General features: G+C 44.5%; 5 protein-coding genes, 1 non-coding gene and 1 pseudogene across 15 annotated transcripts in view; 3 read left to right on the plus strand and 4 right to left on the minus strand.

Moving 5' to 3' along the window:
* Positions 1-23,336: 23,336 nt before the first annotated feature.
* Positions 23,337-30,476, minus strand: LOC134148349 (guanylyl cyclase-activating protein 1-like). The gene is made up of 4 exons (XM_062590363.1): positions 30,279-30,476; positions 27,365-27,514; positions 24,632-24,722; positions 23,337-23,464 (listed from the first exon to the last, which is right to left on the minus strand). The coding sequence occupies exons 1-4, from the start codon at positions 30,474-30,476 to the stop codon at positions 23,337-23,339; spliced, it is 567 nt and encodes a 188-aa protein (XP_062446347.1).
* Positions 30,041-30,111, minus strand: TRNAS-GCU (transfer RNA serine (anticodon GCU)). Its single transcript has one exon. It is a non-coding gene; the product is annotated as a tRNA-Ser (tRNA).
* Positions 30,477-36,292: 5,816 nt separating the features above from the next.
* Positions 36,293-86,856, plus strand: GOLGB1 (golgin B1). 5 transcript variants are annotated; one of them, XM_062579091.1, is made up of 24 exons: positions 36,298-36,355; positions 37,162-37,268; positions 41,744-41,840; positions 42,470-42,622; positions 43,389-43,541; positions 47,849-48,007; positions 48,486-48,605; positions 49,045-49,158; positions 53,571-53,982; positions 54,866-54,957; positions 55,285-55,381; positions 60,394-60,467; positions 62,921-63,011; positions 64,180-64,244; positions 65,041-70,070; positions 71,996-73,946; positions 75,201-75,379; positions 76,630-76,795; positions 77,515-77,646; positions 81,095-81,253; positions 81,415-81,512; positions 82,151-82,285; positions 83,753-83,858; positions 85,110-86,856. In XM_062579091.1, the coding sequence occupies exons 3-24, from the start codon at positions 41,751-41,753 to the stop codon at positions 85,242-85,244; spliced, it is 9,711 nt and encodes a 3,236-aa protein (XP_062435075.1). In that variant the 5' UTR covers positions 36,298-36,355; positions 37,162-37,268; positions 41,744-41,750; the 3' UTR covers positions 85,245-86,856. The 5 variants fall into 5 exon arrangements, with proteins under 5 accessions (XP_062435082.1, XP_062435075.1, XP_062435097.1 ...); XM_062579113.1 differs by having other exon boundaries at positions 47,855-48,007; XM_062579098.1 differs by lacking the exon at positions 37,162-37,268 and having other exon boundaries at positions 36,293-36,355.
* Positions 86,857-92,257: 5,401 nt separating this feature from the next.
* LOC134148424 (hematopoietic lineage cell-specific protein-like) lies at positions 92,258-113,331 on the plus strand. 2 transcript variants are annotated; one of them, XM_062590490.1, is made up of 15 exons: positions 92,258-92,377; positions 94,592-94,675; positions 96,733-96,806; positions 97,893-98,022; positions 101,399-101,509; positions 102,236-102,290; positions 104,253-104,363; positions 104,899-105,009; positions 105,732-105,787; positions 108,841-108,910; positions 109,159-109,295; positions 109,941-110,051; positions 110,807-111,116; positions 111,905-111,976; positions 112,412-113,331. In XM_062590490.1, the coding sequence occupies exons 2-15, from the start codon at positions 94,592-94,594 to the stop codon at positions 112,546-112,548; spliced, it is 1,569 nt and encodes a 522-aa protein (XP_062446474.1). In that variant the 5' UTR covers positions 92,258-92,377; the 3' UTR covers positions 112,549-113,331. The 2 variants fall into 2 exon arrangements, with proteins under 2 accessions (XP_062446474.1, XP_062446570.1); XM_062590586.1 differs by lacking the exon at positions 109,941-110,051.
* Positions 113,332-114,824: 1,493 nt separating this feature from the next.
* Positions 114,825-115,777, minus strand: LOC134142081 (olfactory receptor 5AP2-like; annotated as a pseudogene).
* A 21,839-nt stretch (positions 115,778-137,616) lies between these two features.
* Positions 137,617-141,040, minus strand: NME6 (NME/NM23 nucleoside diphosphate kinase 6). 3 transcript variants are annotated; one of them, XM_062590710.1, is made up of 5 exons: positions 140,937-141,040; positions 140,723-140,825; positions 140,421-140,460; positions 139,777-139,937; positions 137,617-139,508 (listed from the first exon to the last, which is right to left on the minus strand). In XM_062590710.1, exons 1-5 carry the CDS (start codon positions 141,024-141,026, stop codon positions 139,342-139,344), a joined length of 561 nt encoding a protein of 186 aa, XP_062446694.1. In that variant the 5' UTR covers positions 141,027-141,040; the 3' UTR covers positions 137,617-139,341. The 3 variants fall into 3 exon arrangements, with proteins under 3 accessions (XP_062446694.1, XP_062446785.1, XP_062446878.1); XM_062590801.1 differs by lacking the exon at positions 140,421-140,460; XM_062590894.1 differs by lacking the exon at positions 140,421-140,460 and having other exon boundaries at positions 140,682-140,825; positions 140,937-141,027.
* A 75-nt stretch (positions 141,041-141,115) lies between these two features.
* The window catches only part of RABL2B (RAB, member of RAS oncogene family like 2B), a 10,220-nt gene continuing 9,656 nt past the window's right edge, over positions 141,116-141,679 (plus strand). For 2 of the 3 annotated variants that reach the window (XM_062579146.1, XM_062579155.1), the window contains exons 1-3: positions 141,116-141,282; positions 141,363-141,392; positions 141,627-141,679. The exon at positions 141,627-141,679 is cut by the window's right edge and continues 27 nt beyond it. In XM_062579146.1, coding sequence (XP_062435130.1) covers positions 141,170-141,282; positions 141,363-141,392; positions 141,627-141,679 — 196 coding nt within the window. In that variant the 5' untranslated portion in view covers positions 141,116-141,169. The remainder of the gene's footprint in view (positions 141,283-141,362; positions 141,393-141,626) is intronic. The other variant, XM_062579163.1, reaches the window with a different exon arrangement.

Consider the following 141,679-nt stretch of genomic DNA (forward strand, 5'->3'; position numbering starts at 1 on the left):
TCCTGCTTGTGAAACACAATACAGTAATACTGATTACTGGAGGTAAGCCTGGAATAAGAGTGAAAGAAAACAATATGTTGAAGACAAATATGAAGTTACAAGCCATCTGGAATTCCGACACACTTCTAGATTTAAAGTTGTATCTATTTAAAGGTGTACCTTCTGGAATTCTGTACCATTTATTTTCCCAGAAGCCTAATACAAGGATGAAATGCTTCTCAGAGAAACTGCTCTGGCCTATAAATTACTGGTTTCAACCACTGTACAGTTAAAGCACTAGCATTCCTGCCAAGAAATGATGTCAAAGCAGAATGATGAAGTAGGTCATTAATTCTGAAAATGAACATAAAGGAGCCTGCTCTGCAGTCAGGAGTTCAAATACAGCATTCTCATTCTCACTGATAACCTGTTGTAGAGATTGGCAGCTGTACACGGTGGCCACTACACTACACAAAGGAATCAGATACTGGGCAAACGCCTCGTTCTGAATGTGAAACTATAGATTTGAAAGCACAGATTTAAACAAATGCCTGTGACATACCAGAGGTCTAGCGTATTTACATTTACTGTATATCAGTTCTCCTATATCCGTTCTCCTATGTGGAATGTGAATAGGTGGTTCTATCCTCTTTATCTGTTAGCTGATAGATTCCCTATGAGAAAGCAAAGAAAGGAAGAAATTCAAAAGGAAATTAAACAGATTAGAGGTAGCCTCAAAAGGTTTGACTGATCTCCCCCCCACCCAGCCAAACCACTTTGGAAGTGCACATCTCAAAATACATATAGTTCTGTGATCACTGCATTCTTGAGAGCCGAAAAGATACTTTGAAAAAAAAAATCCTTAAAGCTTTCAACAACAGCATTTTATGATGGCTTATTTGGACCTTATTTCTATCCCCTGGACTCTGAGGGCAAAGCTGCATTTAGTAAGTTACTGAAATTACACATTTACTGCTCATGATAAATGTGCTAAGAGTCCGGAGGAATACTGTTATCCACCATGACGTGCTTCCTGGCAGAGAGAGCTCTGTGATAGACGGAACCAAGAAGAGCAATTAATAACACCTTTTGTTCACACTCACAAAAACCCCGTTTTAGAAACAGCAGGACCTGGAGACTTTGTATGGCAGATTATGGAGAAAATACAAAATAAAAACCCACCCATAAAAGAAAGGTTCAGGCTTTTGTAAAAGATGAATGTAGTTGTAAGTCATCTCAGATGAAACGGTTTAATCAATCACAGTTAAAGCTTGGGAAGAGTCCTCCAAAAATATAACCACCTAGTGGTTGAAGAGATGGGTATTGGAGAATAGCAGAGATGGGTATTGGAGAACACGTAATACATTTAATAGACAAAGCTTAACCAGCATGTTGAATGTTTCCAAAAGCTAACACTACAGTGCATGAATTTTACTCATACAGCATTTCTTTTAAAAGTAAGAAAGAAACAGAGGATAAAAGTTTATACCTACACATAGCAATTCTTATTTAAATTATTAAATCTGTCAAGTTCTTTTAAAGAATGGATGGAATCGATCAATAATGCACACAGATGGAGGACTGCCAAATTACTGATTAAAAATAAGTTGAAAAAAATAAAAAAGAAAAGGAAAATTTCTACCAATTGGACCCTTAAATTCAACAAAATAGGAGGCAACCTTCTAGCAGGAATCACAAAGTTGCTATTAATACCAATTGTTTTTTATTTTTGCCTCCCAGGAGCAGCACAGAAATAATCCATTCCAATGCTATGGATATTGTTAACTGTATTCTGCTTTGGCTTGCTTTTGTTGGGTTTTGTTCTATTTTATTATCATACATGCATACATGAAAAGGGAAAGATACAATACTTTCTCTTAAGATTAATTTCCCTAGCTGAAGTTGAAGAGAAGTGCAAAATGTAAACAAACTGAGAGCAGAAGCAAGAAATGAATCCAGTTTCAAGTTTCCCTTGCGAATAACAGACACTCCACTTCTCTCCCTAAGGATAGATGTCCCTTCTTCTATTGCCTACTGTGATCAGCAGATCACCAACATACAAAGCATGCTGTGCTTGCAAAGCGTGGAATGGAGAATAATGTACACACATTCAGAGATGGAACTTGTAGCACACAGATTTTTGAGAGAGATGAGAAGCCCAGGTGAATCTGCTATATCTAGAAAAGCTTCCCGCAGCACACTGTACTTAAATGCAGCTTTACAACACTGGGACTTGGAAGACTGCACTTGCACACAGCCTTGCTCTGTGACAGATGGTTTTATTTACACACAACTATAAATTACAAACATCAGAAGGCAGGTTCCTTGATTACAGGCACTGCAAAACATTACCACGTCTGGTATGTAGTCATGCATGGAGTCGATGACAAAGGGATTTTTGTGACTGATGAGATGACCTGAATTATAAAAATGTGCGAGTACAGCCTTTCTGTCTTCGAAAACAGCATTAGATATCTATCACTACAAAGAAGTTGTCTGATCTGAGAACCATCTTTTAAAGTATGGAAAAGTCGTAGGTAGTATCTTGGCAAAAAAGAACACACTTTGAATTTGAAAGCCCCGTTTTACAAAAAGGAACTTGATGTTCTGCATACCCAGTCAGAAGAACTCAGGTGCATATTGGCACATGTAAAAAAAAATTAATGATTTTTAATGGAACCAACTGATTCTCAGTCCTACAACACTGAAGTTGATACCAATTACCATGCTACCAGTACTGTAGATTATAGTTTTACTGTGTACTATGGTGCTGTTGCTCATATATAGGTAACCCCATTTCCCTGCTGGAGCAACATTACTTTGTAGCTGGCTCCTGAAACAAATAATAACTTGTGAAAGTAAAAATCAGGGTAAAACGGTTGCATACTTAAGACATGAGTTGTGAAGGACCTTTACTCTCCAAGTAAAAACAATCCTAGAACCCCCTGACATGAAAAAAGGAAGCTCTGGAAGGATTATGGCCCAACATTAATAATACTAGAAAGAGAAATTGTTTGGAGGGACCAGAACAGCAAAGAGAAAGGAATTCCAAGGAAAGAAATGAGCCAAAAGCTATGTAAGCAATCGTGCTTGCTCAGATAAATTCAAAGTATTATTTGTCAGGAACTGATGACAGGGAGGGGGTGGTGGTGTTGATAACAGAGTCTAGCCCCTCAAGAAGCACTAAATCAACAAAATGGGTTGAACTGTAGATGTAGGGAAGTCACCAGTTTGCATAAAGGCAAATCTAACAGAAAACTGGGCTCGATGCCAGTGCTGCGATCATGGCTCAAGCTGCACGGTACGGCAGCCCTGTCTGCGCACAGGCGGACAAGATGCAGACTGCACTGACGAATAGGACAGACAACAGCAGCTCCAGACTGCCCTACCATGAGCACCTGTCCTAACACCCAAGAACTCGGAGCTTCTGCTGCTCTCTGCCTCCAGGACACCTTCCCCAGAAGCCTCTTCACTGTCTACTACATTCCCCACTGCATCTCTGGTCCAGTCGTGCCCCCTCTCTGCACATCCACAGCCCTGTGCCTCCATAGACAGAGTCACTGCAGAGGCCTCTCATGACCCAAACTAGGCAGATCAATGGGACCCTCTGGGTACTGCTGATCCTCTTTGCTGAGTGCCAGCTGCCTCTTGGCACCTGCCAGACCAGACAAAACACAAAGGAATGACAGACCTTCAGCTGCATACAGGAATAGGGAGCAGAACAGAAGAAAAGAGGCACAGACAGCTTGGCAGATGGATGCAGAAGGAAAGAGAAGGATAGAAATCTGGCACCAGGGTCAGGGCACCGGACAAAGGAATAGAAAGAGAGGGATAGAGGGCCAGACAGATGGATGGAGGGCAGCACAGAGAACCAGGGAGCAGAAGAGAGCAAGAAAGGGATATAGAGATGGAAAGAAGAATAAAAGCAAAGGAGCGAAGGGGAGGCAGATAGCAACAGGGAACAAAAGAGAAGCAGGGAGAACTGGACAGAGGAATGGGGGCTGGTCAGAGTGATGGGTAGAGAATGAAAGGATGAAGACCTGGCCAGAAAGGTGGAGAGTGAAAAAGAGCGAGGGGAAGTCAGACAGAGAAAAGAGCTAGAAAAGGAAAAAGAGGGACAGGAAGGCAAACAGATGGATAGGGAGCTGAACAGAGGGACAGAAATAGAAAGAGAAGGCTAGACAGGTGGACAGATAACTGGAAAGGCAGAGAGAGGTACAGACGAGCAATTAAGGGATGGGGAGCTAGAGAGAGGGACAGCGGGCAGGTAGTGGGATAGGGAGAGGAAGAGGATGATGAAGAGTTGGATAGAATCATAGAATCATAGAATCAGTAAGGTTGGAAGGGACCTCTGCAGATCATCTAGTCCAACCTCCCTGCTCAGCAGGGTCTCTTAGAGCATGGTAGACAGGGTTGCATCCAGCTGGGCCTTGAATATCTCCAGAGAAGGACACTCCACAACCTCTCTGGGCAACCTGTTCCAGTGCTCCGTCACTCTCACAGGGAAGAAATTCACCCTCACGGTCAAGCGGAACTTCCTGTGCTTCAATTTCTGCCCATTGCCTCTTGTCCTTTCATGTGGGGCAACTGATAAGAGTTTTGTTTGGATAGAGTGATAGGGAGCCAATTAGAGGGATTTAGATATTGACAGAAGGATGGAAAGATTACAAGAGGGATAAGGAGCCAGGCAGAACAATGAGTAGCTAAATAAAGGTATGGGGCTCCCAACAGAGCCATGGGAAAAGAAAGAGAAGGACAGAGAGCTCAACAGAAGGACCGGGAGTGGAACCAGACAGCCTGGGACAGCCCTCGCCATGCTCCAACCCCACTCACCTGCTGAGCACGCACCACTCTTTCTGCACACTGCTGTGCTCAAGGTCTGCTTGTGGGCCTGCCTGCCTGTTTCCCTACAGCTCCAAGGTCTCTGTGTTTACAAAGGCGAGGAAGCATGCACAGGTCCAGACTGGAGAGGAACCTTGTGTTCAGTCACAGTATTTTACTATTCCTTGTGCATTAGCCTCTTTCAGATGCTTAATCCCAAATTCTCTCAGCCCTTAACAACTTCAGTACCCATGGCATCTAGTCTTTCCATACTCTCAAATCTTCCTTACTCTTTTCTATCTTGTTTGACCCCCCCCCCCGACCCCTTCTGTACTTAAATGCTTCCTTAAAACAGTATCAACACAATCAACAAAATGGGCTTGGCTTGCCTTGTGCTGGGAATTTTAGAGCAGGAGATTTTACAACCACTTCTTTCAGTTTAGTGAAAGCAGTGTCATGTTCCTTTTTTCCAGCTCCATTCCTGACTCATTTCCAGTAATTTCCACCATACTCTGCTGATACCACCAAAAATTAAATCCTACTGAAACTGATCTAAGTTTGAGCTGATGAGAAGGAGCCTTAACTCCGTAAGGCTTCAATGAGACAAGGGTGGGGACCTAATAAGCATCCTGTGTCCCAGAGGCAGTGGCAGCACTGTGGCACAGCAGCACTTAGGGGTGTTGGAGGTGCCTGGACCCAACACCCCAGGTGGGAGTGGGGTGGCCAGGTAAGCAGGCCGTGGGGCCAGTGGGGCTGACCGCTGCCTGCAGTCAGCAGGGAAGGTCCCCAGCCGGGACTTGACTGGTCCTCACAGTTTTATGTCAAGAGTGTTTGCAGTCACTTTTGCATGGTTTGGGAAAAAAGTGTCATGTCCCTTGTTCCGGTTCTGCTCCTGACTCTTCTCCAGTAACTCACTGCAATGAGTGTGCTGATATCAGAAAAATTATGGATACGCTGCTGTAAGAATTGCAACCCTCTTACTCAGGACTGATGGAAAGGATTCTATTTCACACAAAGCTTTAAAACTTTAACCTTTCTCCTGTTAGCTTGCTGTTTCCCCAATGACAGTGCTTATATAGCGATCCTGGGATTGTGCTAATTGTGCATTGTACACAAACTGACCTTAAATCCTGTCCTGTCCAATCATCTTTAAGGCTCAGCTGTTGTACTCATTCTCGTACCTTTTCTTCTGTAGCTCTGCCCACCACAGCATTGTCCATGTAAGGTAACACCTTTTCTATTATTCTCTGCAGGCAACTGTTCTAACGCTTCTCTGAAAATGACCATGTGCTATTGCAGATGCACTGTGCAACTCCTAGCAGACCTGAGGAAAGGTATATTGTTTGTCTCTATATGTGAAAGAATCTGTAAAGTGATTTTTCTTTAGTAAGGGGAATGGCAAAGAAACAGCTAGTTTTGTAACTGACAGCCACTTGTTATGAGCTTGTCACTTATCAACACCTAAGTAACAGGTACATTGCCGCAGCCCATTCTTGGCAAGCACGGGAAGGAACACACACATCAATGTGATGCAAGTTCAATCCAACTTTATTCCTTTGCCTACCTAATTTATATATCTTTTCTAACAAGCTCATGTATCAACGCGTCTCGCAAAGCATTTCTATTGGTTGTCTAATATTGTCCAAGCGCATCTACTCAGTTTCTAATTGGCTGTTGTGTTGACTCCCCTTCTGGGTGCACATTCTGAGAGTGATTACAGGCATCTGCTTATCTGCTGCATATCCTGTCAGTGATTTACGGGCATCTGCTTATCTGCTGGGTTGACTCCTTTTCTGGATGCATATCCTGTCAGTGAATACAGGGCCTGCTTATCTTTTCTTCTTTAGCCTTTTGTCTTCAAAAGAATTCCTTCTTTGAGCAGCTTGTTGCTTACTTCAGCTCTTTATAATCCTGCAAGATAGCCAAGGCCCCGACAGTACATAAGAACTATCCTTCCTGGGACACCACAAAAAAATTCTGCTTGAGCCAGCCTGCCTCCCCACAACTCCAGGACATCTACATCTACATGAGTGAGGGCATACACACAAGCCTGCTTTGGAGAGGTACCTCAGTCCTAAACACAAGATTAAAAAAATGACACAGAAAGTCAAACAGGCATTCCAGACAGACCCTACCCTGTGCACTCATGCTGCAGACCCTGAAACTCCCAACCCTTTTTTCCCCACACCCATGCCTTGAGGTGGGCAGGGGTAATCCAGGCACTTGCAGCCACTCCAGGGACACCCTCACCTCTCTGGTACCGCTGAGTCCTCAGTGCAAGGTGGTCCAGTCCCTTACCTGCTATCGGCGATGAATGTTTCAGCCTATCAGGTGATATGCATAGCAAGGCAAAGCCTCAGGAACAGTTAGAGACGGACTCTCTAACTGGGATTCTTTTGCTCTTTCTCCACTCTCAAGGGAAGTTCAGTAGCTAGTCCACCTCTTCCTGCCTTGGCATGTCTAGAACACTGGGTTACTGATTGCTGTGGGTGGTGGGTTTTTCTGTTTGTTTTTTAACAAAGTAAAGGAAAAGGTGAGATCATTCCTGGGAAGAACACATGTATATGAACATAAGCGCCATATGAGGGACGTCATATGCAATGGCAACACACTCTTTGTTTTATACTCAGTTATGACAGTAAGGTATTAAGTTAAATGAATACTAGTTTCAAACTTTCAAAGTAACGAACTTACAGAAACAACACAAGAACATGTCAACTGTCATGAGGATTTCCCCAGAGTTAGCCCAGAAATATTACAAATCATAGTAGGGTATTTGCTTCCCATCCAAAGGGTTGCAGCTACATAAAGAGACAATGAGTTTGTCTTTAATCGCTGTTTTATTCACCAATGTGAAAGGAGGAAGTGGGAGTGGGGGGGGGCACAAAAAGCCAAAAGAAGGCATCTGGGAGACACAAAAACCCACACAAAGGAGGGGTAGGGAACACACCAAGCCAGAAAAAAAAGTATCTCAGGCAAAAAAGCCAGAAGCACTTAAGTGCCACAAAAAGCTTTACTGAGAGAGGTTGGGGATGCAAAAAGCCTAAAAAAATGGACATAGGGTACATAAGAACCTTAACAGAGTGAACTGGTGGCACAAAATTGCAAAAGGAGAGATCTAGGGTTAGCAATAAAAAGAAAAAGGAAGGGATTTGTTGGGCATGGGCAGGGAGAAGCAGCAATTCTGGAATCTGCAGGGACAACATAGTGAAAAGAAGGACCTCGAGGCAAAAAGAAAAAACCCTCAACAGAGGGATCTACAAGTCACAAAAAGCCAAATGGAGGCATCCACAAAGCACAAATACCTGAAAGGAGGGATTGAGGGAGAATGAAATGCCGGAAGATGGGCTCTGAGGTGCACAAAATCCAAAGACGGGTACCTCGCTCAGCACTCACCATGGCAATACTGTGGCCTCTCCATGTGTTGAAGACAGGCCATGCTAGGATTCATGGTGTCTTGCCATGCCACCCAGGACACCTTTGCCCATGGCTGGCTCCTTTCCCTTCTGTCCACACCAACCTTGCTCTGCTTTGGGATGAGTGTATCCATACTACGTGATACTTGATGGGAATGGTCCGTGTTGTAACTTTTGTATCTGTACTACCTGATATTTGGTGAGAATAGTCTAGTGTTGTAATTTTTTAGTGCCTAGAACAATACTGCTGTGTTAAGCGGGATACAAATAAGTAACTAACAAGGTCTTGGAAATCTGTAAGAAAGAATAGTGGTTGGTCACATATAGATTCTGTGGCTTCCAGCCACAGACTCACCATGAGAAGCAGTCAACATGAAGGTCGTAAGATGAAGAGTAGTGAAATAGCGGCCCCTGAAATAAGTCTGCACGCGTGTGCAGTATCATAGCCCGGTTATGCAGCCGGGGTGGAGTTGGGCTAGACTCCCTGCACTTCCTGGCCCCATGTGCCGGGACTCCCGCCTACCGCAAGTAATCATAAATGCCGGAGTTTTCCAAAGGAGGGAGAGGCTGCTACACAACAGAGGACCACGTTGCCTCCTTGGCGACGCCCGAAAAGATTTTGCCTGCCGACTCTCTCTCTCACCATGCAGATGATCAGGACAAGCATTGAGGTGGTCCTTCTCGAGATTACCATCGAGTCGGTCTGTTTGTAAGTATCTACTAATAAACTGCTTGCTACTGATGAGTGTTTGTGTGTGTGTGTGTGTGTGTGTGTGTTTGTGTGAGAGTTTGTGCTGGCTTGCCAAATCAGATTTTTGGTCCCCGGGAATCTACCTAGAACAATGAGAAAGAACAAAATAAGTACCAAAACACTGCAAACTGGGTAAACTTGGGAGTGTAAAAAATATTCCATCACTGCCCAATTATACTCACCAGGGTGTCAAGTGAACAGCTCTGAGGGCCTCACACATACTGATCCGACTCAAGTCGCTTCACTTATATTTCTTTATTAATCACGATCTACTGCTGCAGCAGGGTGCTCCCTAATTAAGGGAGGACCCTGCTGCCAAGTCACATAGGATTCTTAAATCAAGATAATGTTACATAATATTTCACCAGTCAGTCACAAGAGTATGTAATATTCTTATCAACTTCCTTACTTTAGCTGCTCTACACTATTTCTTTATTTTAAAATGTTCTATCTTCCAAGGATGTAACATCTTTATCTTCTTAAGAAATATGTGTTGCAGGACACGAGTCTGCCAAGGACATGAATTTTGTTCTACTAACTCATCACAAAGTTTTAACCCTAGACATTCCATTGTTCATAACATGGAGGTAAAGTGGAGGGGAGAAGAACATGGAGTACTCTAAGAACCCACCAAGACTGTGTAAATATTGCTAATAATATTAAAATTTGTATTCCCTTTTTCCTTCCCAGGTATTTCTTGTGAGCATATTATAGATGAGTTTTAAAAGTAGAAAATTCCATAAAATTTGCAGTCCCTAAGCAAGCAATGACCTGATTCATTTAGGACTTTCTACTTCTTACCTTTGTGTTTGTTACACAAAGTAAATAGTCAAAAGAGAGCTCCTTGATGGTCTGCGCAGGTTTTAAGATTAAGCACCAAGGGATGTTTCCACAGAGTATGTATACCGCACTAAAGAATGAAAACATCAACACTCTGATCATCTTTTGAGGTACTGTATCAACAAGCTAACAAGGATTGTCCAGTTTCTAAAGTATCTAGACTTTTTAAGCAATAATCATAGCTTAAAGGCTGTTACTGTCAAAAAAACTAGTGGCTTGATTATTACAGGTCTTGCTACTGAAAGCACACAACCTTTTAAAAAGGGCAAATACTGTCTGTTAAGTTTCCAGTGAATCCTCAGAATTGTCATTACTTTTGAGTGGTAGTCACTTTCTTCCAACCAAGCTGCAAGAGGTTTAAAAAGACCAAACACTTTGCTTCCAGGTCAGAACTTTCTGCTTCCTGGGGCCTAAAGGGACACTGGTGTTCGGTACAACTTGTACTAAACCCTACAGTGGATGGCAGGAGATCTGACCACTGGATCTCCTTCATTGCAGTTTTTTCCTGACGTACCATGGTCTACTCAATAAGCCAAGTAGAACAATTAATATTTTAATCTGCTCTAAATGCTTTTCTAGGAGAGGATAACATCAAAATGAGATATTATAGCATTTAGTTCACTACATTCACTACACATGCTACTCTGGTGCCATGCGCTTATTTTTAAACATCATTAACACACACTTTTCACAATAATATTCAAGAAAGGAATATGCACTTGATCTCAAGTATGACTTTTCCTAAAAAGCTATGACAATGGTGCTAGGTACTAAACCTAGACAAGCCACTACTCACTCAAAAATATCTCCCTTGTACAAGAGATTCTAGGCAGAAACTGCCAAGAATTTTTATTTTAAAACAAGAACAAAAAAAGTCACAACTCTGATAGTTTAAATAACACAATTTGTATATATCCTAGCTTCTGTCAAGAGCTGTAACTTCCCCATATTTCTCATTTCCAAGAAAACCCTTGCCATGACATTTGTTTCACCTTTAGACAGCGTAAGTGTGACAAAGCGGACTTCTTCCACTTGTTATACAATCTGACGCCAAAGTTTTGGCTAGGAGTGGTGACAACACACACCAAAAAGAATAAAATGCATTACAAATAACAGGAATATCTTACTTGTCTACCTAGAAGTAGAGAAGTAATTGCAATGCCTAAAACTAAACATGTTGACCAAAGAGAATAGGTTACTACAACAATAATGAAAAGGATGTAAGAAGCTGTAGTATAAATCTGAGATTGCAAATCTTCTGTTGCCTTTAATCTTCTGGTGGTAGAGCATAACAGTAACAAGCAGCTTCATCAATCACACTTAAAGATTTTTTTTTTTTACCCGAAAATGTAATAATCTAATAGCCTCTGAAAGGTCTTTTCACTCTGTGTCATAGAGTAATCCTCCTAAGGGTGACAACAACTCAAAGAGAAGCTTCTAAACCTAATGATTGTTGCTTGCAGTAGTGTTCTTTTCATGTGCCTAACTGTAGGAGGAGTTTCTAACTGTGGAGGACACTCCTAACTATGTGAACGCCTAACTACAGATGGAATCTTACTATGGGAAAAGGATGCTTCCCTTTACCCTGTGACAGCTAGAGTCATCACGACACCAGCACCTCCTGCTGCTGCCCTTGATGTGGCAGGTGTCTGAGTAGCTGACAGCCTACTCCCTCTGCTTTTTCCTTCAGCAGTAGAAGAAGAAGAAGCAGAAGAAAAACCCTGATCCCACCTGTCACTGTATTTCTGCCCTACTCCTAGAACACAGCTCTGCAAAAAACTTTCATAGCTCACAGTGCAACTGACCTTGGCAATCTGACTTGGTATGATGTGCCTGTACCACATCAAAAACAGGCATTAGGTCAGAGCAGGGGGCTGAACGTTGGGTGGCACAGAGGAAAGTTACAAATCCTAAAGAAGTGTTCACAGCCTACTGTTTAGGATTCAACGCCTACAGTTTATTATTTAATAATTCAGACCTTTCCTTCTATCAGAAAGCTTTAAACCCTGAATCTTAAATGATAAACTGAAAATCTTGGAATCCAAATGCTTGTTGGGGCTTTAAAGTTTACAGATGAGTTTGGATTTTAAATCCTGTATCCTGATCAGTAAATGAGTAAACTGTAAGCCCTAACTGATAAACACTGAACACCACAAAATAATGAGGTAAATCATAACCCCAAGTAAGAAACCTTCAACAATAAAGTCTAACCAATAAACTGTAAATGAAAAACTCTGAACCCTGATTTAAGCAAGAAATACAAAAGGACATATGAGTAGGAAAACTTAAAAAGAAGTCAGGGAATTTTTGTCCATAGCTTAAAATGTCCCCCTCATTTGGAAAGGCAGCAGAACAGGAAGACATGTATCAGAAAAACATTTCAGTTGCTCTATACAGGCTTGATTTAGCCACCATGTAAATGTGACTGTATGCAAGAATCACTCCACAAGACTGCACTCGGCTGCACTTCCACTGAATCTACCTGAGACACTCCATGCACTAATTCATCTGCATTACAGATGATTACTATTTTTGGTCCTCTCAGCTCCACAGGCAAACATACACAGTGATGCCAGTAACTGCCTAGAGGACAACCATCTTCTACCTCACAGCCCCACTCATGTACAGTGCAGCACCAGGACTTAACTGTCCATTCTGCAAGTCAGAACTTGTCATCCATGGCCAGCTGCTGATCTCCACAGAGCTCCCGGCTGTACAGTGCTCCTTCAACTACCAGACTATGCTTCAGCACCAGTGAAGAGGACGGAACAGTTACTGAGAGGCCAGGCAACTGCACAGTCCTCCCAAAAGTATTCCTTAGTCCAAGGCCTGTAATTGCACCCACAGTTGTGACTGGCCCTCTACTCTCTCTGGCTCCATTTCATCACAAGGATGTCATAGCAGCTCTCAGACGGTTAGGCTTACTCAGGCAGCTGGCTACCTCCAGCCTTCGATAAATGGTGCTTCTCGGGGGAACTGCAGCACGGACAGACATGGCCATGTTGGAAGTGGCTTACTTGGCACCAAAATGCACACACCAACACAAAAAGGTGGGACAAGCAGTCTTGTCTCACCTACTCTTCCTCTCGCAGGAGAAGGAAAGCTAACACCATTCAGACTCCTAAGTGATGCTCCACCACTGTGCCCTGGAGCACTGCCCATTTAGTGTGTTGTCACCAGAAACACCACTCTCATCCACCTGGCAGAGACATACAGACATACAGCCCTGTGCCACCTTTCCAGCCTTTTGCCTCTCACACCCCACCCGTTCTCCTCTCAGCACAGCCCTAGCCCTTCTCCCACAGAGAAAACAGCCACAAAACACCCATGGCCCTCAAGAGTTTTCAGTCACCTCCAGACCGCTCAGAAAGCAGTGTCCAGCAAAGACAAGATAAAAACTAAGGCCTTTAAAACCTCCAAACAGTAGAGTGGCTGAGCTAATGGGAAACTGACTCTGTCCTGAACAATGACAGAAGCAGGGTTCTGCTTTACTTGCTTAAGACTGTCTGACAGACAGCACAAGTGGCCCAAGTTAAACAGACCCTCATGGAAAACCCTGTGACATGACTGCCCTCCAGAAAACAGTTGAGAGCGGACTTCTGCTACACAGGAGAAAGAGGAATAGAGTGAGGCTGATGCAGGAAAGACATCAGTTTATACAGTCAGATCAGACACCAAATTGTGCTCAATGCCAGTGTCACAGTCTTGACTCAAGTTGCACCGTACAGCAGCCTGGTCTGTGCTCAGGTGGACAACACACAGTAATGGATGTGCTGACATGGACAACCAACAGCAGCAGCTGCAGACTGGCTTACTTCAAGCACCTGTCCTAACATCCAAGTACTCTGCTGATCTCTGTCTCCATGACACCTTCCCCGGGAACCTCTTCACTGTCAGCCACATCCCCAATAGTGTCTTTGGCCCATTAGTGCTCCCTCTCTGCACATCCACAGCCCCGTGCCTCGCATGCAGAATTACAGCAGAGGTGTCTGACATGACCTAAACCAGGCAGATCAAAGGGACCCTACAGGAACTGTTGCATCTCTGCTGAGTGCCAACCACCTCTTGGCACTCGCAAAACCAGACAAAACACAAGGAATGACAGACCTTCAGCTGCACGGAGGGACAAGGAACCAAAGGGAGGCATGAGAAGAGGAATATAGAACTTGACAGACAGACAGAGAAAGAAAGAGAAGGCTGGACACAGCAGGAGAGGAAAAGAGGGATGCAAAAGTAGACAGAATAACAAGAGGAAAAGAGGGAGACAGATCTTCACAGGGGAACAGGGAGCTAGAAGGATGGGGAGACCGATAGAGGGATGGAAAGGAAAAAGACAGAAGTAGAGAGAGGGATGGGAAGACAAACAGACGGACAGGGAAAGGGACAGAGTGATAGGGAATGAAAGACAAGGATGGAAAATGGGACAGAGGGACAGGGAGCAGAAGACAGGGATGGGGAGGTGGACAGAGGTATGGAAAGCAAAAGAGAGGGAGGTAGAGGCAAAGTGATGGGCAACAGAAGGGAGGGATAGAAAAAGAAATAAAAGACTGGAGATGTGGTAGAGAGATAAAAAGAGAGAGGTATGGAGAGGCAGCAGAGGAATGGTGAAAGAAACAGAGGGACAGCAGACTGGATTGTGCGACAGGGAGAGACAGGAGGATGGAGAGCTGGATACAGTGATGGGAAGCCCATCAGAGGAACGGAGAGCAGAAGATGTGAAAAGAAGGCTTGGGAAGAAGATAGAAGGAAGTACAGATGGACAGAGAGGTGGAAAAAAGTGAAAGATGTACAGGGGCCAGACAGAGCGATGGGGAGAGAAAGAGAAGGATGAAAAGCTGGACAGAGGACCAGGGAGTGAGAGAGGAGATGGGAAGCAGAACAGAAGGCTGCAGACCCAGACAGAGAGATGGGAAGCTGGACAGAGGAAGGAAAGAGGAGAAACATGGCAGGCCAGACAGATGGGCAGATGGCTAGACAGGGGGAAAGGAAATGGGAGAGAGTAACTGAGGGACGGAGAGCTGGGCAGCTTGTTCACTTGACTATCATTAAGATAATAACTTGGTGTCTTGTAGCTCTTAAAATATAATGCTTCATAGATGCATGTACTTGTGTGTGTGTAAGTTTACCCATATAGTGTACTTTTTGTTACATATACAGACCTTGCTTTATATGTTGGTGATTGATGATCCTGGTCACTATTAATAATGATCCTTCCTCACCAGGAAGAACAGGGCTTCACTTGTTTACAGGTAGAGACTGCTACCAGTTTGATCCATTTGATTAAGTCAGCTTTACATTTTTATGGTCTCTCCAACTTTAACCATGGCAATTAATCTAAAAAGTAAGCATTATATCTTTCTCTTTTCACACATGCACATATGAAATAATAAAAAACAACCAAAGCCAGATACAGTAAACAATATCCACAGGGTAAGAATGAGTTACTTGGTGTTCAGTGATGCCCCAGGAGACAGAAATAACAAACAATCATTACCAAGTTATTTTAGGCCAGAACACCTCCTTCTGCAATACTATTTCATCCAGTTTATCAGGCATTAATCACAAAAACCTACTGACAGCATTTGCTATCATTGGTTCTATCTCTGTAACAAACATAAACTTTGTGTGTTATTTTTAATGAGATACTGTTAGTTAAATTTATGCAACTACTTTTTCTCTTCAACATGTTCTCTTGCTTTTTTCTTTTCCTTATGCATCACTTGCCATGATACATTACTGGGTAAACTTTTTTGAAACATTATATACAGCAGTTAAGTTTTGGTTCTTAGACAGATGCAGCATCACCTCATGCTTACCTACTCCATCTTCCACGAAACATTATTTTTATTCCTGTTCAGTGTTATTGCACTGTTCAGTATTTTATCTCAAACCCTTGTGTGCACATTTAACCAACAATTCTCTCAACCTTTAACTATATGGAAGAGTGAGAGCACTTAATCTGCTTTCCTCTGTTTCAATTCTATTATCTTTTCAATACCTTTCCTAGGTTCCTTCTACACTTGGACACCTGCTTTAAAGATGATGACTGAAATGAATGACTGGATCACTAGGTCTAGCTCTTCAAGTTGTTCTCCTTTGGAGGATTACCCTGCAAAAAAAATCAAAAAGACTGATAAGGCCATGAGAGCATTGCATTTTCAGACCACTTCTCCAAGGCTTTCAGTGTGATCAATGGAACCATTTCTCTTCACACTACTCAACATCACATTCAACTACTACTTAAGTCTGAACTATTTCTTCTATAGATTGTTTTTATTGTTTCGTTATTTTTGTTTTTTAACTTTAGATATGTTGTATAACCACTGTGCCATGCTGCTAGTTCCTTCTGCTTTTATAATAGTTTTGACAATTAAAGGTAGTAATTAAAAAGACCCATTGTGGCTGGAATAACACTTTCCTCTTTCCCGAGTGACTTGCCTGAAACTTATGCTGTTTCCTGAAGCATGGCTGGGGCTTCTCATAGCTCATCAGTGTTCTCATTAGCCTTTCCTGACCCCCCCCCCCCTTTTAAGGCTAGTCTTTACCTTCAAATTGTTTCTTAATATTCTCTGTAAGCTTTGAGCACAGTGTTACTATCCCAGACTGGCCACATTTAAGAGAATTGTCTTCTACATACAGATGGCTTTGAAAGATGGCTCAGAAGAAAAGGAAAAGAAATACAGTTGTCATCAATGCAACAATCCACACATTCTTCACCAAAAGATATAGTAAATTCTCTTTTCTCTAAAAGAGGGCTGAGTCAAGGTAGAGACACAGATCAAAACGCATATTCATCAGAATACCTTTTTATAAATTCAGCTGCTGTCATAAATAAAATCAAGCTGCTATTAACAATTGCAGATGGCTGCTCACACACCACTTCAGGTGAGAGGACCAGATTTGGGGACTGTGGCACAGGGTTTAGGTGTGTTTCATGTCTGTGGGGTTGCTACAGTCTTATTTCAGGTGGCAAGGAGGATCCCAGTGTGGTTTGAGCCTGGCAGGAACCTCACAGACATCCAGAGGTGATGCTGTTGGAGCCAAGATTGTTGTGGGGCCACTCAGCTAGGCCTCCATGTTTTCTCTAATTGATTCTAATGACATCTACACTAGTATATTCAAGGGCTATCTTGCTGCTATTGGGGCAAGATTTTAGGGTGGTACTGTGTTGGGGCATGACTTGGAAGTGATACTGGGGTTGTATGAGGCTTTGGGACAGGGTTTGTGGGAGGTTCTTTGGTCATAGACAATGTAAAGACAGAGTTTGGAGACATTCTGGGGTCTGTTGGGTCAGGATTTAAGGGTCACTATGGGCTTTGGAGCAAGATTTGTGGATCTTTAGGGAGCTTTTCGGGAGCATTCAACAGGACTCTTAAGCAGGGGAGGAGGATTGTGTGGTGGAAGAAGGGGTTGAAGGTAAGGGTCTGGAGGTGGGTCCCATCCTAAAGAACTGTTGCATGTGCCTAGGTGCTACACGTAGCTGTCAGCATAACAGAAGAAACCATGACTGACCACAGAGGAGGAGCCAGAGAAGGTTTTGGGAGACCCCAGACAAGTCTGGCATCAGGCCATTGCACCAGAGCTGGAGACATTCAGATTCTGGTGTAGTGCATGGGTGCCTGGGGAGAAGTTGAGGCAATGTGGGACCCAGCACCATGTAAGGGACTGGGGAACTCCATGGCTTTGTAGCAACTGAACAGGGTGAGCAGGACTTGGGGAGACTTAGTTAGTCAAACAGTTGTTGCTCTTGTTGGGTGGCCCCCACAGTCAGTGCCTGGGGGCAAAGGTGGCCTCAGAAGGCTCGAGGGATGCCTTTTTTTCCTGTAATTATCTTGTTTCATCAGTTACAATTCTCAAGTAATTAACCTGACAGCACACTAATTGTGCCTTACTCAATATAGTCTTAAATCCGTATGGTTTATGGGTTTTAAACCTTCCAGCAGTGCCATGCATGTGCCCCAGCTGTCCTCTTGGGGATGGCATGCCAAAACTCTGCTTCAGGGCCTGTCTGCCCCCCTGCAGCTCCAGAGTGTCCGCATCTGCAGAAACGAGCTCAAGTAACGGCCCACCCTTAGGAGGAACCTGGGATCTAAAGGAGAGATGAAGTAACGGGGAAAGTCAAACACATGCTCCCAACAGCCATGAGACATCCCACTCCTTTCTCTGCTCCTCCATGTCCAGGCAGCGGTGACAACCTGAAGAGACACGCTCATCTCATCGCTAATCCCCAGCCCTTAGCCCTTAGCGTCAGGCAGCCCTGACCTTCAGGGGCCATCGTCAAAGAGACAGACTCGCCTCCTCCTCCCTGCCACGCTGCTCCGATCACGGCGCATGCGCCAACCGTGAATGGCGCGGGAGACGCGGGAAGGAAAGGCGGGGTGGGCGGTGCGGCAACGGCGCCCCCGCGTGCTCATAGGGAAGCACCGCCCCGGCCGCGCTCCACCGCCCCCCCTCCCCTCCCCGCCGGCGAGCGCAGCTCTGGGATTGCAGTTCCGGCGATACTGAGGAGAGGAAACGGTGGAAAGCAGGCTGGGCTGAGAGGAAGCTGCAGCGAGCACGCTTTGCTGACTGGTGCAGTGGGATGTGCCTTTCCTCAGGTCCTGGAGCGTTGGTCCAACTAGGACAAAATGGGAGAGAGAGGGCCCTGCAGGGCTGTGCCAAACAGCTGGGCACTCACTAGGATCGATTTGAGCTCATGGTAAGTAGGAACTCCCACGAGCGCTTTGTTTCCTGTCTGCTTCAGCCCTGACAGGGGTCTCAGCATTATGGGGCTGCACTTCTGCCTGTGCTGCTGCCCAGCCATGATTCAGGCATCAGCACAACAGTGAGAGGGTGAACAGCCATTGGGGTTACCTGTGACTTTTCTGTCTTCTCTTGTTTCCACAGGAAGAAAATAGTTTTAAGTTTGGCTCCCTGGTGGGACTGCAGGGCTCTCTGGACTGCAACTCGCTGGTCACATCCTGCCAGTGAGCAGGAGCCTGCCTCAGCCACCTTCTTTGAATGTAAGATGAGGAGAGCAGGCACTTCCCAACATTGTTCAGCCTGATACTCCCTCCCTTCCCTGCCCAGCGACACCAGGACATGCAGGCCCTGGGCTCCATCCCCAGAAGAGAAAGGGCTAGATAACAGGGTAGCCTGGTCTCTTACACAAGTCTTTTAAATCTCCTTTCTCTTCCCTGTCTCAAGGGAACTCTATGAGAAGGTTATTGAGTCGCACCTCTTTGGGGGCATTTCCTGCTATGGTGAGGAGTCAGGCCTGTTCACTGATGCCTTTGGGGGCAAGACACTTTAACAAATATCAGGGATTGTCCCCTCCAAGTCTCCAGGAGAGACAGAGGAAGATCAGACAACCAGGTGAGACAAGATCCCTGATATTTTGGCAGCTGCATTCCCCTTAGTTTCCTGTCTAGCCAGGCAACTCCCCAGGTATCTTCTCCCAGCCTGTCCTTGATAATGGAGGAAGTCTCCTGCAAAGGACAAGAGAGGAGATTGATTCAGTGCTCAAGGAGTTAGGCAGAAGGATTCTGAACTGCAGATCTAGATCTTGATTTGAAGAATTTTTAAAGCCCATTTCCAGAGAATGTACATTGGCTTGGGCTGGGACTGGGGAATAAGGGTCAGCATCACCCTGCCCTGTGACTAGATGTGAGGCAGAATTTTTTCATGATCCTTCAGGATGGGACACATCTTCCATGCTGGGTTCTTCCATCATTGCCCACATGGTGACCAGATGAAGGGGGTGACACAGGCAAAAGAACTCAAATGCTCATCGGACTCTCCCTCGCTCCACCAATCATAGAATCATAGAATCATGGTCAACTTGTCATCCACCAGCCCTCGCAGGTCCTTCTCTGCAGAGCTGCTCTCCAGCAGGTCAGCCCCCAGCTTGTCCTGATGCCTAGTGTTATTTTTCCCTGGGATCCTTGACTATAAGCCAGCAATGTGCCCTTGTGGCCAAGAAGGCCAATGGTGTCCTGGGGTGCCTTAGGAAGAGTGTTGCTGGCAGGTCAGGGGAGGTGATCCTCCCTCTCTAGTCAGCCCTGGTGAGGCCTCATCTCGAGTACTGTGTCCAGTTCTGGGCTCCCCAGGGCAAGAGAGACATGGAGCTACTGGAGAGAGTCCAGTGTAGGGCTACAAAGATGATAAAGAGGACTGAAGCATCTGCCCTGTGAGGAACGGTTGCAAGAGCTGGGCCTGTTTAGCCTGGAGGAGAGAAGCCTGAGAGGGGATCTTATCAATGTGTACAAGTACCTGAAGGGAGGGTGTCAAGGGGACACAGATAAACTCTTTTCAGTTGCCCCATGTGACAGGACAAGAGGCAATGGGCAGAAATTGAAGCACAGGAAGTTCTGCCTGAAGGTGAGAGGGAATTTCTTCCCTGTGAGAGTGACGGAGCACTGGACCAGGTTGCCCAGAGAGGTCGTGGAGTGTCCTTCTCTGGAGATATTTAAAACCCGCCTGGACGCAATCCTGTCTAACATGCTCTAGGTGACTCTACTTGAGCAGGGAGGTTGGACTAGATGATCTCCAGAGGTCCCTTCCAACCTCAACCATTCTGTAATTCTGTGAACCCACAATCACAGGGCATGTCCCCAGTCCCTTACACGAGCAGGAGGACTCATCTCCCATGTTTGATGCACAAATCCTTGCCCACCTGCAGCTCCTGTGTGCCTTGGCACAGTTTCCAGGGCTGCATTTCCTCACTCACTGCTGCACCTTCTGAGGCAGGATGCTTAGGAATTGCTCCAGCACAATCATCTCTTGGATGTCACTCTCAGGCTCCAACCAGTACTGGCACAGCTCCTACAGACAGCTGTCACTTCCTAAGCCCCCTCTGCCTCCTGGTATCTGAACCCCTAACCTAACCCCTAGCCCTTAACCCCAAATTCAAATCCTAATTCTAACTCTATAAATCCTAATCCTAACTCTAATCCCTATCCCTCAAACCAAATTCCTAATCCCTAGTCTGAACTCTCATTCCTAACCCCTAATACCAGCTCTATCCCAAATCCGAACATGATCCCAAACCCAAGCTCCTAAACCTAACCCCAACCTGAAGCCTAACTGTTGACTCAATTCCAAATGCTGACTTCAACCCCCACCATCCTAGCCCTGTTCCCTAATTTTAAGCCCCTAACTCTAAACCTTCCCTAACCCTAATCTTAATCCAAGCCTTAGCCCTAGGCTATATTCTCCTCCTTGTAATTCTCCTAATAAAGGGAACAGTCCCAAGGGAGGTTTATTTAACATATTTTATTCTTAACTGTACAAAGAAAGCCAAATGGTTCAGAAAAAAAATAGCTTCCCCCTTTTTTCCAGAGATTTCCTACGCACCCACTCCCCATAGTCTCTCTTCCCATAGCTTGTGATAAAGGCACATACACTATCATTGGCTTCATCTCTTTCTCTGGATGTAGAGCCTGAAAGCAGTGAAATCGTCCAATAGTAGAAGAATAGAAACATTAGGAACAAAACAGCAGCTCACTGTAGTGACAGCGTAAAGTAATTTTTGCCCATTACAAATGTCGTGACTGCATTTTATCTGGAACATGTTCCTGTATCATCAGCAATGATGGCTAAGGAAGTAGCATTTTGCAATAGCATGTGTTAGAAAAACCCTCAAACCTTACTTACATATACTTGGGATTAATCTTGAGAATGTAGTGTATACATGCCTTTCTGCTTTGATTTACATGAAGAAGATTCAATATAGCATGTATGGCAGCTTGTCACAACACTGCAGGCAGCTGTAATTACTTGGTGACTTCCTTAGTACATCACCTGCACTTAGGAAAATTCTTCACTTTCCTAAAAGCTAAAATTAGATTTTTCTCTGTATGTTGGATGATACCAGAAGTGCTGTTTTACATATAGCTGATCACCAAAGCTGCAAGAGTCAAGACTTGTTACAGGCACAGGAAAGGTTCAGCAGAGTCTAAAAGAGAAACGTTCTGCCTTCCCCAGTCCCAAGGGACCATAGAATCTGTCAGCATACACTAGCAGTAATCCTCTGGAGCACTGAGCATCATTTGCCAATACCCAGGTTGTGACACCTTTCAGCAGCTTTAAGATTGCGGGTGTGTACTTGGTATCTAGGCTCCCATTACAGTCCATGGAGATCTAGCCAGCGCAGTCAGTGGGATCTAGAGTGTGAATCCTCGTGCAGAATGTTGGCATCTACTCTAAATAAGATAAACTACTCTCTCAAGTGCCAGTGACAATGCTGACTACATCTCCCTTGACTTTAATGAAAGCCTAGACACTTTGCTCAAAATACATGCTTCCATCACTGAAACCTAAATTTAAACAAGATTAATGCCACTCCTCATGTCTAAAGCCATCTTTTTTAGGTCCTCAAGTTCTTCCTTCTACACAGGAAAAATAGGCCCAACTATGATATAAGTACTCTGCTGAGATTTTCCTGCATTCTTTTTATTCTCTGGCTCTCTCTTTCCAGATTCACAGGAGCCTCTGATTCTTGGGATCTTAGCTACAGTTAGTGAACAAGACACAGTTTTCTTAGTTTCTATCCATGCTATGTCACTCTTCCCATCAAATACAAAGACACAAAGCCATTTGTGGCAGGACCAATATAGAGTACCAGCTTCACTTTAGAAATCATATGATTAGCAGAATTCACAAATTACCTTGCCGAGTTGTTTCTTTTGCTTCTTAGCTTTTCTTCTGAAGATTAAAAAGAGAGACCAATGGAGAATGTGTGAAACAGTAATATTTAAGGTCATCTCCACATGTCGTTTATTCAGTTGTATGAGAGCAGAGCAGTAGGACAAGGAGCATTAAAAGGACTTGACGTTTCAGATAGGAAGCAGTAGCGTATTTTCTGTAGCTACTGAAGCTGCTCCTAAACTGTTTGCTCATTTGGTAAAAGGTTACTTGATCACAGAAAGCTGAAACAGGAGCATTAGTGACCAGTGTAGCAGGGAACAGAATAGTCACTGACAGCCTTATGAATTGATGTTTCTTTCAGCTCTTTGAGATCTTCTCAATAAAACTGCCAAATCTGAGCACATCAGGTACAAACAAACCCATTGGTGTTTATGATCTAATACTATGACAAAAACAGTGGAAGTTATATTCTGTTGGCAGCTCTCTACATTGATAACAATTTGAAACTCTTCTCCACATCAGAGATTTTTCACACTCCATCATCCAATTCTCCTAGCACTCTTCATAAAGTTACCTTTAGTTCATTGCAAACTGATTATCTGGGGCACAGAATAAGCAAGGAGTTTGTACTTTGAAACTTGACCTTCGTATTTTAGGAAGTTAAATCAAATAGTACCACATAGATCCATTTTTTCTGAACCAATTCTGTATACATATGTCCAAGCATCAGCTTTTGTACAGGAACACACATTCAGATACACACATGCAGTAATATCTTCCTGTTCCTACTTTCATATAGAGGTTTTTGGAAAATTGGTATGCTTTTTAGAATGCTGTCATTTCCTTTTTTTGTGTGTGCACATTCTTCTGTCTATTGACACACCATTTTCTCCTGGCTTGATTTACACACTGTGCCGGCGGTTGTTGATCATGGCCACAATGTGGGACAGGTCCAAACTTTTCATCATAACTTCCATGAACTCCTCATCTTTCCTGGCTCCTTCCACAAATTCATCCAGAGAAAGTTCACCTGTGTCAGACACAGACAGAAGATATCAGAACAGGAAAAGAACTATCGTAATTCAATTTTGGAGACAGTTCACTAAAGATGCACTGCTCTGAATTACCAAAAGGCCTCACATAGGTTTTTGTTTGTTTGTTTGTTTGTTTGGCATTATCTGAAACTTCCTTGATATCTCCACAACTCTGGCTTCCATATTTTTTCCAGGCAAGGGTTAAATCATAGGAGTCTAGTTATGCTGAAGACGGGGGTTTCTCACAACTTCATTGCAAAGGATATGGTACAAAGAATAGAGGAAATATGTGGCTAAGGAGCGAGATCATAGCTTCTTATATAATAAGGCTGGATTAACCTGCTTCTTTTTGGCTTAGCCTGTCCTACTGGTAGGCCTTCTCCATAACTGCTGGCTTTCCTGTTAAAAGAAGTAACAGATGGAAACTGTGCCAGGCAGAATAAGGTTTTCTGTCCTAGGCCAAAAAGGCTTCATGAGAACGAAAAGCAGAAAGCATAGGCATGGAGTGCAGAAAAATATGATTGTGATTAGCCCTTGTGCAGGGACACAGCTCAGCAAAATGTTGCTGGGATAACAAAAGAGCACAACAGAGGGTAATGAGAGCATGAAGTAATCAGGAAAGAAATATCTCTCAGGGATATACAGTAACTACAGTGGCATCCAGCACCTTTCGGCTGGCTGATCCACAGCACCCATTGGGGCTGCCATACACCCTGTAGCAGACTCAGTGGAGTAACTCAGAATTTCAACATGACTTGTGAATTCCTCCTTTCCTGGTTGCTGAAGGATTTAGGAGCAGCTGAGGCCACCAGAGAAACTGTTTGTCATTCCCAGTTCTAAACCTGACGTGAGCTACCTAGAAACATCCAAAAACGATAAAAAAACACAAACAAACAAACAAAAAAAAACCTACAAAACCTGTATGGACAAAACATAGCAGAGAGTTTGTGCCAGGGAACAAATCCTATCAGATTGGTTATGTACTATGCAAGGAGAAAAGTGTCTAAGCAAAATTAATGAAGAATGAATTAGTGAGAGGGACTTCATGACACCAGCAAATAAAAAATGAAGCGGCATAAAGTTCAAGCAAGGAAGGAAAATGTGAGTATCTTCTGTAACACTGAGTGATCAACTGAGTTGGATGATGTAGATACGAATCTTACCATCTCCATTCACATCAATTTTATTAAAGACTCGATTGGTGAACTCTTCTGCACTAGTTTCATGGTCACCACCATTGATAGCTCGAATAGCCTTAAAAAAAAAAAAAGAACAAGAATGGGAAGTTGCCCTGGAACAACAGACTGATTCCACTGCAGCTTGTCAGAGTAGATTCAGAACATAAGTCATGCCTGGCACTGTCCTCATGCAGAAGCACACTAGTACCATGGGAAAACAGAGCAGGAATTCTGGGGTCTTTCAGTTAGCACTGAAGGGTACAAAGGGAGCATGGTTCTGAAGCAAGGAATGAACAATAAAGTCTAGGGGACTGCCCTAAATCTGCTCAGGTAGTGCTTATGCACTGTAGAAATAGCAGAATCCAGGTCACTTTCTCAGATCAATGCATCTAACTTTAGCCATCCAGAAGTTAGATCTACAGGTCTAAGCTGACCCTCTGTGTTTCTGAGTAGACACATTTCCAGAGAGCAATTTGCTCCATCCTGAGAACTGCCAGACAGGTGTCATGAACATCTCTCTTCAGGTGCCTGTTTTTATCCATGTACTACAGTGGAACCTAGCCAAATCTAAAACTAGACTATCATCTTTCAGGTGTGAAGTGGAGATGGAATAAATTACACCTTCAGAAAGCAATAGGTTAAAGGTAAAACCTTCAACTGTACCTATGAAGCACTGGATAAAAAAGACAAAGTGCTATGAGATTTCATGCTCCACACAGAAAATCTTTCTGACTAACAATTCATGTTACTTAGTGTAATTGCAAATGCTAATCCATTTTTACAGTGCTCTACACATGAACTGATTAACAAAGTAAAATGGAAAACTAGGCCTTCTGTGTGTATCTTCCCAGATTCCTCTGGAGATAAACATGATACAAAGACATGATTTAACTTCCTTAACTTCCTTGTCTTGTTCTTTTGACGGCTTCTTCTAGTATTCTATGGTCCACCAAGCCCCATAATCCCATCAAACACTCTCTCAGTTTGACGTCCTAATAATTCCTTCATTGTATGCTATAGTCATTTATTTCTCATATCTCTGCTTGCTTTCCCTGTTTTCAATTTATATGCTGCTTCCTATGTGTCCTGCTTCTCCCTAAAGCTCATTGGAGATTCATTTTCAACTTAAGAACATTTAAGTGTTATTTACTACTGTTCATCACAGAATCACAGAATCACAGAATGGTTAGGTTAGAATGGATCTCTGGAGATCATCTAGTGCAACCTCCCTGCTCAAGCAGGGTCACCTAGAGCATGTAAGACAGGGTCGTGTCCAGGAGGGGTTTGAATATCTCCAGAGAAGGACACTCCACAGCCTCTCTGGACAACCTGGTCCAGTGCTCTGTCCCTCTCACAGTAAAGAATTTCCTCATTATGTTCAGGCGGAACTTCCTGCGTTTCAGTTTGTGCCCCTTGCCTCTTGTCCTGTCTCATGGCACTACTGAAAAGAGTTCAGCCCAATGCCATTGACACTCCCCCCCCTTAAGGTATTTGTATACATTGTCCTATTCATTGGTACGCAGACAGGGTTTTCTTTTCTTTTCCATGTCTAATTCTTTCTTTGTTTAAGGATGTCCATGAAATACTTGATTCCAGAGCCATCACATTTATTCTAAGACTATTAATTTTTTAGCTTTTATTTTCAGATATTTAATAAGTTCGTTCATTCTTTCTCAAATGCCCTTCTACTAAAACTCTGTATTGGCTCAGTACCTTCCTAAGGCCCCCCAAAAAGAGACTGAACTGTGTCTACAGAATTTGAAGGACAGTAAATTGATCAACAGCAATTATCACCCACAGGACTAGTTTCTCAAGAGCTCTGTATGTTAACAATTGCTTTGTGTTGCTGCACTGTGATGTTTGACTATTTCTTTCAAAAATCATTTGTCAGAGGCTATTATTACATATGCATATTATTACAGTTACTATTGACTTTTTTGTCTCTGGTCTCCTTTGATGTCCAGCACTAAAACTCATATCCACTTGAGGAATCCATTACAACAGTCTTATCAGTGGTTTATTTACGGATAACTTCAAATCTTTATCAAATCCATTTTTCTGACCTTCCTTATTCAGAAATGCAAATTATTTAGGGTTGTTGAATCTTTCCTGCATTCTTGTTGTTTCCCAGTCTCTGTGGAATAATCTGACCTTCCAGAATAAGTCATTCTGAGATATTCATACAGTCCTATTTATGTCTGTAATTCCAGCGTCTCCCGTAACAGCTATTTGAACTCAGTCTTTTCTACTGACAGTCATACTTCTGCAACCTATTTAGCAGAGTCAGAAAAGTATTACTACAGGAATAGATTCTAAGAAGCAAAATTGGAGCTAAATATCCAATTACCATTTACATAGGAGAAAGGAAAGTTCTGGAGCATATGGCAGGACCTACAAAGGACACATTGCAGAGACAGCAACTGATAGTCGTGGAGTCTGCAGTCTTGGAAAGTTCAGGACTTAGTTAGGTCCTGGACAAGTAAAACAATCTTATGGAAATATCTATGCTGCAGCATGTGCTATGGTGATGTTACAGAAAAGTCTGTCAAGCCTGCTGACTGAACCATGCGACTGTGGGGAAATCTGCTAAAATAAAAAAATGCTGTGGTGGCAGGTATCATCCATGATCATCCATGCAGGAAATAGTGAAAGTCTCACCCATGAGGTGGGATTTGTCTTTAAGGCAAAAGGAAGGAATATAGACCCCTAGAGACTCACCTTAATGATGTTGAGTAATTCATGTCGATCAATGCAGCCGTTGCCATCCACATCATAGAGCTTGAAATACCACCGCAATTTCTGTTCCATCTTCCCACGGAGAACGAGGCTGAGGGCAGCCACATATTCCATGAAGTCAATATATCCATCCTTTGGGAAAATGAAAACCAAAGTGAGGGAGTTATGACTCTAGTGCTTTACCTTAATTGTTCATTAGATTCATAGTTGGAAGAGATACAACCAGTGCTCCTTCAAAGTACATGGCACAGAGGCTTGGCTTTAGGGAAAAGAATGAAAATGTCAGGTTCAGCTGTTTAGCATGCACACACTATATTTTGGCTACCTTTAAGATCTCCAAAATACCTGGATTTCTGTAGTTTGATCTACTGTGTGTCTAGAACACTCTGTGCTCACCCCTTGCAGGAATGAAACCTGTCAGTCCTCATGACCAGTGTGAATGAACCCCTCCTTCTCTGCCTACCAGAGCTAACTGACTAGGGCTTGTTAGGGAAGAAAATTGATCCAGACTTGAACTGATTGAGAATTGATCCTGGCTGCAAGGAAAGTGGAAGATAACTCTACTTTAGGTTTTCTGTGCGGGCCTGTTTGTCTTTGGGGGAAAGTACTGCTCTTTCAATAAGCCATAGATCTGTTCTCCATTCTCTAAAAAAAGAGTAACTGAAAATATTTTTTAAAGGCATGGAATACGATTTGACAGCTGGAGAAAGTGTTCTGTATTTGTTTTTTAAACCTTTAATTTATTGAATATATGAGGAAACTCAAGAAGCTCGTTTGCTTTCAAAAAAAGAAAAAAAGCTAGGTACTAAAGACTCATAATCTAGGGAAAAAGACTTAGTATTGACTAAAATCTAAAGCAGATAAATAGAAACGAAAAATGAAGTACGTATGTCCACTGAGGATTCTCAATAGCTACTTCGACAAATCACAGAGGAAGACAATTAAACTTTCATTTATTGAGGAATTCAAACTAGATCAGATGCCTTTCTGAAACATATGTAAAAGGCAATGGTAGGTGGACTAGCAGACAACTACTACTGGACAGCAAGGATCATAGTATGTTAAAATATCTTTTTCAGGATCATGGCAATATTGCCACTATGTAAGATTTTTCATAATTAGGGTAAACAAAGTACCAGAATATACAGACAAACAGCTTTAAACATGGCAAGCAGAGGCATGATGGCAATTTATAAAATAACTGCTGAAAAATTATCCACTTTGCCCTTAGCAGAGTTCTCAGAATCTGAAGGTCCAGAGGACAGACTATCCCATCCATCTTAGACACCTATATTACTGCAGGGTGACTCTTCCTCTGGATGCTCTTGTTCCTTGCCATTGATTATAAAAGGAGCTGAGATTAAGTGACTAACTACTAACAGGCTAAAATTAACTGATGTAGGTCCACCTCCTCTGGCTGCCATACTCTTACTTCATTCCTCTTGAGATTATTCCTGCTTTATTTGATAGATCTGCTTTTTGTCTTAGTGTGGACAGATCTGAATTTGATAGATCAGCTTTTTATGTTAGTGTGGACAAATCTGAATTTGAGAGTTGTCTTAAAGCATTGTTTACTGCATAAGCTGAAGCTCACACAAGCACTTTGAAATGCATAACAGCCTTGAAAAAATTTTAAAGTCTGTAAATATCTCAAACGTGACAGAGAGAAAGGAAAATCTTCTCCAAGCAATGTAAACATTTTGCTTTAAATTGTAAAACTTTACTTCTTATCACTATCATCATCCTGGGCAAAGTTGTGGACTAGGAACTTTAGGGAGAGGAAGAAAGTTCTTTGAGATTTGCATTCATTACATCTATCACAAGACCCCAGCTGCCCTAATGGAAGGGTAGCCCTCTCTCACCTTTAAATATTCTGTAATATTCCTTAGCATTCCTTAACTCTTTATACCTTCTCATGTGTTGTGCAAATGACTTTGTGATTTCCTACCCATATCAGACTTGCAGATATCTGCTCCTTGTGCTTTCAGTATCTTGGTCAGAGACCAAAGCTGATTTTTTTCTAGTGTGCTATAACACCAAATTTATCTGCCATTCACATTACAGAACTGCAAGCATAGGCTTACATATATATGGATGAAAACAGGAAGAAGTGAGAGGCATATCCTCCTCAAAGGTGCTAAGGGGGATATTGTTGCTTACATTAGAGACAGCAAGAGGTTGCCTGTCAGAGTGAATGATACTAGCTGCTTCCTAACTGCTGCTATATGCGGTATCTCCTGCTTCTGAGGAGAGCGTATAAAGTGTTTGCCCAAGAGAGATTAATTTCAGCTGCCAAGTACCTGGAAATCACTTCTTATGCAAATGTTATAAATATTTGTATTTAATTTGGTTTCTGTATTCTCTAATACCTAACACAGATAAATTTTGAAGAATAATAAAAGACTTAAAAAAGCTCTAGATTCCAACCTCATCTTTCACTAGCATTTTGCTAGCCAAGCAAGGCCAAGTCAATTAATACATAATAAACAATTCACAAAATTCAATGATGAACTTGCAGAAAGCATTTAGATGATGAAGTGTTATTGCCTATGGTTATGTTATCTATGTTATTATCTCTGCACATTCATAGAAATAGAAATAATCATAGAATGGTAAGGTTGAAGGGGCCTTAGGAGATCATCTAGTCCAATCCCAGCATAGTCCATATGGGGATTGAACCCACAACCTTGGCATTAGCAGCACCACGCTCTAACCAACTGAGCTAAACCTGCCCCCCATTTAATTTGTCCCTACATTTATCTACTTTATGTTGGTGTCCCTCAACAGCTGTCCACATCAGGGTTTGCAAGAGAAAAACCAAGGACTCCAAAAGTTGCAAGAGCTGGTTTCCTCTTAAGTTATATAAGGCAATTAATTTCCTTGCTGGAGAACTTACCTTATTCATATCAAATGTGCGGAACATCTGCTCAATGTACTCATTGGCCTCTGGATCCAGCCCTCGAAGCCCAAAGAACTGTTTAAATTCATGCTCAGTCAGCTGTCCAGAAGGACATTCTGTCATGAACTTCTTGTACCAGTGGTGGATTTCAACAGTCTGCAGATCATCCACTGTGGAGCTGCTATTGTTCCCCATGTGTACGGGTGGTTGAAAGAAGAACACTTCAGGACTGATCCTCTTCCTCCTGCTGCTCTTGCAGCACTGCCCATCTGTTCCTCTCCACATTCAACATTAGTCTCAGTTGAGTGAGGGATGTAACTTTCCAGAAGCCAATTATAAATTTTAATCTGCTTAGAGGCTGATTTACAAACCTGAAAGTTTCAATGATATAATCAGCTTCCTTAAAATGGAAAGAAAGTACAAGATAATCTACGAAATCACTGCTATTTCAGGATCCAAATCAGAAAGGTGAGAAGGTTAACCAGATGCTGGCATCAAGAACTATACTAGTTTTATACACTGTTCTGTTTTTAACTTTGATATAATTATGCATGAAGATGAGGGGAAAAGCCTACAAGTTGGGGGATTTAAGGTAGGGTGAAATTATAATCTATTCCACTGATTGTATTTGACCATCTGTCTTCTCAGGTAGAGATCATTTTGCGTCTAGGACCAGACCATATCACGGAAATTACACACGATAGATATTAGGTTATGCAATAAAAAGCTTGTCTCTACTCACACAAAGGAGCACAGAGGAACAACGGCAGATTGGGAAACTGAATAACACCCTGCCCTGGCTACTCCTAGGCCCATCACAGAAGAGCAGGCAGCCTACAAGGAGCACAGAGACACATGGGCTGGCAGAAGAGCCCCAGTAACCCAGTAAGAGAAAGGGGGCCCGTACTCTGGCCCCTCAGGAGACCATCAGTCCCACAGGTCCCAGGTGACACCCATTACAATGAGTCAAGGAGAAAGGATCTCCAAGGGAAAGGGAGAGATCACAATGGTTTTGGTAGTAATAAACATGGGAAAATAGAGGGATAAGAGGATAAGAGAGGCTTGTTGTATATAAGAAGGCTGCTTGTCAGTATACATGTCTGGCCATGGCCTGCACCTGATCAGCACAGACCGTCTTTTCTTCTCATTAAACTCATTTGCTAATTATTTTCCGGGGTGAGGAGCTTTCTATTCTGTGTGCATATGTATGGAGGTCTAAGTGCCAGCAGCTGCAGTGGCACTGTGGGTGACATGAGTCTACGTGTCCAGGGTGCCAGTAGTCAGAGCGAGTGAGCGTAAACATGTCAGTGTATGATCACTGGCAAATATCAAGCCAACAAGCAGGTTAAGTGACTGGGAGTCAAGTGTGTTTGTGTGTCTTGGACTGAGACAACTGGAAAAGTTGGCTACTGGAAGGATCAGAGGGTCCCAGCCAGCTGCTGCAGAGACTGTAAGGTCTGTGGATCAACTGACAGACCCACTTGTATGCCTGTGTCTCTGCAGGAAGCAACTGGGGAGAGCAAGGATTCAGGGAAAGCTAATGGATGGACCAATACTCTAATTCCAGTTACTGAAGGAATCCACAGTGTGTGTATTGGTATGTGCAAGGGGATCTGTACTGGCAAATGGGGAGGGGCTGCTGGCTTAGGGGCTCACAGGCATTGGTGCCAGCAGCTGGGGAGGCTGAGGACTCAGGGGCAGGCACTGTACGGGCTGAGTGTCCAAGCCTAGCCACATTTTATGTGTGTATATATTTCCTACTGACAGGCCAGACAGAGAGGGAACAAAGATGAGGTTGTCAATGCTGCTTGGGCTGAGTGAGTGCTGGGTGTTTCTGTATCTGTTGAACTGTGTGACTGGCCATGTGTATATCACAGAATCACACAGAAGGGTTGAAGTTGGCAGGGACCTCTGGAGTACGTCTAGTCCAACATCCACTGCTCAAGCAGGGACACCTGGAGCAGGAGGCCCAGGACTGTGTCCAGTCATGTTTCGAATATATCCAACGATGGCGACTCCACAGTCTCCCTGGGCAACCTGTTCTAGTGTTCTGTCATCCTCACAAAGAACAAAAAATGTTTTCTTATGTTCAGATGGAATTGCTGGTGTTTCAGTGTGGGCCCTTTGCCTTTCATCCTATCACTGGGCACCACTGAAAAGACTCCAGTTCTCTCTTCTTTACACCCTCCCTTCAGATACTTACATACATGGATACAATCCCCTCCCAAGCCTTCTCTTCCCTGGGCTACACAATCCCAGCTCTCTGAGCTTTTCCTCATATAACAGATGCTCCAGTCCCTTCATCATCTTTTTGGCCCTTTGCTGGACTCACTCTAACAGCTCCATATTGCTCTCGCACTGCAGAGCCCAGCACTAGGCACAGTACGCCTGATGTGGCCTCATCAGGGCTGAATAGAGAGGAAGGATCACTTCCATCAACATACTGGCAATGCTCTGCCTGATGCAGCCCAGGAGACCGTTGGCCACCTTTGCCATGAGGGCACATTGCTGGCTCGCAGTCAACTTGGTGTCCACCAGGACTCCTGAGTCCTTCTCAGTAGAGCTGCTCTCCAGCTGGTCAGCCTCCAGCCTGTACTGCTGCATGGCGTTATTCCTCCCTAGCTGCAAGACTTGGAAGACTAAGGGGGGATCTTGTCAATGTCTATAAGTACCTGAAGGGAGGGTGTCAAGGGAATGAGGCTAAACTCTTTTTAGTTGTCTCATGTAATAGGACAAGAGGAAATGGGCAAAAACTGAACCACAGGAAGTTCCGCCTGAACGTGAGAGGGAATTTCTTCCCTGTGAGAGTGACGGAGCACTGGAACAGGTTGCCCAGAGAGGTTGTGGAGTGTCCTTCTCTGGAGATCTTCAAGGCCTGCCTGGATGCAACCCTGTCTACCATGCTCTAAGTGACCCTGCTTCAGCAGGGCGGTCGGACTAGATGATCTCCGGAGGTCCCTTCCAACCTTACCAATTCTATGATTCTGTGATTCTGTACTGAACTGCATGAGGTTCATCTCTGCCCAACTCTCCAGCCTGTCCAGGTTTCTCTGAATGGCAGCACAGCCCTCAGGTGTGTCAGCCACTCCTCCCAGTTTCACCTCATCACCAGACTTGCTGAGGGCTTACTCTGTCCCTTCGTCCAGGTCATTGATGAAGAAGTTGAACAGGATGGGACCCAGTAATGAGCCCTGGGGGACACTGCTAGCTACAGGCCTCTGACTAAACTCTGCGTTGCTGATTACAACCCTCTGGGCTCTGCCATTCAACCAGTTCTTAGTTCACCTTACTTTCCACTCATCTAACTCACGCTTCCTGAGCTTGTCTAGGAGGATGTTAAGGGAGACAGTGCCAAAAGCCTTGCTGAAGTCAAGGTACACAACGTCCACTGCTCTCCCCTCATCTACCCAGCCAATCATTCCATCATAGAAGACTGTCAGGTTGTTAAGCATGATTTCCCCTTGGTGAATCCCTGACTTCTCCTGATCACCTTCTTTCCTTCCACATGCTTAGCGATGACATGTGGGATAAGCTGTTCCATCACCTTTCCAGGGATGGAGTTGAGGCTGACTGGCCTGTAGTTCCCTGGGTTCTCCTTCTTACCCCTTTCAAAGATTGCAGTGACATTTGCTTTCTTCCATCCTCAGGCAGCTCTTCTGATCACCATGACCTTTCAAAGATGATGAAGAGTGTCCTTGCAGTGATGTTGTCCAGCTCCCTCAGTACCTGTGTGTGCACACCATCAGGGTCCATGGTCTTGTTTATATATATATGTATATATGTGCTGTAAGTTTGTGTTTATGTGTGTGCCCTTTGGGAATGCATGATCAACTTTGTTGGATCAACTGGTTGGACCTGAGGCATGGAGTTGCGGCAGCCTCACCTCTATTGGGCTAGCAAATTCAACAGCCCCTAACAATAAAACAGAAGAAGCAGAGGCAATCACCTTCTTTACTTAAGAATGGCTCCCATACCAACTTTCTTCTCATAAGCTTGTTTTACTAAAACACAATAATAGGTTTTTAGTGTAATTTACTAGAAAACATACACATCCTAGAGCAAAACAAATGAGAAGTGCTTTTAGACCCTGTAACAACAACCATTAGTTACTGAACTGGGGTACTAATCAGTCCACATCATCCTCTTTTATGGCTCACATCATATAATAATGTAAGTAGTACAAACTCAAATTAATTTTCTCAGGAGTATATTAAGAGTGGAATGGAACTATGTAACAATGAAAAAATGTTTCAGCTGCTTTCATGGGAGTTGTAGATACTTAGAAAACACTACTGAGACCATTCAAAGTAATTAAAAATCATCACTCATAATTCATTTAAGGACAACACAGAACAAGAGTACATAAAGGAGGTGGAGAACTTGTCTGTTTGTTAAATATCATTACTAAGTATACTTAAACTGAGAACTCAGAAACAGGAATATGAGTGCATCCGAATGCACATACAAACAGAAGATAAAGAGAGCTGGGAGGTGGTTTGTGCTGCTCACACTTTGCATAAAACCAGAGACTAGCTAGCTTATCTGTGTACTTAAACACACCCAAAAGGAAGCTATATTACAGGACACACCCTCCAAACTTCATGAAACCTGCAGAATGTCATCTTTACAATTTTTAAAAGATATATAAACTATATATGTATATATAAACCATATATATAAACTATATATATACACAAATTATATTTATACATAAACTCTCTGCACGCGCACACATACACACAAACACACACTTACTACATACATATATAGAAAGATTGCTCAGAGATTTTATGGTGTCTCCAGCCTTGGAGATATTCAAGATGTTTGGACGGGGTCCTGGGAAGCCTGCTGTAAGGAACTCTACTTGAGCATGGAGCTTGGACTAGATGATCTCCAGATGCCCTTTCCAACCTCAACCATTCTTTGATTCTGTGATAGATAATCTCATTTGGAAGAAAAAGATTTTTCATCATACCTACATAAGCTGTGCTGTGCCTGGAGCATCAGCCAGAAAATGGGACCCAGCCTGTTTGATTTACTAACAGAGACATAGCCTGAGAATCCCACTATGGTTTAGTTAGGAGATATCTGGCCCAAATGTAACCATTTGTAGTAAATCTTGAGATATGAGATACATTTCAGAAGACTGGAAGACTGGTAATATTTTGTGCTGATATTCAGAATGAGCAAACAAGATTACTTAAAATCTCAGAACATTATTCCAATCTGGCTCTTCAAAAAGTTATCTGAGAGGCGATAAATAAAACCACAAGGGTGTGCGGGGTGGGGGGGGGGGGGGGGGAGAGGAGATCCAGACTACTCTAAACTAGTGTCTAATCTCAAAAGCAGACTAGCCTCCTTAAACAACTTCAAAAAAACAGTGGGGAATAACATATGAAAGCTAAAGCCAGAGACATTTTCATTAGGAATTGGGAAGAAGTATCTTCTAGGTCAGTACTTAGAACATGCTATACAACACAGTGAGTTCTTGGTCTTTTCGTATCAGGACTGGCTGTCTTGCTGTAAAATACATTTTATTCAGATTCTATACTGGATGCTACATGAAAACAGTTGCATGAAACGTTTGGTCCCCAATTTACTCATTTTCTTCCGAAATGAAAAAACACTTTTCGTGCGCCCGGGGGCGGGACGGTCTGGACCGGGGGCGGGGCGATCCTGCCCGGGGGCGGGGAGGCCACGCCCCCGGCCGCCAGTCGAACGCACAGTCCCACCCACCTTCTCTTCACCCGCCCTAAATGTGGCTTGGGTGGCCTTTGCTGATTGGCTGCTCCCATGTTATTGGGCGTGTACCAAAGCCGTACTCGAGATTGGAGATTTCGTGCCATGTGTTAGCGTAACCGTGGTGCCGAGACCGCTGCCGCGCCGCGATTAGCCAATTGCCGCGTCTATCCCCTTCGCTCTGCAGCTGATTGACCATCCCCCACAAGGAAGCGGGAGCCCCGCGGAAGGCGGAAGCCGCGGCGGCGTGTTCCGGTGTTGAGGTGGCTGGGGGCGGGGTTGACTCTGCTGTGCGAGGCCCTCGGTGCGGCTTGGCTGGCGCGGGGTGTCGGCAGGTTAGTGCCTCATTTCCTTCCCCCTTCCCCCTTCCTTTCTGCCCTTCGCCCCAGTCCCATTCCTCGGCTGTGCGGCTCGTGGGGTTGACTCTGCCGCCCGACTGTCGGTGGCGCCTTCTTAATCTGCTCCGCAGCGCCAGGCCATCGTCGCCAGCCTCGATGGAAGCGGACCGGGGCAGGCGAGGGTGGCCCTACCGGCCGGCAGGACGCTAGAAGCCGGGGTGGGCTCGCAGTGCGTTGTGAGTCAGGGCGGCAGGGAGCCGGCAGAGTGTTTCCCCTCCACACACATCCCCACTGGCCTCCGCGGTGCGGCCTGGCCCCGCTGCTGCCTGCGCTGCGCCGGGGCCGCTGCGCCCCTTGTGCCGGCAGTCTGAGCCCGGTCCCGGGGTGTGACCGGCAGTGGAGCCCATTCTAGCGAGGGTGGCACTGCCGAGAGGAGCTCTGCCCCATGAGGTTCGCTGGCGGCGTATGGGGGTGCACTGACTTTCCCCTTCGTCTGGCGGGAGGTTGTCCCTACCTCTTTGAGTCTGGCATTGTGAGGGGGACAGCATGGGTAAAGGTCTGTCGGTCTCCTGCAATGTCTATACCTTTCAAAGCCCTTTTGCTTATTGTGAGAGGTTTGGCCCTGGGTTTGTCTGCAGCAGCAAAGCCTTCAGCACCTATTTGCCTCTAAAAGAAAGAAAACAGAATTAAACACTGAGATGGTGGGAAAGAAATGCTATGATAGAGCTGATAGTTGAGAGGTAGAGCTGCTATCTAGGGACAAAAACACATCAATTTATGCTCCACTTGTTTGTTGTGTGCAGACTGTCTAAACTCCTTTATGCCGTTTGGATCTGTAAAGGAAAACATATTTTCGTGTAAAAGAGACTCTGCTAGAAACACTACTCGGACTACAGTCTGAGTACTCAAGGTAAGGTCTCATGAGTAAAAGCCCATTAGTTGTGGGAATGTCTAGCAAAACTTTATTTTTGAGTACAGTTAGAATACAAACTCTACTGACTTAAAACATGGACAGAACACTGTTCTTTGAGTGTTCTGCTATTAATTACAAAAATGGAAATCCATGCCAAAGTCACGCTGATTTGGATATAATCCTGGAAGAGCAATATGCTTGTCTCTGCCAGCTGTACTGTGTATTTATTTGGGTGTGGCAGTAGAGTGCAGAATAACTTCTGTCCTTTTGTGTTTGTCTACTTCTGTGTATAAGGAAATTGGCTAGCATTGTAGAATGCTTTCCTGATCTAAGCTCAGAAGTCAATACAAAGTGCAGGCTTCTGGGTAGTCCTATCAGGAGTCCCTGAGGCTAATGGAGAAGACAGCTACCACCTTGTGTGCTGACTGTTAGCTGTGAAACAGTATTTAAAGCTATGTTATGTTTGTTCGTAAGACTCAATATAACAGTCATAAACGTGCAGTGAAATTTGTAAATGGAATCTTTATATTGGAAAAGGTAACTTCTCTGGTTATATTGCTAATGGAGCAGAAAATGAAGGAATTAAAAATATGCTGTGTCCCTAAATAACCAGCAAAAATGACTTGCTCCCTTTTTATGGAGAAAGGCACCTCCAAACTATTTCGGTGCTTCTGCCAAACAAATTGCTTCTTTCATCTGAATTCAGTCTTAGATGAGTGACCTTGCTGCAGGTCAAGCTGCATTTGGCTTGGAGGGAGTTTCAGTAGGTCTTGATCTGATAAGAGGCCTAAAGTGGTGTGTCATATATGCATTTTTGGCACAAGTTTCCAATCAATTTTTTGAGATCTTTTTTTTTCCTGCTATCTCCTGTCAACTGAAATAACTTTTTGTTGACTGATAAGTAAACATCTGCAGTCCCAAATGAGAATATCATCTATATGAAATAACAACTTGGTATGTTCTCTGTGCAACACTGGACAACTCGCTGTATTTTTTCTCTTTCAATTCTTCTTGGAAAATTGAATTTCAGAGTAATGTTTTCTCCTTCATTTGTCTGTCATCTCTTTCAGACTGTGAGGTCTTGCTGTGATGTGTCCCTTCTTATAAGGTTGTACTGTGCTACAAGGCCTTGATCTTAATTGAGATCTCTAAGCTTATTCTCTTATCCTTTTATGTGGTATTTAAGGAGATCAAAGTTATTGTGAGAATTAGACTCACAAAAGAACACGATTTTTTGACTCAGTTTAGCAGACTATAGAAGACTTGAGTTCAGGTTATTGAAGTCCATGTCTGTAGGTGCTGGTAGGCCAAAGCTCCTCTAAGCCCAGCAATGCATATTAGAGTTTAGTATTTGGTTAATGAAGCCAGCTTGGACAAAGGCCAGAGAATCTTAGGTTTCTCCACATAGTTCGTGTATATCTACTTGAAATTGCAGTGCCCTTTAGATGTGCAGATATGTGCTGAGCCCCATGATATTTTTTGCTTACACTGGATATCTGCAGGTGACTAGATTCTGCTTTTTCCCATATTGCTAATGTGTTACCTTGTTATGTCATGTTATCATGTTGTCTCATGCCACCTCTCAGCCATGTATTGTGTTTGTACCTTTGAGAAGCTATGGGTAATGCATAGTAAGATCAGATACATCTTGTTTAAATATTGGTGACAAGTAGGAAGAGGCATTTTTGCTTTTTGACTGGTTAGTTTTTAAAATGTGCTTTTACTGCTGCCAAGGCAGCAGGGCCTGGTCCTCCCTAGAGCAATGTGGGAGGATGGTTTACGAAACTACTGGCACTTCATTACTCTTCTAATGAAACAATGATTCCAGGTCTTGAAATCAGTCTGTCAGTATTACCAATTCTGTGAATAGTTAATGATGGAAAAAGAAATATGTCTAGTAATTGTAAAGCCTGTATTACTCTAGAGTTCTGTGCCTCAGGCTGACACAGGGCCAGCCATTATATGAATATAGAACATGTACAATCCCGGCTTTGTGACAATGCGCTTCTCTAGCGCTTCATCCTCTAAAGAACTTTGTAAGAGAGACTGACTGAGGCTGGGTTTCTTGCCTTGTGTTTCCTCACTTTACCTAAAAGTTTCTCAAGCATTTTATTCTGTAAGCTGCAGAGACCAAGAGTTCCTGCATATATCATGAGAAATCAGGGCATATACCTGCAAGAACAGGAGAAATCGAGCTTCCGGAACAGGAAAGACTTCACTTTTTGTAACAGTCCCAGAGAGTGCTGTGTAGAAGGGAGAATGGTTTTATTCCTTTCCTGTTTGATAAATTCTGCCTCGGAAACCTCTTTACTGCTGAGTAAGCAGACCTGTGAGCCACTCAGTGCATAGAAGAGGTTGGTATTCATATGAATGAATGACCTTTTTTCCTATTGATATTATGATGTGCATTGTGACATTTTCTACTTCTGTAAAATCAGGTGGTGGAAAGGTGCGGCTATTACATAATTAAAAATAATGCACTACTGTTCTCTCCATTGCTAATATTTATACTCTTGAACTGGAGATGTCAGAAGGAAGATTTGGTTACTAAGATAAAGGAGGTCAGGAATGAGCTGATTGTTTTAGCCAGCTTTAGAAGCCTACTTACAGCTAAACAGAGGCATCTTGTCTGAATGGAAAGATTTCATTTAGAGGTATTCCTAGATAATTTAGGCCATTAGTTAATTATGCTAACTTAAACTAGAGCTTGTGTCTAGTATGGGCTTGTCTGGTTTCAGTTTGTACCATTAGAGCTACTTTTATGTTTGTACTAATTATTATGCCCTTTACAGACATGAACTTGCAGGTGGGGCAAACAGATGTATAGCTGTTCTTTTAAGAGAGAGTTCAAGCGTCTCTCTTCACCTGATTTTCCTACCATGTTAGAACAATTTGGGTCACATAAGGGACCTGGTGAGTTTTTGATCCAACTCTCTGCTCATAGCAAGGCTAAGTACAAAATTTGGTTGGGTTACTATGGACTTCATGCACTTCAGTTCTGAATATCTCTGAGGATGAAGAATACCGTAACTGCTCTGGGCAATCTGTTCCAGTATTTTTATCACCTTCCTTTTGCATAATCTTTTTATCTGATTGAAATTTCTTATGCTGCAACTTGTATCAACTGCTTTTTATCCTTCTGCTGTACACCTCCAAGAAGAATCTGGCTCTGTTTTTAACTGCCTAAAAACTGGTTATAGTGAAGACACCACCTATATCCTCTTCCTTGTCTTTCAGTTCTCAAGACTGAACAAACGTGGGATTCTCAGCCTCTCCATATATCCAGACATGTATTGAACGTATCTCTGTATATGCAGCCTCTATTTATGTTGAGGGCTTTCTGTTGGATTTGCTCTAATTTGTCTCTGTCTTTCTTGTACAGCAGGGAGCCTGAAAGTGGACACTGTACTTCAAGTGTGGCTTACAAGTGCTAAATGGAAGGGAATAATCAATTCCTTTGACCTGACAGCTATGGTCTTACTAATGCAACACAGTATGTAGTTGCCTGTCTCTGCTGTGAGAGCATACTGCTGACTTGTATTCGACTTGCTCATGAGAATCCTTAGGTGTTCTGCAAAGCTATTTCCCAACCAGTTGATCCTGCACGTGTTTATTTCATTGCAAATGCAGGACTCTGCACTCACAAGCTTTCTGTCAGTCCATTTCTCTAGCCTGTTGAGATCCCCCTGACAGCTCTATCCTCTGGCAAATCATCAGCTTCTCATAATTTGGTGAACTTACTGAGGGTGCATTGCATCCCATTGTCCAGATGACCATTGAAGAATTTAGTCTGCTGCTATTCCCAAAATGGGAAGTGCTGATGGCCAGTACTGTGGCTTTTTTCTTGTTCTTCAGCTCTGGATGCTGGATCAGTTTGGCTTCTGAGTTTCAAGAAAAAGAAAAGAAAGTCTACTAAGGAACATAATGTCTGCCAAGCAGCCAGGGAATGTTTGCCATCTCCAGGCTGCACCCCCATGTTGAGGTCCTGTCTTGTCACAAATGTAGCATGTCTCCTAATATCATATACTATACTTTTACTTAGTGCTTAGCAGTCCACCACCTCTGCTGCTTATCAGCAGAAAGCTTCTTTTGTGGGTATTTACAGGCCATGTTTGAGTGTATATTCTTTTGACTGAACTGAAGAGATTGCAGTTCTGCAGTCTTGTTTTTAAGGAGATTGCAAACGAACTGAGAGTGACTTGAAATCTAGTATAAAGATCTGTTTTGCAATCATATGTATATAGCAGTGGTAAAGGTACCTTGTTTCTTGCAAACACATGCTCTGCTTATGTAGTCAAAGAGTATTTCTGTTTTAAGATGATCATTTATTTATTCATGGGATTTTTCTTTGTCAGAAGAGGAAACATGTTTCTTCTAAACTTGGTCTCCTCCATGACATTAGAGGTCAGCATGAAGGGTAAGTTATTTTTCTTAGCAGTTTTGACTTATTGTGATTCTTTGTTTTGTTTCAGGCTCAAGATGCTGAGCCGTTTGTCAGGTTTAGCAAATACTGTTTTACAAGAGCTCTCAGGTGATGGTACAGATGCAGTTATTGAATCCTCTACCACAGTAAGTACATTGCAGAAAGACTTTCAGATCTTACTGAGAGCTAGTTTGAGATGTCTGATTGACTGCAATGAGAACTGTTTTCTGATTCTTCATGGCTGAGTGCGAGACTGAACTATCATTCCGCTTGCTTTTCCTTTATTTCTGACCTCCTAAGTCAGCGCTTCTGCAGGACAGACCATAATCTACTTAATTTCCACATCTCAAGGTGATCCAAGAAAGGAAATTAGAGATATAGTGAGGAAAGAACTATTGATTCCATTTATTAGAAAGCAAAGCTCTGAGTGATTAGGGAACATAAGAAAGCTTGATATGCATGTCACCCTTTGATGTTTAGGGCAGTGGATAGCCTAGTACAATTTCCTTTATACCATTCATTTTAGATTTGCTGATGCTGTGTTACAGCAAAGGTACTTTTTTTTTTTTTTTTTTTTTGCTGTATTTTTTTTCACAAGGGTATCCTGAACTTTCCTTCTGATTTCACCTAAATGGGAATAGTTCTATAGGCTACATGAAAAGCTTGCAAGGAAGAAGAGCACAGCACTGAAGAGTAAAGCTGAAGATACTGTTTGAATGCTATGCCACAGTCTGTTTAGACTTTTTCCTCCAGAGCACTCATTTCACTATTTCAGGTACAAGCTTTAGAACCTGGAACAGAAAGCATGGAGGAGACACCTGAGGATGTGCTAGAGCGTCTAGCTCAAACAGAAAAACTAGTTGTACAGCTGAAGGATTTGGTACGAGAAAAGGATTCCCTGCTCCAGCAAAAAGAAACTGTACTCAAGGTATCATTTTTTTGCTCCTGCATCCCTGGTGAAAGAGTAAAATGATTTTGCAAATTTCTGTGCGATCCAGTCTCTGGTTTATTTTGAGCCTTACAAAAAGCTACACCAGGATTGCTTCTGTTCGCTCTGCTTATGGGTAGTTCCTTCTAGATTACTCTAGTGCATCTAGTACTACTCTACTGTTACGTCCATGCTATGTAGCAGTTTTGTCTTGGAGCTTCTCTAGGCCCATGCAGAGTCCAGTGGCTCTAAGACATATTAGCATCTTCTGTGGGCTCTTTTTTCCCCTGGTTCAGAGTGTCTGAGATAAGTTGGGCTGTGCTGCAGCCACCCAGCAGTCCAGTGGTTTTATGGCATGTAATCAAAGATAGGTATTACATACCCTGAGGCATGGCATGAAAGAGTGTGCAATTAATTGAGGATGCAATGCCTTCTGAGATAGTGTTGGGGGTCTGCATATAGTAGAGGAAGTCGAGCGTAGTTTGTACTAACCACCAGCAAAGATCTCTTGTGTGAGCCTGAAATACACTCAATTTCCTCTTTAGAAGAGAAACAGCTGGAGCAGAAGAAGCTAACTATTTTGCTGTGTATGATGATTGAGAGCAAGTTTATTTTCTGGATATTTTTTACTAGCACTCTTAGTGGGGGGACAGGCTCTGACCAAAAAAAAAAAAAAATCCATAAAGTTTTAAATTTTCCTAATGGTGTTTTCAAGGAGATAAATAGCACTGGAATCTTAAGTACATCTGTTTGTCTCCTTTTGCAGGAAGAACGGGAGGCTGCAGATGCTAAACTGATAAAGCTGAAACTTCAGGCCAAAGCCAAACTGGCATCTCTGAACAAACGCATTGAAGAGTTGACAGAGAAAGGATCGCCATTGTTTGCACAGACCTTGTCAGAAGAGCAGATATGTCCCAAGGTTGGGAGAACAGTGCTATAATAAAGATGTTAGCCTGTATGAGTCAGGTACCACCCTACATTTTAGGTCCCAGGGAGCTAGTAGGGCCTACCTGTCTTGTTAGAAGGACATTCATTCATAGTTTCAGCAAGGATGTCTATGCTCAAGCTAGTCTGTCTGGCTTCTTTGTGCTGCAGAGGCCCTTGGAGCACACAGCTTAGTCTCGTTGAGGGTATGGGCCAGTTTCACTTTGTGTATCTTCCGTTATTTGTAGTGAGGTTCTTTCTTGCAGAATTCACATGTCTGCCTGAGCTTTGTTTAAGTATGTAGTCTGTGATGTGAGTACTGCAGAGGAAAGGGATGGTTGATTGGAATACAAGAACAAGGATATAAGGAGTTCATTAAAACTGAAAGGCAGTAAATTACTAAACATTTTCAAGTGTTTATTTTCTAGACATGTAGCTTCCTGTGCCACCACATGTGATTAAGATCAAAGTTTTATTGTCAACAAGCTATATTTCTGTAAAATCAGGTAAAAATAAGGGAAAATATCCTATGTTGGATCATTAAGAAACTGGAAGCTACTAGATAGACTCTTCTGTATTTTTTGAAATTGTTCTCAGTTATTTTTCTGCTGGCGATAAACTCTGATGTTGTCCCCACAGTGGTGGTGGTGTTTTTTTTTTTTCCAAGTTAGATTAGGCAAGGTAAATATAATGAAGGCCAAAGAGAGCCAAGTGATCAAACTCTTTCTTTTTTTAAAAAAAATATCTGATCTCAGGACTGCAGATGATGTTCATTGAACCAAAAAAGATGAGGTATGCTGGAAGCATTAAAGAAAAGATTAAAAGATCGTGGGAAGCATTAAAAGAGTGAATGTGAATGGTGTTTAAAGGTGAAATGTCAGATGAGAAGTACTACTAAAGAAATAAAGATTCGTCTTATAACTCTTAATGTTTTGATTGGCATCACAAAATCATGGAACCTTGCTACTGCAATTCACTTTACAATACAGTCTTGGGAATAGTTTTCAATGAAAAGGAGAACTTGATTTTCTTACAAGAACTGCATGATCTTGAGGACTGGCAATATAAAAATGACACAAAACTTACTAAAAGCAAGGTTGAGCACTTGTAGGATGCTGCTATTATGTTAGGCAAGGCCAGGAAAAAAAACCAAAGTGGTTTGTCTGCAGAAGACAGTGAAGGCCCTGAAAGCTGTGTAGCTGTGTCACACATCATTGCTCTTCTGCTGCTGAGGCCTTGCATAGCTTACTCAGATGTAGCATGTCTAGATCTGTTGCATTACTTTGTGTAGGCTTACTTTTATGGACCAACGAGCATTCGTGCTACAAAATTCAAATTCATCAGTTGAAGCAGGGGGGAACCCAAGAGCTTGTTATACTAGATAGCTGGATCAGTGCAATGTAGATTAAAGAAGGCCTACTTTTCTACTTTTTTTCTGTATAAGGTAAACAATTCTCCTTCCAGCTATTGTACCAAGAGTGGAAAGGCCTTATGTTGATGGTTGGTGTGTTTTGTTTGCTTGGAGTCAGGAAGGATAGATTCTGAGCAGCAAAATACCTTCCAGTCTCATTGGTAACTGCTTCAGCAAGGCTTTTGACACCGTCTCCCATAACATCCTCCTAGGTAAGCTCAGGAAGTGTGGTTTAGATGAGTGGACAGTGAGGTGGATTGAGAACTGGCTGAAAGGCAGAGCTCAGAGGGTTGTCATGAGTAGCACAGAGTCTAGTTGGAGGCCTGTGGCTAGTGGTGTCCCCCAGGGCTCAGTACTGGGTCCCATCCTGTTCAACTTCTTCAACAATGACCTGGATGAGGGAACAGAGTGCCTCCTCAGCAAGTTTGCTGATGATCCCAAGCTGGGAGGAGGGGCTAATACGCCTGAGGGCTGTGCTGCCATACAGAGAGACCTGGACAGGCTGGAGAGCTGGGCAGAGAGGAACCTCATGAGGTTCAACAAGCGCAAGTGTGGAGTCCTGCACCTAGGGAAGAATAACCCTAGGCACCAGTACAAGCTGGGGGCTGACCCTCTGGAGAGCGGCTCTGCAAAGAAAGACCTGGCAGTGCTGGTGGATGACAGGTTGACCATGAGCCAGCAATGTGCCCTTGTGGCCAGGAAGGCCAATGGTCTCCTGGGGTGCATTAGGAAGAGTGTTGCCAGCAGGTGGAGGGAGGTGATCCTTCCTCTCTACTCAGCCCTGGGGAGGCCTCATCTTGAGTACTGTGTCCAGTTCTGGTCTCCCCAGTACAAGAGAGACATGGAGCTACTGCAGAGAGTCCAGCGTAGGGCTACGAAGATAATCAGAGGGCTGGAGCACCTGCCCTATGAGGAACGGCTGTGAGAGCTGGGCCTCTTCAGCCTGGGGAAGAGAAGCCTGAGAGGGGATCTTATCAATGTGTACAAGTACCTGAAGGGAAGGAGTCAAGGGGACGGGGACAAACTCTTTTCAGTTGTCCCGTGTGACAGGATGAGAGGCAATGGGCAGAAATTGAAGCACAGGAAGTTCCACCTGAAGGTGAGAGGGAATCTCTTCTCTGTGAGAGTGACGGAGCACTGGCACAGGTTGCCCAGAGAGGTTGTGGAGTCTCCTTCTCTGGAGATCTTCAAGGCCCGCCTGGATGCAACCCTGTCTACCATGCTCTAGGTGACCCTGCTGAGCAGGGAGGTTGGACTAGATGATCTCCAGAGGTCCCTTCCAAACTTACTGATTCTATGATTTTACTTGTCACTCAAAATAGCTTGGCTGTTCAGTCAACAAATGCTGCGAAGAAATATTAATTTTCTTCTATAACTATATGAGGAAGGTAAACATCAAGAAAGTGGAAAAACTGTTGAAGTAAAAGGGCAATATGACAGATGGATGAATGAGTGTAAATTATCCATTAAGGAAAATGGTTTAGAAGTAGTTTCTAATTGGAGGGCTTGGCTCTTGGTACAGCCTCCAGTGGAAGTGGTTAGGACCAGGACCTTACTAGTTTTAGGGCAGAAGAACAGTTCAGAGAAATGATTTTAGGATGGTTACCCACAATATTACGCAATTGTATTTGACCTGGAAAGTACTTAGATATATTCTTGTAAGGTTGGACCTCCTGAGGAGCTATGGATTGTTTGTTTGTTTGTTTGTTATTTATTTCCCCAAGTAGATGCTGCCTTGAGTAATGTGATATTTCCTAGACAGATACCCTACCATTTGAAGAAGAAGGAAAAAAAAAAAAAAGTTTTGGATTAGGGTTAGATATTTTGCTGAGGTATTGGCTATTACTGGTTCTTTTTGGTAATCATGAGGAATTAATACAGCAAAGGGATTTTTCTTCTGAGGATGGCAGGGTCCCATGGGAAGGCTGTATTTCAAATATCTCATTATCACTATTACTTTTTGGACCTAAGAGATGCCTCATTTTCAAGAGAATCCATATATTGGCCTCTTGTAATCAGCCAATAAGTATTTGTATGCAGAACAATTAAGGTTCCTCTTAAGTGGGTAAATGCAAATTACGTTTAAGATATAATAGTTTATACCTCATGGGAAAATGTGACAGTTGAAAGCTTGAGCTTTGGGAATCCTGGGCTGTGCTCCTATCCTTAATTGTGGTATTTCATGTAGTGGCTAGAGTGGAAGGACTTGATCTTGATCATAAACTTTTTGAAATCCTACTGTAAATATAAATCCTGAAAACTAATCACATGTAAACACGCTAATCTACCCTTCTTTCCCACCCAGCACCTGCTTTGCCTCAGCCTTAGAAATGATTTATACGCCTAGCTTCTGAAAAGCTTCCTGGACTACTTTTGCTTGTTTAATGTCTATTTCTTCCTACCGTCTGTCCCTTGGTGGATATTTTTCTGTTACTAATTAACAAACATTTTTTTTTCTGGTATTAGAGAAATCAGTGAAATTCAAGAGCCTCACAAATCAAGGTAGTCCTTTCTAAGATTATGTTACTGTATTTGCTTTAGTAATATGATTTAGCTTAGGTTATGTGATAAAAGGAACAATCATGGATAATAAGCTATTGAAAAGCGGTTTGATGAATACTGGCAAATTACTTCCATGTTAGTGAGGTCATCTTGAACATATCTAAACAGTAATAGGGAAATTAAGCAGTTAAGATAGGCTAACATCATTTTTAAGAAACAAAAATGGAGTTACATTAGGTAGTCTAGAAATAAACATATGATGAGGAGTTAAGAGCATGGTAGGATTCTATGGTGTCATTTTCCTCCTTACCCCTCTGCTGCCCCAACGGCAGGTAATACTGATCAGTTTATTTTCTTCTGTTACTTTCTGCCCTCCTTTCCTTTTGTAGTGTCAGAACAACCAAAATACAGATGAAGGACTTAAAAAGGAAGCTGAAACACTGAAACAACGAATCAGGGAGCAAGACGAGACTGTTAAGGATCTGAAGGAACAGCTGGCTCTAGCCAAAGTGAATCTGAAAGATGTTGAAATCAAGTATACGACAGAGGTATGGAAGATGATTTCTAGTCATCCATCTGTATATGTGTCTGTATTTCCCACTACATACTTCTACTGACACAATTTGAGAGAGACAGTCATTCTGCAGGACATACTGCTGTGTTATATTACATTGGATTTATTATTGGAATGATTTCTGTTAATATTGTAGAAGTAATTTTTAAATGTTGATCTTCGGTTGGGGCTATATGCTATATGACCATAGAACCAGAAGTTTGTGAATTTGTGATTATGTGGTAATCATGTCTTTTATCATTGTGCATATTTATAAATGAAATCTTGACACCAGAAAGCGGAAGGTGTAAATGTGTAGGTATTAGTAGAACAGAGATATCATTTTGACTTAGGTGGATTAGTGGATTTCCATGCTGAAGATGGTCTGGTGTGCTGTTGCATACTGAAAGCAGGTCTACATGTAGGCCAAACTCATAACCTCAGTTCTTCTATTTTCTGGCTTATGTTTTCAGCTGAGCTCCCTGCAGATGATTATTCAGGAGAAAGAAACTCTCCTAGAGGAGCAGGCTTACCACCAAGCTGAATTGTTCAAGAAAGTGGCCCAGTCAGATCTGGAAGTGGAAATGCATCAGGTAGGTTTGGGATATAATCTTACGGAGTGTGTGGAAGGAGAAAGGCAAGTTTAACTTTCTGAAGACACCGTGAGAGAGCAGTTCTCAGAAAGGTATCTCAAAAAAGGTGCGAAGAGAGATGATTTGATATCTTTGGTGTTTGTTTTTTTGTTTCAGGATGCTAATTTAGATTTTCAGAATCCTAACTTCGATCTGCTGACCTGCTATAAACTTTATATCTGACAGTTAAAACAGTGTTAATTTAGTGTGCCCTTGCTTCCTATTTGTGAGACCGTGGTAAGTTTTTCCTAGTGCACAGAGGCTCCAGAATAAATATCAACAAAAATGAAGTTATTTAGGCTGTTAAAGAAAATGCATTATGAAAAGTAGATGCATGGGTGAAAATAGGAAAACAAGACACTTTATGTTAACCTCCTGGATAACACTGTTTGTCTCACAGAATCTGTGTACGCTTCAGAGGAAGCTAGAGGAACAGGAAGCAACGTTGCTACAAAGGACTCAGGTGGTAGAGTTGCTGCAACAGGAATTACATAATGCTGAACAACAAAAGCAGGTATCTTTTCTTGCTTTGCTTGTTGCCTTACTGTTGTGTATCTTTACTGGTAGAGGTGACCTTGTCAGTAGCTCAGAAGCACAGCTGCTAATTTCTAGAACCAAGTTTCCAGCATCAAATCAGCTAGGGACTCCCTAGGCTCGGATACGAAAACTGTTAATCCTTTAAAAGAGGATAATTTTGCCTGAATGGAGAATCTGATGACTCATGGCATTTTGCCTCAAATGTAAAGTAATTCTCCCTTTCAAAGAAGAGAAGTAAATTAAAAAATAAAAAAACCCTAAAATATTAAACTTGACTGTCTTTTGACTACTTCATATATGGCCATCCTGAGTCCTACTTTCTCCAACCACTGACATGTCTCCCCATAGCTATTAAACTCAAAATCTTGTTATGGACCAAGATAAAGCCAAGAACTCATTAGTATAATTGAAGTGTTAATAGTTTAATCAAAGAATTGTTATTAGACCAGATGTAGAAAACGGAGAAAGGCGGGAATGGGGGGATGGGGAGACTACTACTATATTGAAAAGATTTTGGTAACAAGAATATAGTTGAAGTTAGGTCTATGCTTTCTGGTATCTGCTTCTTTTTTGGTATGGCCTTGCTTCAGGCAAGGTGGGGAAATGAGTACAGTGAATTGTCAGCATCGCAAGTCTGTAGATAAGGTGTTTGATGTTCACATTGATAGCTTCTTCTTCACCCCAGGATGTGCTTGAAGTCATTTTTATGCTTTTTTGGCTTGCGTTTTCTTCATTGATCTGCAAGTTCACATTACTTCTGATTTCACTGTATATGGGGTGTTGTATGTCTGTCAGATGCTATTTCTTTGCTCACTTTGTTAGCCTTACCTGTTTTCCTCCAGCTTCAGGACTGTATTTTTTTCAACTAACCTTCGGTGAATTGTTTATAACCTTTGGGTCTCTAGTGCCAGTGAGTACCCTCTCTCTTTTCCTCTGCCTCTATATATTCCCTCGCACCACATCCTGGGTCCCCACTTCAAGGCCTCTGCTATGATACCAGACCTGTATTTCTCTATGATACATCATTATAATAGTCATAAAAGTTTAAGGTTGTGATCAGTGGCACAAAGTTCAGTTGGAGGCCAGTAACTAGTGATGTACCCCAGAGGTCAATACTAGGTCCAATCCCGTTCGACTTCTTCATCAATGACCTGGATGATGGGACAGAGTATGCCCTCAGCAAGTCTGCTGATGAAACAAAACTCGAAGGAGTGACTGGTATGCCAGAGGGTTGTGCTGTCGTTCAGAGGGACCTGGACAGGCTGGAGATACGGGCAGAGAGGAACCTCATGAAGTTCAGTACAGGGAAGTACCAAGTCTTGCAGCTGGGGAGGAATAACGCCATGCAGCAGTACAGGCTGGAGGCTGACCAGCTGGAGAGCAGCTCTACTGAGAAGGACTCAGGAGTCCTGGTGGACACCAAGTTGACTGCAAGCCAGCAATGCACCCTCATGGCAAAGGTGGCCAACGGTCTCCTGGGCTGCATCAGGCAGAGTGTTGCAAGTATGTTGATGGAAGTGATCCTTCCTCTATTCAGCCCTGATGAGGCCACATCAGGCGTACTGTGCCTAGTGCTGGGCTCTGCAGTGCAAGAGTGATGTGGAGCTGTTAGAGTGAGTCCAGCAAAGGGCCAAAAAGATGATGAAGGGATGGGAGCATCTGTTATATGAGGAAAGGCTCAGAGAGCTGGGATTGTGTAGCCCAGGGAAGAGAAGTCTTGGGAGGGGATTGTATCCATGTATGTAAGTATCTGAAGGGAGGGTGTAAAGAAGAGAGAACTGGAGTCTTTTCAGTGGTGCCCAGTGATAGGATGAGAGGCAAAGGGCCCACACTGAAACACCAGCAATTCCATCTGGATGTAAGAAAATGCTTCTTTTCCACTGTTATTTTTACAACCAAACAACAGGGATAGGGATACTGCAGGTGCAGCAGCAGTGATCCATGTTCTGCAGAGGTGGAGGAGGACAAAATCTCTCTATATTCTACACTACTGCCTGGTGCATTCAGAGCAGTCAAATACAAAGTGCTTGGCTGAGGCCAAAAGTGCCTAACACCATGCTAATGTAGTTATACTGTTTCTGGACTACTGTATCAGAGCACAGGCTTTGATGTGCTTTACTGAGAGCTTGCTAATGTGATGACACAGCTTCTGGAGTGGTATTAGCTCTCAAACATTTTGGAGCATGAACAGAATGAGATCAAGTCTGTGCATACATGATGACTGTATATATCCCCTTAAGGGGATTTAGTACACAGTATCTAACAGGCTTGCTTGCCAATATGCAATGAATACATCTTAATTTTTTTTTTTGAATTTCACAGCTTCTGGGGGAAAAAAAATCTCCATTCCTTTCAAAGATATTCATACTCTAACAGTCTTGCAGACAGTGATCCAGCTCAGCAACTAGACTTCTGTTCAGTTATCCAAGCAGTTGTACTGCCAGCTCACTTCTATGCTCAAATTGTTGTTCCTATTCCCAAGCAAAAGGGGTCTCTACTGCGATCACTAGTTATCCTGTCCTCCAGTGTCTCTGGCTCGTTCAGGATGCAAACATCAGGATTCTTCCTTACACCATGATTCTTTTTTCCTAGAGCAGTGCTAGCTCTTAATACTACTGCCTTGATTTTCTTTTTTAATGTACCTTTTCAGAACACAACAGATCTACATTCAGGTTTGTTGGTAAGGCTTTGAAAGACTTGGGGGTATTTGCAGGGAGAAAATGTGACCTCATTCATTATCTTATAAGATTGGAGATTAGCAGAAAGAAACCGATTCCTGGCTGAACTGATGAAAAATACTTCCATATCTGTGAAATGAACCAGTCTCACCTTGTTTAGAGCTTCAAGACAAGGAACAGAGAAGCATAACATCTTTTTTGGGAACTCTTGCTGATGCGAGTATTTCATTATTGTCATTATTATAAAAATTTCATAAGATGTTGTTCAGTGGACAACGTTTAATTTTGAGGAAGCAAAAGCTGTGTTTTATTTCATGTATTTTGTTTGAAGAGCTCTGAATTCTTTTTTTTTCTTAATATCTCTTGTAATCGTAAATTGGAGCATTTTCATGATAGCTCTCCTCCTGCCCCTAGTGATAGAGTAAGGCTAGGTTACAGTGCAGGTTACAAGTAAACAAAACTCTAGAGGCCTCTTGTAAGAGGGTCCATACTGGGTAGGTTGGAGTTTCACCCTACCCAATACTTTTTCCAGCAGTGGCAATGAGTCATGTCTTGCCTCAGGCAAGTCTGGACTCACAAAATTCCCCCTTGGGCATCTCTCCTGCAAGTCTCCCCAGTTTCTCAACACACACCATGTTAGTAGGCTGCACAATATTCAGCCAGTCCAGTGCTGAACCTCACTTTGGAAACTTTCTTATGCATTTATGTGCTTATTTCCATGTCCCAACCGGCACAGTGGTGGGATCTTTTATCATCAGGAAGAGGTGGGGAACCTCAGTGAGCCAACTTGTACTTAGTGCTGATTATAGTGCCCACAAGGGTGTTCAGTGGAGTGGGAGCATGAGTATCCTCATGGCTCCCTTGACTCCTTTGTGCTGTTGATTCCCCTCATCCCTATTCTGTGGTCAGAAGCAGAGCCTAGTACACAGAAACACTGAGGCCATGGGGCTGAAGCTTCTCTTCCAGCTCTAAATGTTCTCATAGAGGTTCTGTCTGGACTTTTCCACTCCTCTTATTTGCACCTTCCGCACAGAGTAATGGGATCTCCTCTTCAACCTTCTCCTGACCACAGCCAAACTGGCTCTCCACAGCTGCAGGAGAAGGAAGCTTGACAAGGCTTTTGGCATGTATTCTGGCAACTGTAGGGTCTGTTTCTGTTCACTGGTTGTCTTGCATCTCTAGTCAGTGTCCCCCAGCTTTTCAGGTTTCTCATGGAGCAGTGGGCATTGTGTGGGACACTATTTGTTTACTCTGGTTCCCTATTTCTGCTTTTTTTTTTTTTTTTTTTTTTGACTCCATACACACACTTCTACTGTTTGTTTGTTAATTGTCCCCTATAATTGTTTGAGTTGTCTCTATTTTCTTTTGTTGTAGTATTTTCTCCCCTTTTTGGAAGGCAAGTTTTCTCCTTCCTCCAAAAGACAACTCACGGCCACTGTTCTGTTGTTTCCTTCCCTTCTGTTCTCTACTCTAAGCTAAGATTTCTCTTTTCCTTACCCAAACTGAGAATTCTTGTTTTTCCCAGCATTGTTCCTTGCAAGTTGCAAATAGGGCAATTTCTGATTAATTGAGATTTCTGTCATGTTTATTTCTTCCTCCTTTCTACTACTCAGATATTTGAAAAGGCAATTTTAAGATATGATTCAGATATTTTGCTTGGTGCTGTGTTGTTTTCCATGAGGCTTAAAATTCATTTCGATATCCTTCACAGGTGCTCCTAAAACAGTGCCAGAATATGGAAGAGGATCTAAACTCCCTGAAGGGCATGCTAGATGCAGAGAGACAAGAATCTGAGAACCTTAAGGAAAAGATGGAGCTGGAATTAGCTGAGAGGAAGCTGTCCTCCTGTCACTTGCAAGAGGAAGTGCAGAGTCTCAAGAGAGAGCTGGAACAGGCAAGAAGAGTGCAAGCTGAATTACAGATGAAATATAGAGACCTAGAGCAGAAACAGAGGCTGGAAGTGGAGGAGAAAAACCAGCAGATCAATTGTCTTCGGGTGGCTGAACATGAGCTGCAGTGTAGCCATGCTGCCCTTGTAGCTGAAAATGATCAGCTGAAACAAGATGTTGACCGGTTGTTGGTGCTGTCTGCTGAAAACTGTACTACAATACAGAAACTGCAAGGTGCGTAAGCACAGATGTTGGATGTAGCAGGTTCTCAGGAGCCAAAGGATCACTGAAATACTTTCTACTTGGCTTTGTTTTTATGGTAGTTCATAAGAAAATCTTGTTATAACACTTCCTAATTACATTGCAGCATAAGAGTGGTTGTACTGTATCAAACTAAAGGCCTCTGGTGCAATTGTTCCTTTCTGTCTAGCAGTGGCCAAAGTCAGGAAGAAGAGCCTGTGGATACAGCAGCATACCTGCTGATTTCCTTGTGTACCAACCCAGTTGATAAGCTTATGGGGTTTGTGGATTTCCTGAGCCATATGTACGTTTTAAAAAGAATTTTAATAACTTACTGAATTTTTTTCTTCCTTAAATTTACACGTTGTGTGGCAAAGAGATCTGCATTTTAACTACTTCTTAATTGAAGAACCACCTTTTGTTTTCAGCCTTTCTTCTGCAGGTCTCTTTTACGGGAAGCAACAATGTATAGTAATTGTAGTTAACATCAGATTTTGGCATTGTTTGCTTCTGCATTAAAAAAGAGAAAATTAAAGGGCATATTTAATCTACCAACCTCTCCTCTTGTAATGGCTTCTTTTCTCTATACTAAAAATACTGCTATAACTGCATTAATTTCTCTTCTCAAGAATCAGATTCTTGAGAAATCTGGCTTACAGTTCTCAGAAGTTGTTTCCTTTGTTGGAAAAATGAGATGTTAGGACTGCATTGTGTGATCTACTAGAAATTTTTCTAGCTACTGAAAAGGCCCAAAATTGAAGTGGCGATGGAGAGATAAAAGATTTCATATACTACTGTGCATTCATGTAAACGACATGGATTTCAGCTGAAAAGGTAAGAACACATTTTAACTCCTTTTTTATTTCTACTCCCCTAGATGAGCTGATAAAAAAATCTGAGGAATTTTTCTGCTGTCAAAATGAGCTAAAATCCCAGCCAGTAGTGCAGGTCTCTGAACTGAAGAAACAGGTATGGTCTTTGTATATTATTGAGTCTCCTAAAACTTTTTGATATATTGAGGAGCTGAAACATACTGAAATGTTTTGAAATCTTTTATTTTTTCTAAATTGGTTGAGAATGGCTGTTCCAGGTTCTCTCAGTTTATGTGAAGTCTGGGCAAGCATGTTATAACACTGGGAGCCGGACAAGTAATAGAAGTCAACTTGAGTAATTTAGAAGTTGCGAACTGATTTGTTAAAAAGCTTGATGGAAAGAGCAAAGGCTGCTGATTTTATATATATATAAAAAAAAAGTATATGAACTTATCTTTCTACTTGCCATCCTATTTTTAAACAGGATAAAACCACCTCACAGGGAAAAATGATAGAGCAGAAAGATGAGGTTGGGACTTTGCTTCTACCCACAGAAGTCCCGGAAGGACAGAAATCTGAAGGTAGTATAGTTATCCTTCTTCTTACCTATTTTTTTGGTAGTAAATATGTCCACAGTTACTGGATCATTATGCATTTCTTGTCAAGAACTTCAAAAATATTTGCATGTTTTTTCCGGTAGTTAAAAGGAGAATTTAAAGGGACAAGGAAAAGCAAAGCATCTGAAATTATTCAGAAGATTGGGTTGCACATCATAGGTCTGCCTGCATAGTGTTATCTTGTGATGTTTTGTCCATGGGGACCAGTGGGTAGCATTTGTCATCGCCTGTATGGTGCACGTCTTCTGTGTTCCTACTCTTTATCTATGGCAATAGTGTCAAAGAATGTGGAGGAGACATGAAATAACTAAGACAGAAGCAACACTGGTGGTAATACATGATACTCACTCTTGAGAAAAGAGATGCCAGAGTTAATTGGATAGTGATAAGGCATATTTAGTTCAATTAACAATTATGTTTTATTAGTGTTTTTTTGTTCTGTTAGTATAAATTATACCTAAGGATGGTAGAATAAATTTTGTATTCCAAAGCAATGTGCACTCGCATCCTCTTGGGAGGTACAAAATAATATGTAGCTATTTCAGCAGCTTCTCTCTCATACAGAGTGTTGGCAATTTGTAGATGGTACTTCTGGGGAGTTAAGTTTCAGCAAGAGCTGAGTGAAGGGCCCATACGCTTCTCACTAAAATGGGATAATTAATTTGGTTTCCAGTGTCCTGGAAGGTAGACTAGTAGAAGTAATAATTCTGACAGAGTGGTGATATAGTATAAAAAGATGAGTTCCAACAGCTTTTGACTTTAAGATATGGCTGATTGGATTAAGAAAATAATAATTTGGGTTGGCAGCTAGAGATGCCCACCTCACCCCGAGTCACTGTTTAGAAAATTAACGGTATGTGTAGGCTTTCCCTGGTTCACTTAATGGAGCAAAAAAAACTTGCTGAAAGACCACAGCTGATATGAATCATTAAAAGAAAGCCATTATCATAGAAGGCAGACTGCTTTCCAGATGTTAGAATTTGCAAATACTATTCATCTGAACATGCTCAAGATATGTACTACTTTTCAACTTGGCAAATGTTGTTTCGTAAGGACAACTCTGTATAGAAAAAAAGTTCAAAGGGGGGGTCAAAAGAAAATGCTCTTTCATATGTTAATGGTTGTTCAGAATTGGAAAGTATAAAAAGCCATGCCCCTAACAGAACTACTTAACTTAGTCCTGAATTTGATTTTGTGTATATATTGATATACATTTTTATATCATTGATAGCTATGTGTTTGCAGAAATGGGGCCTATGGGGCCTGTTTTTTAATGTGTCTAAGCTGATGTTGCTGAGTGAGGAAAAAACCCCATGTAAGTTGTTTTACTGGCTCTTATACTAAAATGTTGAGGTAGCATCTCTAGAACTAGCTAAAACTGAAATGAATCATAGAATCACAGAATAATTTAGATTGGAAAGGATCTCAAGGTCTCTAGTTCAGCCTCCTGCTCAAAGCAGGATCAGCTGTGAGATCAGACCAGGTTTATCCAGTCTGGTCTTGAAAACCTCCACAACTGGTGGAGCCTCCCTGGGTAGCCTGTTCTAATGCTTGACTGTCCTCATAGTGAAATTTTTTTTCTTTACATCAAGCTGGAACCTCTTCTGTTTCAGTATATACCTGTTGCCTTTTGTCCTCTCACCATGTACCCCTGTAAAGAGACAGAGCGAAGTTTCTTGATAACTTTCTTGTAAGTGTTAGAAGGCTGTTTTTAGGTCTCCCCAAGGCCTTCTCTTCTCTGGGCTGAACAAATGCTGTTCCCTCAGTCTTTCCTTATGGAGCAAGTACTCCAGATTCATGACCAACTTGGTGATCTTCTGCTGATCTTGCTTCAATTTCATAGAATCATAGAATTTCATAGAATCAGAATCAATTTCTCAGTGTATTTCCTGTACTAATGGTCCAAAATGAATGTATTAGTCTAGATATGGTCTTAAGTGCCAGATAGAGGTAGATGATCCCCCTTTTTTTTTAATCTACTGTCTACATTGTTCATACAACCCAGGATGCTGTTGGCCTTCTTTGCTGCCAGGCGTGCTGCTGGCTCATACTGCTGCTGCTGTCGACCACCAGGACCTCCTGAATCCTTTCTGCAGAGCTGGTCCCTAACCTGTGTTCTCAGCACAGGACTTTGCCTTTGTCCTTGTTGGATGTCATGAGGTTCCCATTAACCCATTCTTGCAGCCTGACTAGGTCACTCTGAACAGCAACCCTGCCTGTATCAGGTGGTCACTGATAAAGATGTTAAACAGGAGAGGTGACAGGATAGGCCCCTGTAATGCTCCACTAGTTGAAAGCCTCCAGAGAGAGTATAACCCATAAATTGCTACTCTTTGAGCCTAATCATCCAGTCATTTTTTTAACGTATTGAAGTGTCCTCTAATTCAGACCATAGCTTCCTGTCTTCAATACAAGAATGTGGGAGACATGGTAAAAAGCTTCACTAAACTCAAGGTAGATGACACCCACTACTCTCTCCTCACCCACAAATCCAGTCGTTTTATTATAGAAGGTAGTTGGGTGTGTCAGGAATGAATACCCTTGGTAAATGGGCAAACTTTGGGCAGACTTGACATTCACAGATTCTTGGCCCTGATCAGATACATCCACGGGTACTGAGGGAGCTGGCAGATGTTGTTGCCAGGCCGCTCTCCATCATCTTTGAAAGGTCCTGGAGAACTGGAGAGGTGCCTGAGGATTGGAAGAAAACCAGTGTCACTCCTGTCTTCAGAAAGGGCAAGAAGGAGGACTCAGGCAACTCAGCCTCACCTCCATCCCTGGAAAAGTGATGGAACAGCTCATTCTGGATGTCATCTCCAGACATGTGGAGGAAAAGAAGGTGATCAGGAGTAGTCAGCATGGATTCAGCAAGGAGAAATCATGCTTAATGAATCTGATAGCCTTCTATGATAGCATGACTGGCTGGGTAGGTATGAGGCTGAGGTATGGGGATGAGGGAAGAGCAGTGGACGTTGTGTACCTTGACTTCAGCAAGGCTTTTGACACTGTCTCCCATAACATCCTCCTAGATAAACTCAGGAAGTGTGGGTTAGACAAGTGGACAGTGAGGTGGATTGAGAACTGGCTGAAAGGCAGAGCTCAGAGGGTTGTTGTGAGTGGCACAGAGTCTAGTTGGAGGCCTGTGGCTAGTGGAGTTTCCCAGGGTTCAGTACTGTGTCCCATCCTGTTCAGCTTTTTCATCAATGACCTGGAGGGGGATGGAGTGCCTCCTCAGCAAGTTTGCTGATGATCCCAAGCTGGGAGGAGTGGCTGACACACCTAGGGGCTGTGCTGCCATACAGAGAGACCTGGACAGGCTGGAGAGTTGGGCGGAGAGGAACCTCATGAGGTTCAACAAGCGCAAGGGCAGAGTCCTGCACTTAGGAAGGAGTAACTGCATGCACCAGTACAAGCTGGGGGCTGACCTTCTGGAGAGCAGCTCTGCAGGGAAAGACCTGGGAGTGCTAGTGGATAACAAGTTGACTATGAGCCAGCAATGTGCCCTTGTGGCCAGGAAGGCCAGCGGTCTCCCGGGCTGCATTGGGAAGAGTGTTGCCAGCAGGTCAAGGGAGGTGATCCTGCCCCTCTACTCATCACTGGGGAGGCCTCATCTCAAGTACTGTGTCCCGTTCTGGACTCCCCAGTACAAGAGAAACATGGAGCTACTGAAGAGAGTCCAGTGTAGGGCTACGAGGATGATCAGAGAGCTGCCCTATGAGCATATTCTCCTGATATGCCTGCTTGTTTTCATCAATATTGTGATGATTTGTTCTTGTGCTTAGAGGGTGCTATCCTTATAGGCCTGCCAGCTTTCCTGAGCTCCTTTGCCTTTCTGAGCTGTCTCCCATGGGATCCCACCTACCCTGAATAAGCTGAAGTTTTCTCTCCTGATGTCCAGAATCTGTACCTTGCTCCCCATGGGATCTTGAACTCTATTTCATAGTCACTGCAGCCAAGGCTACCATTTTCACATACCCAGCCAGTTCTTCCTTGCTCATGAACAGCAGATCCAGCTGTATGTCACACTTGGTGGGTGCATGTAGTACCTGTATCAAGAATTTATCTGTGATACTTTCCAGAAATGTGGATTTCTTACATTCTGCCATGTTGCCCTTCCAACAGGTGTCAGGGAGATTAAAGTTTGTGGCACAGATTTCATCTAAAGAAAGATGCTTACTGGCAAGTAGCCAGCGTGGTAATGAAGAAGTTCGGTATTTGTTTTCTCAAGTAGTTTAGTAGCTCTGATAGAATGAAATGCTAAAGGTACACAGTTAAAAATAAATCATTATTGAGATGGTATCTGTTGGTATCAAATCTGAATTGAATTATATTTCTTGTAGTAATCAGGAAACTAACTAATAGAAACTATTCCTTTTGAATATGAAAGTCTAGATGTGATACAGGACACTTCTTTTGCCCATCTGCTGCTTTTATCTATCTACAGTAACATACCTGTCATAAACTATATACCAGTTTACAGAAGCACAAATATAAAAAAAAATACTTAGCCAAACAGCAGCTGAATTCTTTTAGCATTCTTGAGTTAGACTGTGGCCCTTGGAATCCTTGTTTATACAGTTTTAACAATTTCTCATTTCATTTTTATCCAAGTTAAATTTTAAGCCTTCTGCCACAATGATTATTATTTTTTTTTAATTCCTCTCCTTTATAAGTGTTTCTTAAAAATTAAAGCTCTGTCAGCTGTCCTTTAACTTCAGTCTGAGTAACAGTAATTGTTCTGGTCTGAAAGGTGCTTAAACCAGTATTTGGTTTGGGTGATTTGACTCTTTCAGAAAAAATGATTGAAGGAACACATCATCCAAAGGTAATGTTATATATCTTCATTACATAAGTGTTGCTACTAGCCATGTACGCTGTTCTCTAAAGTGCCTAGAAGAGAATCTTGTTACTGTCTAAATCAGAGTTTTAGTTTTTGAAGAGATGATTGCACATTTATGTGGTTTTGAATGTTTCAGAGATGCTACACTTGCAATTTGTTCTCCTGGAACCTCAAGAGGAAGCTGTGATTGTTGCAGAAAACACAAAACAGGTAATGAATAATTAAGCAGCTGAAATAAGCCGAAACTAAAACAGGTCAAGGACCTGCCTTAAAACTGCTAAGCTGTCATGGCCTTTTTTAACAATCCTCTTTGGAAGGCTATTATTAACTGGGTTAATGATGAAAGACAGAAATAGCTTGCAAATACTGCTTGTAGTGTGTTCTTATCAGACAGTATTTCCTTTTGTTGATTGTGTGGAATTCTTGTCCTTCATCTACCCAATCTGTGTTCTTGCTATTTTTTCTCTTGTGTGTTAATTCTTCAGCAAAGCCACAAGCTATTCTGAGGCAAGTCTTGGGAAACATGACTCCAAACAGTTGGCCATCATTGTAGGATACTTTTCAAACCCTACTAATTCCCACTGCACTAATGGGAAATCTTGCAGGCTGACTAGAGGAAGTTGAGTTCTTTTTTGTCAAGCAAGAGACAAGTAGATGTGTTTTTGTGGGTTTTTTTTTTTTTTTTTTTTTTTTAATTATTATGCTCTTCCACTATGAACTGGTGCAGGTGCAACTTTTCTTCAATCTGTAGATGTTAAGAATGCAGGTTTAGACACCTGTTGCTTTGTTTTTTACTCAGTTGGCAAGAAGGTTGAGAACTGTTGTCTCTGTCTCTGCCTCTGTCTCTGCCTCTGTATCTATACTAAGAGTTCATTGTAGAATTGTTCTTTAGCTTATGGCAAAGTCTAGCCTCTTTCCAGACTGTTCTACTCTATTCCAACTTGCCAGCAGAGGAAAGAGGATGATGCAGTGTTTACCTTTTATATTTATTGCTTTTTTAATTGGCCATTAATTTTAAAATGGGGGTGGGGAATGATACCTAATAATGTGCCAAAGCCAGTTTTTTTAAAGTTTTTATTACTGCTAAGTCATCATAGCAAAGGCTGAAGTTTGGGACTCATGCGGGGAAAGCATTTTGAATTCATTGATCCTATTTGCCTAGAGACCCTTACACTCCAACTGCCTATGGCTGAAGTGTAAGTTAGTGGATCAGCAGGTGGATGCACACACGCACACACAGATTCTTTTCAAGGACAGGTATAAGCCTCTGAGCCATTGTCTAGTGCCCCTATATAGACAGTGGAGAAGAGGTGCTTTAGCATATGATTCATCTTGTCCAAGGTAGAGGTTTAAAATGGATCAAAGAATCTAGCCTTAGAAGCATCTAGTTCTATCACTTAATTGTAAAAGCAGTCCAGATAAATAACCTTTATATGAGCATTTACACCTGGACAAGTGAACGTTACTGCTTATGCAACTGACCCATTACTTTAGGCCAAGATATGTATGAATCCAAACCCAATACAGGAGTTTGGGTTATGTGCAGGGATTATTTGGATGTATCCTATTCATCTCATGTGAGCACTTGGAGATTATTAAGGCAAAAGAGCTCTACAACTTGGGGATGGAGATTGTTTCTGTGTGGTTGGGCGACCTGTTAGTGGTCTGTGCTTCCATCCTAGGTAGTGACAGCACGCATTAATTCTATTCACCTAATTTTATTTTCATTTTCTACACTGTTGGGAGGATTTATTTATTTTGGCCTTGGGGTAGCTTTCTTTAAAGGCTTTTTACTCTATTGTCTTTGTTTTGACTCATTGTTCATTTATACTCTGGTTCAAACTCTTTCCTACAGAAGTCGTACTAACAGTACTGGTTGTTTGTTGTAGTGACAGACAAAATGTTTTGGGAGCTAGTCTGGGATACTGCAAATTGTTATCGGTGTATGTTAACTTGTATGTGGACCTTTTAGAATGAAAAAACTAAAAGATGAAGGCCTAATTCTTGTATGGATGTCAACAGTAAATCAATCAAATTTCTGAGTTTTATTCATCATCTTTGTGTGTGAGGGGAAAAGAGTTTGTGTCTGTGAAATGGCAAAAGCTGCTTTTGCTTTCCACAGAGTGCTCCATCATCTGCAGTTAGTTCTTTTCTTATCTGACAGAGTAGCAGGAGATGTAACAGTTAATAGAGTGTGTGTGGTTTCTTTTTTTTTTTTTTTTTTTTTTTTTTTTGCTTGATTTATTTATAGAACTTTCCTAAAGAGAATTCAAATTCTTCAGCTGCTGGAGCAGGGGAACACATGATGATGCACATGCAACTTTTTACCTTCTCTGCTTGGGTGATTGAGTGAGAAGTTATGAAGCTGTAGTTAGTCCCTTTGAAGCAGTGAAGATGGAAAAATAAGCATCCTGAGGTTGGAAGAAAGTTACTAGAATAGTTGCATTCCTTGACATCCTACAATCTGGTCTGAGATCTGTCTTAATCTATTTTTTTTAATATCATAACCATCCTTTTCATATTTTCATTAAGCATCAGGGTTTGGTTTAAAGTAGGGATTGACAGTTTTTACTCAAAGTTTGGCAGGGAGCACGTAGCTAAAATAGCTGTCTTCTAATGCAAAGATATGGCTCAAAACTAAGTATGTTTTCTTCAACCATCAGACTGAGAATGTTGGCTCTGAGGTGAAATTGCAAGACTTCCAGACCCTGGAAGATTCAGCCTCTTCTGCAGACTGCTTTTCTAGATCTAGAGGTAAGGACTCAGAATTAAGCATGTTAACCACAAAACTGGGAGTTTGAGAGCCTTCAGAGAGAAATCTGATGTGGATATGGAGATTTAGAAAAAGGAGATTTGAGGTCAGAAACTAAAGATGTACAGGAGGTGGAAAGATTCTGATGTGTGATAGCAAGGGATATATCAGAAGGTAAGAGAGAAGAAACAGTTCCTGAGATGATAAGGGAAGAAGAATTCGAAGGGGAGAGTGTTTTTGGGTGCAGGGGCTGATGTGTAGTACACAGAAGAGAATTACAATGAGATGAAGAACTGTGTTTTGTTCTGCTTGGCAAAATAGTGAGTAATTTGGTACCTCTGGAATTACAAAACAAACAAACAAACAAAACACAAAAAACAAAAAAAAAAAGAGGTGGGGGAGGAGAAAGAAGACAAACTGGCTGGGTTGCAGAGCCAGCCTTATGAAAATTAGGAGTACCATATTTTTTAAATGCCTTAAATACTATTTAAATAAACTCTGACTTCTTGCATTACATGAAGAGTTGAACACTTGTTTAATTACTTGAATGCTTATGCTGTAACTATTACAAAAGAGCAAAACTGAGACTGAGTGGGCAACTATAAACTCTAGTGCTTCTTAACATTTAAGAGCTTAACTTTACAACCTTGATTTTTCTCAAAGTATTTATTTATACTTTCCTAAGGTAGAAAACAAAGTTTCAGGCCACTTTTTTAGTGAGAGGTGTAGCTCTCCAGTCCATCTTGTATCGCATGTGGGTTTTGAACTTCAGTCTTTTGGCAGTGCAAAGAAGTTAGGTGTTAGTTCTCAGAAACAGGTTATTTTATTTTTATTTTTTTACAGAAGAGGTAGAACTAAAGGGTACATATGTTCAATCCTGCTTGTTTGGAAGGGGATAAGCATCCTAGTTCTCTTGTCTCTTCACTCTTCTGTGGAAGCTAGATATAGTAGAGACTTAGGTGAGGGCAGCAAGCAGCAGATGGAGAAAGCTTCTGCATCTGCAGGGCTGTTGAGGATGTTTTGTGCTTATGCACTGAGCCCAACTCTTGATCTTGTGCCTTTCCCATTTTGGAAACTGGGGAAGCTCCAGTCCCGTGTGTTGTCTCTCCTCTTGCTTACTGACTTTGTGTGACTGGTTATGCTAATAATAAGTGTGCATTTTATCACTAGGTGTGTCAGGAGAGCCAGTGAATTCTGAAGAACCAAAGCCTTTTGATGACACTTTGCTCCCTGAGGTACAAATCTGGTCGAGTATTTGTTTCCTCACAATATTGCATACATTTGTGGATATAGTAACTTCAGTTTAGAAGGCCCAACGAATACATCTTTTAACATCTCATAACTTAGTGACTGTTGCAACACTGAGATAGGTTCTTTAACGGTTCATTATAAATTGATTCTGCCCTCTAACCTGATGAATGTACAACCTTTGTAACACAGAAAACTGACTTACCATAGAGCTGGTGAACCATGATTTTTTGGGGGTGGGAGGAAGCCTTAGGACTGGCACTTGGAAAGAAACTGAGCACTTTGGTCTAGAGGTTTTGTCTGGTCTTCTCACTTTGGAGTCAGACAGACTGGAATGTGGACTTCTGTGCTCTTTGCCGGTTCACGTTAGATAGATAAAATAGCGGACAAAACCTCCTCATTCAGAGATATGCATAGGAGGTCAGGAAAATGTCACTGGAAAAGTCTAGTAGAAGGCTTGTGAGAATCACAGGAAAAAGACCCTTCGGAATCATACTATACTGTAATCAAGAGAGAATGGGAAATAAGAGAACAAGCAGTTACATTTGTGGTGTAATTCTAAAGCCAGAGTCCTTTATGCTGTAACTTCAGAAACTGGAATGAACTGAAGTGACCTGGAGAATCCTCCTTTTGTTAGTGAAGTTCCTGTCTATTGCAATGTGAAGCACAAGTAAAGGTTAACTTTAGACTATGAAATGTGGAAAGCGTGATGCTTCAGGGACAGTGAAAAATGACCCTTTGATAGGATCCAAGGGAAAACTGAAATCTCTTATTTTGTTTTAGTCAATAGATGGATACAGAAGTGAGCAGTTTGCTGAGGAAAATGGTCCACCTGGAATTCTGGGACATCTTGCTACACAGAAGCATAAAGAGCTGTCAGTTTTGCTGCTGGAACTGAATGAAGCCCAGGAAGAAATAGCATTTCTGAAAGGGCAGCTCAAGGGCCCAGAAAGCCAAAGTCCTGCAGTTCTCCAAAGAAGAGAAGAAACTAACCAGCTGGAAGATGGATCCCAGTTATTGTTCATTGAGAGGGAAGAGCAAAAGACTTCAGATATACCAAGTGAGTTGGGCAATAGCTCATTATTGACAGAAATAGAAATGCTGCAAATTGGTGTACTTAAGGAAAACGGGACCAATCTTCAAGAAGCTCTGAAGGGGAGCACTGTCCCCTGCGGAGGGGAGATGGAAGTGGTGCAAGAAGTCTCTACAGCAAATCCAGAGCCTGGCAGCTCTCAATCTCAAGAGCTGATAAGGTCGCAAAACCAAATTATGGATCTGCAAATAGTTCTTAAGAAATTGGAAGAGTCCTATAAGAAAAATCTGGGAGAAAAAAATGCGGAAATAAAGATGCTAAATGACTTGGCAGAAGAATACAGAAAAAAGGTGGAGGATTCTGACAGTGCATTTCGTGTTTTAGCTGAAGAAAGAAATCAGCTCCTGTGTCAGATGAAGGAACTTTCTACCATAACAGAACTGAAGGATCAAGTGAAGCATCTGGAGGAAAATTTAGCTCTTTCAGAAAAGCAGAGGCTATCAGACAGTGAGAGCAGTCTTCTGAGAGAAGAAATCCAGAGCCTTAAAAATGAATTTAAATCCAAAGAGATAAAAATAGAAGCTTTGCAAAAAGACTTGGATGAAGCGCAGCTTCAGCTTTCTGAGCAGGACACTCAACTAAAAGGGCTGAGAAGCCAGATCCAAAAGAAGGAATGTGAAGTACTTGATCTGGAACAAATTCTGATGAAGAACACAGCTGAGATAGAAGAGCTTTCCCAAAACTTAGCCTCAAAGGGACTTGAAGCAGCAAGCCTGGAACAGCTTGTTGCTGAACACAAGAGGTGTATTGAGAACCTGCAACAAACTTTGCTGGAGAAAGACCAACAGATGACAGAGATCAGTGTCAGCATGTCTGAGAAAATGGTCCTGCTGAATGAAGAGAAGTTTTCCCTAGGAAATGAGCTAAAGAGTATTAAAGAACAAATGAGTGTGTTAAAAGCTGAGGAAGAAAAAGACCAAAACATAGCAGAAGCAAAAGATGCATATCTGAAATGTGGGGAATCTGAGCAACAGCATGAGACACGAGAAGCATGTAAGGGGGGAGAGGTGTTAGGAAGTGAACTTGAACTTCTAAAAGAAGAAAATGAGCAGATCAAGTGGAAGCTGCAAGCAGCACTTATCAACAGGAAGGAGCTTCTGAAGAAGGTTAGCAAATTGGAGAATGAATTGGTACAATTGAGAAGGGAGCCTGAATCAGAGACCTCAGTGACCAAAGAACCTGAAGGGGAAGAAAATATAGCAAGCAGGTTAAGTGGAGAGGAGAATCCTGAAAGCCAGTCAGCCAGCCGGGAGTATCTGATTCAACTGCTTTCTGAAAAGGAATCACAGTTGCAGAGCATCCAGAGGGACTTGCTGGATAAAGAAACAAGTGAAGCACAGTTACAGGCAGTGATTGAGGAAATGAGGCAAAGCTTGCAAGATAAGACAAACATTACTGATTCAATGAAAGTTGAAATCACAGAACATCAGATAGTTGCTGATAAACTTACTAAAACAAATAAGAGCCTAAAGGATTATGAAGAAAATGAAAAAGCTAGTTTAGCAGCTGCAAATCATGAAGAAAAACAGAAAACTACATTGAAAGAGAGAATTTCAACTCTTGAACAAGAAAAAGAACAACTTCAAAAAAAACTTCAAGAAGCCCTGGTATCTCGCAAAGACACTATAAAAAAGGCTCAAGAAAAAGATAGGCATCACAGAGAACAGCTTAAACAGCAGAAAGATGATTACAACATCCTACAAGAGCAGTTTGATAAGCAAAGCAAAGAGAAGGAGAGCATCCAAGCTCAGCTCAGACAACTCCAAGAACAGAGAGGGTCAGCAGAAAGTATCCCTTTTGGGAGTCAAGGTTGGTTGGATTCCTCATGCTTGGAAGCAGAAAATACTACAAACAGCGAGCTTGTACAAGATGCAGATGTTTCTGGAGAAGAGTTTAAGACAAAATTTGAGAAATTGCATACGAAAGAATTGCAATATAAGGTCAGCCATATGGAAGGTGAACTTGCTTGCAAATCAGAGTTAGTCTTTCATTCACAAGAGCACATGGCACAGTTGCTTCTGGAGATAGAAAGGCTGAAGAGAACCTGTGACCAAGCTGAAGCTAAGGCAGCAAGCCTTCAGATAGAATTAGAAGAAAGTAAAGCAGAAATTTCTAGAAAAGGCAGTCTGGAAGACCTTATGCATCAAAAAGATGAAGAAATTGCATTCCTTAAGTTGCAGCTAAGTGAGAAAAGTGAAGCACTCATTACTATACAGGCACAGTTGCTGGAAAAAGAAGATTCTGTCAAGACACTGTGTAGTCAGTTGGAAGCTCAAGCTCGGTTACACGAGGAACAAAGCAAGCGACTGCAAACTGAACTGCTTGATATTCAGCAGAAGCAAGATGATGGGGCAGAAGAAACTAAAAAAAAGTATCAAATGCAGAGAAAATTGCAGGCTGCACTTATTTCTAGAAAAGAAGCACTGAAGGAGAGCAAATCTCTAAAAGAGGAGCTGGCTAATGCTAAAAAAACTATTGAAAGTCTTTCTGTCAAGTTGACAAACATGGAAAGCCAAATATGTGGCCGTGTTAAAGAAATAGATAATTTAACAGAAAAGTTAGCAGGTCTCACAGAAGAGCGAGAAAACCTTATTTCAGAACTTGATAAGGCACTTGCAGAAAATCGGAATCTTGATGGATGTTGTAAAAACCTGAAGCTGACTCTAGAAGGAGTTGTTCAAGAGAAGGAGCAACTGGAGAAGGAGATAGAATCACTGAAATGTTCTCAGGCCGCTGAGAGTTGTGAGCGGCATGAGAAATATACGGAACTTCAGAAAGAGTATGAAACTCTCCTGCAGTCCTATGAGAATGTAAGTAATGAGGCTGAGCGGATTCAGTGTATTTTGGAAACTGTTAGGCAGGAAAAGCAGGAAATTTTCATTAAACTGAAAAGTGTTGAAGCAAAACAAGAAGAAACAGATAAGCAGCTGAAAGAGGCTGGACAGGAGATGGATGGAATGAAGGAGAAAATGAGGAAATTTGCAAAATCAAAGCAACAAAAGATCCTAGAACTGGAGGAAGAGAATGAGAAGCTCAGAGCAGAGATATGTTTTACAGGTGGAGACCTACATAGGACTGAAGATGTAGCTCTCATGACAAATACGAGCCTGAAAGAAGATTTGGAGAGTTCTAGAAGAGATTACCAGTCTCTTTCTACTCAGCTTGAGACAGTAATAGCAGAAAAGGAATCTCTTACTCAGGAGATCAGAGACTTAAAGGATCACTTGCAGTTCACTGAATCTAAGCTAAAGGAAAGCAGAGAAATGGTAAACAAGTACATTGCCCAAAAGACAGCAGAGGAAGAAAAAAATCAGGCAATTGCCACATCACCGTCAGTGGAAGCAACTGAAAATCAAGTGGACTTAAGTGTTAGTCTGCAGTCCCATACTGCACAGCTGAAACAAGAAGCATTTGAAGGTAACAGCCAATATGAAGATCTTGATACCTACATACAGCAGATAGCTCAGCTCACAGAGCGAATCACAGAACTTGAAGAGAACAGGAGGGCTTCAGAGCAACAGCTCAGCAACATTCATGTGAGTGTTGAGACTTTAACAGATGAGAAAAGGGATTTAGAGACCCAAATGGAAGTGAAAGTCCATGAGTTGAATGCTCTTCAGGACACAGTAGCAAAGATGGAAGAAACACTACAAAAAAATAAAGAGGAGCTCATTAGAATGACAGAACAGAAGAATACCTTAGAAGCGGAGAAGGATGACTTGGAAGAAAGGCTGATGAATCAGCTAGCAGAACTCAATGGAAGCATTGGAAACTATCAACAGGATGCAACAGACTTCCAGATCAAAAATGAACAATTGAAACATGAACTCCAGAGTCTGCAGAGAATGATGCATGAACTGGAGGAAGAGAAATGCCAGATGGCACTGGAGAAAAGTAAAGCAAGTTCAGAAAAGCAAAAGGAGTTTATAGAAAAGCTGAAATGCACTTGGAAGGGAGACAACAGCACACATGAAAAGGAGCTTCAGGAACTGCTGAAACAGAAACAGCAGGAGATCAAGCAGCTGCAAAAGGACTGTATTAAAAGCCAGGAAAAGATCAGTAGTCTAGAAAGAACTATTAAAGCTCTGGAATTTGTCCAAAGTGAGTCTCAGAAAGAGCTAGAAGCAGACAAAGAGAATTTATCTAAAGCAGCTGAAGACATCAAGAAAGCCCAAGCAGAGCTTGCTTTCTGCAAAGTAGTACTGGATGACACTCAGAGCGAGGCAGCAAGAGTTCTAGCAGAGAATGTCAAAATGAAAGAGGAGTTGCAGGCAAACAAAGAGAATATTAAAATTCAAATGAAGAAAAGGGATGAGGACTTTGAGAGAAGACTGGAACAGGAAAAAGACAAGCATTCAAAGGAAATTAAAAACATGGAAGAAAAGCTGTCAACTTTGCAGAGGGAGAAAGACTATCTGGAAAAAACTGTTCATGATGTTCAAGACTCCTTGCAGACAAAGGATCAAGAAGCCAAACAATTGGAAGGCAGCCTAACTAAAACACTAGCCCAACTTGCAGCCTTCACCAGGAGCATGTCTTCTCTTCAGGATGACAGGGATAGAGTGATAGATGAATCCAAAACATGGGAGAAGAAATTCACTGAAACTATTCAAAAGAAAGAAAAAGAAATACGTTTGAAAGAGGACACTTGTGTTGTTTTAAAGGACCAGATGAAGCAGATGACCATACATGTGGAAGAACTTCAGATTCAGATATCCAGGTAAAGGAAAGAAGGTGATTATCTGGTATTATTGTATGTTCTTTAGACAAGGCAGCAGCTGGTGGTGAGACAGAACAGAATTGCAGAATAGCTGAAGCTAGAAGAGACCTTTGGAGCTAATCTAGTCTAACCTCATTTCTCTGATAGGGTCCCCTAGAACAGATTGTCCAGGACTGTGTCCAGTCATATTTTGAATATATCCAAAGACAGAGACTCCATAACCTCTCTGGGTAACTTGCTCCAGTGATCTGTCACCCTCACAGTGTTGGGGGGAGGTTTGTAGAAAAAAGCTTTCTTAGGTTCAGATGGAATTGCTGGTGTTTCAGTGTGGGCCCTTTGCCTCTCATCCTATCACTGGGCATGACTTAAAGAGCCTGGCTCCATTGTCTCAACACTACCCTTCCAGATATTAACACTCATAGATAAGATCCCATCCCAAGCCTTCTCTTCCCTGGGCTACACAATCCCAGCTCTCTGAGCCTTTCCTCGTATAACAGATGCTCCAGTCCCTTCATCTTCTCTTTGGCCCTTTGCTGGACTCACTCTAACAGCTCCATATTGCTCTTGCACTGCAGAGCCCAGCACTAGACACAGTATGCCTGGTGTGGCCTCACGAGGGCTGAATAGAAGGGAAGGATCACTTCCATCAACATACTTGCAACACTCTGCCTGATGCAGCCCAGGAGACCGTTGGCCACCTTTGCCATGAGGGCACATTGCTGGCTCGCAGTCAACTTGGTGTCCACCAGGACTCCTGAGTCCTTCTCAGTAGAGCTGCTCTCCAGCTGGTCAGCCCCCAGTCTGTACTGGTGCATGGGGTTATGCCTTCCCAGCTGCAGGACTTGACACTTCCCTGTACTGAACTTCATGAGGTTCCTCTCTGCCCATCTCTCCGGCCTGACAAGGCCCTCTTGACTGGCAGAGCAAGCATCTTTCCCCTTCTTTTTTCAATATATCAGAAAGAAAGAATTCTGAGTATATAATAACCAAATGTGATTTATGATTGGTAAAGCTAACGTTCGCCTAACATGGAGTACAGAATCAGTCTTTCTAATAAAGCCATAAGACTCAATCTCCTACATCATTTATGTTTGGGTAGAAAAGAGCTCTAGATTTACATTGTAGGGAATTACTGCTGAATGCACAAGAATGCAGAGAGATTAACACTGTAAGGCAATTTTCTTCTCATGGTTAACATACTCCTGCTAAATTTGTTCTATGTAACAGGCAGTAGCCAGCTTAGTGCTATCTAGAGGCTTTATTAGCCTGAGATTTAAAATGGATTTGTTTAGGATAGAGCTCTTACATGTGGAGATTAAACCTGGTGGGTCAAGAGAGCGTTGAGATGCAAAATTCCAGTTTAGTCCCAAATTAGACTTTAGGGGAAGGATGGAACTATGGAAATGTACCAAAATGTACATCTTAATTTCAAAAATTCAAAAACAATCTGGTCTCACTTAAGTAAAATAATTGTATAAAACCTATGATCAAAATCTTTGCAAACTGGAAAGTAAAATGAACATCAAACACATGAGAACAGCGACTTTACTGTTTTTTTTTCTTTAGCTTAGATGGATGAGAGAAAATAAGTATTTTAACGAAAAAGAGGTAATAACATTCAGCTTATCTTCTCTAGTTTTTCAGTACTGATACTTAACATTTCTAGAAAGATTTATCTTACTAAACACCTTTTCTTAAAATGTTGCTGTTCCCTGCTCTCCCTCTGGAGACAATAGCAGAGTTGGAACTTTAAAAATGCTTTGAATTTTAAATTGAGAACTAATCATGTGAATATTTCTAGATCTTTTTTAAAAATAGAAATAATTTGTATTTTTTCTAAAAGCATCAGTGAAAACTATTGGTGTGGATTTGGATACTGACCTACTTTGTTGATTTGTGTCTGACTACTACCTTTCTGTTTTCAGGCTGGAACGCAACAAGCAAGACTGTGAGTCTGAATCCAAGAGGGAGATTGAGCGTTATCAGAAGACATGTGAAATATTGCAGGAGGAAAAAAAGGAGCTCTTGACTCAGCTAGATGGATCTCAGAAACTGTGCAAAGAGTCACAGAATGAACAGCAGAAACTGGAGTCAGAAATCAGGACCTTGAGAGAGCAGCTTGCTGACTTAAAAAATTCCTTCAGCCAATGTAAATTAGTCAAAGAAGAGCTGGAGAGTGTGGTCAAGCAACAAGAGACTAATATTCAGAATCTTAAATTCAGCTATGAACAGCTTAAGGCTGATCTGCAGGCTTCCAAGGGCCTAACAAACAGGCTGCATGAAGAAATTAGTGCCAAGGATCAAAAGATCATTAATTTGCTGTCTGCCAAGGAAGAGGCAATTATGGCTGCCCTATCTGAATTACAGCAGCAACATTCTGAAGAGGTGAAAGAATTAGAGCAGAGGCTAAGTAAGGAAGAAGAAGATAAAAAATTCTTGGAAAATGAGAAGAAAAAATTCTTGGACAAACTTTATCATCTCACCGAAAAGGTGAAAATAAGTAGAGAGGAATGTAAGCAGCAAAAGGCTCAACTGGACTCCTTCACCAAGTCCATGTCGTCTTTGCAAGATGACAGAGACCGTGTACTGAGAGACTACAAGCAACTTGAGGAACGTCATCTTATTATAATCCTGGAGAAAGATCAGCTAATTCAAGAGGCTGCTTCTGAAAACAATAAACTCAAGGAAGAAATTAGAAGTTTTCATAGTCGGATGGATGACCTCCACTCAGAGAATGCCAAGCTGGATGCAGAGTTGGTGCGATATAGAGAAGATCTGAACCAAGTGATTTCAATAAAGGATTCTCAGCAGAAACAGCTTCTTAAAACACAGCTTCAGCGGATCCAAACTCTGGAAAAAGAGAAGGCAGTTGTGGAAGCACAGCTGAAAGAGTCTGAGCACACTCAGGACAATCTCAGGAAGTGCATGGAAGTCTTGAAAGAAGATAAAGCCAGTATGTCTCAAAAGGTTGAGACTCTTACATCCTCTCTATGTCAGGTACAGAGTGAGATAACAGCATTATATGAGGGGGGTCCTATCATGGAATGTCAAGCACAGCTGAAGGATCGAGAGGAAGAGGCGCAAGCACTGAGTCATAAGCTTGCCCTTTCACAGAAAAGGATAACAGAACTTGAGGAGGAACTAACATGTGTTCAAAGGGATTCAGCCAGAAGGGTGGAAGAGGCTGAGGACAGGCTTAGAAAGGAACTGAAACACTTACATCATGATGCAGGGATAATGAGAAATGAAACAGAAACAGCAGAAGAGAGGGTAGCAGAGCTGGCACGAGACCTAATGGAAATGGAACAGAAATTTCTTGCAGTCACAGAAGAAAATAAAGATCTCAGAGCCCAAATTCAGTCTTTTGGGAAGTCCATGAGCTCTCTTCAGGATAGTTGGGACCAGGCCAATGAAGAGCTTCAAGTTTTGAAACAGAAATGCTCTGCAGACTTAGAGGAACATCAGAGTCTAGTGCAGAATCTCCAGAAACAGGTGGTTCAGCTACAGGAGGAACAAAATTCCATTGCCAGAGACCGAGATGCAGCAAGGTCTGAGCTGACAGAACTGCAGAAAGCTGCTGATGAAAGAGGTCTCTTGACCCAGATTGAGAAACTTAATCAGAAACTCAGAGCTAGAGATGATGAGCTTTTCCATTTGTCTTCAGAACTGGAAAGCTCTTCCAAACAAGTCAGATCTTTCTCTAAGGCTATGGTGAGCCTGCAGGATGAGAGAGACCGTCTGCTGAATGAACTGGACAAAACACGTAAAACTGAAGAAGTGAAGCAGCAAGCAGCAGGGATCACTTTCACCGCTCCTTCAGAAGTACAGAGTCTTAAGAAGGCCCTGTCCTCCTTGCAGAATGACAGAGACAGATTAGTAAGTCTTTGTTCTCTCTCTCTGCTCTTACATAAAGCCCCAGTGGAAATTTGAGGTAATTTCCTGCAGACCTCTATTAAAATTCAGTAGATCTAGATCTGGCATTTACAATGTAAAACAAATCATTGTCTTTTCTGATATATGGAAGCTTAACTGTGATTCCATTGTTTACTTTGCAAGATAGTTTCTGTTGTAAGCTTACTTTTAAAATATGGAACCATAGCAATAAGATGTGGGTTCCTTGTTAACCTGCTTAGTCCACATCTGTGGAAGCTCATAAGCATTTGGTTTGTGTTTGCTCTTGTCTTTTCTAAAAATCTGAGATCACTCCCCCCATTCTCTTCCCCTATTGGCAGCTGATTGGCAAGGGAGGTGCAAGGCACTGCAGCTTTATTTTGACATCCTTGGTTGCATACTTAGTGTGTCTGTGTTTGTATACTCTCTGGAACAACATGGCTAAGGAAATTTTGGAGCTCTAGTTGCTGGTCTGAAGACAGTGACTTTTACCATCATTTTCCATGGTTACTTGATTTTAGTTTTCCCTTCATTCTCTTAATCCACAACAGATTTTATGTACCATCTGAAACACTTCTTCCTATTTGTTTAACATCTTTGAGCTATTTGTAGATTTGTCTCTTTTGTTGCTGTTTAGTTGAACTTAGATATGTGTAGTATTTCTAAGGCTAAGATAGATCCTCAGTAGAGGGTCCTCATGGTTCATTAAGTACTTCCCTGTCTCCAGAGTCAGTTGCATCATCTAGTACTCTTCAGTAACTGATGGCAGTGGTGTGTGTGGAATAGCAACGTATTTCTAATTCTGGTCTGTGTAGACAATCAAAATGTTTTTTAGATTCTCAATTCCATAATTTTACTTTCAATTCTTGGAGCACTAAGTACCAGCTTCAGGAGTTGTTCTTATTCAGCTCATTCTCTCTCACTTTATCATTCCCTCTGAATGTGGGAATTAATATTCTAGTCCAGGGTCTTTCTGCTAATGTACATCAAATTAATGAAATGCTCCAAAACTCTCCTGCTCTCTCATTCGCAATAGCATTTTCAGAGGTAGTCTTTTTAAAGCGGCTTTTAGTAGACTGCTGTAGTCACTGATGTCAGTTTCTAAATCCTCTGTCATCTGAATGTGACTACTTTTTTCTCCAGATGTCATAGTGAGAAATGTTTTTAAATACTTATAAATAATAAACCTAGCTGCTTGCTCAGTGGTTGTCACACACTGATACTTCCCTTTAATTAAAGGAGAGAGAGCTCAAGAATCTACAGCAGCAATACATACAAGTTGGTGTGGAAACAGCTGAAAATTCTCATTTAAAAGCTCAACTGCAGGAATATCAGCAAGAGGTAGATAAACAGCACCATCTCCAAGAACAGCTAAAGCAAGAAAGTATTTTCTACCAGCAGGAGCTCCAACAGCTTAGGTGAGAATTGCCTTTCTTTACTGCCTCAGAGATGCAAATATGCCTTTTTTTTTCCCTTTAATAATGCAAAGTGTCATTGTGCATAGGTGACAAAGTATTGAATACCCTGAATTGTCTGCTGTCCCTAAATTGTTTACCCTATTCAGGAGTGGGTTTTTCCACTGCATTTTCCTTGTTTGTCCTTTTGCCTCAGGCTTTGGGTAAAGATTTGTGAAACGACACATTGGAGGAAAATGGCTATGTGAATTGGACTTCTGATTTTTATTTCCTTCCTCCAGTGGTGGCCAATGTCCTCTCTTTCAGAAGAAAGTTAGGCAGTTTCTTGTATTGGAGCTTATTTATATAATTATGGAACTCTCCCCTCCAAGCCAATGATTGAGAGAAGGCCCTTGATTATCTGACTGATCTCATTGTATAGAAAATACTCTCTTCAGATGACTATAACACTTTGTTTTACTTAGTCTTCCATAAAAACCGTCTGTAATTTTAGTCTAGTAAATTGTCATGCTCTGCTGGACTGAAATTAGCCAAAATGCTACACTTTTTTTTTTTTTTTTTTTTTTTTTTTTTTTTTTTTTTAAAGTCTCAGTCATCTGAGATTACTTTAGAGAGCCACCGAAGTATGATGGAACCTGGAGTGAGAGGGGCTTTTCTTTGTGGAAATGACATGTGGTTTATCTTTGGACAAAGATATAAACACTTGTTAGGCCCTTTCTCCCCTCCTCCCTGCCCCCAAAATTTGATCTTTGTTCTAAATAGATCATGTAAAACTTTAAGTAGCTTGCATGTTTTATTTATCTCCTGATTAAAAAAAAAAAAAAAAAGGAGACTTATTTCTTGGACATCTACAGTGCAAGTGAAGTGAAGGACTTGTATTTACATATTGAGATCAGTGCAACAGCTTTGGTGTGTATGACTGAGATGGTGTTAAACTTGTGAAAAAGTTGCGTTGTCCACAATGTAACCAAAACTCGATGTACAGCAAGAACATAAAATGGTTCAGGATTATCAAACATATGAGGACTGAACAATTTGCAGTGTTAAGCCAAATAAAAAAAAATACTTCCTTAAACTTGCTCTTAAGCTACCTGCACTTAAGAAGCTTTATAACCATGAAGCCCACTTACCTGGTGCAAGCTAATGATGGGAAATAGTGAGGATTTTCCATGTCTCATTCTGAGCTGGATGCTTGAGCATCATAAGTGTTACTTGTAAATTCCTGGTAATTTCCTTTGCGTGGTGCTTTGCAGACAAGAGAAGACAACCTGGGAAAAGCAGAAAAGCAGCATAAAGGAGCAGTACCTGATGGTCATAGCAGACAAAGACCAGCAGCTGAGCCATTTACAAATGATCATGCAAGAAATGAGGCTGCCCCTCAGCAAATCTCAAATTGTAGAGGAGCAGTACCAGAAGAAGGTAGGTGGAAACAGAGCAGCTTCTGCATAGCATGGAAATCTGAGGCTTGAAATTCAACCAAATTAGTGTGTGTTGCCTGTCTTCAGATCTAGCAGGTCAAACATCTTAAAAACTCCAGTATCAGATTTTGTTGTCTGGCTTTCAAGAGGTAAACCAACAAAGCAGCTTGGATTATTGAAAACCTGTAGAGGACCCTTAATACCCTCTTCCCTTAGATCATAGTTCCTAACTTTCCAAGAGAGAGTAAAAGGGACTGGGCTTGCCAGGCATTTTAGTTCCATCCAACCAGTGTGAACTTTCTCAAGTCTTTCAATCTGGCTGTTTTAGAATCGCCTCTTGCATTGTTTTGGAATCTAAAAATCTTCTCTTCTGTTTTAGTTCTCCTTTAAAAAAATAGAATGTGACATTAAAAGTCTGTTGTTAAGGTTTTTATTGCTGTTTGTACTTGCTGTTTTTCCTCATGTATTGTACAGGTTTTGAGAAGGACCAATGGTATGTTTAAATTGAGTGATTTTTCCTAATTTGGCTTTTCAGCTGCCTTTTGGGATATTTCTGTTTTACTCTGTTTGATGTTTTGTTTGGGCAGGTCAAGTTCCAGGCCTAGGAATAATGTAGGGCTTTGAGCTAAAGAAAGGATTAATGTTGAGGTGGATTGTTGTATGTGATACTTCTTCTTTTTTTTGTTGTTGTTGTTGCTGTTGTTGTTCTTACCCTGGTAGATTTCTTCAGAAGTTCTGAGAGGTGACTTTTCAAGCTTAGATGCAGAAACAAAACTTCTTCAGACCCAGCTAAGTGATACCCTGAAAGAACTGCACCAAAAAGAGCTGAGGATTCAGCAGTTAAACAGCAAGGTACAGATTATATCTTCTACTTTCTTGTGGAGTCTGGGCTGAGCAACATGGGGAAGAGGATAAGCTTGAATAGGGCTCAGGGAGCCTGACCAGATCTTTCTGGTCTTGTGGACATTTAGTGAACTATCATAGAATTGGAAATATGGGTTGTTAGAGACTTCTAAAGATCATCTAGCATGACTTGCTTGAAGGAGCACTGTCAACAACACTAGATCTGGTCAGCCACAAAACCAGAGTGGTGAAAGGTTCCAATAGCAGAGATTCCTGAACCACGCTGGGTCCCTGACCATTGCTGCTCTCCACTCCTAATGAAAAGGCTTTTTTGAATGTCCAGCCTGACTCTTCCAGCCACAGTCAGTGGCTATTTGCCCCTTGATATATTGTCTACAACTACCAAAAAGAGTTTGGCTTTGTTTACTTCCTGACTCCCTTTCAGGTAATGGTAGGCTGCTGTAAGATTGCCCTTTAGCTTCCTTTTTACTAGACTAAACAAGCCTAGCGCTCTCAGCCATGTGCTGTAATCCCTTGACTATCCTGGTAGCCCTTTCCTGGATTCTTTCCTATTTTTTTCATCTCTTTCAAGCTGGGGAGCCCCAAACTGGTCACAGTATTCCAGCTACAGTCTTACTGGTGCCAGGTAGAGAGGATAATAACTTTTCTCAGTCTGCTGGTCTTGTTTCTCCTAATGTAGCCTAGTATACCATTTGCCTTATTCACTCTTGGTTTGTATTCAGCCAAGCTGCCTCTGTAATTTCCAGACTCTTTTCAGGATTGCTGTTACTTGGTCAGTCTCTTACCATCTTGTAGTGGGAAGCTCTGTGTGTGGGCTCTGCCTCAGGTGCAGCACTTTCACAGACTCACAGAATGGTTGCGGTTGGAAGGGACCTCTGGAGATCATATAGTCCAACCCCCATGCTCAAGCAGGGTCACCTAGAGCATGTTAGACAGGATCATGTCCAGGCAGGTTTTGAATATCTCCAGAGAAGGACTCCATAACCTCTCTGGGCAACCTGTTCCAGTGCTCTGTCCCTCTCACAGTAAAGAATTTTTGTTATGTTCAGGTGGAACTTGTGAGTTTCAGTTTGTGTCCGTTGCTTCTTGTCCTGTCACATGACACTACTGAAAAGACTTTGGCCCCATCCCCTTGACACCCCCTCCTTAAGGTATTTGTAGACATTGATAAGATCCCATCTGTCTTCTCTTCTCCAGACTAAACAGGCCCAGCTCTCTCAGCCTTTACTCATAAGAGAGATGCTCTATTCCTCTGATTGTCTTTGTAGCCCTGCGCTGGACTCTCTCCAGTAGTTCATGTCTCTTGTAGAGACATGAGCCCTGAATTGGATGCAGTACTCGATGAGGCTTCATCAGGGCTGAGTAGAGGGGCAGGATCACCTCCCTTGACTGCTGGCAACACTCTTCCTAATGCACCCTAGGAGACCATTGGCCTTCCTGGCCACAAGGGCACCTTGCTGGCTCACGGTCAGCTTGTCATCCACCAGCGCTCCCAGGTCCTTCTCTGCAGAACTGCTTTCCGGCAGGTCAGCCTTCAGCCTGTACAGGTGCACAGGGTTATTCCTCCCTAAGTGCAGGACTCTGCACTTGCCCTTGTTGAACCTCAGGAGGTTCCTCTCCGCCCAACTCTCCAGCCTGTCCAGCGCTCTCGAAGATCCATTTGTCCAGTTTCTAGTTCCTCAGTTTCCTAATGTGAATACCCTGGGAGATGGTGCTAAAAGCCCTGCTAAAGCAAAATATATTACATTCACTTCTCTCCCCTTTTTCATATAGTCACACATTTTGTTGTAGGACACAGTAAGCTTGATCAAGCATGGTCTACCGTTGATAAATCAGTGTTGACTATTCTCGATTGCCTTTTAAGGAGCATTCATTAAAATTAATCTTGTAAACCTTGGTATACTAGTTAGCATTCTAAAGATATTCAAGTGCTATTTAGGAAATTCCAGTATTATTGTTGCCATCTACGTTTGCAAATCCTACTCCTTGTTTGTATGGATTAAGATCATTATAATCATAGAATCACGGAATCGGTAAGGTTGGAAGGGACCTCTGGAGATCTTGTCCAACCACCAGTGCTCTGTCACTCTCACAGTGAAAAAATTCCCCCTCACAGTCAGGCGGAACTTTCTGTGCTTCAGTTTTTGCCCTCTGCCTCTTGTCCTGTCACAGGGGACAACTGAAGAGTTTGTCCCCATCCCCTTGATTCCCTCCCTTCAGGTACTTACAGACATTGATCAGATCCCCCCTCAGTCTTTTCTTCCCTAGGCTGAAGAGGCCCAGCTCTCGCAGTCGTTCCTCGGAGGGCGGATGCTCCAGTCCTCTGATCATCCTCGTAGCCCTACTCTGGACTCTTTCCAGTAGCTCCATGATCAATGAATCATAATAGTGATCATTATGATGAAGCAAGAGATTGTATCTCCCAGTTTCTGTAGCAAATTTCAGATAACCTCTTTTAATGGCGTGGTTGTGCCTTATTCAATCTTTTCCTTAGCTGTAAAAGAAATGTGATTTCCAGACTTTTTAAAAATTTGAAATATGAAAATATTTCTGGCCTTTAGGTTTCTCTTGAGAGCTTTACTTGGCAGAATTTTGCTATTTGTGGAGTAGGGAAGTATTTACTGTTTTCTTAACACTACTTAATCCCTGTTTGGATTACATAGATCAGTCAGCAGGATCAGTACCAATAGTGTATGAAACAACAGCTTTTTGCCACTGTGTTCTAGCTAAAATGACCATCCTGATGGTAGTGGAGTTCTGACGATGTCTGTCCGACTTCTTCTATCATGGAAAAGTCTGGTTTTTAGCTCTCTTAATCCTTTCTCTGATCTTGCTATCAACAGTTTCACTTTTCCCTTGCTAAATACCACTGCCAGACAAATTCTCTCCTTCCGCTGGCATTTTTATTGGCAGTAGGGAGATCAGAGAGAAAGATTGTGAAGAAAATTTTCTTGCCTTCTAGACTACTGAAGGAAGTTCCTCCTTCAGAAAGCACATTTATGATCTTTAGTGCTCTCTACTGTCTTTAAAAAGCTGCTGTATTTCGGCACAGTATCACAAGTGGTCTGATTCCTACAGAGAAACACAAGGCTGAAAATTTAGCAAGCTTCTCAGATTTGCAGTCAAATAGACAACAAGAATATAAAATCATAATTTATTAATGATGTTTTTGGAAGACTCAGGTCAATCTCAACGCTTGAAACCTTGTTTTGGAAGCATGTTATCCCATATGCCATGTTGACTTTTCATGGCCCTTGTTCTGAAATCATAGCCATGAGCTGCTGTTGGAAACTATCACTGATGTTTGGATCTTAAAAATGTACAGCATGGCAGTTTGTGTTCTCAGTACAATTCTTAGATGCAGTTACACAAAAGACAGCTTTATTTTCAGAAGAATGCCTGAGACATTTACTTAGCAGTTTTGTTCTCTTCTCAGCTGTCTCAGGTCTTTGAGGAGAAAAATACCCTCTCCCTACAGCTGCGAGGGAGTAGCCGGAACATCAGTGAGAGCCATCAGCAGTACAAAGAGATTCTGAACCGCTGCTTGGTGCTTGAGAGGCAGCTTCAGGAGCTACAGCCTCCAGACAAGGGCACGGTAAAGGTCTTCCTCTGGGTGCAAGTGACAGTAAAGCTTACTGCATATGGTCCCACTAACTGTGCAGCATTGTTGCTAGCTTCTGCCTTGTTCATTCAGTACCCTTCTGCCACACATTCATGCATGTGTGGTTTTTTTTCATTATTATTTTTTATTTTAAGGAATTGTTTGCAACAGATGCTGCCCCAGGAGCACCCCAAGAAAAGAATGAGCCTCAGAGAGAGGATTACACACCAGAACTACAGGAGCTGCAGCTGAGGTAAAGGGGTAATAGGGTTGGGAGGTATGAGTCCTGATGGAAGGCCTTGAGCTGAGATGCTGGGGAAAGCCTAGTTCTGATTTTGGAGGTTGGAGGAACTCAATTTCATGGTAGGATCTCATAAAAGTTGAGAAACTGTCAGATGTGCTTGATAGCTATAGTTAAGTAACTTCTTGCAAACAGCTTCAAACAGTAAAGAAACAACATGCAGGAGCAGTTATGGTTGACTGTCACCAGTCAGACTAGTATGTTTGTTTTAGTGGGCTGGATCCCCAGTAACCACTGAAGTATATTGATGGTCATGGTCTCAGGGCTCTCGGTGCCCTAAGCCTAGGGTGTATCTGGAATTGAGACCTAGCAGACAGTTTTCTGAAAGGGGGCATGGGTAACAAAGGCAAGGAGTCCTTCTTGATGTGATAGGGAAACTTCAGGAGACTCATCTCCTCACTCTGGTTTTCTGAATAATATAAATATTTAAAAAAAATACAAAGAAAATTTGAAATTTAAAGAAAATAACTATCTTCTGTGTGAGGTAGAAGGAAGTTGGAATCTGTTCACCTACTATATCGGTGAATACAAGAGAAGCAATAGTCCAGGAATGAGCCCTTTTTAGCATATACTTGTTTACTTTTTGGTAGGTTGTCTGAAACAGAACATTTGCATAGCAGCACAAAGCAGGATCTGAGGTATTTAGAAGAGCAGCTGGAGGAAGAACAGAATCGGCGTCTTGCTGTGGAAGAGGCGCTCTCAGCAGCACAGGATCAGATCAGGAGGTGAGGGAACTTGAGCAAATGGGCAGTATTACAATAAAAACATGATGATCCTAGTTGTTTTTTCTCTGCACTTCATGCATCCTTATGCCCAGTGCCACTGTGGGCGTAGAAACAACTATGCCATGTCTATCTTTAATTTTCTAGACAATGAGATGGAATGAGATAATTGAACAAAAACTCGAGAGAGAAATTCTGACTAGAAATAAGTTGCCAGCTTTTTCAGTGAGGAAAATTAACTGCTGTAAAGTATGGTGTGTAGCCTGGGAATTGGATGAAGGGAAAAGAGGAGTTCTCGGATGCTTCCCAGGCATTTGTCTCCTCAGTAAGTACCTGTGTATCTCAGGTTAGTTGACAAGCGCCCTTATAACCAGTAGGGAAAGAGAGGCTTACTTTGACTAGGCATTAGGATGAGGCGAGTCACATGGTAGAATGCCTATTTCTCCTCATTGACTATAAAAGTGTTTTTGCCACCTAACTTGTAGGCACTTCTCTGTGCATCTCTCGGTAGTTAAGATAAATACCACTGCTGTAGTCTTTTTTCATCAGAACAGTGGCTTTCTTCTTGACGCCTGTGCTTATTGAGCAGAAAAATGTAGGCCAGATGCAAGAATTCTAGATGAAGTTTGGTAGTTGCTACACAACTCAGCATTATCCCCTTCTAGCATTAAAGTTTATAGAGGCCTCCTACAACTGGGCCGCTTTGCTAGATTTGACAGTGCTGCCTATGCATCTTATGCTTTAATAGTACCTTACCAATCTTGAAGATCTGGCACTGGGAAATAGCTTGCAAGAACCATTACCACGGCTGCCAGAGCTGGCTTCCAGAATAATTTCACAGAATTTAAAGTAGAGAGATTATTATTAGCTCTTCTGGCTTTTTTCAAGTCACAAGCTGTGAAATTTCACATGGAAGCACCTGTATAGAACATACAGACCTGTCTGAAAGACAAAAGAAAAAACTGTACAAAAATATCAAGAGTTTTGAAGGGACAGGATATAAATTAGGTAAGAGAAGACTCCACGGCCAGCAGCTGAATTTTCCCTGCTACTGGAAAAGAATGGAAATCTCCACATCATGCAATATGGAGGTTTTGTTTTTCTGTCTGACTAGCAGGCATGGGAAGTGGCCAGCACTGCAACTGGATTTTTCAGAGAGCACAATATGCCTACTCTGTTATGGTTTCAGCAGCTTCCAGATAATTCGGGAATAATTTAATTTTGAAACAGTGTTTGAGGACAGGAAAGTGGATTATTGCTGCTTGGATCACCCAGTTATTCTGCTCAGCCTGAGCTCAGGAGGCACTACAGTTGTACAAATAAAACCTGTTTTTGTCAAGTGAGGCCACTGCCGGTTTGCAGTGGTTACCCGCTTTTTGAAGAAGTATCTCCTTTCATAAGGTTGTCTACAGTGTTTGTGTGGGGCATTATAACAAACTGAAACTGATTTAATCATGCTTTTTGCTGCAGACTAGAGTCAAGTGAGTGGACATCTTCCTTAAGTGCTAGCATTAATATGACTCCAGATCATGAGCGTTCCTTGCTGATTGACTCCATGGATAATACTTCAAACAAAGTAAGAATTCTCATTCACAACTGCCAGTGATGCGAGTCCTGGCTGTTACAGGAAAATGTGAACTGAAAACTGTGAACCTGTAGCAGGCTGAATCCTACTTCAGGCATATCTAGATCTCTGTGGGTTTCTGTGGTTTTCTGCCCCTGGCTTGCTCTGCTTTCCATACCAGAAGTTGCTTACTCTTCCAAGTGCGGCTTTACTACAGTCTTTACAAGTGGAGTGTATTTCAAAGGCCATTAAAACATAGATCAGCATTGCCTGCGCTGGAGATATCGTCCCAGGTGCCTTGTGGGAGCAAGGCCTTAGTGGTGAGCAGATAAGCAGAAGTCTGTGCAGATACATGATTTCTTACATAAGAAGCATACATGTTAATGGCCCCAGCATCTGTGGTGTCTGGAGAGCCAGCCCTTTGTTTGGCAACCATCTCAGTCTTTCCTTACTCATAATCTTTCAATTTTATGTCAGTTAGGCTGGAAGCCAAAGTAGAAGGCTGCTTTTTCACTGTATTGAGTGCCTGCATGACAGCCACTTGTCCTGTTTTGATAAGAAGGATGCCCTGCTGAAATTTGCCCTCTACCTTCTCCAGAAGAAAGGGGGCGGTACTCTGAAGAACAGCATAAGCAGAAATATGGCAACAGACATAACTGGATGCTGCCCTGTGTACATTCCTGGGGACTGTTAGTAGAACAGACTGTTTTATCTTTGTCCTGGAACTTTGCCAACTGATGTTACATTGTTTGAAGAGAGCTTGAGGAGGGCCATGTGGTGTAAGATCACCATACCTGGCTTGTTGAGCAGGATCTGAAATCTCTGCAGCTGACAAGGTGAAGGGAACTCAACTAAGCATTTTCATCTTCCGACCCAATGGGATGAATTGGAGTTAACTTGAGTCTCTAGCAGAAAAATGCCATTGATGCATTTGCTTATATGTCACTTGGAGGGGCCAGAAATTTGTAGGGAGCAAAGGTTAGGGGGAGATGTTTTGCATCTTGTTGGCCTTTCTCAAGCAGAACTGGAGAGTGCTGGTTCATGGCTAACCTTCAGAGAGCAGGTTCAGTTCTATGGAGGTGGAGAACGTTTCACTCAGGATTGGTTATAGAGGTAGAATCTGACAGTGGAATGGGTTTTGGAAGGTTGATGCTCATTAGTTCAGACAAAATTTATGTTCATGGCCTAGAGAGCTCTGGGTGAAGGCAAATGGAGAGTTGGTCATTCCTGACACTAACTGGTGTCTCTCTTTTACTTTTCCAGACTCGGCATATCCCTGGACTGCGGCGCCTGATACGATCTTTCTTCTGTTCCCGAACCCACTTGCCTCTGCTAGTGGCCATGTATCTGCTTGCTCTTCATGTCTTGCTCTTTTTATGCTTTACAGGCCACTTGTGATCAGGAACAGCAGCCTTCCTTTGAGCCGCAGTCCTTTGTGTAATCCCTGGGCCTGCAATGTCTAACTGCAGGGTAGCTGTAAGCACCACTTTGCCCAACTGCCTTCTTGTACCGAGTCAGATTGGCCCTTAAGAGGCAGCTGAACCCAGCAACTTATATCCAGGTTGCTTGCTCTCATTTAAATATGCAGCAGCCAGTGCTGATGCTTGGACTCTGTTTCCAGGATATCTGCCATATCATTTGGTGTTTAAATCATTGAGTGGTGCATTTTACGAGCCACAGTCCTCATGCTACAAGCTCCAAGGAAGCATCTGTTGCTGCAGCTTCTACCTGGAGCTGGCACCACTCATTCTAGAGTGTTATACTGTGGTAGGAATAAGTAAAATATTTTTGAGTTGCTGCAAAAACCTTTAGGAACTTCAGGATCCTTCTTCTCTTAGACTCAGTCAGTGAGTTGGGTTGGGAAAACCCTGTAGTTATAAGAAAGGGAATTTTTTTTTTCTCCCCTCTGGCCCTTAGATCTGCTCTGTGCCTCAGTAGTGTTTAAAATGCATGTCTTAAGGACGTTGTGGAGTCTTTAAGGAATATGAATCAAACTTCAGAATCATGTTTCCTGCTCAGATGTGCCTCCTATCAAAGAAGGGCCAAAATCACTGTGTCTGGACCTGCTGAGCATTTCATCTAAAAACACGTCTACTCTGATAAGCCTGTAAAATAATGTCAGTAATTTAATTATTGAAAAGGAATAGGGAACAAGAAACTTTTTATCTTCAGGTTAATTAACTTGCTGTTTATAACATTTTTGTACCTCTCCCTGAAGAGAGAAGGTGCTTGCACACCTCTTGAAATGAGAGGAGCTGTGCTCCTGCTGCATACTGGTCCACGGATTACTTGTCACAAGGTTAAACATGTATAGGTTATGCTGAAGGGTTACATTATGTGGCATGTGGGCCCAAGTCAAAGGCAGACATCTTAAAAATAAACTGTTCCCTCTAAGCTCGGAACAGGAACAGAGTTCTGAGGCCTGTTTTGGCATCTCTGCTTTAGGAAAAGCCTGTTGTGGAAAGCTAGTGCTGCATATTGGAATTCTGTGAGTCTAAAGCAAACTGATGCAAATAGATCTGTTCCTATATGATAAATGGAAAGCTATGTTTTCTGAAGAATTCCTGAAAATGTCCTGGAAGTGAGGCCTTCCTCCAACAGGAAGAGGCTGAATGCAAAGAAGCTTGTTCAGGCAAGTTCCCAGTCAGTGATCAAGTTGTTCTGCCTTCTGTTCTGAGCGCCTGCAAAAAGGCTTGTATCTGCCTCTGGCTGGAGTAGCCACACATTTTTCACAGGTGAAAGAGATGGTTCTTTTGATATTGCTGGTAAACAAAAATTCTTTAGTCACTGAACAAAGCCTATTTGAGGATGAATTGATTTTCATCACTGTGCCTAAAATAATTGGCTCTCTGGCAGGTCCAGAACACTGGCACTACATATCCATTTGTGCACTGCCCTTGAGTCTGTCTTGTATTCCTCAACTACATAAAATTGCGTGACCAAATACTTTGCATATAGGTTCTCGGGGTACATGCTCCTGTATATAATAAAGATTATTTTTCAGATGCAAGATTTTTAATGTCATCGTGTAAATGTCAGAGGTCCCTTGAAGATGTAGTGCTGTTCTATCATACTTTCATGAGTATGCAATAAGACTGTAACTCATTTCAGCATGTTCTTCCTGGTGTGCTGGTTAGAGAAGATCTGTTCCCTTCATATTATCTGGAGGGCCATAGTGATGGCCTGTTTTCCCATCTCACCTCTCTCAGCCTTTTCCAGCTTCTGCAATGACAAAAGAAGAAAATAGCACTTTTGAAAGCAATTCTAATAAAACTGAAAACAGCCTCTTTTTGTTTGTAATTCTATTTTGGCTGAATGAACTAAATTCTGGACCCCATTAGTGTAATGAAACCCAGGAAAGTCATAAGAGTTAGCAACAGCAAATTGGAAAAGTACAGCTAACTTAGACGAGAACAGTTAAAACACGATGTCTTTGTTCAGCACTCTGTAGCCAAAAGCTGGTAGCTTCATCCCTTTTAATAGAAAGCTCTGTTGCAACTGGAGAACACTATTAGAACAAAGCTAAATAAACAGGATCTTGTTAGACTGTGGATGATGTTCCCACTGCTTTTAATAGGAGAAAGAAGTGGAAGCCAAGTTTGTTTCCACCCCTGTGGAACTAAAGGGTAATTGCTGCTAATTGCTAGCTGGGGAGACCTTAACTTCTCCTGGGAGAAGCTCTAGCTGGCTGTAGCTGCTCCTAATGAGCCCTCTTGGTTGCCCCTGAGTAGAGGGAGTTGAGGCCTTTGATCCAGTTGGCCCTTGATTAGAGTGGGTCAAGCACCCTGTGAGTCAGTACTAGGGACAGGCCTGTATGAAAGCCAGGCCTAGAGCACAGTGAACAGTGACCAGAAGCAGGAGTTTGTGTAGCAGTTTGCACAGCTGGATGCAAGAAGGCAACTTCAGTTTCCAATCTTACTAGTGTGCACTTCCTCAGACATGGTCATGACACTCCACAAAGCACATTTGCCTGTAGCTGTTGGAGTCACTGCATCAGGTGTGTCAGAAGCTTCAACCCAGACAGACCCTCTGACAGCAGATGCAGCTGTACAGGAGTGCTCGGGGCCTCTCTGTGGGGCCTGGGCTGAGTCCTGCAGCAGGTGTGCTGCTGTTGATGAGTTGTGTCATCACGTAAAGGAGTTATGGGAGGAAGTCAGTAGGCTGTGTGGCATCTGTGAAAATGGGCAGGAGATGGACAGGGTGTTCCCCGAGACCGTACTGCTCCAGGAGTCCCAGTGCCCCAGAGCAGAGGAGTTGGTGGAGGGCTCTGTGCCAAATGAAACAGTACATCACAACACTGTAGAAGAAGGCTGGAAACTGGCCGCTTCCGGTGGGAGGAGAAAGGCTCTTACTCCTCCTGAAGGCTTGCAATTGAGGAACAGGTATTGTGCCCCCCAGGCTGAGGAGGAGCTGGACATAGCTTCGAGGGAAGCAACTGGGCCAACAGACCCTGTGCCTTGTGGGAACACCTGAAAGAAGCAGTGAGTGATTGTTGTGGGTGACTCCATGCTGCAGGGGATGACGGCACCTATCTGCCAACCTGACCTCTTGTCTAGAGAGGTTTGCTGCCTGCCAGGGGCTCGAATAAAAGATGTCATGGTAATACTACCAAGGCTTGTCTGCATGTCAGACTATTACCCTCTGCTGCTCTTCCGTGTGGGTGCTAATGATACAAAGTACAAATTAGAAACCATCAAACTGAGCTCTGAGGATTGTGGTCAAGGGTTTGGGAGCCCAGGTCATTTTCTCCTCAGTCCTGCCAGTGAGGGGGGAGGATGGGAGGAGGAGTGGATGGATTTTCCAAATTAACAACTGGCTGCACCACTGATGTTGGCAAGAAGCTTTTGGTTTCTACGACCGTGAGACCCTGTCTGAAGATGGACAACTGATGGGGAGAGATGGGATCCACCTCACTAAGGAGGGCACGCTTGTCTCTGCCAACAGATTGGCCAGCCTGGTAAAGAGGAAGGATGAGAGAAGGGGAGAGTTATAGAGACAGGGTAGCCAACAAAATGTAGCTCAAGTTGGGATGCCTCCAGTGGGTGCATGTAGCCAAGAAGTGCATGTGGGGCATGACTATAGAAGGTCCTCCTGCACCCCTCCTGGGAAACATGCATGCTTGATTACCTCTCTGAAATGCCTGAGTACGAATGCGTGCAGCATGGGGAATAAACAGGAGGAACTGGAGATCTGTGTGCAGTCACAGGGCCACAATCTCATTGCAGTTACAGAGACATGGTGGGAGAGCTCACATGCCTGCAATGCTGTCCTGGATGGCTATGTGCTTTTTAGGAAAGGCAGGCCAGGAAGATGAGGCAGTGGAGTTGCTTTTCATGTGAGAGCGCAACCGGAATGTATCAAGCTCTGCGGAGGGGTGGATGAAGAGCAAGTGGAGAGCTTACGGGTAAGGATTAAAGGGCAGGCTAACGTGAGCGACACTACTATGGGTGTTTGCTACAGGCCGCCTGATCAGGAAGAGGGAGTCAATGAGGCCTTCTACAGACGACTGGAAGTAGCCTCACGATCACAGGCCCTGGTTCTCATGGGGGACTTCAACCACCCTGGTGTCTGCTGGAAAGACCACACAGCTGGGCACAAACAGTCCAGGAGGCTCCTGCAGAGCACTGATGATAACTTTTTGAACACAGGTGGTGGAGGAGCCAATGAGGAGAGGTGTGCTGCTGGACCTTGTACTACCAAACAAAGAAGGACTTGTTGGAGATGTGAAGGTTGGGGGCAGCCTTGGCTGCAGTGACCATGAGATGGTGGAGTTCAGGATGCTGCGTGCAAGAAGCAAGGCAATAAGTAGGATCATAACCCTGGACTTCAGGAGAGCAGACTTTGGCCTCTTCAGGTGCCTGCTTGGAGGAATCCTGTGGGTTAGGGCCCTAGAAGGAAGCGGGGCCCAAGGGAGCTGGTTAATATTCAAGCATCGCTTCCTCCAAGCTCAAGAGCTGAATAGGCAGCAGGGTGCCCTGGTGACAAAGGATACTGAGAAGTCAGTGTTACTGAACGACGCCTTTGCTCCAGTCTTTACGGCTAAGACCAGCCCTCAGGAATCACAGAGCCTGGAGATGAGAGTCTGGAGAAAGGAAGACTTCCCCTTGGTGGAGGAAGATTGGGTTAGAGACTATTTAGGCAAACTTGACACCCATTTATCCATGGGCCCTGATGGGATGCACACACAGGTGCTGAGGGAGCTGGCAGATATTATTACTAGGGCACTCGCTATCATTTTTGAAAGGTCATGGAGAACAGGAGAGGTGCCTGAGGACTGGAAGAAAACCAGTGTCTCTGCGATCTTCAAAAAGGGCAAGAAGGAGAACCCAGGGAACTACAGGCTGGTCAGCCTCACCTCCATCCCTGGAAAGGGGATGGAACAGCTTATCCCACATGTCATCTCTAAGCATGTGGAGGAAAAGAAGGTGATCAGGAGAAGTCAGCATGGATTCACCAAGGGGAAACCATGCTTAACCAACCTGACAGTCTTCTCTGATGGAATGGCTGGCTGGGTAGATGAGGGGAGAGCAGTGGATGTTGTCTGCCTTGACTTCAGCAAGGCTTTTGGCACTGTCTCCCATAACATTCTCATAGGTAAGCTCAGGGAGCGTGGGTTGGATGAGTGGACAGTGAGGTGGATTGAGAACTGGCTGGAAGGCAGAACCCAGAGAGCTGTGATCAGCTGTGTAGAGTCTAGTCAGAGGCTTGTAGGTAGCAGTGTCCCCCAGGGGTCAGTACTGGGTCCCATCTTCTTCAACTTATTCATCAATGACCTACCAAACTGGGAGGAGTGGCTGATACACCTGAGGGCTGTGCTGCCATACAGAGAGACCTGGACAGGCTGGAGAGTTGGGCAGAGATGAACCTCATGAGGTTCAACAAGCGCAAGGGCAGAGTCCTGCACCTAGGGAAAAATAACCCTAGGCACCAGTACAAGCAGGAGGCTGACCTTCTGGAGAGCAGCTCTGCAAAGAAAGACCTGGCAGTGCTGGTGGATGACAGGTTGACCATGAGCCAGCAGTGTGCTCCTGTGGCCAAGAAGACCAGTGGTCTCCCAGGCTGCATTGGGAAGAGTGTTGCCAGCAGGTCAAGGGAGGTGATCCTGCCCCTCTACTCAGCCCTGGGGAGGCCTCATCTCGAGTACTGCGTCCAGTTCTGGGCTCCCCAGGGCAAGAGAGACATGGAGCTACTGGAAAGAGTCCAGCACAGGGCTACAAAGATGATTAGGGGACTGGCGCACCTGCCCTGTGAGGAGCAGCTGCGAGAGCTGGGCCTCTTTAGCCTGGGGAAGAGAAGCCTGAGAGGGGATCTTATCAATGTGTACAAGTACCTGAAGGGAAGGTCAAGAGGATGGGGCCAGACTTTTTTCAGTGGTGCGAAGCGACAGGACAAGAGGCAACAGGCAGAAATTAAAGCACAGGAAGTTCCGCCTGAACATGAGGGGGAATTTCTTCCCTTTGAGAGTGACAGAGCACTGGCACAGGTTGCCCAGAGAGGTTGTGGAGTGTCCTTTTCTCAAGATATTCAAAACCCTCCTGTACGCAACCCTGTCTACCATGCTCTAGGTGACCCTGCTTGAGCAGAGGTGTTGGAGTAGATGATCTCGAGAAATCCCTTCCAACCTCAACCACTCTGTGAACGGTGTGGGTTTTTACCCAGCAATCACTGAGTAAAACACTTCAACTTCTTGTTACATCTCAATTTGAATGAACCAGTGCTAGTTGCTTTTTCGATCAATGTCCAAAAATCCCTGTATATCTTGCCATTGTGTCAAATAGAAATGTTTTTCACTTAACTTATTCAGAATGGAAATTATTTTGCCTTGAGGTATTTATTTAGTACCAAGCTAATGTAACACATGCTACTTTTTACAGAACTGTGCATTTTCCACCGGTGAGCAATGTACCAAAGAGTTTGGTCTGGAAGAGCTTAGAATTCTTTAACCATATACTTTCCATTCTCCCAGTTCAGGCTATTTACTTATTTTTTTTTTTTTTTGTCATGGAATAGTGTGTGTGTGTGTGTGTGTGTGTGTGTGAAAATTATGTGCATGTGTGTTTATACATATATTTCAATTGTGTTGTAAGGTATTCTGCCAAATTTCTTAACTTTTGCAACTTTCTTGCTTATTTTATCAAATTCAGGGGCTCTAGCCATTTAAGTTTTCTGTATTTGTATGGCACAATGCTTTTCAGAGCAGATGAAGATACACAGATCATGAGCTATTTTTGTACATTAAGAAATGTAATTGTGCTTTATCAAGCCCTACTAATGGTCTCGGAACAATTTGTATCTGGGGTTCACTCCCTGTCAGTTTTCTGGAGTGCACTGGAAAATGCAGTGCACTCGTGCAGGTTTTGGTGCTCACAACTTGGGCAGAGAGAGTTGGGGGCTGGGACACAGGAAGTGAAGTTAGTTGAATTTAAAACCGGAACTGGGACAGTGCAGCAAGTCAAAAACTGCAGCTAGCAATTGGTATTTAGGCAAAAAGTAGCAAGTTTTCCAGACGGAGCCCTGGTAGGCCTTTTAAGGTAAGAAAGCTGAGTGGGTTTTGAGAGTGGAAAGTGAGCAACAGCATCAAAGAAATGGTTGCTTGGTGGGTAGGCAAAGATAAATTCTTCTTGAGCCAGCATGTGCCACCTGATAGTGCTTGGCATTTACTTTTTAGTCTGTATTTTGCTTGTTGTTGCAGCTTTTGTGTTTAAGGCTCTAAAGAACCAAGTTTCCAAATTAATGAGTACAATTGTGCTAAGCAGTATCCTATGCTTGTGCTGTAGTGGATGCTGTCGGGAGGAAGAAGGGGACAAAATCAAAGGACTGAGGTGCTACTGGGTCTGATACTTCTCCTTATAACAGGTACTTGGAATCTTGAGGTGGGATAACAGGCTCTTGTTTGTCATGGTGCCCAGCATGCATGGTGTCTTGCCTGGCTTTGGGAAGTAGTTGGTCAAGGGTCATTTACAGCAGAATTTTAAACCCTAAACCCACTTGCATTTCAGATCACTGGAAGGGAAGGGGAGATTAAAGTTATTTTTAGATTGTGCTGTTTTGTCTGTATTAGTCTTCCTGCTTCCTCTGCTTTTATTTATGATTAGCTATATTCTGTTTGTCACAGGATTACTGTCAGTGTGTGCAAGCACGGCGGTTTACCTCACAGGCATGCTGTGTTCTGAAGTATGACACCTTTTTTTTTTTTTTTTTGATACAGCCCAGAGAAGGTCTAAAGATACACTCTTCCTGAAAATCTGCCTTGACCCTACATCCTCTCTTTCAGATTGCTAACCTGCTTTTGTTTTTAACAGAAAAAAACCTTGTCCCTGCTGTGCTCTTTCAGTTCCTGTTGTTTTTGCTCCCTGGTTATGTGGTGCTGATTCTCCTAACAGTTGTTAAGTGCAGCTTGAAACTCAGTGCAGTGAACTGGCAGGAGGTTTATTGCTTCAGGCAGCAGTGGTTATACAATTCCCTGTTCAGTGTAAACATTTTGCTTGCACAGCAAGCAACTGTCCTAGGTGCTTGGGGTTATTCTGGAGGCTGGTGAGGGACTGAGGGTTGGTGCTATGCTACTGAGACACACACAAAGAAGACATGCTGCTATATGGAGATCTAGCACAACTCTCTTCCCTCCTGTTGGGTTGTTCATGCATTTATGTGACGTTTGCAGTGATGTGGAACTGGGCTCAGTGGCCTACTGTGCCACCTTTGGTCTTTGCTATGCATACTGTTCAGCCTTTCTCTCTGTCCCAGTGAAAAGCTCCTTTGGGCTACAGTGATGAAGATCTGGGGCTTCTCAATGGCACAGGCAGTAATAGGAAGTGGGAAAGGAGAGCTTTGCTGAGAATGATTAATCCATTTTGTATGGGGAGGCAGGGCATGTAACATGACTTCCTTCTGTTTCTCATTTTGTAGAAGTGTTGTTTGGGAGGGGCTTTTTCATCAACTCTTTTTAAGGTCATCTTGAAAATGAAATGCAGGCGCTTTAGATTTCACGTTAGTTTCATTTAACTTCCTCTTCCTGAGCCCATCGCTTCCTTTAGGTCTCTTTGGGCGATTTGCGAAAGCTGTATGGCAGCTTCAGCCCTTTCTACCTTGCACACTTAATGATGATTAACCCTGTTTCTTGTTCATTTTTACTGTAAGACAGACATCAACACCATAGAGTATATCGTACTGATATTGTAAGACCAACATGCAGTTTTTCTCTGAATCTTCTCTAGTCTGCCTGGCAGTGATTAAAAGTTTGGAAAACAGACAAGAGAATTTAGGAGTTCAGCCTGGGATAAATCAGCATTGTATCATGGTGTCAATGCAAGCCATGGTCTCTGACAGCATGCTGTGATTGTGCTCAACAAAAGGCAAGAAAAAGCAAGTCTCTCAGAGCACAGAAAAGTAATAAATTGGAAAACCATAGTCTGATGGTTGGATGCTAGCATTAATTTACAATAAAGTAAGGTGTACATTTTAACCATGAGGTCAGTGTGTGTCAGGGCTGTGATTTACCCTTAAAAATGCTATGTTCTTTTCTGAAAGAGGTGTGGGTATTCAGGAGTAATTATTTGGTATACCTGGTGCTGTGTGAGAGATATGCAGAAATTTGTGCATGCTGGTGGCCTCCAAAGGATCTTTATGGCCTGAGTTATGCCATAACTACTGCAGTCTGATGTGACTATGGCACCTTGGTACCTATGGGCAGAGAGCCAGTGGTGCCCATGTACTGAGCCCTGGGTGATGCTGTGTCCTCTCTGCAGATGTGGAAAGCTGTCGTGGGACACAATGTGTCAGTGAAGGTTGAGTCTCAAGGAGATGACTGGGACACTGACCCTGATTTTGTGGTGAGTGCCTGGTGTGATAATTGATGTTTAACCGAGATAAGAATGGTGATGTGAAGGCTCAGTGGCCCACAGGGTTGGCCACATCTCACCAACCTCTCGTGAGGCAGCTGCAGAACTCAGGGAAACCTGTAAGAAGTGGGAGAATTTCCCCTGGGACACTCACCCATCTCCCAGGCACTGGCAATTCAGTGACTCCCTGAATATCCACATCACTGCACTTAATAGGCATCAATGGGCTTACTGTAAGGTAGTCTGTCTAAGCTATTTTTTGACTCCTATTTATATTTCATCTTTGGAACTTCCAGCCTCAGTGTATCCCATATCTGACTACATGTAGTATCACTAAAGGAATAGAGAAAGTTTAAACCTGCTGCCTGATAATGTCACTAAGTCCTCCCCACAGCTACTGTTACAAGAAACTGCATTTTTTTTCCCACGCTGTTCATAATTTTACAGGCTTCCAAAATTGTCCTTATTTGTCTCTTCAAAATGGAAGAATCCTGTGTTATTTAGGGTCACCCTGTAGAGATGCAGCTTCGTGCCTCTGGTTTACCTCGTTTTCTGTTCATATCTTCTTTTATTTTCTAGGCAAGATAATGAGAACATAAAAGTGCTCAGTCTGTGGGAGCTCCCTGGATTAAGACAATGTCATGATTTCTGTTTTCTGTTTAGTTTTCTATTCCTTTCCTAATAATTCACTTACAGTTCAGCTTTTTGGCCAATTCTATAATTCCTACTCTTTCCTGAATGATAACAACTATTTTGGAACTGTCATAGGGTAGATATAATAAGGATTTTTTTTTCCCCATATACCTTACCTTTGCACTTACTTTCATTGGCAATTTTACCACCTATTCACTTGGTATCACAAGATTTTTCTAAACTGCTTTGTCACCTTGTATTTGGTTAACCTAAATGATTTTTTTACTATCTCAAGATGCTAGTATCTCATTGTTTGTATCCTTTTCTAAACCTCTTTCTGGCTTCAAAGAATTCCGGGTGTGCGTTATGGCCGCAGGTCCCGGTGAGCTCTGCTGAGATTTTTGTTTTCCTTTCAAAGACAATTTATTAGTGAACAGCCCTTGTAGTGACACAGCTGGAGTCCTATGGTTGGAGGCTAAACATTGCCTACTCTGGCAATTCGAAGAAATTCTAGTTTGGGGGGAAAGGTCTCCCTCATACAGTCTCCAAATTGCTAATGTTCAAAAAAAAAAAAAACCACCGTCAAAATTGTCCCCCCCTCCCTTTTTTAAATCCATTTGATTCTTCTCATTCTGGTAGTATTTAAAAACAAGCCTGACCAGAATAAAATTTTGTATTTTTTATTATATTTTGCATTTTTTTTAGTTTTAACCTTATATTAAGAGTTTATTGATGGTTCAAATTACCAAATACATTTTCAGACCTAAAAAAAAAAAAAAAAAAAAAGTGCAGTCATAGTAAAATTGAAGCAGAATAGTTGACCTTGACTAAAATATTCATTTCAATACTTTTCTAGTATTGTTTTAAGCAATTAATTTTTACATTTTCATGTGCCAACTTTTCCTGAGGAAGAGGGAGGGAGCTTCCCACAGCCCCTGCAGTGCTCCGAGCCAAAGGGCCCTGCAGCCCCCAGCACTGCAGGGCCACAGCTGCCCTATGCTGCCACAGCTGCCCTGTGCTGCTGCAGCTGCCCAGCCTTGGTGGCAGGAGGCAGCTGCTTGAACCCCTGGAACCCTGGCCATCCCCACTGTGCCTTGCGTGGTCCCCCGGGCCCCAGGGCTGGCCCATCCCCTTCCCACCACAAAGGCCAGGCTGGGGCTGGCCCCATGGGGCCAGCAGGACTGGAGGTGGCACTGCAGAGAGCCCTGGTGCACAGGTGGTGGCGGGAGGCATGGGTGCTGGCAGTGCACGCAGAGCAGGGGGCTAGGTCTCTTCCAGAGAGGAAGCAGTGGCATCCTGGGGCATCCTGGGGTCTGGGCTGCTGTGGGTGGGTTACTGGCAGCTGCTGTTGGGATGGGGCGGCAGGCCTGCTTCTGGGGCCGGTGGACTGCTCACAGCTTGGGTTTGCTTTGCAGAATGACATCTCAGAGAAGGAGCAGCGATGGGGAGCCAAAACCATTGAGGGTTCCGGCCGCGCTGAGCACATCAAGTGAGTGCAGCTGGTGGGCCATGGACTGTCCTGGCCAGTACATGCCAAGAGCGGCCTGGCCCAGCCCGGCTCGACTCACTCGGCTTGGCCCAGCAGCACCACGGGAGCACGAGGCATGTCTGTGGCAGGCGCAGACTCTGGGCCCCTGTGGCTCTGATGAGGCCTGTGGTTCGGGGAGTGCAGACATGTGGGGGGGCTGTTGCCATGATGACATCTAATGACAGGAAATAGAAGTGGTTTTGCTTGCAAACTGAAATCAGCCAAATAAGGGCTTTTGCAAAGCGGAGTCAGGGCAGAGGAGGAGCGGTGCCTGGAGGGGCTCCTTGCCCTGCCCTGCCTACTCCCACCAGCTCTCTCTCCCAGGGCTCCCAGTGGGTCCTTCAGATGCAGTGAGGCCATCGGTGCTGTCTGATTGCATTAGTGGAGACTGCATGGTGGCTGCCTGCAGCAACTCTCTTGGGATGTATTTCTGGCCCAGGAAGGTGGAGGGTTCACTCCATGGTGGGCAGCCCCCTGGAGCTGTGCTGCAGCTCTACATCTGGCTGCCCTTATCCACTGCCCACTCTGGCTCTGCCAGCTGCAGCCTGGGTTGGATGGCTGCTGCCATATTGGCTCTTGGTTTGAAAAGCTGGTTTTGCACTAAAAGGCAAAATTCACAGACTCTTCATGATGCTGCAAGGGGTTAACTTTGAAGGACCTCCAGAGAGTGGTTAACAGGAGGGGATGTGCCTGTTCTGCTGTGGCAAGGATCTTCTGCTCTTTCCCTGTCCAAAGCTGCCCCTATCCAGTAGCTCCCTGGGGACACCCCAGTGCTATCCTGTGCAGTGTTTCTGTAGCACACAGAAAAAGGAAAACATAGGCCCCCATGAAAGAGGGGGTGTAGCCTTACCATGGTGCAGCAGCTGTAGGTATGGGACTGCTCCAGACAGCGGCCCAGCTGTGGGCAAGTAGTGGCTGCTGGTGGCAGGTTTACATCCTGCTCTGCACAGGACTCTGGCTGGCATTGCAGCTCAGGAGTGCGCTAGCCAACTGCACAGGTCTGCAGACCCCCACAGTGACTTGACCTGGTCCTCTCTTTCTTGCCAGCATCCACCAGCTGAGGAACAAGGTGTCAGAGGAACATGAGGTCATCAAGAAGAAGGAGCTGGAAACTGGCCCCAAGGCCTCCTATGGCTATGGGGGGAAATTTGGAACAGAGCAGGACCGGATGGACAAGGTAATAGTTGTAGAGGGCTTTCCTGGGTTCAGTGGAAAAGTCTTTGTTTTGTAAAGGAGAGAGTGTCCCTGTCTTCTGGCCTGATTCTGACAGGAGGGAATGGAGAGCTAGTATGGCTCCACAGATTTGCACATCTTGCTCACCCGTAGTTTGTCTCCAGAATCTCTTTGAATCTCTTTGAAATTTGTGCAGTTTGCTTGTATAGCTTCCCTGCAACACTCCTCTTAGCTGAATTAGGCACTGTGAAGAAGGACTTTCTGCTGCATGTTTTGAATATACTGCATAAAAATTAAATATGGTGCCCCCTCTACTTTTGCTTAGAGAAATAATGAATAATAATCCTATACTCACATTCTTCATTACAGATCTCTGTCCTGTCTCCTCAAGATGAAGCCCTAGTCTACATACTCTGTTTTCGTATGGAATCTGTTTTATATTCTCTGATAATCTTTGTCACACTTCTGTCTGTACCTTTCTGCTTTTAATACCTTTTTTTCAAAGATGAAGTAAAAAGACTGCAATAGTATTCAACACAGGAGGGGCAATGTGTGTATGCATTATACCAGGATGGCAGGGTGAAAAAGAGAGACTTCTAGGAGGTCAAAGTGAGTAACCATGATCTGGCTCTTCTGCAGGAGCAGAGCAAGGATGCTTTTGCTAAGCAGCTTCATCCTGTCTTATCACAGATGTTGCTATGATTTAGTCTCTGGCCTTTCTACTGAGGAATCTGTGTGAGTCATAGAATCATAGAATCAGTAAGGTTGGAAGGGACCTCTGGAGATCATCTAGTCCAACCTCCCTGCTCAGCAGGGTCACCTAGAGCATGGTAGACAGGGTTGCATCCAGGCAGGCCTTGAAGATCTCCAGAGAAAGAGACTCCACAACCTCTCTGAGCAACCTGTGCCAATGCTCTGTCACTCTCACAGGGAAGAAATTCCCTCTCACGTTCAGGCGGAACTTCCTGTGCTTCAATTTCTGCCCATTGCCTCTTGTCCTGTCACATGGGACAACTGGAAAGAGTTTGTCCCCGTTCCCTTGACACCCTCCCTTCAGGTACTTGTACACATTGATAAGATCCCCCCTCAGGCTTCTCTTCCCCAGGCTAAAGAGGCCCAGCTCTCGCAGCTGTTCCTCACAGGGCAGGTGCTCCAGCCCTCTGATCATCTTTGTAGCCCTATGCTGGACTCTTTCCAGTAGCTCCATGTCTCTCTTGCCCTGGGGAGCCCAGAACTGGACGCAGTACTCGAGATGAGTCCTCCCTAGGGCTGAGTAGAGGGGCAGGATCACCTCCCTTGACCTGCTGGCAACACTCTTCCCAATGCAGCCCGGGAGACCGCTGGCCTTCTTGGCCACAAGGGCACATTGCTGGCTCATGGTCAACCTGTCATCCACCAGCATTGCCAGGTCTTTCTTTGCAGAGCTGCTCTCCAGAGGGTCAGCCCCCAGCTTGTACTGGTGCCTAGGGTTATTTTTCCCTAGGACTCTGCCCTTGCGCTTGTTGAACCTCATGAAGTTCCTCTCCGCCCAACTCTCCAGCCTGTCCAGGTCTCTCTGTATGGCAGCACAGCCCTCTGGTGTGTCAGCCACTCCTCCCAGCTTGATCCAGATCATCAGCAAACTTGCTGAGGATGCACTCTGTCCCCTCATCCAGGTCGTTGTTGAAGAAGTTGAACAGGATGGGACCCAGTACTGAGCCCTGGGGGACGTCACTAGCCACAGGCCTCCAACTAGACTCTGTGCCACTCATGACAACCCTCTGAGCTCTGCCTTCCAGCCAGTTCTCAATCCACCTCACTGTCCACTTGTCTAACGCACACTTCCTGAGCTTCTCTAGGAGGATGTTATGGGAGACGGTGTCAAAAGCCTTGCTGAAGTCAAGGTACACAACGTCCACTGCTCTCCCCTCATCTACCCAGCCAGCCATTCCATCAGAGAAGGCTATCAGGTTGGTTAAGCAGGATTTCCCCTTGGAGAATCCATGCTGACTTCTCCTGATCATCTTCTTTTCCTCCATATGCGTGGAGATGACATCCAGAATGAGCTGTTCCATTCGCTTTCCAGGGATGGAGGTGAGGCTGACTGGCCTATAGTTGTCTGGGTCCTCCTTCTTGCCTTTTTGGAAGACTGGAGTGACATTGACTTTCTTCCAGTCCTCAGGCACCTCTCCAGTTCTCCAGGACCTTTCAAAGATGATGGAGAGCAGCTTGACAACAGCATCCCTCGGTACCCGTGGGTGCATCCCATCTGGGCCCATGGATTTGTGGATGTTTAGCCTGCCCAGAAGGTCTCTGAAATCCTATCCTCCTCAACCAAAGGAAAGTCTTCTGTTCTCTAGGCTTTCTCCCTCACGACCAGGCTCCAGGATTCCTGAGGGCTGCCCTTAGCAGTGAAGACTGAAGCAAAGAAGGCATTCAGTAATTCTGCCCTCTCTGTGTCTTTTGTCACCAGGACCCCCACCCCATTCAGTAGCGGGCCCACATTTTCCCTAGTCCTCCTCTTGCTGCCAATGTATTTGAAGAAGCCCTTCCTGTTGTCCTTGACATCCCTTGCCAGACTCAGTTCCAGCTGGGCCTTAGCCTTCCTCACAGCATCTCTACATGCTCTGACAGCATTCCTATAATTCTCCCAAGTAGCCTGTCCCCTCTTCCACAGTCTGTGTACTTTCTTCTTCTGTCTGAATTTGGCCAAGAGCTTCTTGCTCACCCATGCAGGCCTCCTGCCCCTTTTTGCTGCACTTCTTACTCATAGGGATGCACTGCTCTTGAGCTTGGAGGAAGTGATGTTTGAATACTAGCCAGCTCTCCTGGACCCCCCTTCCTTCTAGGGCCTTAACCCATGAGACTCCACCAATTAGGTCTCTGAAGAGCCCAGGGTGAATTCCTGGCCATGCTATCTCCTGCCAGGGAGCATGGACCCCTGGCATGTCCCCTTCTCAGGTAAAGGGTGATCCCAGCCAGGTCTGTTTTCTGTATCTGAGAGTGAGGTTCAACGAACTGCCACTGGGCAGCATGCACCAAAGCAGGTGCCTGTGGGTTTTTGGCTGTGTGTCTGTCTGCACTTTTCTTCTAGGATTCCCCTGTGATTATTCTTAACTCGAATTCACTGGCATTTGGGAGCAGCAGATACTGTAGCCTAATGTCTGCTTAGTAAGTTGACAGAACTGTAGGGATGCTTGTGTGGGATGACTGCCCTCAAAGCTGCCTCACAGATCTCAAATCAGAGCTGGTGCTAGCTGAGGCAACATGGATGGTTTGGACCTGTCTCCTGGTGGCTGGAAGTATCTGGAAGCAGTACAGGTTTCTGTGTGGTGCCTATTACTCTGGCCACCCTGCTGGCGCAAGTGTTGGGGCTCATGTCGTGCTTTCTCTCTCTTCAGTGTGCAGTGGGACATGAGTATGTTGCTGATGTTGGGAAGCATTCCTCGCAGACAGATGCAGCCCAGGGATTTGGGGGGAAGTATGGAGTCCAGCATGACCGAGCTGACAAGGTAGGTTGGACAGGGTCCTGGAAGTGTATCCTTGTGGTTTGTGCTCAGTGCTGTCTCTGAAACACTGTGCTGTTCAGGATTTTTCAAAGTACTAATGAGTGCAGGTCTAGGGAGACCACACATTATGGTCTCCACTGAAACACACAGCTCACTCCTTATGTGCAAGATGATGACTGATGGTGAATCGTGTTGAACTCATGCAGATTAGCTCTCTGGTTTGCATATGGTGCCGTGCACTGTACTGTGCGTTTCTGACCTGGACACCATTGTCCTTGAGGTTGTGGTGTTTCTCGTCTCCAAAACCGTGTCACGCTATGCACAGTGACTGCTTGTGGTAGGACTGAACAGGGACTGCAAGACTGCATTCTCCTATGCACTGCCTGGTTCCTATGGCTGCCCAGCTGCCTCACCTGTAGCTAGGGCCGCTGGACTGGTGGGCAGGGTTTAAGGTTGGGACTGTGGATCCCCTTACCTGGAGTGCATGGTCTTGCAGAGGGGTTGCCTGTTCCTGGGCATGCTGCCATGTGGACAACAGGGAATGGTGTGAGAGGATGTCGGGGGAGGGAGTGGGAGAGGGGGTTGCAGCCAAGCAGTAGCCACGCACCTGCGTATTACTGCACAGGTTGTGGAGCAAGGTCCTAGTCAGCCCCCCTGGCTCTGGAGGAGGATGAATGAGGCCCAGTTTGGCCATCAGAATGACCGATGTTCCTCCTCTTCTTATTCCAGTCAGCGCTGGGGTTTGAATACAAGGGTGAGGTGGAGAAACACTCATCCCAGAAAGGTAAGTCCATGGACACATATCATCACTCAACACTTTGCCCATCTTCTCTCATGCTCATCTTTATCTTTGCTCATCTTTTCCTTATGTCCTGTGCTATCTGCTTTGGCACAGCCTCCTGCGTTTTCTCTCTCCTACTCATCACTTATTTTAAGTTTGTTTTCCTGGTCCATTGCCCTCATGGACCCATTCTCTGCTGTTCTGTCACCACGTTTCTACTGTGCATCCCTCTTGCTTTTGTATTTTCCCATGCTGGGACTGGGTCATGGCTGAGGGGAGAGAACTGCTTTCCCTTGGTAGATGGCAGAAAAAGGAGAAAAGAGTGTTGAATCTTGTAATCCCTTTCCTCTATATGTCTTACTAAGCAACTGCTCCATAGTAAACCCCAGCACAGTATGATGTTAGAACAGTTTTCTGAAAAAATAGCAAGTAAGAAAAAGCTGAAAAACAGATAGGGAAACAAAAGTCTCTACAGCACCAGAACTTTTGCAGAATACTGGAGAAGATTTAACCAAACTTTCACACGTACATACAAGCAGCTATATTCAGCAAGAAAAGAGATTTAAAATACTGTTTTCTGGAATACTGCAAGAACTGAAACTAAAGTTATTTTAAATTTTCCACAACCAAGACAGGATGAGAGGACAAGGTCTGTTACTCTTTTAGATAAATGTGAGGCATGCTGCATTCCCAAGAAGAAAACTGGATTATGTTCATTTCAGAGGAAGCTATAAAAGAAGAGAGAATTTTTGGAGATATTCTTAATGGGTCATGTGCAATTATGATTCATTAACACATTCCTGTTTAAGAGATCAGATAGGATCGTAGAATTGTAGATATAGAAATAGAAATTTGTCAGGCTGTGTAAAATCTCATAAATCACTCAGGACAGAATGGAAATTTCAGAAGTAAGGGAAGGTATGACTACACTGAACTTTAGTAGAAATCAAAGCAATTTCTAGAAATTGGAGGTTTTAACAATTACTATCTTATTCATCTTCAGTTGACTGAGCAGGAGTGAATATTATTCTGAGTGCCATTCTTGAGTCCAGAATACTTTTGTGCTGATTTCTCAAGAGCAAGATCTTCATGGATCAATAAGGCTGAATTTACTAGAGGGGCCACAACTCATTCCTGTGAAAGGCAGACCTGTAAGAACTGGACTGGGGACTAAAAGAAGGTAACTGATTTTCTCCTGCTGAAGAATAGGATTTGGAAGTGGAGCTGAAGGAGTATGTGTCTGAAAGGAAAGAGGCCCTGTAGAGCCAGCAGCTAGTATAGAGTCTGAAATGTCTTAGGACATCAGCTAAAAATAACTTGGTAGTCCTTAGAGGATAACTGAATACAACTGAAGTAGTTAATACACTGCTACTTTAGAGGATGTGAACCTTTGCTTCAACATCCAGAGTTAGCATTTGCCTTGTAAATGTTGAGATTCCATTGTAGCAGATATAAGCCATACAGCAAAAGTTTGCCATTTCTCCTGTACTTTCAAGGTCTCAATACACTTATTCAGAGGCCTTTTCAGAGACTGGCAAGAAATCCTTGCTCTGGAGGTGCGTGGATGGGTAGATACCTGGACCTCCCATGCCCAAGTCTTCTCTTAGCTTTGCCTCTTTAGACAGCTGAGCTCCCACCGTCTCCTCAACCGTCCTTGGCATGTTGCTGACCTTTCTTACCCTCTCTGGCTGTGTGTCTTCTGCTGCCTGTGGCCCTTGGGCTCTCTTGCTGCCACAGCCCATGCTTGCCCTCTGCATGCCTTCCCATGGACACTTATCCTTGATAGTCCTCGCAGTACTCCTTGCTCTCCATGCTATCTCCTACAAATTCCTGTTTATTCTGGTGTCATCCATTATCCCTCCTCCTCCTTCCTGGTGCTCTTTCCCAGTGCTACTCCCCTTCTCCATCTCTGTCTTTCATCAGCTTCATGCCTGGGGTAACACCTCATTCCATGCATCTCCTCAGATTACTCCAAGGGCTTTGGTGGCCGTTATGGTGTGGAGAGGGACAAGGTGGACAAAGCAGCAGTGGGATTTGACTACAAGAGCCAGGTGGAGAAGCATGACTCTCAAAAAGGTGAGCTGAGGGAACCCATTGCAGTGAACACTGTTGCGATTGGGGTCTGGGACTGTGCCCCGCTGGAGCATGGAGTGCTGTGCTTTGAGCTTGCTGCTTGACTGGGAAAATGCAGTGGGTGCCCATTGCCTGCAAGATGATGGGGGCAGACATGGAAAGCGTGGAGCAGCGACAGGCAGCAGACTAATACCCCTGCAAGGTTGCTGGAAAAGTTCAGTCTGAACGAAGAGAAACAGCAGGTTTCTTTGGGGACAGGGATCTCCTGGGCAGCATATCTCTAAAGGAGGAGTGGATGGGAAGCCAAGGCAGGTGTTGATGGCTGATGATGTGTTTCAAGGAGGAGGGAGAGCTGTTGCTGCAGCCATTGTTGGGGAAGTCTGTCTTTTCTCTGTGTCCATTCCTCATCTCTCTCTGAGTCCTAAACAGAAATAACCATCTCCTCTGTGAAAATGGCCTGACCTCCCGATGCTGCTACTTTTATGTTTCTCTCCCTTGTCTCTCCTTCATGCTGTGATCTGGATCCCCATGGCTGCAGACTATTCTGTGGGCTTTGGTGGGAAGTTTGGGGTCCAGCGGGATCGTCAGGACAAGAGTGCCCTTGGCTGGGAGCACCAGGAAGATGTGCAGCCCCATGCGTCCCAGACAGGTAGGGAAATGCTACCAGAGGGGGAGGCACGATCTCCTTGGAGCAGGCACAGCTCTGGAGCTACCAGCTATGGAGATACATCTGTGGAAAAACAAATGTGAGCAGCATATTGTGGAGCTGCAGGCAGCTGAAACACTGTGAACCCCTAAGCACAGGGGTAAACTCTACCAAAGAAGAGGGCTCAGATACAGCACTCCTGAATCAATGAGGGGGTATTGAATGCAAGCCCCTGAATTGTGCTGTTCAAGCTATGATGCACGTTCTTTGTCAGGCATGTTGCTGATCATAAACTCACACAAAAAGTAAGCACGTGAGAAGGAGGCAAATCAGGTTCCAGGAATGGTTTGAATACTGTTAGCACTGTTTGTCCAGCTTTAGTGAAAAAGGCCACTTTGCATTCAAGTGACATGACTGGCTTTTTGCCCCGGGGTCTTGGAAGAAGATTTTGCCAGGGTACATCACCACACACCGTGCACTTCACTCAAAAGTTTGGAAGATTAGTCCTTACAGTTACTTTCTAGAGCATCTTGCCTCCATTATCTGTACTTTATTTAGCGCAGCATGTGACACTCCGCTCCTGATGGAGTGATAAAATGCAGCTAGCCCACAGATGTACTTTTCAATTCAAGGCAAAGCTAATTCATATCACTAGTCACAGCCCACTGAAGTCAGATGCATATAGAATATAAAATACTATCAATAGTTTCACTTTTTCCATACAGACTATGCCAAAGGGTTTGGAGGCCGTTATGGGGTCCAGAAGGACAGAGTGGATAAGGTAAGTTTGCATGCAGTAGCCTGCAATTTCCTCCTCATGGCCACTAATCTTTGCATGACTGCAAGAGAAAAGACTTCTGAGAGAGGGAGAGAGAGGGAAGATCCCACTGCTCAGTGCGCAACTATTGCAGGAGCGAGGGAACTGGTCCAGTGTAAATGCCCAGAGGGTGCAGAGCAGTTCAGCTTGAGGAGACCAGAATGCAAGGAAGAAAGAGATTTTTTTTTTCCGCATTCTCAGCTCCTTTTACTCAGACTGAACAGTCATAGATCTGCTTTGCCCTGGCATTGGATTTGATAGTTTAACTGTGAGCGGAGCCAGAGTAGTGAAGTGCTTTCTGCTGAACTCAGACAAGTGAACTAATCAACAATGTGCATACATGTGACTGGTCTTTTTATCCCCACTCTGTCATCTCTCAGTTTTCCTATGCTTATACTTCCTCCTCATCTGCTTGTGCTCCTCCCTTTCTTTAACCTTGTCTCCTCCCAAATAAACCAACCCCAGCTGCTTTTTCCCTATTGCTCTTACTTTTGCTATATCTGTACACAGATTTGGTGTTTGTGTTGTCTTGGACTTCTGTGCTATTACTGGTGTAGGGCCAGCCTTGCCAGATTCCACTCCCCTAAAGGACCCCAGCAATCCCTTCAATTATCTGTGAAGCTTGGCTGTCTCTCATCATTACCCTTAACCACCTCCGAATTCTGTTATTCCTCACAGCACTGTCTGCAACTCTTGTCCCACTCTTATTTGTTATGTTCAGCATGTCCAGGAGTTTTTCATGGTCTGTTCTGTTAGCTAGATCTCGGTCAGGGCTCAGTCGCCTGCTTGCATACCTTAACAAATACCAGAGCAGTTGGGGTTGGCAGGGCCAAACCTTGCATGAGAGGAACTCATCCAGTTTGCTGCTTTGTTTCCTGTCTGGGCTGGATCCAGGCAAAGGCTTATCTACGGTTTAAAAGCAGACTCAGATACTTGAGTTAATTTTTTGCTTTGTCAAGCTACCCTGCAAATTTGCTTAGAAAAGAGGGCGGTTGGTCATCAGCCATATGCCAGTGGATGATGATCTGCAAGGATGGGCATAGCCAAATGAGAATCCTGTAAGGTGGGAGGCTTTGGGACATTTGAAGGAGGAAGGATTTTTTTTTTTTTCCATGAACCATGGTTTGGCTGTTGGGCACAGTGTTGTGCCAGGTGCAGTACAGATATCTGACCCACACAGCCTATAGTTAGGAGCTGGACAAAGTAGATGAGGACCTTTTTTCAGGGCCATGAGCAAGGAAGGAAATAAACACATACCTGTAGCAATCCAGCATGTTCTCTTCAGTGCTGTGTATGTGGGCTGTGCCAGTAGTGGAATGGGAACAGCATCCTGCCCATGGGACAGTCACACATTAAGGAAAGGATTAGCATGGTCTGTGAATTTAACAAAAGCTAATGGAGGTGCAATGCCAAAATCCAGGACATTGTGTATGTGAGAGAAAAAGCATATAAAATTAGATGAGCACTTGTGAAAAAGTCAGCAGGTGTGGGTCATTTTGAGGAGCAGGCTGTACATGGATGCAGAGGAAGGGTAAGGAATTCCTGATCAACTCAAAGTGGCATATGAGTTTATTTTGAGAGTACTGAAGCAAAATCAAAGATGACAAAATTAAGGCTGGTCAGGTGGGTACTTAAGTTCTTGATTGCCTGGTTTTCAGGCACTGGAGTAACGCTGAATTCATTGCTGCAGCTTAGGGCATAATATACCCTAGGCAATTTGAATTCCCCGTTGTCAAATTTTTGAATACTTAGTCTGAGATTCAGCTCTCACACTACAACTCCTAATTTTAAATGCTATCATGTAAACTTGTCTGTGCTGTGGTATGTGGAGACGTGGTCCAAGTGTTCAGCAGAGCCTGAAGTGCTGTTTACCTGCTCAGGTGGGTTTACTTTAGGGTGAGCTGAGCTGCTCTCTGGGCTCCACTGACTGTAGCAGGAGCTCAGACACTCAATCCATTTGGTGACACCTGTATGTACAAAAATAAATGTAGCTGTATTCCTCTGAAAGTTGCATCTCACCTGCAGTTTCCTTTTACTGTCTCCTTTTTGTGTGAAATAGCTTTTTTGTAGAAATAGACCAGCAAGCATTAGCATTTGTCATTTAGGTTTATGCTTGAGGCAGTGCAGTGGTAGGTAAAGACTAGCCTTGAAGTTTTTGTCTTTCTTTCTCTCTCTGCATGGCTAGAATAGGATTTATGAGTGTGCATTGAAAATATGTGCTAGTAGAGCCTGTGGGAAAAGTCACAGATACGGTGGGAAGGCACAACCCCCTCAAACAACTGACCTTGAAGTTTAATGTCTGGTAGTAACTGCAAATATGTATGGAAAAAAACCACCCTCAATCTCATCCTCTTTTTGCTACAACTGCCCCCATCAATGCTATTACCAGTTCGGCCATCTCTTCACACCCTGTAAGGCCAGCAGTACCTCAGTGTTCATGTACACAATTTCTCCTTGATGTATTCCAGCTTTTGCTCCTGCGTACACATACTGCAGGCAGTGGTCCCCTGGAGGGCCATATAGTTTTCATGGTTATATAGCCATAACTTTTCACCTGATGGGGCTGTGCTTCCACATCCCATACCTCCAGGAGCACAGGGGATGGATCTGGCACAGCTAGTACATCAGGTTCCTGGACCTCAGGGAAAGGTGGACTGGCAGGCACATCCCCAGTCCCTCATTGCTTTCCCTGTGAATGCTCTTGCCGTGAGCCTTCCTGCTCTTCACAGCAATCCTCTTGCCACTATCCAGCCTCCTCTGCTTAGCTCCATATGGCCTCTTTGGCTCTTGAAATATCTCCTCTTTACAGGAACAGCCTTTGTCTTCAGCTGGAAGTCTGGAAAGGAGAGCAGGACTACAGCCAACAGCCTCCCTTCCCACAAGACTGTGGCAGTTTTACCAAGGAGGACACACCTGGGGACAAAGCTGTGACTTGCTTGCAGACCAGCAGGCAAACTGAGCTGAAGTCTCAGCACTGGCCTTACCTAACAGGCTGCACACTTTGCTTCCTCTTTCAGAGTGCTGCTGGGTTTAATGAAATGGCAGCTCCAACGTCCTCATATGAGAAGACAAGACCAGTGGAGGCAGGTGAGATGCCTGAGTACCGGCCTTGGGCTGAGTGAGAAATTATAGGTTCCACTCCACCCCCCCAACTTAGTGGCATGCTGGTGGCTGTATGGGAGAGGGGGAGATGGAGAAGGTGGCTGGAGGCTGGAGAAGATGGTTTTACCACAGGTTTGTCTGGGAGAGGCAGAGGCCTGGGTTTGCTCAGGACATGTTTGGGGGCAGGGGGATGCGATGCGTTGGGGAGGCTTGGGCAGCTTTCTACTCCACAGCAGCTTCCAGTGGTGCCAGCAGCCTGCGGTCACAGTTTGAAAACATGGCTAAATTGGCGGATGAAGAGAGCAGAAGGCTGATGGAAGAGGAACAGAGGAGGCAGCAGGCTCGAGAGCACCAGGTCTTTCGGCAGCAGGTGAGCCATAGGCATCTTCCTATGCCCTTCAAGACTTGCAAAGCAGACCTTTCCTCAGGGGCGCATAGGTCCATCTCCTTCTATTTAGTCTGTTTTTGGTGACCTCTTGCCCAGATCATCTCCCTGTAACTGCCAGGGAATGACCTTGAACGCCCTGGCTGGCATTGGATTATGCCTCTTTTGGCATGCAGACCAGAACCTGTCTGTAACTCATGATGATCCAGTGTGGTTTAGCATAGGCTCCTTCTTGCCTTTAGTGCTTGGTAAATGCAGGGCAAACACAATATCCCCAGTATCCTTATTCCAGCAGTGTGCATTCAGGGTTTTCTGAGGAGGTAGTATCCAAACCCTCATGTTTACAAGACCTCCTTCTGCTTTGTGGTGTTGCTGCATTTGATGTATGGATAGGATTTCTCCAGTAAAGCACATCCCTTATACCCTCCATTCCCTTCTTGAGGCCACTTCCTGCAGACCACATAGTAGTTACAGTCCTGTTAGTGTCCAGTTCCTAGGGCAGGTTTGTGGGAGCTAGAATAGGTTTCAGCAGGAAGAGATGTTGACTTGTCTTAGGATTGCCCTGTGAGGAATGGGAATGGGCATTACTCTGGGCATTGCTCGATGCTCTTGATGACTTTTCTCCACCAGGAAATCCAACAGAGAGAGGACAAGGACCACACAGAAGCAGCCCCTGCCGTCATTCCAGCAAGGGTCACTGGGAGAGCTGAAACAGATAGGCCTGTGTCAGGGGGAGAGCAGGTGCCAAGGCAGGCTAGATTGGCTGGGAAGGGGAGCACAGAGAAGGAACTGAATTGCCTGGGGTGGTGGTGAGCTGTGCTTCACGGGGCAGCTGCATGGGCAGAAACAGGGCACAATCACTGCATGAGAGAGGTTTGGGAAGGAATGGGGTAGGTGAAAATTTGGGGATGGGATGACATACTCATGCACAGCACCTTACACTATGCAGATGGACTCTTGAAGGGGGTCAGTACAGTGGTGGTACAGTGAGCTGTAGCTATGTATGTGGGATAAGTCTAAACATGAGTGATGAGTAGCAGCAATGATGCACATATGCTGTACTGGTAGAGACATCAGGAGTGTAGACGTTTTGTTATGTATTGACTTTGGCTGGGGTTTTAAATGCCACCAGTATTTACAAGCCCCTCTGGGCTTCTGGTTTTCTAGTTTCAGGAACTCCCAGCTTCTGAGCTGGTCTGTGGTTTTGTTTGCTGGGAGAGAGCAGCAAGGGTAGCAGTGAGCTGAGAAGGCAGAGACATGAGGATCTCCTTTCCCTCCGTGGCTTCACAGTGCTTCCAGGTGCTGTTTCAGCCCAGAAATCATGATTGAGCTGTTCCTTCGTCATGCAGAGAATGATACTCCGTTTGTTTCGTGGTAGCTCTAAAGGCATCTGCAAGGAAGCAGGCTCCCTTGCATTGGGCACTGTGCAGCCACAGGAGAGCTGCCTGCAGTGGATAGGTTGTGGGTGACTTTCCTGTCACTTTCTCACTTCACAGCAGAAGGCAGAAGTGGAGGATGAGGAAATGCCACCCACATTGCCACCAAGACCAGCAGGTCTGGGTGAGGAACTGTGCAAGTCCCCCAGCCAGGATCAGCCCATCTACAGTGTGAGTTTGGATGGCGAGGACTATGAGGAGGTGCCAGAGCCCTCCGACTACTGTGACAGTACCAGCTTGGGTGCTGACTATGAAGAGCTGCCAGAGCCTTTAGGAAAGCCAGCTGTCATCTATGACCATGGAGAGGATGGAGGTGAGGACTATGAGGAGATCCTCCCCGAGGAGCCCAGCCAGAGCCAGCCCTGCATGGGTGAGTACTGAGGGAAGAGCCTGTGTCTTGGGGAGCTCATTTTCTGTCTGCTCTGCAGTAGCTGTATGGGACAGACTGCGGATGGATTTTGTATCCTGAAGTCTGCCATTGTCAGGGTAGCAGGCTACACTGATGGAGACTTGTGCTTTTACCGCCCGCTTGCCCTGCTCTAAGGTGCTACACCAACTGCACTGAGTCCTGGCCGAGATGATGGATATCTCCACTGGAGCAAGGTTCAGGCAGTCAGACAGGAGGGCTGCTGTGGCCTCTGAAGAAGCTACACTTGGACTGATGCTCTTTTCCTTGAAGCAATGTTTCCTAGGAAGCAACTGCCAGTCCTGCACTGGGGTCTAGGCGCGCCCTGTTAATTCAGCGTGTTGTTCAAAACCCTAGTGTGAGACCTGCTCTGGCAGTGACCCCTGGGATGAGAGAAGTGCAGGGATTAGGGCAGGTGTCCTCCAGCCAGTGAACAAATTGCACAGACTGTTGTTGAGGTTTCCATCACAACCTCACTGGTACTGTGGGTGAAAAAGAGGGAGGTTGGAGTCAAGTCCAGCCTTTTTCTTGGGAGGTAGAACATGAAGTATCAAGACAGCCTGTCCCATCCTCTTTCCCCAAAGAAGTGGAGGCAAGTCACACCTTGCTTTGAGCCATGATACACATCTCCCTGCTGACAGGGTTTGGATGTGGTCCACCCTAAGCCTAACAACTGACAGGCAGGTAGCACAGACCAAATCTATGTGATTGCTGCCAGCCTCTTTCTCACCTGTCTGTCCTGTCTTCTTCAGGGAAAATGGACAGCGTTTATGAGGTGGAGAGTCCTGGGACCTGTGCAGTGGCTCTCTATGATTACCAAGGAGGTGAGTCTGTCATCCAGGGTGTAGAAAAAACAATCAGCCTGCCAAGAGAGGCACTGGGAGCTGGCCTCAGGGGTGGGAGAGATGGTGACACCATTGGTGGTGGTAGAAAGATTTCAACTTGATTGTTTAAACTAAGGTTGTTCTTCCTCCTGGAAGGCTGAATGAGACATAGCTTGGGAACATACAAGTTTCATCTTTCATCTGTGAAGTCTTAAATCTTCCCTCTGCTATATATATAGTGGTTTCAGGGAGAGAGGTTGGATGAGATGCACTTTGAGTCCTATCAGCCTGACCATTCTGTATTCCCCTTGTGTGGGTGGATGGGGGTGGGTGTGCATGCGTGCCTGCAAAACCAGCTCTCTCAGAGGTTATTCTTACCCCTTCTCTTGCTTATGTACTTTTGGACTATGTCTGTTTTTCTAATCAATTTTGCAGATGGAGATGATGAGATTTCTTTTGATCCTGATGACACAATCACACACATTGAAATGGTAGATGAAGGCTGGTGGCGGGGACAGTGCCGGGGCAAAGTAGGCCTCTTTCCAGCAAATTATGTGAAGCTTCTGCAATGAGATCAGCATTGTCTGAGCACCTCCTTTAAAACTTTTGCTTTTCTCTGCTTCATCCTTTTACATGTTGTTAGTTTAATTTGGCTTATCCTGGCGTGCCTACATGGGAGAAGTACCAATGAGAAAACTGGCAGTGTTTGATGGAATGTTTTGGCCTCTGCCCTAGGTGGGTTCTGGTTCCCATCTGGTCCTGTAAGATAAGATGGTTTGAAGTGTGTGTGGTTGAAATATATGACATCTTTTCTCTCTAGACTATTCTATTTTCACATATCAACGTATCAACTAGCAGGCTTGCAGGGGAAGTGTGTTCATTCCTGTTCGCAACAGGGGAATTCACAGACTAGAAACACCAGCTCTAATCTAGTTGAAGCAAAAGGGACATGAGTATGGGACCTTTTTCTTTTAAGCTGTCATTTGTCAACCACATCTGAGAACCTGTCTTTGCTCTTGGGACTCAGTCCAGAAGTTACAGCTGGAAGTAGAATAAGGGATGCTGTCCTAGGCCATGGCCCTGGACCTCCTCTTACTCAGGGGCCAAGGAAAGCAGTGTGAAGGCTGAAGTCATCTTCGATTCTAAGAAGGATTTCCACATACAGGATAGACCATGTTTGCAGTGTGGAATAGAGAAACATGAGCCTTGTCTATCTGGGCAGATTTCAGGACTGGGACCTGGGAACATCTCATGCTCACAGTGAACTTTGCTAAGTTTTCCTGCATACATACACAAGCTTGGCTGTATTGAACTGTCCCATAAAACAGGAGAGGTGTGTGCTAGCTCACTGAAAATAAAGGACAGTCTTGCTAAAGTAGCAGATGACTTGTCTGATGTTCCTCTGTGTGTTAAGAATATTGTTGCTCAGGGATGTGTCATTTCTGGGGTGAACTTCAAAACCGGGGGGATGTAAATTATTTCCTGAGAAAAATGATCCTCAAAAGTCTGTCTTGGAACAAGATTAAAATGTCAAAAGGCTTTACTTAACAAGAAGTATGTTAAAAGACATCCTGGTCCCTGTGTAGGGATCGCATTGTAGAGGAATATTCTGTTAGTGAAATCTTTTCAATCTAGCAAATCATAGAATCACAGAGTCATTGAGGTTGGAAGGGAATGCTGGAGATCATCTAGTCCAAACCCCCTGCTCAAGCAGGGTCACCTAAAGCAAATTTCCAAGGACTGCATCCAGGCAGATTTTGAATATCTCCAGAGAAGGAGACCCCACAACCTCTCTGGGCAACCTGTTCCAGTGCTCTGTCACTCTCACAGGGAAGAAATTCCCTCTCACCTTCAGGTGGAACTTCCTGTGCTTCAATTTCTGCCCATTGCCTCTTGTCCTGTCACATGGGACAACTGGAAAGAGTTTGTCCCCGTCCCCTTGACACCCTCCCTTCAGGTACTTGTACACATTGATAAGATCCCCCCTCAGGCTTCTCTTCCCCAGGCTGAAGAGGCCCAGCTCTCGCAGCCGTTCCTCGTAGGGCAGGTGCTCCAGCCCTCTGATCATCTTTGTAGCCCTACGCTGGACTCTCTCCAGTAGCTCCATGTCTCTCTTGTCCTGGGGAGCCCAGAACTGGACGCAGTACTTGAGATGAGTCCTCCCCAGGGCTGAGTAGAGGGGCAGGATCACCTCCCTCGACCTGCTGGCAACAGTCTGCCTAATGCACCCCAAGATACCATTGGCTTTCTTGGCTACAGGGGCACGTCTCCTTCTCTGGAGATCTTCAAGGCCCGCCTGAATGCAACCCTGTCTAACACGCTCTAGGTGACCCTGCTGAGCAGGGAGGTTGGACTAGGTGATCTCCAGAGGTCCCTTCCAACCTTACTGATTCTATGATGATCAGGAGTGTTCAAAAATGTGTCTAAATACCCATTCTGGAAAGAGGGGGCAGAGACCAAGGTGGATGTTGCTGCTTCTGGCTACTGTCTTTCTCTGGCAAGGAGCTCCCTCCATCTCTCTATGCCATTGCAGCTCTAGGGGATTGAGCTGCTCAACCCCTGGTTGTGGTGTTGCATCAGCAGGTCCTGTGCTGAGCTTAGGATGTGATACATTTAAAATAAAGGCATGATTCTGGGATTATAAGCTTGTTCTCAGCGTGATTTTGCCATTCTGCCATCAGTCATGTGCCAAAGGTTAGATGAGTGATGGTGATGTGCTTGCAAGCATCCCCTCCCTGAAGAGGGGGCCTTGAATCCAATTCTTCCTTCAAAGATTTCCCACAGCTGTGTGATGCTGAGCTATTTCCACACCAGTTAAGCCAATAGCTTGTCCCAGGCCTCACATTGCTCATGTGTCACCACTCAGGGAGCCTCGTACCTCCTGTCCCTGAAGCACCTTCCTCAGGGCACCCCGTACCTCCTGGTTGTGGAGGCTGTAGATGAGAGGGTTCAGCATGGGGACAATGATACAGTACAGCACAGAGACCAGTGTGTCTGCCTCTGGTGAGTAGCCAGAGCTGGGGCGGATATAGTTCAGATTCGCCATCCCAAAATATAGGGCAACCACAAGCAGGTGTGCAGTGCATGTAGAGAAGGCCTTGCGCTGACTGACAGCCATTGACATTCTGAGGACTGCAGCCAAGATATGGAGGTAGGAGATTACAACAAACAGGAAAGAGCTGAGGCCCACAAAGATGCTGGCAGCAAGGAGTGCCGCTTCACTGGGATGGGTATTGCTGCATGCAATCCTCAGCAGGGGAGGGACATCACAGAAGATGTGCTGGAGCTGGACAGCCCCGCAGAAGGATAGCTTGGAGGCAAGGAAGGTGTGCACTGCAGCATCCAGCATTCCCCAGAGCCAGCAGCCTGTAGCTACTACCATGCAAATACCCCATCTCATGACATGGGCATAGTGCAGAGGCTGGCAGATGGCAGCATAGCGGTCATAGGCCATGACAGCCAGGAGCGCACACTCAGTCCCTGCACACTCCATCAAGAAGAACATCTGTGCTAGACACCCTTGGAAGGAGATGGTTGCTTGCATGCGCATGGCATTCACCAGGATCTTGGGCACTGTCACTGATGAATAGCAAATATCCAAGCAGGACAGGTGGCTGAGGAAGAAGTACATGGGACTGTGGAGATGGGGATCCAGGGAGATCAGCACAAGTATTGTATTGTAGAGTTCCCCAGCAGCGTGGTGAGGTAAATGGCCAGGGAGGTGAGGAAGAGGAAGGGCTGTCCCCAGGAAAAGCCTAGAAGCATGAACTCTGTCATCTGAGTCTGGTTCTCCTCTACCATGAGGGCTGTTGGGTTTGTCTGTCAACGACCACTGCAAAGAGGTGGTGAATGTGAGACAGCAGACTGGGGAACAACTGCCACGGTTTCACCAACAGGATGGCTTGGATCCCATCTCCATAGTGGTTGAAAGCTTCTTTTGGTGGGGTCTCACAGACACTGCAATTTTAGAGTCCAAGGAGCTGCCATTCAGCATTGGTGACCTGACTGCAAGAAAATCACGCAGTAGAAACAAAGACCGGCATGTGTCTAGACTTACGCAAACCTCTTGGTCTTGAGGAAGGTGTTTTCTCCAGCCAGCCCATGCCTCTGTCCTGATGAGTACCCAGCATGTCTCCCTTTTTGCTTCCCATCAGATGTGCTTATGGTGCCTACACACTTCACTGCCGTTCAGTCACAGTGGCATCATTCCCCAGATGCTACAACCCCTCAGCCTGCTTGTCCCTGGCCACCTGGCTGGGAATGTGGCATGGCCCTGCACCAATTACAGGAGAACCTTTCTTTCTTTCTTTCTTTCTTTCTTTCTTTTTTTTTAAATCCTTATATTTTTCTCTGCCATTTTGGGATGATTTGCTGTGTATTAACCAGCCCCTAAGAAAACATGTGTTTCAGCTGAGGATAACTCACCACATTGTTGCCACAGATGAGTTAAGCTGGCAGAGATATCTGCTGGCCTGGTCCTTCTGGCCTGCTCTCAGTCACTCCTGTCCCAAGTGTTTTGCTGACTGGCATGTGAAGCCATGCTGACTGCTTCCCCAGGATGCAAGGGACATGGGGAAGTGCTTATCTCCTGTAAACGGCTGGCAGAGATGGAGCTTGCTGGGACTTGCAGCAAGGGTTGCACTTGCTTACAGTGCCAGTTCCATGTGACCCTGCAGACATTTGCTACAGCTCTGTCAGCCAGTTGAGTTTGTCTATCTGTGTGCTAATATAGCCTGGGGCAGCAGCCCTCTGCAAGGCTGCTGAAGAAACAGGACTGAGAGAGGCTAAAACTGCCTGCAAACATCTTGTCCTGCGGTGCAGACTGCTCCAGCCACTGCTCAGGACAAGCACACCCCCAGGCTCAGCCTGTCCAAAACCAGGCTCTTGGCATGGCGAGGAAAAAGATCCAGAGAATCTTAAGCACACAGAGACAAAGATCTCAGAGACCGACAGCTTTGGAAGGCACCAGTGCATGTCATGGCTACATGACAGTACAGGGTACCATGGGGAACTGCAAATGATCTTGGGGCTGTGTATGAAGAAATTCTGTTCTCCCCAGCCTTATAGAGCTTTTCCTTTGGCTCCACTCCACTGCCTCTTTAAAATAGCTCTAAAGCTCACATCAGCGAACAAGGTAACTGGCTGGTGTGGAAAAGAAAAGGAGCCTCACTGAGCAAGGTATTTGCAAGAAGTTGTGGTGGGCCCCATGCTGGGCTCTGACTCAGTTTTCTCATGGTGCTTAGATGTAGTTCGAGTGCAGGGAAGAGTTGTACACCACTGAACTCATGGAAGTAGTTCCCTGCTAGTCTGATATGGAAACTGTACACTTGAAAACAGGAGGACATTGTGTCTGCTTGCCTGCCTTGGTACCAGGTAGCTGTGAGCAACTTCTCACAGGTAACTGTCCAGGCTTCTCATAAACCCCTAGTGATCTGGATTCAACAGCGCCCCCAGAGAAGCTATTAATTCATTTCACTCTCCTTACATAAGATGTTTATTGATGTCTATGTGGGGGGTTATTGCCTTTATTTAAAGCTAACTGAATAGGACAAAAAAGTATTCCTTTCCTCTTTACAGATGTGTTTTTAACAATTGAGGCCAATTGCCATGTCTCAGCAGTTTCTTCACTAGATTAAGCAACATGATTAAATTTCAGGTTGTTACTCTTGTTTTGCACCCATTAATCTGTTTTTAATTTCTATGTCCAAAGCATGTTTCCATGTCTAAGTCTAATTTTTAAAGCATTGTGTAATGGAGAATTCACTGCTTCTGTTGGGAGTTTTTTTTTTATGACTATTTACCAAAGTAAAAGCACTATTTAAAACTGCATTCCTGTTGGAATTGCTTGAATGTCCACATCATCTCATTCATCCTCATTAAGTCATTCTCTTTCAGGTTTCTACTCTAATAGCACTTTCTCCTTGAAGAAGTGCTTGCACACTGCAATCAATCCCAGACTTTGTTTCAATGTGCTAAGTGGATTAAAAGAGCTTTAATCTTTTCACTGTGAAGCATATCACTGATAGTTCTGGTTAATTTATCCTTTCCTCTCCAAATTTTCAAAACCATTTTTTTTTTTAATATTCAGAGAACTTTCAGTTAGAAGATTCATTCATCTTTGCCTAGCACAATGACATCTGAACTTGTTGCTCCATCTTGGATGTGGCTGCTACCAGGTCTAGAGAACCTGCTCGCCAAGCTCTCCAGTAGCCTCCTAGCTCAACATATCCTTTAACAAAGGAGTTTTATTTTTCCTACATTTGACAGTTGCCTAAGGATTGCATCACCCAGTTTTCTGGAAATTTGAGATTGCTTCTCTTCCTCCAGCCAGCTCCAAACCAAAGCAGTGTGCCTTTTGGTGCAAGAACAGCCCAGCTTGTTTGAAGTCACATTGCTCTGGCCTGAGAGAGGTCAAGCAGGCAGTCGGAGTAGAACAAGACCTAGGAGAGCGCTCTGTCACCCTGGAATAGTCTCCTGTCTCCAGCCCTCAGTGACTGCAAAGCAATATGATCTGCCTATCGATTTGTACAGATGCAAAATTTTGTAAGTGTGAACTTTTGTGGTACCAAGGCAGATGGTGGTTTTGTTAGGGTGTGAATGCCTCCATGGCAGAGGTGCAAGAGGGAAGACTCTGCCCAGGACCACACTGGATTGCTACCAAGCTGGTAGCCAGAGGCAGGAGTCTGCTAAAGAATTATGGTAGAGTCAGCACCAGTGCAGGCATGGATTTGCTTTTTACACTGGAGGGACTGGGGAACCTCAAAAATGAGAGTAATAAAAGAAAGAAGAAATTTAATAGCAGAAGATTAGGTGTGTAAGGGCCAATCACATATTTATGCTCTGAACTGGGGTTTAGCGCTTGGAAATAATAGCAGGTGAGAAAGAAGTGAATGAAATAGCCCATCACACACTACCAACAAACCCTTGGTTTGATATAGGTGTACAGAGATGACAAGTCACGGTATTTGCAGCAGCAGCAGCAGGGAATTGATAATTCCACTGCAGGAGGGCTGGAGAGGTCTGGAGAGCTGCAGATAACATCTCATCATGCTGATGAATTCAGTCTGGATCAAGTGCAGAGGCACAAGGCTGCAGTGCAGCTATAGCAGGCATCCAGAGGAATGACCCTATCTTTTTGACTGTAGTCTGGGGCAGTGTAGCAGTCAGAGACACAGCCACATAATGAAAAATGCCAGATCTAAACCCTTTGCCTCAGACATCCTGCACAGAATGAGCCATGGAGATGTGGCAGCAAAATCTCTCTTCCTCTTTCCCACTGCACACAAGTGATCCCTGAAATAATAGTCTCCACCTCGTCCCTGCTTTTTTCTGCTCTCACACATGCACTGCAAGTAATTTCTCCTGGTAATGAATGGCCCATCAAATGTTCTCTTGCGCAGCTGTACCTTTACCCTCTGCTGGCCAGCCCAGAAAGGCTGGATGGGGAAGCAGAGGTGCTTGCTTACTGATACCGTTGGTGCTGGGGAAGCAGATGGCTCCTGTTTGGAGGAGGAAGGTGCTATTGGTCTGAGAACCAGCTCCCCTCCAGTTCTGTCCCTGAAGCAGGCTACCGAGTCAAGCTGAGTTGCCCTTTCTCCTACAGGAAGCCACTTCTGCTCTGCACCTATCCAGAGAAGCCAGATACTTCTGCAGGAAGATGTGACTCTCCTCTCCAAAATACCACATCTCAATGACCAGAGCAAAAAGCATGGAGCATGCAGCCATGGGAGGTAAGACCCTGAGCCTAGGGTCTGGTCCAGACTCAGTCTGAGGTGATAGTTGACCTGGGGGAGCTGGCAATAAGGCAGGATGAATTTCCCCTGCAAGGGACTGTTTTGCTTGGAGCATCACCAGCAGCCATGACCTGCTTGCATGCCTGAATCATCAAGAAGCTCTGGGTACCAGTACACATGTTGCCCCAGGTAGCACACAGATAGGGATCTCTGCAAGGGTCCTGCCATGAGGAGGCTCTGTCCTACCATGCGTGGCAATCTTTCCCTCCCTGCCCTCACTTACCTCTGCGTCCTAGAGCCCGAAGACAGCAACCTGTGCCAGACATCCATTGGTTGGTAAGGTGGAAAGACCAGCAAAGCCCCTAAGTGCTGTCTGGCATGTCTTACCTGCTTGACAAGGAGCCTGTTTTTCTTCTAGGCTTGGGACTGGAGCAGTGGCTTTTAACCCTGCAAGGGACTTTAGGGAGGGGTTTGCAAAGGCAGGTCTTTAACAGCAAGAAACTAGGAAAGACAGGGGAAGGAGAGCGTTACAGGGACCATGCTATCAACAAAGCAGGGCTTAAGTGGGGGTATCTCAAGCATTTGTGTGCAGGCAAGGAAGACTATGGGGAAACCTCTAGTACCCCTTCTGGGAAATCAGCACATCTGGATGCCTCTCTGAAGTGCTTGTGCACAAATGCATGCAGCATGGGGAATAAACAGGAGGAATTAAAGATGTGTGTGCAGTTGCAGGGGTATGATCTCATTGTGATTATGGAGATGTGGTGATATAGCTCACATGGCTGGAATGCTGCAGTTGATGAATACAAGCTCTTTAGGAAGGACAGGCCAGGAAGGTGAGGAGGGGGAGAGACCTTTATGTGAGAGAGCAGCTGGAATGTATGGAGCTCTGCCTACAGGGTGGATGATGGGCTGGCCAAGAGCTTATGGGTAAGAATGAAGGGGCAGACAAACACAGGTGACACTGTTGTGGCAGTTTGCTACAGGCCACCTGATCAGGAAGAAGTAGATGAGGCCTTTTACAGGTAGTTGGAAGTAGCCTCATGATCACAGGCCTTGGTTCAACCATTCTGATATCTGCTGGAGGAACAACAGAGCAAGACATGAGTAAACCAGGATGTTCCTGGAGAACATTGATGAAAACTTCTTAATACAGGTGATTCAGGAGCCAATCAAGAGAGGTGCTCTGTTGGACTTCATACTTACAAACAAGCAGGGGCTCACTGGAGACATAAGGGTTATGATGACCATGAGATGGTGGAGTTCAGAATCTTGAGAGGAGGGAGCAGGGAAAAGAGTCAGATCACCACCCTGGACTTCGGGAGAGCAGACTTTAGCTTCTTTAGGGACTTATTTTGAATAATTCTGTGGGATAGGATCCTAGAAGAAATAGGGGTACAAAATAGTTAGTTGATATTCAAGGATCACCTCATTCAAGCTCAAGAATGGTGAATCCCAATAAACAAGAGATAAAGCAAGAGGGGCAGGAGACATGCGTGGATGAGCAAGTAGCTCCTGGAAAAAGTTAAACAGAAGAAGGAAGTATAGAGAAGGTGGAAGCAAGGAAAGAAAATCTGGGAGGAATATAGGGAAGTTGTTTGAGTACGCAGGGCTGGTGCTAGAAAGGCCAAGGCCCATCTGGAGTTTAATCTTGCAAGGGATGTCAAGAACAAGAAGGACTTCCATAAATACATCAATAATGAAAGGAAGACTGGGGGAAATGTGGGTCCACTGCTGAATGGGAAAGGGGCCCTGGTGGTAAAGGATACAGAAAAGGTAGAAATACTGAATGCCTTCTTTGCTTCAGTCCTTACTGCTAAGGCCAGCCCTCAGGGATCCTAGAGCCTGGAGATGAAAGTCTGGAGAAAGGTAAACTGTCCCTTGGTCCAGGAAGATCTAGTTAGGGAATCACTTACGCAAAGTGGACATACACAAGTCCATGGGCACTGTTAGGATATACCCACAAGGGCTGAGAGAGTTGGACAATGTCACTGCAAGGCCACTCTCCATCATCTTTGAAAGGTCATGGTGATCAGAAGAGCTGCCTGAGGATGGAAGAAAGCCATCACTGGAATATTCAAAAAGGACAAGAAGGAGAACCCAGGGAACTACAGGCTGGTCAGCCTCACCTCCATCCCTGGAAAGGGGATGGAACAGCTCATTCTGGATGTCATCTCCACGCATATGGAGGAAAAGAAGGTGATCAGGAGAAGACAGTATAGATTCACCAAGGGGAAATCATCCTTAACAACCTGACAGTCTTCTCTGATGGAATGACTGGCTGGGTAGATGAGGGGAGAGCAGTGGATGTTGTCTGCCTTGACTTCAGCAAGGCTTTTGGCACTGTCTCCCATAACATTCTCAAAGGTAAACTGAGGAAGTATGGGCTAGATGAGCAGACTTTTAGGTGGGCTGAGAACTGGTTGAATGGCAGAACTCAGAGAGTTGTGATCAGCAGCACAGAAGACAGAGGCCAGTAACTAGCGATGTATCCCGGATGTCAATACTAGGTCCAATCCTGTTCGACTTGGATGATGTGACAGAGTATGCCCTCAGCAAGTCTGCTGATGAGACCAAACTGGGAGGAGTGACTGATATACCAGAGGGTTGTGCTGTCATTCAGAGAGACCTGGACAGGCTGAAGAGGTGGGCGGAGAGGAACCTCCTGAGGGTCAACAAGTGCAAGGGCAGAGTCCTGCACCTAGGGAGGAATAACCCCATGCACCAGTACAGGCTGGAGGCCGACCTTCTGGAGAACAGCTCTGCAGAGAAGGACTCAGGAGTCCTGGTGGACACCAAGTTGACTGCGAGCCAGCAATGTGCCCTCATGGCAAAGGTGGCCAATGTTCTCCTGGGTTGCTTTAGGCAGAGTGTTGCTAGTATGTCGCGGGAAGTGATCCTTCCTCTGTATTCAGCCCTGATGAGGCCACATCAGGCATACTGTGTCTAGTGCTGGGCTCTGCAGTGCAAGAGTGATGTGGAGCTGTTAGAGTGAGTCCAGCAAAGGGCCAAAAAGATGATGAAGGGACTGGAGCATCTGTTATATGAGGAAAGGCTCAGAGAGCTGGGATTGTGTAGCCCAGGGAAGAGAAGGCTTGGGAGGGGATTGTATCCATGCATGTAAGTATCTGAAGGGAGGGTGTAAAGAAGAGAGAACTGGAGTCTTTTCAGTGGTGTCCAGTGATAGGATGGAAGGCAATGGGCTCACACTGAAACACCAGCAATTCCATCTGAACATAAGAAAACACTTCTTCTTCTTTGTGAGGATGACAGAACACCAGAACAGGTTGCCCAGAGAAGCTGTGGCATCTCCATCATTGGAGATATTCAAAACATGACTGGACACAGTCCTGGGCCTCCTGCTCTAGGTGACCCTGCTTGAGCAGTGAATGTTGGACCAGATGTGCTCTGGAGGTCCCTGCCAATCTCAACCCTTCTGTGATTCTCGAAGGAGCAACAAGCAGAGAATTGCCCTCTCCAGTCCATCCAGACAGGTGGGATCTAAGCCCTCAGGATGAAATCTTCCTGGCACAGGACCCACCTTGGTCTCCCTATATGCTTTAGGATGTGCCAGGTTGAACCTGGCCTGAGCTGCCTAGCCCTGGTCTACTGCTCCAGCCCTGCAGCAACTCTTGTGGTGCCTAGGCTGTGGCACAGATGATCATGCCAGATACCCTGACTGGAAAGTCTGTGAGTTGCAGTCCCTTCACCCTTCGCTGTCTTTGGCACCCTCTTTTTATCCATACCAGGGCCATGTGAGAAGCGCTGATGCCAGCAGAGAGGCAGCAATGAGGCAGGCTGGCCATCAGTCAGGCTTGCAATAACAACCTCATGGGCAGCAACAGTCCTCAACTGACTGCACTGCATCTATGCTCCCACCACCTGCAATAAACATGCCCATCTGGCTGAGACAGAATGTATAGCTTAGGAGACTGGGAAAGAACATGGCCATAGGGGAAATGTGATCTGGCTGCAGTTCTGATTGGAGTCGGTTAATGCACTGAGTAGAGCCCTGTGGGCTCTTGAAGAGCTGTGCAGAAGGGTTTTGGCTGCATGGTCTTATTCAAGGTGAATGCTGCCAGCTCTGAGCCCAGGGCTATTCCTGAGAGAAACAGCAGATTATGCCAAATTTTCACCACATAGTATCATGGAAATGTGAAATGGAAATCCAGTAGGGAAGTCCTGAGTCTGGAAATCAAGACTGAGATATGAATGTCTTTGAAGTATGAATGCAGAATCACCTTATTATAATCTTTACAACTTCTTTTTTCTGATGACTAGGCAGTAAGAGCTGATGTTATAATAAACCTGGTAAGTGAAGCTTCAGGAAGTGGGGAGCTGTACCATCAGCTGGAAAATAAGAAAAGCACAGGCAACAGCCCTGAAAGGGAAGGAACATCCTGTGTGAAGATCCAACACAAATTCTACAGAAAGCTGTTATCCGAGTGAGGGAATATGCATGTCAGAGAGGTTGTCTGATGTTGTAGGAGGAAGATCAATACCAGCAATTATGATCCATGTTTACCTGTTTTCAGGGAAGCTAGGTTGACAGGATGGCAGTACCACAATAAAAGGACTTTGTGACACAGTCATTTGCTTTGAGATTACAAAATTATACATTTTCCCCTATGGCAAAGCAGAGCATTTCCTTATTTCATACAGAAACTCAGAGACATGGCACGGGATCCCATATAAGCCAGCTACTCCCAGATTTCTAGATGAAGGCATGTGCTAGAAGCACTTGCAGAAACTCTCTCCCACACTGGTATTTGAAATGGGTTTTTACTGAGACCAATAAAGGAAAATTTAAAAATACTGAAATCTTGCAGGATGCCAAAAACTTGGTATTCAACTTTGGTAATTTATGTCTATTTTCTGTAGTAACTTCTTCAGGACAGGCTTTGTTAGAAGAAATTTAGTGGTTTGTGTCCTTCTTGGGAATGTAACTGAAAGGATTGGGGATGAGAATTCAGCACTTCCATAAATCAAACTATTATCTGGGTGCCAGGCCCTTAACTTCTCCAGTAGGTGTTGGGCTTTCTCAAAACCATATATACCCAATTACCAAATATTGCGAAATTAGGAACTTCTTCAAGTCATGTCTTGCTGTTTGTTTTGAGAGATGGGTCTTTTTCCAGTTCAAGGATTCTTCTTTGAGCAAAAAACCCACCATCATGTGCATCATAGCTCACTACTGCGATAGTGCCAGCCTCGATGTTAACAGTCCAGGTTGATCACCGATAGTTCGTTTGGACACAGTGCCAAGGAAAATAGCGTGATTCGTTGCGTTGTTAGGGTGGCAGAAATCTCTCTGCAGGGTCCAACCTCCTATGCAAAGCAGAGCCAGCTCCATGGTCAGACCAGGCTGCTCTGGGCTGGATCCAGTTTGGTCTAGAAACCTCCAATGATGGAGAGCCCACAGGCTATCTGGGACTCTGCTCCACTGCTTATGATCCTCAGAGTAATGCTTTTTCCTTACATCCAGTTAGAAGGAAATCTCTTGAACTTGAAACCTCTGTTGTTTGAATTTTGCCCATTGCCTTTCATCCTTCCTCCATGCACCATTATGAAAAGACTGGCTCTTGTTCTCTTGATAGCCTCCCTGTAGGTATCGGAAGCCTGCTACTAGATCCTCCCAAAGCTATTCCTCCTGCTGACTGAACAAGCCCAGCTCCCTCAGCCTCTCCACACAGGGCAAGTGCTGCAGCTCTAATCGTTTGGTGGCTCTCCACTGAACTCACTTCAACTGTCGACGTTTTGCAGGTCCCAACACTGCACACAGCATCTAGATATGGTCTCATCAGTCCTGTGTAGAGGAGGATAATCATTTTCCTCAATCTACTGTCTTTGGTCCTGTTCATACAGTGCAGGATGCTGTTGGCCTTTATTACTGCCAGGGCACATGGCTGGCTTATGTCCAGTTTGCCAGGCCCCCTAGGACCTTTTCTGCAGAGCTGCCTGCCAGCCTGGCAGTCCCAGCCTGTGTCATTGCCAGCAGTTCTTTCTTCTCAGGGGAAGGTCTTGGCACTTGCCTTCGCTGGATTTCATGGGGTTCCTACTGGCCTGTTCCTCCAGCCTGTTCAGGCGCCTCTGGATAGCAGCCCTGCCCTTGATCTCCATTGACTGGTTTGGTGTCACCTGCAAGTTTGACAAGAGTGCACTCTGTCATCTCCTTCATATCACTAGTGAAGATGCGAAACATGAGAGGTCCCAGAACAGACCCCCAGTTGTGACACTCCAATTGTCATTGGCCTCCAAGTAGAGAATAACCTGTTAACCACCACTCTCTAAGACTGATGGACAGTTTTCCACCACTGCTCTCACTGATGTCGCTCTTGCTTTGACATACACTCTTCATATCCTCTCTGCGCTTGCTTCTACTGGCTGGACAACCTCATTCACCCTTGCCATTCTGTGGTCACAACTGACTTCTAGGTGCCAAGAGCTTTGTTAAAGGCAAAATTTCTCTTTGTTGGCTACAATGGGCTTGCACTCTGTTTTTTTCTCTATTTCTGTACTGTCTTTGTACTTTTGACTGTCACTGATGCAGCTGATATTATTAAAACTGTACTGCCCACTGCAAACATTGTTCAAACAGTAGTTCAGAGAGATTTGTAACAGACCACAGTCCAGACTCGTCTGTTCTCTTTTTTCTCTTGAACATTCCTTTTTAAAAATCCCCATAGGCAAATTTCTGTATGATCTTCTTATAAATACTACTGTTGTAACGCTCAGACTTATTTGAAAATGATTATACTAAAATGCTCTGTTACTTCAGCTGGCATTGCTACAGCTTATTGTTTGTACATCTAACCCTGAACTTCCAGCTCCTCATTACCGGATAGACATTGTCATACCAGAGTGGGTCCTGGGGAGCACAGATGTAGGAGGAGAAGCTGAGAGCATATGGTTAGTTCAGCCAGGAGAAGAGAAGGAGAAAGGGAGACCTTACTGTACCCTGCAACTACCTGATGGGAGCAGAGAGAAATAATGGAAACAGACTCTTCTTGGAGCTGCACAGTGATGAGACAAGAGGCAACAGGTACGATGTACAGCAAGGGACATTCTCACTCAATGTCAGAAAAAAATCCTTCAGGCAATGGACCAGGACCCAGAGGTATTCATCCTTGGAGATACTTAGCACTTGCCTGGCCATGACCCTGAGCAACCTCTGCTAACAGGCTCTACCTCAAACAGGGCTTGAACTAAGGGCCCCTTCCCACCACCATGAGCCCGTGATCTCTCAAATGAAATTCTCATCTGTTTTTGTAAGAACAACACTACAGGCATTTTGCATTGCTTTCGTCAGGGAAAGTTTTCCCTGTTTTTTTTTTTTTTTTTTTTTTTTTTTTTTTTTTTTTTTGCAGATGAGCTGCCCTGGAATTCCCTGTTATCTGGATCAGCCAAGAAATAAGAATAAGCAATATCTGGAATTTCCAGGTTGGGCTGCCCAGAATGTGACAAAAGTTCCACAGTGATAATGTGACACTGATAATAGATTGCAGACTGCCATTTTTTCTAACACTTGACTGGGAGAAGTTTTAGCTGAAAGAAACAGCACTATCTCAGACTACTCTGCAGAAGGGAATAGATGTGATTAGTTGCATTTTCATTCAGTTTAATGGACCACAAGGTTCATATCTTACGGGAAAAAAAGGAAAAAAAAAGGCAACAATATTTGCACCTGTATGACCCAGCTATAAAATGAGCCAAAGCTGATTGACTTGGGCTTGTCATGTGCTAAGAGTACGTGTCAATTCAAATATAGTGGAGCAGGCCATGTATAGTGACTTGTTACTGTGTGGTAATGTCCTAGCATTGCATTGAATTGAAGCAGCTGTAACAACTTGCAGAGCCACAGAAAGCAGAGTCCTGACACTAGGCCTGGGGATAGTTTTCTTCCTATCCAGCTTGTGCTCAGAAAAAGGACAAGGAAAGTCTCTCCTGCTGCCACTGAGCAACATGCTTACCTAGAGATTTCAGCTTCATGCAGATACCTCCCGGACAATCACAGCAGCTGCCTCCCTGTCTCTGTCCTCCCCTCTTCTGATGGCCAGCTCTGTTCTCCTGCTGCAGCAGGGAAGAGTCAGCTCCAAGGCCACTCATCCAGGCCTTGCCCATGCTCCCTCAGCTTGATACCAGGCCTGCCAATTAGTGTACTTTTAATAAGATGCTTTAAATAGAAAGTTGAAATTTGAGAGAGAAATTTTCTTGCTTCTAGTTTGTCCAATTGGGACAGGTTGCCCACAGGCTTCTCTCCACAGAGAGAATATACCACTAGGGTTTTAGCATTAATTACTAGAAGTGAAGTGCTCTGGGCTTTGTCATCTATCATGGTTTTGTGCAGCTTGTAAACAAGGCACAAAGGGAGCTGTTAAAAGTTTGTTTGAGGCATTCACTTATGCAATAACTTTGAATCTTTTTACATCTGCTGTAATCAATTGCATCATAATGTAGAAGATGCAGAATGGGAGATAGAGAAAGCATGTCTTTTTTCTACCTAGCCTTCCTATCTTTGACACAGTCACACTCTAGACAAAAAGTACACACTAAGCTGTTAAAGGAGAACAAGTTAAACAATGTAACAATGCTTTAACAATCAATGTGAAATAGCTGAATGGCAATAAACTTTGTAGAAAATATAAGTTATTGCAATCGGAAATATAAAGATGAATATCTGCAGTTTGTTCTCCGTCCCTTTTCTCATCATTACTAATACTTGATTTCCTTTAGAATGCTGCCAGCTGCTTTACTGAAAACATGTCACATACTAGACGTGCATCTTGTAGGGGGATAGCAGCGCCATATGAAAACTCTCAACAGAACACAACAAAGTTGATAGAATCCAGTTGTCCTTCCATAAGTGGACCTACAAATATCCTTGTGCTGGTCAGAGAATCAATATAGGAATACACTAGTTTCACTAAATCTGAACTGAAGAGGGGGCAGTGGAGGAGGAGGGGGGGGGTCCCATTGCCTAAAACAAAATAATCCCAAGAGATTAGGAAGGTGTTTTGTTTTTAACATAAAAGGCTTCCCATAAGAAAGGGAGAATAAGCATAGTGAAGCTGGCAGACACTAGATATTTTTCCACAGTGGATGCTTCATTTATACAGGAAATATAGGTGCCTCTAGGAAAGAAAATGTTCTTATTTATACAGTTATAACAGGTTCCCCGAAAATAAATGCATTAGGAAGGCACCACTGGACCTGAGCTCCCCATCTGTGACATTTCTTGTAAAAAAGACAACAAATACTTGGTGATACTGCATCATAATTTACACAGGTGGCATTCTGACATGAATGACGCAAGAGTATAATCATGGACTCAGAATACCTGGTACATGTTCTGCAGACAAAACAGATGGGAGGATGGTCTGCATGCAGTTCTGTGCTCACTGCAGTTCCAATCTCTGTCCTGGTGAACACATCAGCCAGGGGGTGACTTCAGTGCCTTTCAGCAAGTGGGAATACCTGCAAAGGGCAGGCCTACTGTCAAGTGCTGAGGTCCAGGCTTGGAGCCAGCCCAGGTGCTGCCCATGCATAGTGCAGAAAGTAAGTCATGAGACAGAATTTTCATGGTTGTGCAGGTCTGTGAACAGACCCACTATTCCCAAGGTGAAAGCTGCTCCTGCTATCACAAATCTGAGGAAAGACCAAGGGCTGAAGCTTGGTCCACAGAGGAAGATGCTGGCAATTTATATTCTATCATTACTTGAGAACATTTAAGACGAGAGATTTCAGGGGCTGGAGACAAGATTTCTATGTCTTTCTATCAGCTTTCCCCAACTCGCTACTTTTTTCCTTACCAAGGGAGAAGTGGAGCTTGGGGAACAGTTTGAAAATGGGATCACTGAGAGAGCTCAGATCACATGATAGGAAGGTGTTAGCTTCCTGTTTGAGTCTGAGCTAAACTTGTGTCATGGGGAAACTATGTTTTTGCAGCATAAGAGCATGAGAATTACTGCTTGAAAGTCGAGGTTGGGTGGAGTTTGACCAACTTTTACAAGTCATCAAGGCAGCAGATACAGTGAATGTAAAATTGCTATTCACTAAATTTATTTCACTAAATCCTGCAGCATTACAGGGAGGAGGCACTTCATGAAAGTAGAAGATAAGATTAAAACAGGCAAAAACAAATACTTCTTTATGCAGCAAGCAGTGAACTTCTGGAACTCTGCCATGGGAGGCTGCAGAGGCAGACACTACCAAGAGATTCAAATTGAGAGGTAGATGCATTCTTGGACTGCTGGTTCATACACAGACACCAGCAGGACTCAGCAGGACTGTTACTGCTAATGCCCCCAGTATGACTCTGAATGCTGGTGAATGCTGGTGGGCATGAAGATAATGGACCACCCAAAGTGCCCAGGTATGGGTGCTCTCCCTAACTAGCACCTCCTAATGCTGCTGTCCTTATTGGCTTCTCCCTTTAGAGTCACACATTAGTCCATCTCTAACAAAATCTCATGGGTCCTTTTGAAAGTGTGTGTGTGGAGGGGCAGTAAGGGAGAGGGGAGAAGGTGGGGGGGGGGAAGGAAGAGGGGGAGGCTAAGGAAGAGAAAAGACAGGCAGAAAAAGCGACTCAGTCTGGGGAACAGCAGAGGGGATCAAAGATGCAAAGATAGGGATCAGTGGTGTACACAGAGCAGATACCTGCAACAGCACCAGCTGTTCCAGAAAGGCGTATGGGAAGCAGGTAAACACTGCTTGGAGATGTGAATGAGTCCTTATGTCCACTGTGCAGGCCTTCAGTCAGCAGGAAACTACACCTCAGTTGAGCTCCTGATGGCCATCTTGGCTAGGGCCAGAAAGCTGGTGAAGGACGGGAAGGGTGTCCTGCTGGATCTTGTCCTTACCAACAGAGAGGGACTGGTTGGAGATGTGAAGGTTGGGGGCAGCCTTGGCTGCAGTGAACACGAGATGGTGGAGTTCAGGATCCAGCAGGAAAGAAGTAAGGCAACAAGCAGGACTGCAACCCTGGACTTCAGGAGAGCAGACTCTGGGCTCTTCAGAGACCTACTTGGAGGAATATCATGAGTTAAGGCCCTAGAAGGAAGGGGGGTCCAGGAGAGCTGGCTAGTATTCAAACATCACTTCCTCCAAGCTCAAGAGCAGTGCATCCCTATGAGTAAGAAGTGCAGCAAAAAGGGGCAGGAGGCCTGCATGGGTGAGCAAGGAGCTCTTGGCCAAATTCAGACAGAAGAAGAAAGTACACAGACTGTGGAAGAGGGGACAGGCTACTTGGGAGAATTATAGGAATGCTGTCAGAGCATGTAGAGATGCTGTGAGGAAGGCTAAGGCCCAGCTGGAATTGAGTCTGGCAAGGGATGTTAAGGACAACAGGAACGGCTTCTTCAACTATATCAGCAGCAAGAGGAGGATGAGGGAAAATGTGGGCCCGCTATTGAATGGGATGGGGGTCCTGGTGACAAGGGATACAGAGAGGACAGAATTATTGAATGCCTTCTTTGCTTCAGTCTTCACTGCTAAGGGCAGCCCTCGGGAATCCCGGAGCCTGGATGTAAGGGAGAAAGTCTTGAGAAAGGAAGACTTTCCTTTGGTTGAGAAGGATAGGATTTCAGAGACCTTCTGGGCAAGCTTGACATCCACAAATCCATGGGCCCAGATGGGATGCACACACAGGTATTGAGGGAGCTGGCGAATGTTGTTGCCAGGCCGCTCTCCATCATCTTTGAAAGGTCCTGGAGAACAGGAGAGGTGCCTGAGGACTGGAAAAAAGCCAATGTCACTCCAGTCTTCCAAAAGGGCAAGAAGGAGGACCTAGGTAACTACAGGCCAGTCAGCCTCACCTCCATCCCTGGAAAGGGGATGGAACAGCTCATTCTGGATGTCATCTCCACGCATATGGAGGAAAAGAAGGTGATCAGGAGGAGTCAGCATGGATTCACCAAGGGGAAATCCTGCTTAACCAACCTGATAGCCTTCTCTGATGGAATGACTGGCTGGGTAGATGAGGGGAGAGCAGTAGACGTTTCATACCTTGAATTCAGCAAGGCTTTTGGCACTGTCTCCTGTAACATCCTCCTAGATAAGCTCAGGAAGTGTGGGAAGTGGACAGTGAGGTGGATTGAGAACTGGCTGAAAGGCAGAGCTCAGAGGGTGGTCATCAGTGGTGAGGAGTCCCCCAGGGGTCAGTACTGGGTCCCATCCTGTTCAACTTTTTCATCAGTGACCTGGACGAGGGGACAGAGTGCCTGCTCAGCAAGTTTGCTGATGATCTGGATCAAGCTGGGAGGAGTGGCTGACACACCAGAGGGCTGTGCTGCCATACAGAGAGACCTGGACAGGCTGGAGAGTTGGGCGGAGAGGAACTTCATGAGGTTCAACAAGGGCAAGGGCAGAGTCCTGCACCTAGGGAAAAATAACCCTAGGCACCAGTACAAGCTAGGGGCTGACCTTCTGGAGAGCAGCTCTGCAGAGAAGGACCTGGCAGTGCTGGTGGATGACAGGTTGACCATGAGCCAGCAATGTGCCCTTGTGGCCAGGAAGGCCAGTGGTCTCCTGGGCTGCATTGGGAAGAGTGTTGCCAGCAGGGCGAGGCAGGTGATCCTTCCTCTCTACTGAGCCCTGATGAGGCCACATCTCAAGTACTGCATCCAGTTCTGGGCTCTCCAGGACAAGAGACACGGAGCTACTGGAGAGAGTCCAGCACAGGGCTACAAAGATGATTAGGGGACTGGCGCATCGGCCCTGTGAGGAACGGCTGCGAGAGCTGGGCCTGTTTAGCCTGGGGAAGAGAAGACTGAGGGGGGATCTTATCAATGTCTGTAAGTACCTGAAGGGAGGGAATCAAGGGGATGGGAACAAACTCTTTCCAGTTGTCCCATGTGACAGGACAAGAGGCAATGGGCAGAAATTGAAGCACAGGAAGTTCCGCCTGAACGTGAGGGGGAATTTCTTCCCTGTGAGAGTGACGGAGCACTGGCACAGGTTGCCCAGAGAGGTTGTGGAGTGTCCTTCTCTGGAGATCTTCAAGGGCCGCCTGAATGCAACCCTGTCTACCATGCTCTAGGTGACCCTGCTGAGCAGGGAGGTTGGACTAGATGATCTCCAGAGGTCCCTTCCAACCTTACTGATTCTATGATGATCTGGTGCAACGCAGAATGAACAGAGGTGAAATGAAAAGGTTAGAGAACGGGCATCAGAACTTTAATAAGAGGGTCTGGAGAAGCCAAATAAACCTCAGCTGCAAGCATAGGGTTGGACTAGAGACCTCCAGAGGTCCTTTCCAAACTTATTCTATGTACATGTAGAAGCATCTCTTCTGTGTAGTTTGCAGCTTCACATTGTTCAACTAGCCTCAATGGTGCATGGGGGAAGTCTCCATGACAGCAGCACTGATTAATGCACAGGAGCTGCACTCCTACAGAACTCACCCAAGATAGGAGACGACTGCAGGACTTCAGGCAACCCTTGCCTTCTGGAGTCAACCTTAGCGAATGCAATGGTAAGACACCTCAAGCACTAGGCAAGCTGCACGGGGTCTATCTAGTCTCTCTGTCCATAGTCCAAGCCAGACTACTGATCTGACCAAGCAGTTCCCTTTGATTCTCATACCTCCAGTACCAAACACCCCTGTCACAGCAGCACACCTCTCCTCATTGGCTCCTCCACCAACTATGTTCAAAAAGTTATCATCAGTGCTCTGCAGGAGCCTCCTGGACTGTTTGTGCCCAGCTGTGTGGTCTTTCCAGCAGACACCAGGGTGGTTGAAGTCCCCCATGAGAACCAGGGCCTGTGATCGTGAGGCTACTTCCAGTCGTCTGTAGAAGGCCTCATTGACTCCCTCTTCCTGATCAGGTGGCCTGTAGCAAACACCCATAGTAGTGTCACTCACGTTAGCCTGCCCTTTAATCCTTACCCGTAAGCTCTCCACTTGCTCTTCATCCACCCCTCCGCAGAGCTTGATACATTCCGGTTGCGCTCTCACATGAAAAGCAACTCCACTGCCTCATCTTCCTGGCCTGCCTTTCCTAAAAAGCACATAGCCATCCAGGACAGCATTGCAGGCATGTGAGCTCTCCCACCATGTCTCTGTAACTGCAATGAGATTGTGGCCCTGTGACTGCACACAGATCTCCAGTTCCTCCTGTTTATTCCCCATGCTGCACGCATTCGTACTCAGGCATTTCAGAGAGATAATCAAGCATGCATGTTTCCCAGGAGGGGTGCAGGAGGACCTTCTATAGTCATGCCCCACATGCACTTCTTGGCTACATGCACCCACTGGAGGCATCCCAACTTGAGCTACATTTTGTTGGCTACCCTGTCTCTATAACTCTCCCCTTCTCTCATCCTTCCTCTTTACCAGGCTGGCCAATCTGTTGGCAGAGACAAGCGTGCCCTCCTTAGTGAGGTGGATCCCATCTCTCCCCATCAGTTGTCCATCTTCAGACAGGGTCTCACGGTCGTAGAAACCAAAAGCTTCTTGCCAACATCAGTGGTGCAGCCAGTTGTTAATTTGGAAAATCCATCCACTCCTCCTCCCATCCTCCCCCCTCACTGGCAAGACTGAGGAGAAAATGACCTGGGCTCCCAAACCCTTGACCACAATCCTCAGAGCTCAGTTTGATGGTTTCTAATTTGTACTTTGTATCATTAGCACCCACACGGAAGAGCAGCAGAGGGTAATAGTCTGACATGCAGACAAGCCTTGGTAGTATTACCATGACATCTTTTATTCGAGCCCCTGGCAGGCAGCAAACCTCTCTAGACAAGAGGTCAGGTTGGCAGATAGGTGCCGTCGTCCCCTGCAGCATGGAGTCACCCACAACAATCACTCACTGCTTCTTTCAGGTGTTCCCACAAGGCACAGGGTCTGTTGGCCCAGTTGCTTCCCTCGAAGCTATGTCCAGCTCCTCCTCAGCCTGGGGGGCACAATACCTGTTCCTCAATTGCAAGCCTTCAGGAGGAGTAAGAGCCTTTCTCCTCCCACCAGAAGCGGCCAGTTTCCAGCCTTCTTCTACAGTGTTGTGATGTACTGTTTCATTTGGCACAGAGCCCTCCACCAACTCCTCTGCTCTGGGGCACTGGGACTCCTGGAGCAGTACGGTCTCAGGGAACACCCTGTCCATCTCCTGCCCATTTTCACAGATGCCACACAGCCTACTGACTTCCTCCCATAACTCCTTTACGTGATGACACAACTCATCAACAGCAGCACACTTGCTGCAGGACTCAGCCCAGGCCGCACAGAGAGGCCCCGAGCACTCCTGTACAGCTGCATCTGCTGTCAGAGGGTCTGTCTGGGTTGAAGCTTCTGACACACCTGATGCAGTGACTCCAACAGCTACAGGCAAATGTGCTTTGTGGAGTGTCATGACCATGTCTGAGGAAGTGCACACTAGTAAGATTGGAAACTGAAGTTGCCTTCTTGCATCCAGCTGTGCAAACTGCTACACAAACTCCTGCTTCTGGTCGCTGTTCACTGTGCTCTAGGCCTGGCTCTCATACAGGCCTGTCCCTAGTACTGACTCACAGGGTGCTTGACCCACTCTAATCAAGGGCCAACTGGATCAAAGGCCTCAACTCCCTCTACTCAGGGGCAACCAAGAGGGCTCATTAGGAGCAGCTACAGCCAGCTAGAGCTTCTCCCAGGAGAAGTTAAGGCCTCCTGCAGTTGTCCTTGCCAGCTCCCCTTTCCTATTAGCAGCAATTACCCTCTAGTTCGACAGGGGTCCCCAGAAAGCCCCCACAACTTCCAACAGGTTCCCCAAAATTGCTAAGCAGAGCCCAGACACTGCTGCGCAAACTGCTGCGTTTGTTTGCTGCCTGTTCACTGCACTCTTTTTTTGGTCTTCTTCTTTCCAAAATATGCCAGATAATCAAACCCCATCTTCCACATTTTCATGTAACACCTAGAAGACAAGAAGTGAGTTCTGCAAGCTGTTGTTGAAGCTAAAAATTTAAATTTTCATGGAAGCATAGAATCAGTAAGGTTGGAAGGGACCTCTGGAGATCATCTAGGCCAACCTCCATGCTCAAGCAGGGTCATCTAGAGCATGGTAGACAGGGTTGCATCCAGGTGGGCCTTGAAGATCTCCAGAAAAGGGCACTCCACAACCTCTCTGGGCAACCGTCACTCTCACAGGGAAGAAATTCCCCCTCACGTTCAGGCAGAACTTCCTGTGCTTCAATTTCTGCCCATTGCCTCTTGTCCTGTCACATGGGACAACTGGAAAGAGTTTGTCCCCATCCCCTTGACACCCTCCCTTCAGGTACTTACAGACATTGATCAAATCCGCCCTCAGTCTTCTCTGAGTTGAACAGGATGGGACCCAGTACTGAGCCCTGGGGGACGGCACTATCCACAAGCCTCCAACTAAACTCCACACCACTGATGACCACCTTCCGAGCGCTGCCTTTCAGCCAGTTCTCAATCCACCTCACTGTCCACTCATCTAACCCACATTTCCTGATCTTATTTAATGGGACTTGCTTTTTATTTCCAGAGAAAATGAGATTCTAGCAGAATTCTTCAGAAGTCTGACCTATTTTTCAAATGCGAAGAGAGCAGGAGCTAAGCAATTAATTGGATAAATTATGTTAACAGGACTGTGGTGTTTCTAAAAAGTACTGGAGAATCTCCTCTGGAGAGCCAAAACTGTATGGTTCAATATCCTTGAGTCTAGTATTTGGGTACCATCTTTCTGGGTGAGAAAACACCAGCACAAGGCATTGGAGCTTTAGCAGTAAGAGGACAGGAATCAAGAGAACAAATGCCAAATATGTATGTGAATCTTGCAGCATCAGACATAAATTCAAACTCAAATGGCAACCAGATAACTTACTTTCATTATTTACATCATGATGTTTGGAACCCAAATGATAACCAAGTGCTACTGAAAAATCCTTATGAAGGAGAAGAAATAGCACATACCAGGCATTAATTACGTAGACTTCTTAAGAAGTCTTTGAACGTTCTTAAGAAGGTTTGACTCAAGTGTTTAAAACCAAACCAAAACACTTCCTCCATGACACATGCCAAAAAAAGCCCCATCAATGGTTTCAACTTGTTCCATAAGAACAGACTGGGGTCAGGCAAGGGCAGAGCAAGAAGAGAAAAGAGAGAAAGGATGCAAGAAGTTGCTTTAAATGAAAACCACTGGAAGTTGCAAAATCAAAGGTGATTCATCATAGGAGTGAGGCACATGTACAAAACAGATGCTTAGTGTCCCTACAAAAGTAGTTTAAAAAACAAAACCAAACCATTTCTTGAGCTCTTATAAGGAAAAGAAAGAATACTTTTAGAAGTCCTCAAAATAGCATCTGTTGTAATGTCATAAAACCAAAGACCTCCTTAGATATTAAAAAGCAATTTTTGACACAGTGACTCCTGCATTTCACACCAAATATTTCAATATTTGATTTCATGATGAAGTTCACAGAACATCTTCTGTTTTGTGAAACAAACATCTCATTTGCAGAAATATGACTGCATTGTTGCGACAACCTCTATTAAGATACAGTCTTTGTGATCCAAAAAAATAACAACTGACTTAACTGACAGCCACATAAGCAGTGGTGACTGTGACTGATAACAAGTATTTTGTGAAAAAACTGTGGCACCAGCCAATGCTATTTATATAGAAATTTAAATGGTCCACTTTCCCTGAATAACTGTAATCTGATCTGTATCTGGAAAATAAATATTTAAAGTGAAAAACGTGAAACAGGAATTATCATTTAAGGACATCCCAAACCAACATCCAAAAAAAGAAGAAACAAATAGAATATGGAGTAGAAATGTAGAAGAAATAGTAAGGATTACTAATTAGAAGGACAACACACGCAACTTAAGAGAAACTCAGGAAGCAATAAAATATCAATCAGCAGTAGCATTAAGGACAGCACAACTTCAAACCCATATTAATGCACACTAGATCATGCACAGATCCACCATCTTTATTGCTGATATTGCTGGTGGGGGGAAAAAAAAGCGGCAATGAATGCAAAAATGCAGAAATATATACCAGATCCTTTTGATCTGTATCTGGATCAAAATAAGGGTTGCATTTAATCTTATATAATGATAAGGAAGGCGCAGAAATGTTAATACATCTCCTAAAGGAAGCTATATGGCAGCACTTCCTATAATTAAACATTTTTTCAATTAAGATGCCCAACCTTCCACATAATTGTCTTAAAGGAACTAGTTGAGACTAAATTGCCTTTGGTTTGTTGGTCTGTGATAAAATAATACATTTAATGCAAATAATGCACTAGTTAATTGGACACTCAATCAGCAAAACTTTAGTGACCAGTATCATTGATGTCAGTTAAGCAAAACTTCAGAGAATGCAGTTAAACAAACTTCCTTTCCCAAGTATGTTACAAATACTGATTTGTTACTGAATACAGTTACTTCATTGATAAGGTGAATTTGAAATTATCTAAAAGAACTTCACACAGTACAACATGAAATCTTGTTTAAAAACTAGTATTGTAAGAAACTCACATGGCACAGTTCAAATGGATTAAAAACCTCGCGTATGAACAGACCTCAAAATGCAGCATACAGGAAGATAATAACAAGAATGGTAGAATTTTGCAGTGTTCCTTAAAACCATGTTCTCATACAGCATATAATAATTTTATCAATTATCTGGATGACTAGAACACTTTGTCAATACAATTTGTAAAGGATACAAAAATCACTGTTGCAATGCCCAGTCAGTCCAAACGCAATGAAGTCTTTGAGTTGCCATTAGATATTTTGCTATAAGGCTTAATGTAAAGAACTCCTGTTGCAACTTCTAGAGCATCTGTGCAATGAAGTTCAATGCATCTTTTCCGGCCTTTTAATATGAATTCATAACATCCATAGCCCTAATAACCATTGTCAACTTTCACAGGAACTATTGTATCTCATACTCCAGGCAATCCAAAAGCACACAACATAAAGACCCTTCACAGACAGTGGATTACCATCTACCTACTACCTCTAGGACTTCTACAACTTCTCTAGAAGCTTTGCTGCAGGCCTGTCAGCCCAGATTAAAGCAAACATAGGATACGCTGCTTTCTCTTTGAGAATAGCTTCTAACTATGCCTTCCACCGGAACCTTAAAATTTGAATCATGATACAAGATTAAAGATAACCTTGTTTCTCAGCTTGGATGCAAGCAGGCAAGGACAGAAGAGTTAATAAAATCACTGCTACATTTTTGTTTTCCTTTTTCCTCTTTTCTCTATAAGGGACTGTGGGAATAGAACAGGTGTCAAAAATTGGGGGCCTATTCTTATCAACAAAGCCACTCACCTTGACTGCCTAGAACTAGCAGCCCCTTTCCCAAGTAGTCCTTTGAGGAAGTCACCTGCATCACTCATAGATGAATAAGCACACTCATAGATGATTAAGACTTGTGAACTGCATGTCTAGGTGTCTGTCAAATTGGAGTACTACCAATAGATAGTTTTTCTAAAGTGCCTCAGTGTCTTTATGCTGCATAAATAAGATAATCCCAGACAGCACAATGTAATGTGTATTATGTCTTTCTCCCATACACTCCTCAAAATGTGTCATGGCTCTCAGTCTTGTCATGGGGCTGACCCAAACAGTGCGGGTAGTAGCTACATCCTGCTCAGCAAACCATACTGCCAGGTAACTCAGGTCAACTTTGTTTCTTCATCCCTGAACACGCAGTGGATACGCTCCTTTGTGTTGTAATATACCTGCCCACAGCGCAGATGTGGCTCATCCTGCTTGTACCAGAGCTGTTCGTTGAACTCTGGGAAGAAGAAGGCAATTTCTCTGCTGGCTGATGCTGGTGAATCTGTTAGAATAGAGGTAAAGGAAACAGATACCAATGAGGTACCTCAAACACACTATGCCCTGAAGGAAGGGCAGAAGTTGAAGATGTACAGCAAAGTACCAGGCTTTGTGTCACAAGACAGGAGCAAATGGATAATGTAGAAGTGAGCAAATCATTAACTTTCACTCCCAAAACAGGAAGTGAGCAAAGACAGAGAAAATACCATCATTCACCCGCACTGAGCTCCAGTCCTTACCCAACACTCAGCCAAGAAGGATAATAAGCCTACCTGAGCCATGCGTGGTATTCCTGGTATCAGTAAGACCATAAGCTCCTCGGATGGAGTCCGGCATGCTATTTCGGGCTTGGAATACTTTGGTGGGTCCCATAAGGGATCTCCAGAGCATGATAGCATTTTCATGAGCCAAGATATAAGCCCACATGGGGCCGCTGAGAAAAGGACCAGGGAAAATCAGAGGTAGATAAAGTTACAGGAGGGCATAGCTTCTTCATTCTTACGAACACAGCAAAATCAAATCAGCAAGAAAGTGCAAGTTCCATGTAGTGCTTGGTGGGAAGAGATATAGGCCAGTCATGACACCAGACAATAAGACCACACTTTGGAAGCAAAGCTTTTGCTTTAAGCACCTTCTCCTAGAGGGTGGTACCCACAGCCTATGGGAATGCTACTTCACTGAATACTTTACTGTCACAGCAGAGCTGGTTCCCGACATTTCCCTGCCCTTGAGCCCAGAGCCTTCACTTTCAATACACCACAAGCACCAGCTCCTAGAGAGAGACATCCCACGCTAAAGGCCCTGCTGGCAGATCCCTCAGAATACAGGGGCTTTCCTTGAGTAAGACAACAGTCCACCTGCAAAATGAAGTGAGCTCCCTCCTCATGCCCAGCACAGCTACAGGTCTGGCAAGTACCTGGCCATGAACTCCACCAGTCGCTGGTAGAAGAATCGCCCTGCAAGAGAAAAACAGGCCGAGTAACGGCCTGCTCAGCCCTGTTCTCTGGGCAGTCAAGCTGGCCTGGTGCACCCACCTACCCGCGTGCTCCCGGTAGAAGTGGCAGCCTGACCGCCTGACCCGGCCTACCCGCGTGCTCCGGGTAGGAGCGGCGGCCCGGCCCGGCCTACCCGCGTGCTCCCGGTAGAAGTGGCAGCCTGACCGCCCAGCCCGGCCTACCCGCGTGCTCCCGGCAGGAGCGGCGGCCCGGCCCGGCCTACCCGCGTGCTCCCGGTAGAAGCGACGACTGTCCTCCCGTCCGCAGCGCAGTTCCTTGGCGCGCACGATGAGGAACCGGTTGCTGAGGATGGTCTCATGCACGGCCTGCGGGCAGAGGAGCAGCGCTGGGCAGGTGGCAGGGATCAGCGGGGACCACTGGGGACCCCCGGGCCGGGCCGGGCCGGGCCGGGTGCTCCACGCCGCCCCGGCGCTCACCTCTAGCACGAGCGGGTGCGCCACAGCGTCCGGCTTCAGCAGCGCCAGCGTCAGCTGCAGCGGCCGCGCCGCGCGCCCCGCCACCGCCATGGCACCGCCCCGCCGGCCACCGTCGCGCGGCGGACGCTGGGGGCGGGGAGCAGGGTGGATCCATGGGGCGGCCGTGAGGCGGGGTCGGGGCTAGGGCCGCGCCTGCGCCTGTCGCGTAGCAGCGCGGACGCGGCGGCAGGGCCATGGCGGGTCCGGCGGCGGTGGAACAGGCTCGGGATGAGGCCTCGGTCGCAGCCGGCGCGGAGGAGACCGTGAAGATCATCTGCCTGGGCGACAGCGCTGTGGGCAAGTCCAAGTGAGTGGCCGCCGCTCGGCCGGCCGGGGCGCCCTGGCGGCGCGCCGCGGCCTAACCGCTGTGCGGTGCTCTGTCCACAGGCTGCTGGAGAGGTTCCTGCTCGACGGCTTGTATCCTTGGGGAGCGCCTGGCCGCCGGGCCGCCCCGGCTCCCGCCCGCTCGGGCCTGCCCCCAGGCGGCCCCGCGCTGCCGCGGCCCGGCCTGCGGGAGCGAGCGGGGGCGCGGCGCGGCCAGACTCGGGGAGCGCGGCGAGCCGGCCGGGCGGAGTGGGGGTCGCCCGGGCGGCGGCGGCCGCTGCGAGGCGAGGGACGTGCTCCTCCGTCGGCTCCTTAACGCGGGCGTAGTCGCCCCCAGCAGCTCTCTACCTTCGCCCTGACGCTCTACCAACACCGCGCCC

This window comes from Rhea pennata, chromosome 1 (genome assembly GCF_028389875.1).
Source record: "Rhea pennata isolate bPtePen1 chromosome 1, bPtePen1.pri, whole genome shotgun sequence".
In the NCBI taxonomy this organism is placed as follows: domain Eukaryota; kingdom Metazoa; phylum Chordata; class Aves; order Rheiformes; family Rheidae; genus Rhea; species Rhea pennata.

Bases quoted from the DNA above. Each gene is read 5' to 3' on its own strand.
- GOLGB1 (XM_062579098.1), top strand. From the start codon at position 41,751: ATGCTGAGCCGTTTGTCAGGTTTAGCAAATACTGTTTTACAAGAGCTC. The intron at 42,623-43,388 runs GTATCATTTTTT...CTCCTTTTGCAG, and splicing joins AAAAAGAAACTGTACTCAAG to GAAGAACGGGAGGCTGCAGA. The intron at 64,245-65,040 runs GTACAAATCTGG...ATTTTGTTTTAG, and splicing joins ATGACACTTTGCTCCCTGAG to TCAATAGATGGATACAGAAG.
- LOC134148424 (XM_062590490.1), top strand. From the start codon at position 94,592: ATGTGGAAAGCTGTCGTGGGACACAATGTGTCAGTGAAGGTTGAGTCT. The intron at 104,364-104,898 runs GTGAGCTGAGGG...CCATGGCTGCAG, and splicing joins GAAGCATGACTCTCAAAAAG to ACTATTCTGTGGGCTTTGGT. The intron at 109,296-109,940 runs GTGAGCCATAGG...TTTCTCCACCAG, and splicing joins ACCAGGTCTTTCGGCAGCAG to GAAATCCAACAGAGAGAGGA.
- NME6 (XM_062590710.1), bottom strand. From the start codon at position 141,026: ATGGCGGTGGCGGGGCGCGCGGCGCGGCCGCTGCAGCTGACGCTGGCG. The intron at 140,826-140,936 runs GTGAGCGCCGGG...CTCTGCCCGCAG, and splicing joins CGCACCCGCTCGTGCTAGAG to GCCGTGCATGAGACCATCCT. The intron at 140,461-140,722 runs GTAGGCCGGGCC...TTTCTCTTGCAG, and splicing joins CTTCTACCGGGAGCACGCGG to GGCGATTCTTCTACCAGCGA.
- LOC134148349 (XM_062590363.1), bottom strand. From the start codon at position 30,476: ATGGGGAACAATAGCAGCTCCACAGTGGATGATCTGCAGACTGTTGAA. The intron at 27,515-30,278 runs GTAAGTTCTCCA...ATTTTCCCAAAG, and splicing joins GCACATTTGATATGAATAAG to GATGGATATATTGACTTCAT. The intron at 24,723-27,364 runs GTGAGTCTCTAG...TTTTTTTTTAAG, and splicing joins AATTACTCAACATCATTAAG to GCTATTCGAGCTATCAATGG.